Source organism: Mesoplodon mirus, assembly GCF_964341445.2.
Source record: "Mesoplodon mirus genome assembly, chromosome: 13".
Lineage (NCBI taxonomy): Eukaryota > Metazoa > Chordata > Mammalia > Artiodactyla > Ziphiidae > Mesoplodon > Mesoplodon mirus.
The window spans coordinates 96,269,431-96,411,543 of NC_138989.1; positions in this window are offsets into that span (position 1 = coordinate 96,269,431).

Here is a 142,113-nt window from a genome sequence, read left to right on the forward strand (position 1 = left end):
TGATATCTTATGATAAGTTTCTTTTCCTGTGTGACTTCTTTCCCTTAGAATCATCGTACCTGAATCCACTCATTTTGCTGCTACTGGTCTTATGACATTGATTTCGTGGCTGAGGGATATTCCATCGTACGTAAGTTCCACAATGTTTGGAACCATTTTTATATTTCCTGGGATATTTCAGGTGTACCCAGGTTGAGGTTCTTGTAAGCAGTGCAGCCCTCAATTTGGGGGTGGCTCTGTCTTATGGATTTTCAGTTTCCCCAAGGTATATTCCCTAGACTGGAAGTGCCCTTGGCTCTGTAGCTCTGTTGTTTACTTGTTTTAGGGAACACAATGCACTCCTCCAGTGAGGCAGTTGGCAACTTACATCCCGCCCATCAGCATAACAAGGCTCCCTGTTCTCCAGGGCCTGTCTTGCCTTTCTGGTTTTTACACATTTTGTGGATGTCCCTTTTGACCGGTGGGAAGTGATACTTCTTTGTAGTGCAGATTTGCATTGCCCGCTTGCTTGCTTGGCCAAAAAGGGCGTATGCGTTTTCTCCTGAATATATTCAGGAGAAAACGCATACGCCCTTTTTGGCCAAGTGCATCATTGTCGAAGTTGTGCCCCTCTTCCTGTGCTTTACAGGCGATTCTAACGTACCTCTTGAAATCTGTTTCCTGCTATTCTGCCTCGCATTCAAGTCCGCCTCGTTGCCTTCCCTCAACAGATTTTTGGACGATAGTTGGCCTTGATTACTCTGCCAGTTTGTGAATTGCTGTGCCCCTGAGCTCCATTTTTCAACTCGTTTTTTGTGAGCTGAACGCAAGTCCAAACATTTGGTTCAGGACCTATACTGGTTCCCGGTGGGTGGCTGAGACTTTGGTGAATTCTTCTTCCTGCCGGGAAATTAGAGTGACATGTGCCCATCCAAATGCCTAACAGCTACTCTCTCATTGGTTCTCCCTCTTCCCTTTCCTCCTCTGCCAAATGGGCAACCTGTGTGAACCAGGAGCTTAAAGGGGCTGTCTCTCCAAGTTGGGAGATTGATAGTAAAGCTGTTGGAAAGTCAAACCGGAGCACCAGGAGAGGGACTCTTCGTTGAGTTTTAGAAACCTTTCGTATTCACAGTGTGTCCATTCTCTAGGTTTCCCGTACATGTTATAGCTGTAGTAATATTCCCTTCAACCTGGAGAGGTGGGACCCATGGAATGGTTGCCATGCATTATTGCTTTAAAGGGTCTGCCTTTGCTCACCCAATCTCACCAATCCTCTCAGTCCCAAGTGTCCAGCCTCATGCCACATCCAGCTGTCATCGTAGATAGGGTCATTCCAGGTTGCATCAGAGACCCTGAAGGAATTGTAAAGAATTTCCCTGTTTCTTTGTTCTGTTTTTGAAATTCCTTTTTAGAGTGGGTTTGAGCTGATTCTCGCTGCCATGTTTATGCCAGTCTAGACACACTTGATTCCCTTACGGAGACATATCAATACATAGGTTTTAAGATCCTTACTAGTCAGATCTATTCCTCTGCGGGAAATATGGGGTTTTGAGTCCCTTTCACTGAGGAAGGTGTAGGTCTTGTCTATTCCATAGTTGGTTTTTGGAACAGTACCTGTGCTTATATCAAACTCTGGTTTGATGCATCACCCCACCTCTCCTTCCCCCTTAAGCAGGCATAAGAGTGTTTTCTAAATGTGAGACTCTGTTCTCTTTCCTAACTCAGTTCATGTGTAGCCATGTTTACAGGATCTTCCTAAGTGATATCTTATGATAAGTTTCTTTTCCTGTGTGACTTCTTTCCCTTAGAATCATCGTACCTGAATCCAATCATTTTGCTGCTACTGGTCTTATGACATTGATTTCGTGGCTGAGGGATATTCCATCGTACGTAAGTTCCACAATGTTTGGAACCATTTTTATATTTCCTGGGATATTTCAGGTGTACCCAGGTTGAGGTTCTTGTAAGCAGTGCAGCCCTCAATTTGGGGGTGGCTCTGTCTTATTGATTTTCAGTTTCCCCAAGGTATATTCCCTAGACTGGAAGTGCCCTTGGCTCTGTAGCTCTGTTGTTTACTTGTTTTAGGGAACACAATGCACTCCTCCAGTGAGGCAGTTGGCAACTTACATCCCGCCCATCAGCATAACAAGGCTCCCTGTTCTCCAGGGCCTGTCTTGCCTTTCTGGTTTTTACACATTTTGTGGATGTCCCTTTTGACCGGTGGGAAGTGATACTTCTTTGTAGTGCAGATTTGCATTGCCCGCTTGCTTGCTTGGCCAAAAAGGGCGTATGCGTTTTCTCCTGAATATATTCAGGAGAAAACGCATACGCCCTTTTTGGCCAAGTGCATCATTGTCGAAGTTGTGCCCCTCTTCCTGTGCTTTACAGGCGATTCTAACGTACCTCTTGAAATCTGTTTCCTGCTATTCTGCCTCGCATTCAAGTCCGCCTCGTTGCCTTCCCTCAACAGATTTTTGGACGATAGTTGGCCTTGATTACTCTGCCAGTTTGTGAATTGCTGTGCCCCTGAGCTCCATTTTTCAACTCGTTTTTTGTGAGCTGAACGCAAGTCCAAACATTTGGTTCAGGACCTATACTGGTTCCCGGTGGGTGGCTGAGACTTTGGTGAATTCTTCTTCCTGCCGGGAAATTAGAGTGACATGTGCCCATCCAAATGCCTAACAGCTACTCTCTCATTGGTTCTCCCTCTTCCCTTTCCTCCTCTGCCAAATGGGCAACCTGTGTGAACCAGGAGCTTAAAGGGGCTGTCTCTCCAAGTTGGGAGATTGATAGTAAAGCTGTTGGAAAGTCAAACCGGAGCACCAGGAGAGGGACTCTTCGTTGAGTTTTAGAAACCTTTCGTATTCACAGTGTGTCCATTCTCTAGGTTTCCCGTACATGTTATAGCTGTAGTAATATTCCCTTCAACCTGGAGAGGTGGGACCCATGGAATGGTTGCCATGCATTATTGCTTTAAAGGGTCTGCCTTTGCTCACCCAATCTCACCAATCCTCTCAGTCCCAAGTGTCCAGCCTCATGCCACATCCAGCTGTCATCGTAGATAGGGTCATTCCAGGTTGCATCAGAGACCCTGAAGGAATTGTAAAGAATTTCCCTGTTTCTTTGTTCTGTTTTTGAAATTCCTTTTTAGAGTGGGTTTGAGCTGATTCTCGCTGCCATGTTTATGCCAGTCTAGACACACTTGATTCCCTTACGGAGACATATCAATACATAGGTTTTAAGATTCTTACTAGTCAGATCTATTCCTCTGCGGGAAATATGGGGTTTTGAGTCCCTTTCACTGAGGAAGGTGTAGGTCTTGTCTATTCCATAGTTGGTTTTTGGAACAGTACCTGTGCTTATATCAAACTCTGGTTTGATGCATCACCCCACCTCTCCTTCCCCCTTAAGCAGGCATAAGAGTGTTTTCTAAATGTGAGACTCTGTTCTCTTTCCTAACTCAGTTCATGTGTAGCCATGTTTACAGGATCTTCCTAAGTGATATCTTATGATAAGTTTCTTTTCCTGTGTGACTTCTTTCCCTTAGAATCATCGTACCTGAATCCACTCATTTTGCTGCTACTGGTCTTATGACATTGATTTCGTGGCTGAGGGATATTCCATCGTACGTAAGTTCCACAATGTTTGGAACCATTTTTATATTTCCTGGGATATTTCAGGTGTACCCAGGTTGAGGTTCTTGTAAGCAGTGCAGCCCTCAATTTGGGGGTGGCTCTGTCTTATGGATTTTCAGTTTCCCCAAGGTATATTCCCTAGACTGGAAGTGCCCTTGGCTCTGTAGCTCTGTTGTTTACTTGTTTTAGGGAACACAATGCACTCCTCCAGTGAGGCAGTTGGCAACTTACATCCCGCCCATCAGCATAACAAGGCTCCCTGTTCTCCAGGGCCTGTCTTGCCTTTCTGGTTTTTACACATTTTGTGGATGTCCCTTTTGACCGGTGGGAAGTGATACTTCTTTGTAGTGCAGATTTGCATTGCCCGCTTGCTTGCTTGGCCAAAAAGGGCGTATGCGTTTTCTCCTGAATATATTCAGGAGAAAACGCATACGCCCTTTTTGGCCAAGTGCATCATTGTCGAAGTTGTGCCCCTCTTCCTGTGCTTTACAGGCGATTCTAACGTACCTCTTGAAATCTGTTTCCTGCTATTCTGCCTCGCATTCAAGTCCGCCTCGTTGCCTTCCCTCAACAGATTTTTGGACGATAGTTGGCCTTGATTACTCTGCCAGTTTGTGAATTGCTGTGCCCCTGAGCTCCATTTTTCAACTCGTTTTTTGTGAGCTGAACGCAAGTCCAAACATTTGGTTCAGGACCTATACTGGTTCCCGGTGGGTGGCTGAGACTTTGGTGAATTCTTCTTTCTGCCGGGAAATTAGAGTGACATGTGCCCATCCAAATGCCTAACAGCTACTCTCTCATTGGTTCTCCCTCTTCCCTTTCCTCCTCTGCCAAATGGGCAACCTGTGTGAACCAGGAGCTTAAAGGGGCTGTCTCTCCAAGTTGGGAGATTGATAGTAAAGCTGTTGGAAAGTCAAACCGGAGCACCAGGAGAGGGACTCTTCGTTGAGTTTTAGAAACCTTTCGTATTCACAGTGTGTCCATTCTCTAGGTTTCCCGTACATGTTATAGCTGTAGTAATATTCCCTTCAACCTGGAGAGGTGGGACCCATGGAATGGTTGCCATGCATTATTGCTTTAAAGGGTCTGCCTTTGCTCACCCAATCTCACCAATCCTCTCAGTCCCAAGTGTCCAGCCTCATGCCACATCCAGCTGTCATCGTAGATAGGGTCATTCCAGGTTGCATCAGAGACCCTGAAGGAATTGTAAAGAATTTCCCTGTTTCTTTGTTCTGTTTTTGAAATTCCTTTTTAGAGTGGGTTTGAGCTGATTCTCGCTGCCATGTTTATGCCAGTCTAGACACACTTGATTCCCTTACGGAGACATATCAATACATAGGTTTTAAGATTCTTACTAGTCAGATCTATTCCTCTGTGGGAAATATGGGGTTTTGAGTCCCTTTCACTGAGGAAGGTGTAGGTCTTGTCTATTCCATAGTTGGTTTTTGGAACAGTACCTGTGCTTATATCAAACTCTGGTTTGATGCATCACCCCACCTCTCCTTCCCCCTTAAGCAGGCATTAGAGTGTTTTCTAAATGTGAGACTCTGTTCTCTTTCCTAACTCAGTTCATGTGTAGCCATGTTTACAGGATCTTCCTAAGTGATATCTTATGATAAGTTTCTTTTCCTGTGTGACTTCTTTCCCTTAGAATCATCGTACCTGAATCCACTCATTTTGCTGCTACTGGTCTTATGACATTGATTTCGTGGCTGAGGGATATTCCATCGTACGTAAGTTCCACAATGTTTGGAACCATTTTTATATTTCCTGGGATATTTCAGGTGTACCCAGGTTGAGGTTCTTGTAAGCAGTGCAGCCCTCAATTTGGGGGTGGCTCTGTCTTATTGATTTTCAGTTTCCCCAAGGTATATTCCCTAGACTGGAAGTGCCCTTGGCTCTGTAGCTCTGTTGTTTACTTGTTTTAGGGAACACAATGCACTCCTCCAGTGAGGCAGTTGGCAACTTACATCCCGCCCATCAGCATAACAAGGCTCCCTGTTCTCCAGGGCCTGTCTTGCCTTTCTGGTTTTTACACATTTTGTGGATGTCCCTTTTGACCGGTGGGAAGTGATACTTCTTTGTAGTGCAGATTTGCATTGCCCGCTTGCTTGCTTGGCCAAAAAGGGCGTATGCGTTTTCTCCTGAATATATTCAGGAGAAAATGCATACGCCCTTTTTGGCCAAGTGCATCATTGTCGAAGTTGTGCCCCTCTTCCTGTGCTTTACAGGCGATTCTAACGTACCTCTTGAAATCTGTTTCCTGCTATTCTGCCTCGCATTCAAGTCCGCCTCGTTGCCTTCCCTCAACAGATTTTTGGACGATAGTTGGCCTTGATTACTCTGCCAGTTTGTGAATTGCTGTGCCCCTGAGCTCCATTTTTCAACTCGTTTTTTGTGAGCTGAACGCAAGTCCAAACATTTGGTTCAGGACCTATACTGGTTCCCGGTGGGTGGCTGAGACTTTGGTGAATTCTTCTTCCTGCCGGGAAATTAGAGTGACATGTGCCCATCCAAATGCCTAACAGCTACTCTCTCATTGGTTCTCCCTCTTCCCTTTCCTCCTCTGCCAAATGGGCAACCTGTGTGAACCAGGAGCTTAAAGGGGCTGTCTCTCCAAGTTGGGAGATTGATAGTAAAGCTGTTGGAAAGTCAAACCGGAGCACCAGGAGAGGGACTCTTCGTTGAGTTTTAGAAACCTTTCGTATTCACAGTGTGTCCATTCTCTAGGTTTCCCGTACATGTTATAGCTGTAGTAATATTCCCTTCAACCTGGAGAGGTGGGACCCATGGAATGGTTGCCATGCATTATTGCTTTAAAGGGTCTGCCTTTGCTCACCCAATCTCACCAATCCTCTCAGTCCCAAGTGTCCAGCCTCATGCCACATCCAGCTGTCATCGTAGATAGGGTCATTCCAGGTTGCATCAGAGACCCTGAAGGAATTGTAAAGAATTTCCCTGTTTCTTTGTTCTGTTTTTGAAATTCCTTTTTAGAGTGGGTTTGAGCTGATTCTCGCTGCCATGTTTATGCCAGTCTAGACACACTTGATTCCCTTACGGAGACATATCAATACATAGGTTTTAAGATTCTTACTAGTCAGATCTATTCCTCTGCGGGAAATATGGGGTTTTGAGTCCCTTTCACTGAGGAAGGTGTAGGTCTTGTCTATTCCATAGTTGGTTTTTGGAACAGTACCTGTGCTTATATCAAACTCTGGTTTGATGCATCACCCCACCTCTCCTTCCCCCTTAAGCAGGCATTAGAGTGTTTTCTAAATGTGAGACTCTGTTCTCTTTCCTAACTCAGTTCATGTGTAGCCATGTTTACAGGATCTTCCTAAGTGATATCTTATGATAAGTTTCTTTTCCTGTGTGACTTCTTTCCCTTAGAATCATCGTACCTGAATCCACTCATTTTGCTGCTACTGGTCTTATGACATTGATTTCGTGGCTGAGGGATATTCCATCGTACGTAAGTTCCACAATGTTTGGAACCATTTTTATATTTCCTGGGATATTTCAGGTGTACCCAGGTTGAGGTTCCTGTAAGCAGTGCAGCCCTCAATTTGGGGGTGGCTCTGTCTTATTGATTTTCAGTTTCCCCAAGGTATATTCCCTAGACTGGAAGTGCCCTTGGCTCTGTAGCTCTGTTGTTTACTTGTTTTAGGGAACACAATGCACTCCTCCAGTGAGGCAGTTGGCAACTTACATCCCGCCCATCAGCATAACAAGGCTCCCTGTTCTCCAGGGCCTGTCTTGCCTTTCTGGTTTTTACACATTTTGTGGATGTCCCTTTTGACCGGTGGGAAGTGATACTTCTTTGTAGTGCAGATTTGCATTGCCCGCTTGCTTGCTTGGCCAAAAAGGGCGTATGCGTTTTCTCCTGAATATATTCAGGAGAAAATGCATACGCCCTTTTTGGCCAAGTGCATCATTGTCGAAGTTGTGCCCCTCTTCCTGTGCTTTACAGGCGATTCTAACGTACCTCTTGAAATCTGTTTCCTGCTATTCTGCCTCGCATTCAAGTCCGCCTCGTTGCCTTCCCTCAACAGATTTTTGGACGATAGTTGGCCTTGATTACTCTGCCAGTTTGTGAATTGCTGTGCCCCTGAGCTCCATTTTTCAACTCGTTTTTTGTGAGCTGAACGCAAGTCCAAACATTTGGTTCAGGACCTATACTGGTTCCCGGTGGGTGGCTGAGACTTTGGTGAATTCTTCTTCCTGCCGGGAAATTAGAGTGACATGTGCCCATCCAAATGCCTAACAGCTACTCTCTCATTGGTTCTCCCTCTTCCCTTTCCTCCTCTGCCAAATGGGCAACCTGTGTGAACCAGGAGCTTAAAGGGGCTGTCTCTCCAAGTTGGGAGATTGATAGTAAAGCTGTTGGAAAGTCAAACCGGAGCACCAGGAGAGGGACTCTTCGTTGAGTTTTAGAAACCTTTCGTATTCACAGTGTGTCCATTCTCTAGGTTTCCCGTACATGTTATAGCTGTAGTAATATTCCCTTCAACCTGGAGAGGTGGGACCCATGGAATGGTTGCCATGCATTATTGCTTTAAAGGGTCTGCCTTTGCTCACCCAATCTCACCAATCCTCTCAGTCCCAAGTGTCCAGCCTCATGCCACATCCAGCTGTCATCGTAGATAGGGTCATTCCAGGTTGCATCAGAGACCCTGAAGGAATTGTAAAGAATTTCCCTGTTTCTTTGTTCTGTTTTTGAAATTCCTTTTTAGAGTGGGTTTGAGCTGATTCTCGCTGCCATGTTTATGCCAGTCTAGACACACTTGATTCCCTTACGGAGACATATCAATACATAGGTTTTAAGATTCTTACTAGTCAGATCTATTCCTCTGTGGGAAATATGGGGTTTTGAGTCCCTTTCACTGAGGAAGGTGTAGGTCTTGTCTATTCCATAGTTGGTTTTTGGAACAGTACCTGTGCTTATATCAAACTCTGGTTTGATGCATCACCCCACCTCTCCTTCCCCCTTAAGCAGGCATTAGAGTGTTTTCTAAATGTGAGACTCTGTTCTCTTTCCTAACTCAGTTCATGTGTAGCCATGTTTACAGGATCTTCCTAAGTGATATCTTATGATAAGTTTCTTTTCCTGTGTGACTTCTTTCCCTTAGAATCATCGTACCTGAATCCACTCATTTTGCTGCTACTGGTCTTATGACATTGATTTCGTGGCTGAGGGATATTCCATCGTACGTAAGTTCCACAATGTTTGGAACCATTTTTATATTTCCTGGGATATTTCAGGTGTACCCAGGTTGAGGTTCTTGTAAGCAGTGCAGCCCTCAATTTGGGGGTGGCTCTGTCTTATTGATTTTCAGTTTCCCCAAGGTATATTCCCTAGACTGGAAGTGCCCTTGGCTCTGTAGCTCTGTTGTTTACTTGTTTTAGGGAACACAATGCACTCCTCCAGTGAGGCAGTTGGCAACTTACATCCCGCCCATCAGCATAACAAGGCTCCCTGTTCTCCAGGGCCTGTCTTGCCTTTCTGGTTTTTACACATTTTGTGGATGTCCCTTTTGACCGGTGGGAAGTGATACTTCTTTGTAGTGCAGATTTGCATTGCCCGCTTGCTTGCTTGGCCAAAAAGGGCGTATGCGTTTTCTCCTGAATATATTCAGGAGAAAATGCATACGCCCTTTTTGGCCAAGTGCATCATTGTCGAAGTTGTGCCCCTCTTCCTGTGCTTTACAGGTGATTCTAACGTACCTCTTGAAATCTGTTTCCTGCTATTCTGCCTCGCATTCAAGTCCGCCTCGTTGCCTTCCCTCAACAGATTTTTGGACGATAGTTGGCCTTGATTACTCTGCCAGTTTGTGAATTGCTGTGCCCCTGAGCTCCATTTTTCAACTCGTTTTTTGTGAGCTGAACGCAAGTCCAAACATTTGGTTCAGGACCTATACTGGTTCCCGGTGGGTGGCTGAGACTTTGGTGAATTCTTCTTCCTGCCGGGAAATTAGAGTGACATGTGCCCATCCAAATGCCTAACAGCTACTCTCTCATTGGTTCTCCCTCTTCCCTTTCCTCCTCTGCCAAATGGGCAACCTGTGTGAACCAGGAGCTTAAAGGGGCTGTCTCTCCAAGTTGGGAGATTGATAGTAAAGCTGTTGGAAAGTCAAACCGGAGCACCAGGAGAGGGACTCTTCGTTGAGTTTTAGAAACCTTTCGTATTCACAGTGTGTCCATTCTCTAGGTTTCCCGTACATGTTATAGCTGTAGTAATATTCCCTTCAACCTGGAGAGGTGGGACCCATGGAATGGTTGCCATGCATTATTGCTTTAAAGGGTCTGCCTTTGCTCACCCAATCTCACCAATCCTCTCAGTCCCAAGTGTCCAGCCTCATGCCACATCCAGCTGTCATCGTAGATAGGGTCATTCCAGGTTGCATCAGAGACCCTGAAGGAATTGTAAAGAATTTCCCTGTTTCTTTGTTCTGTTTTTGAAATTCCTTTTTAGAGTGGGTTTGAGCTGATTCTCGCTGCCATGTTTATGCCAGTCTAGACACACTTGATTCCCTTACGGAGACATATCAATACATAGGTTTTAAGATTCTTACTAGTCAGATCTATTCCTCTGCGGGAAATATGGGGTTTTGAGTCCCTTTCACTGAGGAAGGTGTAGGTCTTGTCTATTCCATAGTTGGTTTTTGGAACAGTACCTGTGCTTATATCAAACTCTGGTTTGATGCATCACCCCACCTCTCCTTCCCCCTTAAGCAGGCATTAGAGTGTTTTCTAAATGTGAGACTCTGTTCTCTTTCCTAACTCAGTTCATGTGTAGCCATGTTTACAGGATCTTCCTAAGTGATATCTTATGATAAGTTTCTTTTCCTGTGTGACTTCTTTCCCTTAGAATCATCGTACCTGAATCCACTCATTTTGCTGCTACTGGTCTTATGACATTGATTTCGTGGCTGAGGGATATTCCATCGTACGTAAGTTCCACAATGTTTGGAACCATTTTTATATTTCCTGGGATATTTCAGGTGTACCCAGGTTGAGGTTCCTGTAAGCAGTGCAGCCCTCAATTTGGGGGTGGCTCTGTCTTATTGATTTTCAGTTTCCCCAAGGTATATTCCCTAGACTGGAAGTGCCCTTGGCTCTGTAGCTCTGTTGTTTACTTGTTTTAGGGAACACAATGCACTCCTCCAGTGAGGCAGTTGGCAACTTACATCCCGCCCATCAGCATAACAAGGCTCCCTGTTCTCCAGGGCCTGTCTTGCCTTTCTGGTTTTTACACATTTTGTGGATGTCCCTTTTGACCGGTGGGAAGTGATACTTCTTTGTAGTGCAGATTTGCATTGCCCGCTTGCTTGCTTGGCCAAAAAGGGCGTATGCGTTTTCTCCTGAATATATTCAGGAGAAAATGCATACGCCCTTTTTGGCCAAGTGCATCATTGTCGAAGTTGTGCCCCTCTTCCTGTGCTTTACAGGCGATTCTAACGTACCTCTTGAAATCTGTTTCCTGCTATTCTGCCTCGCATTCAAGTCCGCCTCGTTGCCTTCCCTCAACAGATTTTTGGACGATAGTTGGCCTTGATTACTCTGCCAGTTTGTGAATTGCTGTGCCCCTGAGCTCCATTTTTCAACTCGTTTTTTGTGAGCTGAACGCAAGTCCAAACATTTGGTTCAGGACCTATACTGGTTCCCGGTGGGTGGCTGAGACTTTGGTGAATTCTTCTTCCTGCCGGGAAATTAGAGTGACATGTGCCCATCCAAATGCCTAACAGCTACTCTCTCATTGGTTCTCCCTCTTCCCTTTCCTCCTCTGCCAAATGGGCAACCTGTGTGAACCAGGAGCTTAAAGGGGCTGTCTCTCCAAGTTGGGAGATTGATAGTAAAGCTGTTGGAAAGTCAAACCGGAGCACCAGGAGAGGGACTCTTCGTTGAGTTTTAGAAACCTTTCGTATTCACAGTGTGTCCATTCTCTAGGTTTCCCGTACATGTTATAGCTGTAGTAATATTCCCTTCAACCTGGAGAGGTGGGACCCATGGAATGGTTGCCATGCATTATTGCTTTAAAGGGTCTGCCTTTGCTCACCCAATCTCACCAATCCTCTCAGTCCCAAGTGTCCAGCCTCATGCCACATCCAGCTGTCATCGTAGATAGGGTCATTCCAGGTTGCATCAGAGACCCTGAAGGAATTGTAAAGAATTTCCCTGTTTCTTTGTTCTGTTTTTGAAATTCCTTTTTAGAGTGGGTTTGAGCTGATTCTCGCTGCCATGTTTATGCCAGTCTAGACACACTTGATTCCCTTACGGAGACATATCAATACATAGGTTTTAAGATCCTTACTAGTCAGATCTATTCCTCTGTGGGAAATATGGGGTTTTGAGTCCCTTTCACTGAGGAAGGTGTAGGTCTTGTCTATTCCATAGTTGGTTTTTGGAACAGTACCTGTGCTTATATCAAACTCTGGTTTGATGCATCACCCCACCTCTCCTTCCCCCTTAAGCAGGCATAAGAGTGTTTTCTAAATGTGAGACTCTGTTCTCTTTCCTAACTCAGTTCATGTGTTGCCATGTTTACAGGATCTTCCTAAGTGATATCTTATGATAAGTTTCTTTTCCTGTGTGACTTCTTTCCCTTAGAATCATCGTACCTGAATCCACTCATTTTGCTGCTACTGGTCTTATGACATTGATTTCGTGGCTGAGGGATATTCCATCGTACGTAAGTTCCACAATGTTTGGAACCATTTTTATATTTCCTGGGATATTTCAGGTGTACCCAGGTTGAGGTTCTTGTAAGCAGTGCAGCCCTCAATTTGGGGGTGGCTCTGTCTTATGGATTTTCAGTTTTCCCAAGGTATATTCCCTAGACTGGAAGTGCCCTTGGCTCTGTAGCTCTGTTGTTTACTTGTTTTAGGGAACACAATGCACTCCTCCAGTGAGGCAGTTGGCAACTTACATCCCGCCCATCAGCATAACAAGGCTCCCTGTTCTCCAGGGCCTGTCTTGCCTTTCTGGTTTTTACACATTTTGTGGATGTCCCTTTTGACCGGTGGGAAGTGATACTTCTTTGTAGTGCAGATTTGCATTGCCCGCTTGCTTGCTTGGCCAAAAAGGGCGTATGCGTTTTCTCCTGAATATATTCAGGAGAAAATGCATACGCCCTTTTTGGCCAAGTGCATCATTGTCGAAGTTGTGCCCCTCTTCCTGTGCTTTACAGGCGATTCTAACGTACCTCTTGAAATCTGTTTCCTGCTATTCTGCCTCGCATTCAAGTCCGCCTCGTTGCCTTCCCTCAACAGATTTTTGGACGATAGTTGGCCTTGATTACTCTGCCAGTTTGTGAATTGCTGTGCCCCTGAGCTCCATTTTTCAACTCGTTTTTTGTGAGCTGAACGCAAGTCCAAACATTTGGTTCAGGACCTATACTGGTTCCCGGTGGGTGGCTGAGACTTTGGTGAATTCTTCTTCCTGCCGGGAAATTAGAGTGACATGTGCCCATCCAAATGCCTAACAGCTACTCTCTCATTGGTTCTCCCTCTTCCCTTTCCTCCTCTGCCAAATGGGCAACCTGTGTGAACCAGGAGCTTAAAGGGGCTGTCTCTCCAAGTTGGGAGATTGATAGTAAAGCTGTTGGAAAGTCAAACCGGAGCACCAGGAGAGGGACTCTTCGTTGAGTTTTAGAAACCTTTCGTATTCACAGTGTGTCCATTCTCTAGGTTTCCCGTACATGTTATAGCTGTAGTAATATTCCCTTCAACCTGGAGAGGTGGGACCCATGGAATGGTTGCCATGCATTATTGCTTTAAAGGGTCTGCCTTTGCTCACCCAATCTCACCAATCCTCTCAGTCCCAAGTGTCCAGCCTCATGCCACATCCAGCTGTCATCGTAGATAGGGTCATTCCAGGTTGCATCAGAGACCCTGAAGGAATTGTAAAGAATTTCCCTGTTTCTTTGTTCTGTTTTTGAAATTCCTTTTTAGAGTGGGTTTGAGCTGATTCTCGCTGCCATGTTTATGCCAGTCTAGACACACTTGATTCCCTTACGGAGACATATCAATACATAGGTTTTAAGATCCTTACTAGTCAGATCTATTCCTCTGTGGGAAATATGGGGTTTTGAGTCCCTTTCACTGAGGAAGGTGTAGGTCTTGTCTATTCCATAGTTGGTTTTTGGAACAGTACCTGTGCTTATATCAAACTCTGGTTTGATGCATCACCCCACCTCTCCTTCCCCCTTAAGCAGGCATAAGAGTGTTTTCTAAATGTGAGACTCTGTTCTCTTTCCTAACTCAGTTCATGTGTTGCCATGTTTACAGGATCTTCCTAAGTGATATCTTATGATAAGTTTCTTTTCCTGTGTGACTTCTTTCCCTTAGAATCATCGTACCTGAATCCACTCATTTTGCTGCTACTGGTCTTATGACATTGATTTCGTGGCTGAGGGATATTCCATCGTACGTAAGTTCCACAATGTTTGGAACCATTTTTATATTTCCTGGGATATTTCAGGTGTACCCAGGTTGAGGTTCTTGTAAGCAGTGCAGCCCTCAATTTGGGGGTGTCACTGTCTTATGGATTTTCAGTTTTCCCAAGGTATATTCCCTAGACTGGAAGTGCCCTTGGCTCTGTAGCTCTGTTGTTTACTTGTTTTAGGGAACACAATGCACTCCTCCAGTGAGGCAGTTGGCAACTTACATCCCGCCCATCAGCATAACAAGGCTCCCTGTTCTCCAGGGCCTGTCTTGCCTTTCTGGTTTTTACACATTTTGTGGATGTCCCTTTTGACCGGTGGGAAGTGATACTTCTTTGTAGTGCAGATTTGCATTGCCCGCTTGCTTGCTTGGCCAAAAAGGGCGTATGCGTTTTCTCCTGAATATATTCAGGAGAAAATGCATACGCCCTTTTTGGCCAAGTGCATCATTGTCGAAGTTGTGCCCCTCTTCCTGTGCTTTACAGGCGATTCTAACGTACCTCTTGAAATCTGTTTCCTGCTATTCTGCCTCGCATTCAAGTCCGCCTCGTTGCCTTCCCTCAACAGATTTTTGGACGATAGTTGGCCTTGATTACTCTGCCAGTTTGTGAATTGCTGTGCCCCTGAGCTCCATTTTTCAACTCGTTTTTTGTGAGCTGAACGCAAGTCCAAACATTTGGTTCAGGACCTATACTGGTTCCCGGTGGGTGGCTGAGACTTTGGTGAATTCTTCTTCCTGCCGGGAAATTAGAGTGACATGTGCCCATCCAAATGCCTAACAGCTACTCTCTCATTGGTTCTCCCTCTTCCCTTTCCTCCTCTGCCAAATGGGCAACCTGTGTGAACCAGGAGCTTAAAGGGGCTGTCTCTCCAAGTTGGGAGATTGATAGTAAAGCTGTTGGAAAGTCAAACCGGAGCACCAGGAGAGGGACTCTTCGTTGAGTTTTAGAAACCTTTCGTATTCACAGTGTGTCCATTCTCTAGGTTTCCCGTACATGTTATAGCTGTAGTAATATTCCCTTCAACCTGGAGAGGTGGGACCCATGGAATGGTTGCCATGCATTATTGCTTTAAAGGGTCTGCCTTTGCTCACCCAATCTCACCAATCCTCTCAGTCCCAAGTGTCCAGCCTCATGCCACATCCAGCTGTCATCGTAGATAGGGTCATTCCAGGTTGCATCAGAGACCCTGAAGGAATTGTAAAGAATTTCCCTGTTTCTTTGTTCTGTTTTTGAAATTCCTTTTTAGAGTGGGTTTGAGCTGATTCTCGCTGCCATGTTTATGCCAGTCTAGACACACTTGATTCCCTTACGGAGACATATCAATACATAGGTTTTAAGATCCTTACTAGTCAGATCTATTCCTCTGCGGGAAATATGGGGTTTTGAGTCCCTTTCACTGAGGAAGGTGTAGGTCTTGTCTATTCCATAGTTGGTTTTTGGAACAGTACCTGTGCTTATATCAAACTCTGGTTTGATGCATCACCCCACCTCTCCTTCCCCCTTAAGCAGGCATAAGAGTGTTTTCTAAATGTGAGACTCTGTTCTCTTTCCTAACTCAGTTCATGTGTTGCCATGTTTACAGGATCATCCTAAGTGATATCTTATGATAAGTTTCTTTTCCTGTGTGACTTCTTTCCCTTAGAATCATCGTACCTGAATCCACTCATTTTGCTGCTACTGGTCTTATGACATTGATTTCGTGGCTGAGGGATATTCCATCGTACATAAGTTCCACAATGTTTTGAACCATTTTTATATTTCCTGGGATATTTCCGGTGTACCCAGGTTGAGGTTCTTGTAAGCAGTGCAGCCCTCAATTTGGGGGTGGCACTGTCTTATGGATTTTCAGTTTTCCCAAGGTATATTCCCTAGACTGGAAGTGCCCTTGGCTCTGTAGCTCTGTTGTTTACTTGTTTTAGGGAACACAATGCACTCCTCCAGTGAGGCAGTTGGCAACTTACATCCCGCCCATCAGCATAACAAGGCTCCCTGTTCTCCAGGGCCTGTCTTGCCTTTCTGGTTTTTACACATTTTGTGGATGTCCCTTTTGACCGTTGGGAAGTGATACTTCTTTGTAGTGCAGATTTGCATTGCCCGCTTGCTTGCTTGGCCAAAAAGGGCGTATGCGTTTTCTCCTGAATATATTCAGGAGAAAACGCATACGCCCTTTTTGGCCAAGTGCATCATTGTCGAAGTTGTGCCCCTCTTCCTGTGCTTTACAGGCGATTCTAACGTACCTCTTGAAATCTGTTTCCTGCTATTCTGCCTCGCATTCAAGTCCGCCTCGTTGCCTTCCCTCAACAGATTTTTGGACGATAGTTGGCCTTGATTACTCTGCCAGTTTGTGAATTGCTGTGCCCCTGAGCTCCATTTTTCAACTCGTTTTTTGTGAGCTGAACGCAAGTCCAAACATTTGGTTCAGGACCTATACTGGTTCCCGGTGGGTGGCTGAGACTTTGGTGAATTCTTCTTCCTGCCGGGAAATTAGAGTGACATGTGCCCATCCAAATGCCTAACAGCTACTCTCTCATTGGTTCTCCCTCTTCCCTTTCCTCCTCTGCCAAATGGGCAACCTGTGTGAACCAGGAGCTTAAAGGGGCTGTCTCTCCAAGTTGGGAGATTGATAGTAAAGCTGTTGGAAAGTCAAACCGGAGCACCAGGAGAGGGACTCTTCGTTGAGTTTTAGAAACCTTTCGTATTCACAGTGTGTCCATTCTCTAGGTTTCCCGTACATGTTATAGCTGTAGTAATATTCCCTTCAACCTGGAGAGGTGGGACCCATGGAATGGTTGCCATGCATTATTGCTTTAAAGGGTCTGCATTTGCTCACCCAATCTCACCAATCCTCTCAGTCCCAAGTGTCCAGCCTCATGCCACATCCAGCTGTCATCGTAGATAGGGTCATTCCAGGTTGCATCAGAGACCCTGAAGGAATTGTAAAGAATTTCCCTGTTTCTTTGTTCTGTTTTTGAAATTCCTTTTTAGAGTGGGTTTGAGCTGATTCTCGCTGCCATGTTTATGCCAGTCTAGACACACTTGATTCCCTTACGGAGACATATCAATACATAGGTTTTAAGATTCTTACTAGTCAGATCTATTCCTCTGCGGGAAATATGGGGTTTTGAGTCCCTTTCACTGAGGAAGGTGTAGGTCTTGTCTATTCCATAGTTGGTTTTTGGAACGGTACCTGTGCTTATATCAAACTCTGGTTTGATGCATCACCCCACCTCTCCTTCCCCCTTAAGCAGGCATAAGAGTGTTTTCTAAATGTGAGACTCTGTTCTCTTTCCTAACTCAGTTCATGTGTAGCCATGTTTATAGGATCTTCCTAAGTGATATCTTATGATAAGTTTCTTTTTCTGTGTGACTTCTTTCACTTAGAATCATTGTACCTGAATCCACTCATTTTGCTGCTACTGGTCTTATGACATTGATTTCATGGCTGAGGCATATTCCATCGTATGTAATTTCCACAATTTTTTGAACCATTTTCATATTTCCTGGGATATTTCTGGTGTACCCAGGTTGAGGTTCTTGTAAGCAGTGCAGCCCTCAATTTGGGGGTGGCTCTGTCTTATTGATTTTCAGTTTTCCCAAGGTATATTCCCTAGACTGGAAGTGCCCTTGGCTCTGTAGCTCTGTTGTTTACTTGTTTTAGGGAGCACAATGCACTCCTCCAGTGAGGCAGTTGGCAACTTACATCCTGCCCATCAGCATAACAAGGCTCCCATTTCGCCACGGCCTGTCTTGCCTTTCTGGTTTTTACACATTTTGTGGATGTCCCTTTTGACCCGTGGGAAGTGATACTTCTTTGTAGTGCAGATTTGCATTGCCCGCTTTCTTGCTTGGCCAAAATGGCGTATGCGTGTTCTCCTGAATATATTCAGGAGAAAACGCATACGCCCTTTTTGGCCAAGTGCATCATTGTCGAAGTTGTGCCCCTCTTCCTGTGCTTTACAGGTGATTCCAACGTACCTCTTGAAATCTGTTTCCTGCTATTCTGCCTCGATTTCAAGTCCGCCTCGTTGCCTTCCCTCAACAGATTTTTGGACGATTGTTGGCCTTGATTACTCTGCCTGTTTGTGAATTGCTATGCCCCTGAGCTCCATTTTCAAACTCGTTTTTTGTGAGCTGAACGCAAGTCCAAACTTTTGGTTCAGGACCAATACTGGTTCCCGGTGGGTGGCTGAGACTTTGGTGAATTCTTCTTCCTGCCGGGAAATTAGAGTGACATGTGCCCATCCAAATGCGTAACAGCGACTCTCTCATTGGTTCTCCCTCTTCCCTTTCATCCTCTGCCAAATGGGCAACCTGTGTGAACCAGGAGCTTAAAGGGGCTGTCTCTCCAAGTTGGGAGATTGATAGTAAAGCTGTTGGAAAGTCAAACCAGAGCACCAGGAGAGGGACTCTTCATTGAGTTTTAGAAACCTTTCGTATTCACAGTGTGTCCATTCTCTAGGTTTCCCGTACATGTTAAAGCTGTAGTAACATTCCCTTCAACCTGGAGAGTTGGGAATCATGGAATGGGTGCCATGCATTATTGCTATAAAGGGTCTGCCTTTGCTCACCCAATCTCTCCAATCCTCTCAGTCCCAAGTGTCCAGCCTCATGCCGCATCCAGCTGTCATTGTAGATAGGGTCATTCCAGGTTGCATCAGAGACCCTGAAGGAATTGTAAAGAATTTCCCTGTTTCTTTGTTCTGTTTTTGAAATTCCTTTTTAGAGTGGGTTTGAGCTGATTCTCGCTGCCATATTTATGCCAGTCTAGACACACTTGATTCCCTTACGGAGACATATCAATACATAGGTTTTAAGATTCTTACTAGTCAGATCTATTCCTCTGCGGGAAATATGGTGTTTTGAGTCCCTTTCACTGAGGAAGGTGTAGGTCTTGTCTATTCCATAGTTGGTTTTTGGAACAGTACCTGTGCTTATATCAAACTCTGGTTTGATGCATCACCCCACCTCTCCTTCCCCCTTAAGCAGGCATAAGAGTGTTTTCTAAATGTGAGACTCTGTTCTCTTTCCTAACTCAGTTCATGTGTAGCCATGTTTACAGGATCTTCCTAAGTGATATCTTATGATAAGTTTCTTTTTCTGTGTGACTTCTTTCACTTAGAATCATCGTACCTGAATCCACTCATTTTGCTGCTACTGGTCTTATGACATTGATTTCATGGCTGAGGGATATTCCATCGTACGTAAGTTCCACAATGTTTTGAACCATTTTTATATTTCCTGGGATATTTCCGGTGTACCCAGGTTGAGGTTCTTGTAAGCAGTGCAGCCCTCAATTTGGGGGTGGCTGTGACTTATGGATTTTCAGTTTTCCCAAGGTATATTCCCTAGACTGGAAGTGCCCTTGGCTCTGTAGCTCTGTTGTTTACTTGTTTTAGGGAACACAATGCACTCCTCCAGTGAGGCAGTTGGCAACTTACATCCCGCCCATCAGCATAACAAGGCTCCCTGTTCTCCAGGGCCTGTCTTGCCTTTCTGGTTTTTACACATTTTGTGGATGTCCCTTTTGACCGGTGGGAAGTGATACTTCTTTGTAGTGCAGATTTGCATTGCCCGCTTGCTTGCTTGGCCAAAAAGGGCGTATGCGTTTTCTCCTGAATTCAGGAGAAAACGCATACGCACTTTTTGGCCAAGTGCATCATTGTCGAAGTTGTGCCCCTCTTCCTGTGCTTTACAGGCGATTCTAACGTACCTCTTGAAATCTGTTTCCTGCTATTCTGCCTCGCATTCAAGTCCGCCTCGTTGCCTTCCCTCAACAGATTTTTGGACGATAGTTGGCCTTGATTACTCTGCCAGTTTGTGAATTGCTGTGCCCCTGAGCTCCATTTTTCAACTCGTTTTTTGTGAGCTGAACGCAAGTCCAAACATTTGGTTCAGGACCTATACTGGTTCCCGGTGGGTGGCTGAGACTTTGGTGAATTCTTCTTCCTGCCGGGAAATTAGAGTGACATGTGCCCATCCAAATGCCTAACAGCTACTCTCTCATTGGTTCTCCCTCTTCCCTTTCCTCCTCTGCCAAATGGGCAACCTGTGTGAACCAGGAGCTTAAAGGGGCTGTCTCTCCAAGTTGGGAGATTGATAGTAAAGCTGTTGGAAAGTCAAACCGGAGCACCAGGAGAGGGACTCTTCGTTGAGTTTTAGAAACCTTTTGTATTCACAGTGTGTCCATTCTCTAGGTTTCCCGTACATGTTATAGCTGTAGTAATATTCCCTTCAACCTGGAGAGGTGGGACCCATGGAATGGTTGCCATGCATTATTGCTTTAAAGGGTCTGCATTTGCTCACCCAATCTCACCAATCCTCTCAGTCCCAAGTGTCCAGCCTCATGCCACATCCAGCTGTCATCGTAGATAGGGTCATTCCAGGTTGCATCAGAGACCCTGAAGGAATTGTAAAGAATTTCCCTGTTTCTTTGTTCTGTTTTTGAAATTCCTTTTTAGAGTGGGTTTGAGCTGATTCTCGCTGCCATGTTTATGCCAGTCTAGACACACTTGATTCCCTTACGGAGACATATCAATACATAGGTTTTAAGATTCTTACTAGTCAGATCTATTCCTCTGTGGGAAATATGGGGTTTTGAGTCCCTTTCACTGAGGAAGGTGTAGGTCTTGTCTATTCCATAGTTGGTTTTTGGAACAGTACCTGTGCTTATATCAAACTCTGGTTTGATGCATCACCCCACCTCTCCTTCCCCCTTAAGCAGGCATAAGAGTGTTTTCTAAATGTGAGACTCTGTTCTCTTTCCTAACTCAGTTCATGTGTAGCCATGTTTACAGGATCTTCCTAAGTGATATCTTATGATAAGTTTCTTTTTCTGTGTGACTTCTTTCACTTAGAATCATCGTACCTGAATCCACTCATTTTGCTGCTACTGGTCTTATGACATTGATTTCATGGCTGAGGGATATTCCATCGTATGTAATTTCCACAATTTTTTGAACCATTTTTATATTTCCTGGGATATTTCCGGTGTACCCAGGTTGAGGTTCTTGTAAGCAGTGCAGCCCTCAATTTGGGGGTGGCTCTGTCTTATTGATTTTCAGGTTTCCCAAGGTATATTCCCTAGACTGGAAGTGCCCTTGGCTCTGTAGCTCTGTTGTTTACTTGTTTTAGGGAGCACAATGCACTCCTCCAGTGAGGCAGTTGGCAACTTACATCCTGCCCATCAGCATAACAAGGCTCCCTGTTCTCCAGGGCCTGTCTTGCCTTTCTGGTTTTTACACATTTTGTGGATGTCCCTTTTAACCCGTTGGAAGTGATACTTCTTTGTAGTGCAGATTTGCATTGCCCGCTTCCTTGCTTGGCCAAAAAGGGCGTATGCGTGTTCTCCTGAATATATTCAGGAGAAAACGCATACGCCCTTTTTGGCCAAGTGCATCATTGTCGAAGTTGTGCCCCTCTTCCTGGGCTTTACAGGCGATTCTAACGTACCTCTTGAAATCTGTTTCCTGCTATTCTGCCTCGCATTCAAGTCCGCCTCGTTGCCTTCCCTCAACAGATTTTTGGACGATAGTTGGCCTTGATTACTCTGCCAGTTTGTGAATTGCTGTGCCCCTGAGCTCCATTTTTCAACTCGTTTTTTGTGAGCTGAACGCAAGTCCAAACTTTTGGTTCAGGATCTATACTGGTTCCCGGTGGGTGGCTGAGACTTTGGTTAATTCTTCTTCCTGCCGGGAAATTAGAGTGACATGTGCCCATCCAAATGCCTAAGAGCTACTCTCTCATTGGTTCTCCCTCTTCCCTTTCATCCTTGGCCAAATTGTCAACCTGTGTGAACCAGGAGCTTAAAGGGGCTGTCTCTCCAATTTGGGAGATTGATAGGAAAGCAGTTGGAAAATCAAACCGGAGCACCAGGAGAGGGACTCTTCATTGAGTTTTAGAAACCTTTTGTATTCACAGTGTGTCCATTCTCTAGGTTTCCCGTACATGTTATAGCTTTAGAAATATTCCCTACAACCTGGAGAGTTGGGACCCATGGAATGGGTGCCACGCATTATTGCTTTAAAGGGTCTGCATTTGCTCACCCAATCTCACCAATCCTCTCAGTCCCAAGTGTCCAGCCTCATGCCGCATCCAGCTGTCATCGTAGATAGGGTCATTCCAGGTTGCATCAGAGACCCTGAAGGAATTGTAAAGAATTTCCCTATTTCTTTGTTTTGTTTTTGAAATTCCTTTTTATCGTGGGTTTGAGCTGATTCTCGCTGCCCTGTTTATGCCATTCTAGACACAATTGATCCCCTTATGGAGACATATCAATACATAGGTTTTAAGATTCTTACTAGTCAGATCTATTCCTCTGTGGGAAATATGGGGTTTTGAGTCCCTTTCACTGAGGAAGGTGTAGGTCTTGTCTATTCCATAGTTGGTTTTTGGAATGGTACCTGTGCTTATATCAAACTCTGGTTTGATGCATCACCCCACCTCTCCTTCCCCCTTAAGCAGGCATAAGAGTGTTTTCTAAATGTGAGACTCTGTTCTCTTTCCTAACTCAGTTCATGTGTAGTCATGTTTACAGGATCTTCCTAAGTGATATCTTATGATAAGTTTCTTTTTCTGTGTGACTTCTTTCACTTAGAATCATCGTACCTGAATCCACTCATTTTGCTGCTACTGGACGTATGACATTGATTTCATGGCTGAGGGATATTCCATCGTTCGTAAGTTCCACAATGTTTTGAACCATTTTTATATTTCCTGGGATATTTCAGGTGTACCCAGGTTGAGGTTCTTGTAAGCAGTGCAGCCCTCAATTTGGGGGTGGCTCTGTCTTATTGATTTTCAGTTTTACCAAGGTATATTCCCTAGACTGGAAGTGCCCTTGGCTCTGTAGCTCTGTTGTTTAATTGTTTTAGGGAACACAATGCACTCCTCCAGTGAGGCAGTTGGCAACTTACATCCCGCTCATCCGCATAACAAGGCTCCCTCTTCTCCAGGGCCTGTCTTGTCTTTCTGGTTTTTACACATTTTGTGGATATCCCTTTTGACCCGTGGGAAGTGATACTTCTTTGTAGTGCAGATTTGCATTGCCCGCTTGCTTGCTTGGCCAAAAAGGGCGTATGCGTTTTCTCCTGAATATATTTAGGAGAAAACACATACGCCCTTTTTGGCCAAGTGCATCATTGTCGAAGTTGTGCCCCTCTTACTGTGCTTTACATGCGACGACCACCCTGGCTGGCCTGCAGGCACCAAGTTGGCCTGCGTGCTGTCGCTGGTGTGGCTCCATGGTCCTTCCTCTAGGCTTTCAAGCCCTTGTACATATTCAGGTGTTTTACCTGGAAAGGGTGGGAACAGTTCAGCAGCAGCTGTCCTGGGGCTCAGCTCACGTTTACTCACAGATGCCTCGGCACGGTCCCCCAGCTTTGCAATGAGGACGCTCCTTGCGTGGGGGGTGGGTTGATGGCTGTATGGGAGATGGTTCTCCACCTCTGACCAATTTCAGAATTGTTTACCACTGTAGCAAGTGCCCTGATAGGGTTTTCCTCTGTATAACTCGTGGGTTCAGGTTTTTTTTTTCTTTTATGGTTCAAGTTAGATTTTATTCCTCTTTTATGTATTTATAGATATAAGCATGGAAATAATTCATTCCTATAAATACATCTGTGTGACGGGAAGGATTTTTTCTGTTTTATTTATAAATTTTATTTTTTAAAATTTTGAAATTTAATTTTATTTATTTTTTTATACAGCACATTATTATTAGTTATGTATTTTATGCGTATACATGTATACAGGTCAATCCCAAACTCCCAACTCATCCCACCACCACCACCCCATGGCTTCCCACACTTGGTGTCCATACGTTTTTTCTCTACCTCTGTGTCTCTATTTCTTCCCTGCAAACCAGTTCATCGGTACCATTTTTAGGCTCCACATATATGCATTAATATACAATATTTGTTTTCCTCTTTCTGACTTACTTCATTCTGTATGACAGTCTCTCGATCCATCGATGTCTCTACAAATGACCCAGTTTCATTCCTTTTTATGGCCGAGTCATATTCCATTTTATATATGTACCACATCTTTATCCATTCATCTGTCTGTGGGCATTTAGGTTGCTTCCATTACCTGGCTATTGTAAATAGTGCTGCAGTGAACATTGTGGTGAATGTGTCATTTTGAAATACGGTTTTCTCTGGGTATATGTCCAGAATTGGGATTGCTGGATCAGATGGTAATTCTATTTCTATTTTTTTTAAGGAAACTCCATACTGTTCTCCATAGTGACTGTATCAATTTACATTCCCACCAATAGTGGAAGAGGGCTCCTTTTGTCCACACCCTCCCCAAAATTGGTTGTTTGTAGATTTTCTGATGATGCCGATTCTAACAGGTGTGAGGTGATACCTCATTGTAGTTTTGATTTGCATTTCTCTAATAATTAGTGCTGTTGAGCAGCTTTTCATGTGCGTCTTAGCCATCTCTGTGCCTTCTTTGAAGAAACGTCTCTTTAGATCCTCTGCCCATTTTTGTATTGGGATGTTTGTTTTTTTAATATTAAGCTGCATGTGTTGTTTATATATATTGGAGATTAAACCTCTGTCCATTGATTCGTCTGCAACGATTTTGGCCCATTCTGAGGGATGCCTTTTTCCATTCCCGTGTTTTTTAACAAAAAAGGAAAGAAAGGAAAAGAAGCAGAACACTAATGTGCGTAAAATATGCCTTTTGAAACGGTCGTTTTGAAATATGGACGTGCTTTGAATTTTTTGGTCGATATGTGACCCCAGGATTTGTTTTCAGGGCTGGTGTCTTTTACAGGCCTGCAATGATTTTGAATATCAACTGACCATTAGCGTTGGGATTAAACTGCTGTTGTGTGAAACGGCCACAAGGTGGCAGCAGTTCACCCTTACCAAATCTGGTTACTAGGGCAAGAGAGCCTCAGTGGAAGTGGTGTTCTAGTTTGGAGTTTAGAATGGAATGTGCCAGGAGAAAGCCCCTCACGTTTGTCTCACTACTTCTTGTTCGTGTTTTTAATTTAATTTTTTATTTTTTATTACAGCAAGTTTGATTACAATGTTTGGCTTGTTGTAGGTGTGGAAGATGTGGTTCTTTTACACATATACAGATGACTGTTCTTCTTGGGATCCTTTTCCCATGTACGTTATGACAGAATGTTGAGTAGTCCTCTCTTGGTATTCTGTAGGTCTTTGGTGATTATATATGTCACCTGTGTTTGTATATGTCTGTTAACCCCGATATCGTAATGAAACCAATCCTCACACCTTTCCATTGGTGAACCATAAGTTTGTTTAATGAATCTGTGATTGCCCTTCTCCGTGGAAATATCTGCCCTGGTATCCATTTTTAGGTCACACCTATAAGTGATATGATTTGATATGTGTCTTTCACTTTCTGACTTACTACAAGGCACGTGATTACTTCTAGACTCATCTACGGTGCTGCAAATGGCATTGTGTCCTTTTTTCCCTTGACTTCTCTTCTGCCTTAGCGGGGTCCATTTTCAACAATGTGATTCCCTGAGGGTTGAAGATTAGCTGACCTGGGCAGCCTTACCCTGCCGGCCCGCCCTCCCCAGGTGTGCCTCGTTGAGGTCAATATAAACAGAGCTCCAGGCAGCAATAGCACCTGAAGCTGTGCCTGACTCCATATTCTGTGCCCCGTCAGCAGTCTCGGGGCTGTGCTGGTGGGAGGGAGTGAGGGGACACAGCTTTGTTGGTGGCCCGGTGTGAGTGGGGTTCTGCTGGCCTTTCTGCAGGAGATGCCAGGCTGCCCCCTGTAAAGAAGAGGTTGTGTCACCCATACCTTCCGCTGGAATTTCTCTCCGGACAGAGGTGAGGAAGGAAAAAAGCAGTGGGGGCCGGGAAAGGAGGGGTATCTCAGGCAGGGCAATGGAAAGCTTCTGGAAGAGCGCCCGGGGCCATGACCACGCTGGCTGGCCTGCAGGCACCAAGTTGGCCTGCGTGCTGTCGCTGGTGTGGCTCCACGGTCCTTCCTCTAGGCTTTCAAGCCCTTGTACATATTCAGGTGTTTTACCTGGAAAGGGTGGGAACAGTTCAGCAGCAGCTGGCCTGGGGCTCAGCTCACGTTTACTCACAGATGCCTCGGCACGGTCCCCAAGCTTTGCAATGAGGTCGCTCCTTGCGTGGGGGGTGGGTTGATGGCTGTATTGGAGATGCTTCCCCACCTCTGACCAATTTCATAATTGTTTACGACTGGAGCAAGTGCCCTGATAGGGTTTTCCTCTGTATAACTCGTGGGTTCAGGTTTTTTTTTTCTTTTATGGTTCAAGTTAGATTTTATTCCTCTTTTATGTATTTATAGATATAAGCATGGAAATAATTCATTCCTATAAATACATCTGTGTGACGGGAAGAACTTTATTCTGTTTTATTTTTAAATTTTATTTTTTAAAATTTTGAAATTTAATTTTATTTATTTTTTTTATACAGCACGTTATTAATAGTTATGTATTTTATGCATATACATGTATACAGGTCAATCCCAATCTCCCAACTCATCGCACCACCACCACCCCATGGCTTCCCACACTTGGTGTCCATACGTTTGTTCTCTACCTCTGTGTCTCTATTTCTTCCGTGCAAACCAGTTCATCTGTACCATTTTTTAGGCTCCACATATATGCATTAATATACAATATTTGTTTTCCTCTTTCTGACTTACTTCATTCTGTATGACAGTCTCTCGATCCATCGATGTCTCTACAAATGACCCAGTTTCATTCCTTTTTATGGCCGAGTAATATTCCATTTTATATATGTACCACATCTTTATCCATTCATCTGTCTGTGGGCATTTAGGTTGCTTCCATTACCTGGCTATTGTAAATAGTGCTGCAATGAACATTGTGGTGAATATGCCTTTTAGATTTACGGTTTTCTCTGGGTATATACCCAGAAGTGGGATTGCTGGATCAGATGGTAATTCTATTTCTAGTTTTTTTAAGGAAACTCCATACTGTTCTCCATAGTGACTGTATCAATTTACATTCCCACCAATAGTGGAAGAGGGCTCCTTTTGTCCACACCCTCCCCAGAATTGGTTGTTTGTAGATTTTCTGATGATGCCGATTCTAACAGGTGTGAGGTGATACCTCATTGTAGTTTTGATTTGCATTTCTCTAATAATTAGTGCTGTTGAGCAGCTTTTCATGTGCGTCTTGGCCATCTCTGTGTCTCCTTTGAAGAAACGTCTCTTTAGATCTTCTGCCCATTTTTGTATTCGGTTGTTTGTTTTTTAATATTAAGCTGCATGAGCTGTTTATATATATTGGAGATTAAACCTCTGTCCATTGATTCGTTTGCAATGATTTTCGCCCATTCTGAGGGATGCCTTTTTCCATTCCCGTGTTTTTTAACAAAAAAGGAAAGAAAGGAAAAGAAGCAGAACACTAATGTGCGTAAAATATGCCTTTTGAAACGGTCGTTTTGAAATATGGACGTCCTTTGAATTTTTTGGTCGATATGTGACCCCAGGATTTGTTTTCAGGGCATGTGTCATTTACAGGCCTGCAATGATTTTGAATATCAACTGACCATTAGCGCTGGGATTAAATCTGCTGTTGTGTGAAACGGCCACAAGGTGGCAGCAGTTCTCCCTTACCAAATCTGGTTACTAGGGCAACAGAGCCTCAGTGGAAGTGATCTTCTAAATTGGAATTTAGAATGGAATATGCCAGGAGAAAGCCCCTCACGTTTGTCTCACTACTTCTTCTTCGTGTTTTTAATTTAATTTTTTATTTTTTATTATAGCAAGTTTGATTACAATGTTTGGCTTGTTGTAGGTGTGGAAGATGTGGTTCTTTTACACATATACAGATGTCTCTTCTTCCTGGGATCCTTTTCCCATGTACGTTATGACAGAATGTTGAGTAGTCCACTCTTGGTATTCTGTAGGTCTTTGGTGATTATATATGTCACCTGTGTTTGTATATGTCTGTTAACCCCGATATCGTAATGAAACCAATCCTCACACCTTTCCATTGGTGAACCATAAGTTTGTTTAATGAATCTGTGATTGCCCTTCTCCGTGGAAATATCTGCCCTGGTATCCATTTTTAGGTAACACCTATAAGTGATATGATATGATATGTGTCTTTCACTTTCTGACTTACTACAAGTCACGTGATTACTTCTAGACTCATCTACGGTGCTGCAAATGGCATTGTGTCCTTTTCTCCCTTGGCTTCTATTCTGCCTTAGCGAGGTCCATTTTCAACAATGTGATTCCCTGAGGGTTGTGGATTAGCTGACCTGGGCAGCCTTAAACTGCCGGCCCGCCCTCCCCAGGTGTGCCTCGTTGAGGTCAATATAAACAGAGCTCCAGGCAGCAATAGCCCCTGAAGCTGTGCCTGACTCCATATTCTCTGCCCCGTCAGCAGTCTTGGGCCTGTGCTGGTGGGAGGGAGTGAGGGGCCACAGCTTTGTGGGTGGCCCGGTGTGAGTGGGGCTCTGCTGGCCTTTCTGCAGGAGTTGCCAGGCTGCCGCCTGTAAAGAAGAGGATGTGTCACCCATACCTTCCGCTGGAATTTCTCTCCGGACAGAGGTGAGGAAGGAAAAAAGCAGTGGGTGCCGGGACAGGAGGGGTATCTCAGGCAGGGCAATGGAAAGCTTCCGGAAGAGCGTCCAGGACCAGGACCACCCTGGCTGGCCTGCAGGCAACAAGTTGGCCTGCGTGCTGTCGCTGGTGTGGCTCCACGGCCCTTCCTCTAGGCTTTCAAGCCCTTGTACATATTCAGGTGTTTTACCTGGGAAGGGTGGGAACAGTTCAGCAGCAGCTGGCCTGGGGCTCAGCTCACGTTTACTCACACATGCCTCGGCACGGTCCCCCAGCTTTGCAATGAGGACGCTCCTTGGGTGGGGGGTGGGTTGCTGGCTGTATGGGAGATGGTTCCCCACCTCTGACCAAATTCAGAATTGTTTACCGCTGGAGCAAGTGCCCTGATAGGTTTTTCCTCTGTATAACTCGTGGGTTCACTTTTTTTTCTTTTGTGGTTCAAGTTAGATTTTATTCCTCTTTTATGTATTTATAGATATAAGCATGGAAATAATTCATTCCTATAAATACATCTGTGTGACGGGAAGCACTTTTTTCTGTTTTATTTTTAAATTTTATTTTTTAAAATTTTGAAATTTAAATTTATTTATTTTTTTATACAGCACGTTATTATTAGTTATGTATTTTATGCATATACATGTATTCAGGTCAATCCCAATATCCCAACTCATCCCACCACCACCACCCCATGGCTTCCCACACTTGGTGTCCATACGTTTGTTCTCTACCTCTGTGTCTCTATTTCTTCCCTGCAAACCAGTTCATCTGTACCATTTTTAGGCTCCACATATATGCATTAATATACAATATTTGTTTTCCTCTTTCTGACTTACTTCATTCTGTATGACAGTCTCTCAATCCATCGATGTCTCTACAAATGACCCAGTTTCATTCCTTTATATGGTCGAGTAATATTCCATTTTATATATGTACCACATCTTTATCCATTTATCTGTCTGTGGGCATTTAGGTTGCTTCCATTACCTGGCTATTGTAAATAGTGCTGCAACGAACATTGTGGTGAATGTGCCTTTTGGAAATACGGTTTTCTCTGGGTATATGCCCAGAAGTGGGATTGCTGGATCAGATGGTAATTCTATTTCTAATTTTTTTAAGGAAACTCCATACTGTTCTCCATAGTGACTGTATCAATTTACATTCCCACCAATAGTGGAAGAGGGCTCCTTTTGTCCACACCCTCCCCAGAATTGGTTGTTTGTAGATTTCCTGATGATGCCGATTCTAACAGGTGTGAGGTGATACTCATTGTAGTTTTGATTTGCATTTCTCTAATAATTAGTGCTGTTGAGCAGCTTTTCATGTGCGTCTTGGCCATCTCTGTGTCTCCTTTGAAGAAACGTCTCTTTAGATCTTCTGCCCATTTTTGTATTGGGTTGTTTGTTTTTTTAATATTAAGCTGCATGAGCTGTTTATATATATTGGAGATTAAACCTCTGTCCATTGATTCGTTTGCAACGATTTTCGCCCATTCTGAGGGATGCCTTTTTCCATTCCCGATTTTTTTAACAAAAAAGGAAAGAAAGGAAAAGAAGCAGAACACTAATGTGCGTAAAATATGCCTTTTGAAACGGTCTTTTTGAAATATGGACGTGCTTTGAATTTTTTGGTCGATATGTGACCCCAGGATTTGTTTTCAGGGCAGGTGTCATTTTCAGGCCTGCAATGATTTTGAATATCAACTGACCATTAGCACTGGGATTAAAGCTGCTGTTGTGTGAAACGGGCACAAGGTGGCAGCAGTTCTCCCTTGCCAAATCTGGTTACTACTGCAGGAGAGCCTCAGTGGAAGTGGTGCTCTAGATTGGAATTTAGAATGGAATGTGCCAGGAGAAAGCCCCTCAAGTTTGTCTCACGAATTCTTGTTCGTGTTTTTAATTTAATTTTTTATATTTTTTATTACAGCAAGTTTGATTACAATGTTTGGCTTGTTGTAGGTGTGGAAGATGTGGTTCTTTTACACATATACAGATGACTGTTCTTCCTGGGATCCTTTTCCCATGTACGTTATGACAGAGTTGAGTAGTTCTCTCTTAGTATTCTGTAGGTCTTTGGTGATTATATATGTCACCTATGTTTGTATATGTGTGTTAACCCCGATATCGTAATGAAACCAATCCTCACACCTTTCCATTGGTGAACCATAAGTTTGTTTAATGAATCTGTGATTGCCCTTCTCCGTGGAAATATCTGCCCTGATATCCATTTTTAGGTAACACCTATAAGTGATATGATATGATATGTGTCTTTCAATTTCTCACTTACTACAAGTCACGTGATTACTTCTAGACTCATGTACGGTGCTGCAAATGGCATTGTGTCCTTTTTTCCCTTGGCTTCTCTTCTGCCTTAGCGAGGTCCATTTTCAACAATGTGATTCCCTGAGGGTTGTGGATTAGCTGACCTGGGCAGCCTTACCCTGCCGGCCCGCCCTCCCCAGGTGTGCCTCGTTGAGGTCAATATAAACAGAACTCCAGGCAGCAATAGCCCCTGAAGCTGTGCCTGACTCCATATTCTCTGCCCCGTCAGCAGTCTCGGGGCTGTGCTGGTGGGAGGGAGTGAGGGGCCACAGCGTTGTGGGTGGCCCGGTGTGAGTGGGGCTCTGCTGGCCTTTCTGCAGGAGTTGCCAGGCTGCCGCCTGTAAAGAAGAGGATGTGTCACCCATACCTTCCGCTGGAATTTCTCTCCGGACAGAGGTGAGGAAGGAAAAAAGCAGTGGGTGCCGGGACAGGAGGGGTATCTCAGGCAGGGCAATGGAAAGCTTCTGGAAGAGATCCCGGGGCCAGGACCACCCTGGCTGGCCTGCAGGCACCAAGTTGGCCTGCGTGCTGTCGCTGGTGTGGCTCCACGGCCCTTCCTCTAGGCTTTCAAGACCTTGTACTTATTCAGGTGTTTTACCTGGGAATGGTGGGAACAGTTCAGCAGCAGCTGGCCTGGGCCTCAGCTCATGTTTACTCACAGATGCCTCGGCACGATCACCCAGCTTTGCAATGAGGACACTCCTTGCGTGGGGGGTAGGTTGCTGGCTGTATGGGAGATGGTTCCCCACCTCTGACCAATTTCAGAATTGTTTACCGCTGGAGCAAGTGCCCAGATAGGGTTTTCCTGTGTAAAACTCGTGAGTTCATGTTTTTTTTTTCTTTTATGTTTGAAGTTATATTTTATTCCTCTTTTATGAATTTATAGATATAAGCATTGAAATAATTCATTCCTATAAATACATCTGTGTGACGGGAAGAACTTTTTTCTGTTTTATTGTTAAATTCTATTTTTTTAAAATTCGAAAAATAATTTTATTTATGTTTTTATACAGCAGGTTTTTATTAGTTATGTATTTTATGCATATACATGTATACAGGTCAATCCCAAACTCCCAACTCATCCCACCACCACCACCCCATGGCTTCCCACACTTGGTGTCCATACGTTTGTTCTCTACCTCTGTGTCTCTATTTCTTCCCTGCAAACCAGTTCATCTGTACCATTTTTAGGCTCCACATATATGCATTAATATACAATATTTGTTTTCCTCTTTCTGACTTACTTCATTCTGTATGACAGTCTCTCGATCCATCGATGTCTCTACAAATGACCCAGTTTCATTCCTTTTTATGGCCGAGTCATATTCCATTTTATATATGTACCACATCTTTATCCATTCATCTGTCTGTGGGCATTTAGGTTGCTTCCATTACCTGGCTATTGTAAATAGTGCTGCAACGAACATTGTGGTGAATGTGCCTTTTTGAAATACGGTTTTCTCTGGGTATATGCCCAGAAGTGGGATTGCTGGATCAGATGGTAATTCTATTTCTAATTTTTTTAAGGAAACTCCATACTGTTCTCCATAGTGACTGTATCAATTTACATTCCCACCAATAGTGGAAGAGGGCTCCTTTTGTCCACACCCTCCCCAGAATTGGTTGTTTGTAGATTTTCTGATGATGCCGATTCTAACAGGTGTGAGGTGATACCTCATTGTAGTTTTGATTTGCATTTCTCTAATAATTAGTGCTGTTGAGCAGCTTTTCATGTGCGTCTTGGCCATCTCTGTGTCTCCTTTGAAGAAACGTCTCTTTAGATCTTCTGCCCATTTTTTTGGGGTTGTTTGTTTTTTTTAATATTAAGCTGCATGAGCTGTTTATATATATAGGAGATTAAACCTCTGTCCATTGATTCGTCTGCAACGATTTTCGCCCATTCTGAGGGATGCCTTTTTCCATTCCCGTGTTTTTTAACAAAAAAGGAAAGAAAGGAAAAGAAGCAGAACACTAATGTGCGTAAAATATGCCTTTTGAAACGGTCGTTTTGAAATATGGACGTCCTTTGAATTTTTTGGTCGATATGTGACCCCAGGATTTGTTTTCAGGGCAGGTGTCATTTACAGGCCTGCAATGATTTTCAATATCAACTGACCATTAGCGTTGGGATTAAAGCTGCTGTTGTGAGAAACGGCCACAAGGTGGCAGCAGTTCACCCTTACCAAATCTGGTTACTAGGGCAAGAGAGCCTCAGTGGAAGTGGTGTTCTAGATTGGAGTTTAGAATGGAATGTGCCAGGAGAAAGCCCCTCACGTTTGTCTCACTACTTCTTGTTCGTGTTTTTAATTTAATTTTTTTATTTTTTATTACAGCAAGTTTGATTACAATGTTTGGCTTGTTGTAGGTGTGGAAGATGTGGTTCTTTTACACATATACAGATGACTGATCTTCCTGGGATCCTTTTCCCATGTCCGTTATGACAGAATGTTGAGTAGTCCTCTCTTGGTATTCTGTAGGTCTTTGGTGATTATATATGTCACCTGTGTTTGTATATGTCTGTTAACCCCGATATCGTAATGAAACCAATCCTCACACCTTTCCATTGGTGAACCATAAGTTTGTTTAATGAATCTGTGATTGCCCTTCTCCGTGGAAATATCTGCCCTGGTATCCATTTTTAGGTAACACCTATAAGTGATATGATATGATATGTGTCTTTCACTTTCTGACTTACTACAAGTCACGTGATTACTTTTAGACTCATCTACGGTGCGGCAAATGGCATTGTGTCCTTTTTTTCCTTGGCATCTCTTCTGCCTTAGCGGGGTCCATTTTCAACAATGTGATTCCCTGAGTGTTGTGGATTAGCTGACCTGGGCAGTCTTACCCTGCCGGCCCGCCGGCCCCAGCTGTGCCTCGTTGAGGTCAATATAAACAGAGCTCCAGGCAGCAATAGCCCCTGAAGCTGTGCCTGACTCCATATTCTCTGCCCCATCAGCAACCTCGGGGCTGTGCTGGTGGGAAGGAGTGAGGGGTCACAGCTTTGTGGGTGGCCCGGTGTGAGTGGGGTCCTGCTGGCCTTTCTGCAGGAGTTGCCAGGCTGCCACCTGTAAAGAAGAGGATGTGTCACCCATACCTTCCGCTGGAATTTCTCTCCGGACAGAGGTGAGGAAGGAAAAAAGCAGTGGGGGCCGGGACAGGAGGGGTATCTCAGGCAGGGCAATGGAAAGCTTCTGGAAGAGCGCCAGGGTCCAGGACCACACTGGCTGGCCTGCAGGCACCAAGTTGCCCTGCGTGCTGTCACTGGTGTGGCTCCACAGTCCTTCCTCTAGGCTTTCAAGCCCTTGTACATATTCAGGTGTTTTACCTGGAAAGATTGGGAACAGTTCAGCAGCAGCTGGCCTGGGGCTCAGCTCACGTTTACTCACAGATGCCTCGGCACGGTCCCCCAGCTTTGCAATGAGGACGCTCCTTGCGTGGGGGGTGGGTTGCTGGCTGTATGGGAGATGGTTCCCCACCTCTGACCAATTTCAGAATTGTTTACCGCTGGAGCAAGTGCCCAGATAGGGTTTTCCTCTGCAAAACTCGTGAGTTCAGGATTTTTTTTTCTTTTATGTTTCAAGTTATATTTTATTCCTCTTTTATGTATTTATAGATATAAGCATTGAAATAATTCATTCCTATAAATACATCTGTGTGACAGAAGAAATTTTTTCTGTTTTATTGTTAAATTCTATTTTTTTTAAATTTTGAAATATAATTTTATTTATGTTTTTATACAGCAGGTTTTTATTAGTTATGTATTTTATGCATATATATGCATACAGGTCAATCCAAATCTCCCAACTCATCCCACCACCACCACCCCATGGTTTCCCACACTTGGTGTCCATACGTTTGTTCTCTACCTCTGTGTCTCTATTTCTTCCCTGCAAACCAGTTCATCTGTACCATTTTTTTAGGTTCCACATATATGCATTAATATACAATATTTGTTTTCTGCTTTCTGACTTACTTCATTCTGTATGACAGTCTCTCGATCCATCAATGTCTCTATAAATGACCCAGTTTCATTCCTTTTTATGGCCGAGTTATATTCCATTTTATATATGTACCACATCTTTATCCATTCATCTGTCTGTGGGCATTTAGGTTGCTTCCATTACCTGGCTATTGTAAATAGTGCTGCAACGAACATTGTGGTGAATGTGCGTTTTTGATTTACGGTTTTCTCTGGGTATATGCCCAGAAGTGGGATTGCTGGATCAGATGGTAATTCTATTTCTAGTTTTTTTAAGGAAACTCCATACTGTTCTCCATAGTGACTGTATCAAGTTACATTCCCACCAATAGTGGAAGAGGGCTCCTTTTGTCCACACCCTCCCCAGAATTTGTTGTTTGTAGATTTTCTGATGAGGCCGATTCTAACAGGTGTGAGGTGATACCTCATTGTAGTTTTGATTTGCATTTCTCTAATAATTAGTGCTGTTGAGCAGCTTTTCATGTGCGTCTTGGCCATCTCTGTGTCTCCTTTGAAGAAACGTCTCTTTAGATCTTCTGCCCATTTTTGTATTGGGTTGTTTGTTTTTTTAATATTAAGCTGCATGAGCTGTTTATATATATTGGAGATTAAACCTCTGTCCATTGATTCGTTTGCAACGATTTTCGCCCATTCTGAGGGATGCCTTTTTCCATTCCCGTGTTTTTTAACAAAAAAAGGAAAGAAAGGAAAAGAAGCAGAACACTAATGTGCGTAAAATATGCCTTTTGAAACGGTCGTTTTGAAATATGGACGTCCTTTGAATTTTTTGGTCGATATGTGACCCCAGGATTTGTTTTCAGGGCAGGTGTCATTTACAGGCCTGCAATGATTTTGAATATCAACTGACCATTAGCACTGGGATTAAAGCTGCTGTTGTGTGAAACGGCCACAAGGTGGCAGCAGTTCTCCCTTACCAAATCTGGTTACTAGGGCAAGAGAGCCTCAGTGGAAGTGGTGTTCTAGATTGGAATTTAGAATGGAATGTGCCAGGAGAAAGCACCTCAAGTTTGTCTCACTACATCTTGTTCGTGTTTTTAATTTAATTTTTTATATTTTTTATTACAGCAAGTTTGATTACAATGTTTGGCTTGTTGTAGGTGTGGAAGATGTGGTTCTTTTACACATATACAGATGTCTGTTCTTCCTGGGATCCTTTTCCCATGTACGTTATGACAGAGTTAAGTAGTCCTCTCTTGGTATTCTGTAGGTCTTTGGTGATTATATATGTCACCTGTGTTTGTATATGTGTGTTAACGCCGATATCGTAATGAAACCAATCCTCACACCTTTCCATTGGTGAACCATAAGTTTGTTTAATGAATCTGTGATTGCCCTTCTCCGTGGAAATATCTGCCCTGCTATCCATTTTTAGGTAACACCTATAAGTGATATGATATGATATGTGTCTTTCACTTTCTGACTTACTACAAGTCACGTGATTACTTCTAGACTCATCTACGGGGCTGCAAATGGCATTGTGTCCTTTTTTTCCTTGGCTCCTCTTCTGCCTTAGCGAGGTCCATTTTCACCAATGTGATTCCCTGAGGGTTGTGGATTAGCTGACCTGGGCAGCCTTACCCTGCCGGCCCGCCCTCCCCAGGTGTGCCTCGTTGAGGTCAATATAAACAGAGCTCCGGCAGCAATAGCCCCTGAAGCTGTGCCTGACTCCATATTCTCTGCCCCATCAGCAGTCTCGGGGCTGTGCTGGTGGGAGGGAGAGAGGTGCCACAGCTTTGTGGGTGGCCCGGTGTGAGTGGGGTTCTGCTGGCCTTTCTGCAGGAGTTGCCAGGCTGCCGCCTGTAAAGAAGAGGATGTGTCACCCATACCTTCCGCTGGAATTTCTCTCCGGACAGAGATGAGGAAGGAAAAAAGCAGTGGGGGCCGGGACAGGAGGGGTATCACAGGCAGGGCAATGGAAAGCTTCTGGAGGAGCGCCCGAGTCCAGGACCACCCTGGCTGGCCTGCAGGCACCAAGTTGGCCTGCGTGCTGTCACTGGTGTGGCTCCACGGTCCTTCCTCTAGGCTTTCAAGCCCTTGTACATATTCAGGTGTTTTACCTGGAAAGGGTGGGAACAGTTCAGCAGCAGCTGGCCTGGGGCTCAGCTCACGTTTACTCACAGATGCCTCGGCACGGTCCCCCAGCTTTGCAATGAGGATGCTCCTTGCGTGGGGGTTGGGTTGCTGGCTGTATGGGAGATGGTTCCCCACCTCTGACCAATTTCAGAATTGCTTACCACTGGAGCAATTGACGTGATAGGGTTTTCCTCTGTATAACTCGTGGGTTCACTTTTTGTTTCTTTTATGTTTCAAGTTAGATGTTATTCCTCTTTTATGTATTTATAGATATAAGCATGGAAATAATTCATTCCTATAAATACATCTGTGTGACGGGAAGAACTTTTTTCTGTTTTATTGTTAAATTCTATTTTTTTTAAATTTTGAAATATAATTTTATTTATTTTTTTTATACAGCACGTTATTATTAGTTATGTATTTTATGCATATATATGTATTCAGGTCAATCCCAATCTCCCAACTCATCCCACCACCACCACCCCATGGCTTCCCACACTTGTTGTCCATACGTTTGTTCTCTACCTCTGTGTCTCTATTTCTTCCCTGCAAACCAGTTCATCTGTACCATTTTTTAGGCTCCACATATATGCATTTATATACAATATTTGTTTTCCTCTTTCTGACTTACTTCATTCTGTATGACAGTCTCTCGATCCATCGATGTCTCTACAAATGACCCAGTTTCATTCCTTTTTATGGTCGAGTAATATTCCAATTTATATATGTACCACATCTTTATCCATTCATCTGTCTGTGGGCATTTAGGTTGCTTCCATTATCTGGCTATTGTAAATAGTGCTGCAATGAACATTGTGGTGAATGTGCCTTTTTGAAATACGGTTTTCTCTGGGTATATGCCCAGAAGTGGGATTGCTGGATCAGATGGTAATTCTATTTCTAGTTTTTTTAAGGAAACTCCATACTGTTCTCCATAGTGACTGTATCAAGTTACATTCCCACCAATAGTGGAAGAGGGCTCCTTTTGTCCACACCCTCCCCAGAATTGGTTGTTTGTAGAGTTTCTGATGATGCCGATTCTAACAGGTGTGAGGTGATACCTCATTGTAGTTTTGATTTGCATTTCTCTAATAATTAGTGCTGTTGAGCAGCTTTTCATGTGCGTCTTGGCCATCTCTGTGTCTCCTTTGAAGAAACGTCTCTTTAGATCTTCTGCCCATTTTTGTATTGGGTTGTTTGTTTTTTTAATATTAAGCTGCATGTGCTGTTTATATATATTGGAGATTATACCTCTGTCCATTGATTCGTTTGCAACGATTTTCGCCCATTCTGAGGGATGCCTTTTTCCATTCCCGTGTTTTTTAACAAAAAAGGAAAGAAAGGAAAAGAAGCAGAACACTAATGTGCGTAAAATATGCCTTTTGAAACGGTCGTTTTGAAATATGGACGTCCTTTGAATTTTTTGGTCGATATGTGACCCCAGGATTTGTTTTCAGGGCAGGTGTCATTTACAGGCCTGCAATGATTCTGAATATCAACTGACCATTAGTGCTGGGATTAAAGCTGCTGTTGTGTGAAACGGCCACACGGTGGCAGCAGTTCTCCCTTACCAAATCTGGTTACTAGGGCAAGAGAGCCTCAGTGGAAGTGGTGTTCTAGATTGGAATTTAGAATGGAATGTGCCAGGAGAAAGCCCCTCAAGTTTGTCTCACTACTTCTTGTTTGTGTTTTTAATTAAATATTTTATTTTTTATTACAGGAAGTTTGATTACAATGTTTGGCTTGTTGTAGGTGTGGAAGATGTGGTTCTTTTACACATATACAGATATCTGTTTTTCCTGGGATCCTTTTCCCATGTACGTTATGACAGAATGTTGAGTAGTCCTCTCTTGGTATTCTGTAGGTCTTTGGTGATTATATATGTCACATGTGTTTGTATATGTGTGTTAACGCCGATATCGTAATGAAACCAATCCTCACACCTTTCCATTGGTGAACCATAAGTTTGTTTAATGAATCTGTGATTGCCCTTCTCCGTGGAAATATCTGCCCTGGTATCCATTTTTAGGTAACACCTATAAGTGATATGATATGATATGTGTCTTTCACTTTCTGACTTACTACAAGTCACGTGATTATTTCTAGACTCATCTACGGTGCTGCAAATGGCATTGTGTCCTTTTTTCCCTTGGCTTCTCTTCTGCCTTAGCGTGGTCCATTTTCACCAATGTGATTTCCTGAGGGTTGTGGATTAGCTGACCTAGGTAGCCTTACCCTGCCGGCCCGCCCTCCCCTGGTGTGCCTCATCAGGCTATATGCTGACACACCGGTCAGTGCCTGCGTATGGGTCACGAGTAGGCTATGGCTTGGGGGTAAGCTGTAGGGCTGTTGGTGGGTTTCCGTTCCGGACTAGGGTTAGGGTTAGGGAACGGCAAGGCTTAGGGCACAGGTGAGGGTACGGAAACGAGTGAGGGTCTGGCTACGTGCTGACGCACGGGTCAGTGCCAGCGTATGGGCCAGGATTAGGCTACGGCGTAGTGTAAGGTGTAGGGCTGGTGGTGGGTTTCCGTGATGGGCTAGGGTTAGGGTTAAGGAACGGAAAGGCTTAGGGCACAGGGCATGGTACGGAAACGTGCGAGGGTCAGGCTAAGTGCTGACGCACGGCTCAGTGCCAGCGTACGGGCCAGGAGTTGGCTACAGCATAGGGTAGAGTGTAGGGCTGGTGGTGGGTTTCCGTTCGGGGCTAGGGTTAGGATAAGGGAACGGCAAGGCTTAGGGCACAAGTGAGGGTAGAGTAACATGGGAGTGTCAGGCTATGTGCTGAAGCACAGGTCAGTGCCCGCGTACGGGCCAGGAGTAGGCTACGGCTTGGGGGTTAGGTATAGGGCTGGTGGTGTGTTTCCATTCAGGGCTAGGGTTAGGGTTAGGGAACGGCAAGGCTTAGGGCACAGGTGATGGTACGGAAACGTGGGAGGGTCAGGCTACGTGCTGATGCATGGGTCAGTGCCAGCGTACGGGCAAGGAGTAGGCTAAGGCTTGGGGGTAAGTTGTAGGGCTGGTGGTTGGTTTTCGTTCCGGGCTAGGGTTAGGGTTAGGGAACGGCAAGGCTTAGGGCCCACGTGAGGATACGGAAACGTGGGAAGGTCAGGCTCCGTGCTGACGCACGGGTCAGTGCCAGCGTACGGGCCAGGAGTAGGCTATAGGTTGTTGGTAAGTTTTAGGCTGGTGATGGGTTTCTGTTCTGGGCTAGGGTTAGGGTTAGGGAACGGCAAGGCTTAGGGCACAGGTGAGGGTACGGAAACGTGGGAGGGTCAGGCTACCTGCTGAATGCACGGGTCAGTGCCCGCGTATGGGCCAGGAGTAGGCTACGGCGTAAGGTAAGGTGTAGGGTTGGTGGTGGTTTTCCCTTCTGGGCTAGGGTTAGGGTTAGGGAACCGCAAGGCTTAGGGCACACTTGAGGGTACGGAAACGTGGGAGTTTCATTGCTAAGTGGTGACGCACGCATCAGTGCCAGCATACGGGCCAGGAGTAGGCTATGGCTTGGGGGTAAGGTGTAGGGCTGGTGGTGTGTTTCCGTTCCGGGCTATGGTTAGAGTTGGGGAACGTCAAGTCTTAGGGCACAGGTGAGGCTCCGGAAACGTGGGAGGGTCAGGCTACGTGCTGACGCACGGGTCAGTGCCAGCGTACGGGCCCGGAGTAGGCTACGGTGTAGGGTAAGGTGTAGGGCTGGTGGTGGGTTTCCGTTCCGGGCTAGGGTTAGAGTTAGGGAACCGCAAGGCTTAGGGCACAGGTGAGGGTACGGAAACGTGGGAGGGTCAGGCTATGTGCTGACGCACGGGTCAGTGCCAGCGTACGGGACAGGAATAGGCTACGGCTTGGGGGTAAGTTGTAGGGCTGTTGGTGGGTTTCCGTTCCGGGTTAGGGTTAGTGTTAGGGAACGTCAAGGCTTAGGGCACAGATGAGGGTGCGGAAATGTGGGAAGGTCAGGCTTCGTGCTGACGCACAGGTCAGTGCCAGCGTACGGGACAGGAGTAGGCTACGGCATAGGTTTAGATATAGGGTTGGTGGTGGGTTTCCGTTCCGGGTTAGGGTTAGGGTGAGGGAACTGCAAGGCTTAGGACACTGGTGAGGGTACGGAAACGTGGGAGGGTCAGGCTACGTGCTGATTCACGGGTCAGTGCCAGCGTATGGGCCAGGAGTAGGGTATGGCGTAGGATATGGTTTAGGGCTGGTCGTGGTTTTCCGTTCCGGGCTAGGGTTAGGGTTAGGGAACTGCAAGGCTTAGGGCCCATGTGATGGTACGGAAACGTGGGAGGTTCAGGCTACATGCTGACGCACGTGTCAGTGCCAGCGTACGGGCCAGCAGTAGGCTTCAGCTTGGGGGTAATGTTTAGGGCTTGTGGTGTGTTTCTGTCCCGTACTAGGGTTACGGTTAGGGAACGGCAAGGCTTAGGGCACAGGTGACGTTACGGTAACGTGGGAAGATCAGGCTACGTGCTGACGCAGAGGTCAGTGCCAGCGTATGGACCACGAGTAGGCTACGGCTTGGGGGTAAGGTGTAGGGCTTGTGGTGGCTTTCCGTTCCGGGCTAGTGTTACGGTTAGGGAACGGCAAGGTTTAGGGCACATGTGAGGGTACGGCAACGTGGCAGGGTCAGGATACATTCTGAAGCACGGGTCAGTGCCAGCGTATGGACCAGGAGTAGGCTATGGCTTGGGGGTAAGCTGTAGTGCTGGTGGTGTGTTTCCGTTCCGGAATAGGGTTAGGGTTAGGGAACGGCAAGGCTTATGGCACAGGTGAGGGTACGGAAACGTGTGAGGGTCAGGCTACGTGCTGACGCACGAGTCAGTGCCAGCGTACGTGCCAGGAGTAGGCTACGGCGTAGGGTAAGGTTTAGGGCTGCTGGTGGGTTTCTGTTCCTGGCTAGGGTGAGGGTTTGGGAACGACAAGGCTTAGGGCACAGGTGATGGTACGGAAACGTGGGAGGGTCAGGCTATGTGCTGATGCACGTGTCGGTGCCAGCGTACGGGCCAGGAGTAGGCTAAGGCTTGTGGGTAAGGTTTAGGGCTGGTGGTGGGTTTCCGTTCAGGGCTAGGGTTAGGGTTAGGGAACAGCAAGGCTTAGGGCACAGGTGAGGGTACGGTAACATGGGAGGGTCAGGCTACGTGCTGAAGCACAGGTCAGTGCCCGCGAACGGGCCAGGTGTAGGCTACGGCATAGGGTACGGTGTAGGGCTGGTGGTGGGTTTCCGTTCCGGGCTAGGGTTAAGGTTAGGGAACGGCAAAGCTTAGGGCACAGGTGAGGTTACGGAAACGTGGGAGGGTCAGTCTACGTGGTGACGCACGGGTCAGTGCCAGCATATGGGCCAGGAGTAGGCTACGGCGTGGTGGTAAGGTGTAGGGCTGGTGGTGGGTTTCTGTTCCGGGCTAGGGTTAGGGTTAGGGAACGTCAAGGCTTAGGGCACAGGTGATGGTACGGAAACGTGGGAGGGTCAGGGTACGTGCTGCCGCACGGGTCAGTGCCAGCGTACGGGCCAAGAGTAGGCTATGGCTTGGGCGTTAGTTTTAGGGCTGGTGGTGGGTTTCCTTTCCGTACTAGGGTTAGTTTTAGGGAACAGCAAAGCTTACGGAACAGGTGAGGGTACGGAAATGTGGGAAGGTCAGGCTACGTGCTGACGCACGGGTCAGTGCCAGCGTACGGGCCAGGAGTAGGCTACGGCGTAGTGTAAGGTGTAGGGCTGGTGGTGGGTTTCCGTTCCGGGCTAGGGTTAGGGTTATGGAAAGGCAAGGCTTAGGGCACAGGTGAGGGTACGGAAACGTGGGAGTGTCAGGCTATGTGCTGACGCATGTGTCAGAGCCAGCATACGGGCCAGGAGTAGGCTACGGATTGGGGGTAAGTTGTAGGGCTGGTGGTGGGTTTCCGTTCCGGGCTAGGGTTAGGGTTAGGGAACGGCAAGTCTTAGGGCACAGGTGTGGGTACGGAAACGTGGGAGGGTCAGGCTATTTGCTGACATACGGGTCAGTGCCATCGTCCGGGCCAGGAGTAGGCTACGGCGTAGGGTAATGTGTAGGGCTGGTGGTGGTTTTCCGTTCAGGGCTAGGGTTAGGGTTAGGGAACGGCAAGGCTTAGGGCAAAGGTGATGGTACGGAAACGTGGGAGGGTCAGGCTACATGCTGACGCACGTGTCAGTGCCAGCGTACGGGCCATAAGTAGGCTGTGGCTTGGAGGTTAGGTGTAGGGCTGGTGGTGGGTTTCCGTTCCGTACTAGGGTTAGGGTTAGGGAATGGCAAGGCTTAGGGCACAGGTGAAGGTACGGAAATGTGGGAAGGTCAGGCTACGTGCTGACGGACGGGTCAGTGCCAGCGTTCGGGCCAGGATTAGGCTACGGCATAGGGTAAGGTGTAGGGCTTGTGGTGGGTTTCCGTTCCGGGCTAGGGTTAGGGCTAGGGAACGGCAAGGCTTAGGGCCCAGGTGAGGGTATGGAAACATGTGGGGGTTAGACTACATGCGGACGCATGGGTCAGTGCCAGCGTACGGGCCAGGAGTAGGCTACGGCTTAGGGAAAGGTTTAGGGCTGGTTGTGGGTTTCCGTTCCGGGCCAGGGTTACAGTTAGGGAACGGCAAGGCTTAGGGCACAGGTGAGTGTACGGAAACGTGGGCGGGTCAGGCTACGTGCTGACGCACGGGTCAGTGTCCGCGTACGGTCCAGGAGTAGGCTACGGCGTACGGTAAGGTGTAGGGCTGGTGGTGGGTTTCCGTTCCGGGCTTGGGTTAGGGTTAGGGAACGGCAAGGCTTAGGGCACAGGTGAGGGTACGGAAACGTGGGAGTGTCAGGCTACGTGCTGACACACGGGTCAGTGCCATCGTACCGGCCAGGTGTAGGCTACGGCTTGGGGGTTAGGTGTAGGGCTGGTGGTGGTTTTCCGTTCCGGGCTAGGGTTAGTGTTAGGGAACAGCAAGGCTTAGGGCATAGGTGAGGGTACGGAAACGTGGGAGGGTCAGGCTACGTGCTGACGCACGGGTCACTGTCAGCGTATGGGCCAGGATTAGGCTATGGCTTGGGGGTTAGGTGTAGGGATTGTGGTGTGTTTCCGTTCCGTACTAGGTTTAGGGTTAGGGAACGGCAAGGCTTAGGGCACAGGTGAGGGTCCGCAAACGTGGGAGGGTCAGGCTACGTGCTGACGCACGGGTCAGTGCCAGCGTAAGGTCCAGGAGTAGCCTAAGGCTTGGGGGTAAGTTGTAGGGCTGGTGGTGGGTTTCCGTTCATGGCTAGGGTTAGGGTTAGGGTTAGGGAATGGCAAGGCTTAGGGCACAGGTGAGGGTACGGAAACGGGGGAGGGTCAGGCTATGTGTCGATGCACGGGTCAGTGATAGCGTACAGGCCAGGAGTAGGCTACGGCTTGGGGGTTAGGTGTAGGGCTGGTGGTGGGTTTCCGTTCCGTACTAGGGTTAGGGTTAGGGAACGGCAAGGCTTAGGGCACAGGTGAGGGTATGGAAACGTGGGAGTTTCAGGCTACATGCTGACACACGGGTCAGTGCCAGCGTACGGGCCAGGAGTAGGCTACGGCGTAGGGAAAGGTTTAGGGCTGGTGGTGGGTTTCCGTTCCGGGCTAGGGTTAGGGTTAGGGAACGGCAAAGCTTAGGGCACAGGTGAGGGTACGGAAACGTGGGAGGGTCAGGCTACGTGCTGACGCACGTGTCAGTGTCAGCGTACAGGCCAGGAGTAGGCTACGCCGTAGGGTAAGGTCTAGGGCTGGTGGTGGGTTTCCGTTCCGGGCTAGGGTTAGGGTTAGGGAACGTCAAGGCTTAGTGCACAGGTGAGGGAACGGAAACATGGGAGCATCAGGCTACGTGCTTACGCATGAGTCAGTGCCAGCGTATGGGCCAGCAGTAGGCTACAGCGTAGGGTAAGGTATAGGGCTGGTGGTGGGTTTCCGTTCCGGGCTAGGGTTAGGGTTAGGGAACGGCAAGGCTTAGGGCACAGGTGAGTGTACATAAACGTGGGAGGGTCAGGCTATGTGCTGACACATGGGTCAGTGCCAGCATACGGGCCAGGAGTAGGCTACGGCTTTGGGGTAAGATGTAGGTCTGGTGGTGGGTTTCCGTTCCAGGCTAGGGTTAGGGTTAGGGAACGGCAAGGCCTAGGGCACAGGTGAGGGTACGGAAACGTGGGAGCGTCAGGCTACGTGCTGATGAAAGTGTCAGTGCCTGCGTAGGGGCCAGGAATAGGCTACGTCGTAGGGAAAGTTGTAGGGCTGGTGGTGGGTTTCCGTTCCGGGCTAGGGTTAGGGTTAGGGAATGGCAAGGCTTAGGGCACAGGTGATGGTCCGCACGTGGGAGGGTAAGGCTACGTGCTGACGCACTGGTCAGTGCCAGCGTAATGTCCAGGAGTAGCCTACGGCTTGGGGGTAAGTTGTAGGGCTGGTGGTGGGTTTCCGTTCCTGGCTAGGATTAGGGTTAGGGAACGGCAAGGCTTAGGGCACAGGTGAGGGTACAGAAACGTGGGAGGGTCAGGCTATGTGCTGATGCACGGGTCAGTGCCAGCGTACCGGCTAGTAGTAGGCTACGGCTTGGGGGTTAGGTGTAGGGCTGGTGGTGGGTTTCTGTTCCGGACTACGTTTAGGTTTAGGGAACGGTAAGGCTTAGGGCACATGTGAGGGTACTGAAATGTGTGAGGGTCAGGCTACGTGCTGACGCACGTGTAAGAGCCAGCGTACGGGCCAGGAGTAGGCTACGGCTTGTGGCTAAGTTTTAGGGCTGGTGGTGGCTTTCCGTTCCGGGCTAGGGTTAGGGTTAGGGAACGGCAAGGCTTAGGGCACAGGTGAGGGTACAGAAACGTGGGAGGGTCAGGCTACGTGCTGACGCACGGGTCAGTGCCCGCGTACGGGCCATGTGTAGGCTACAGCATATGGTAAGGTGTAGGGCTAGTGGTGGGTTTCCGTTCCGGGCTAGGGTTAGGGTTAGGGAACGGCAAGGCTTAGGGCACAGGTGAGGGTACGGAAACGTTGGAGAGTCACGCTACGTGCTGACGCACGGGTCAGTGCCAGCATATGGGCCAGGATTACGCTACGGCTTGGGGGTAAAGTGTAGGGCTGGTGGTGGGTTTCCGTTCCGGGCTAGGGTTAGGGTTACGGAACGGCAAGGCTTAGGGCACGGGTGAGGGTACAGAAACGTGGGAGGGTCAGGATACATGATGACGCAAGGGGCAGTGCCACCGTACAGTCCAGGAGTAGGCTACGGCGTAGGTTAAGGTGTAGGGCTGGTGGTTGGTTTCCGTTCCGGGGTAGGGTTAGGGTTAGGGAATGCCAAGGCTTAGGGCACAGATGAGGGTACGGAAACGTGGGAGGGTCAGGCTACATGCTGACACACGGGTCTGTGCCAGCGTAAGGGCCAGGAGTAGGCTACGGCTTGGGGGTAAGGTGTAGGGCTGGTGGTGGGTTTCCGTTCCGGGCTAGGGTTAGGGTTACGGAACGGCAAGGCTTAGGGCAGAGGTGAGGGTACGGAAACGTGGGAGGGTCAGGCTACATGATGACGCAAGGGGCAGTGCCACCGTACGGGCCAGGACTAGGCTACGGCATACGATATGGTGTAGAGCTGATGGTGAGATTCCGTGCCGGGCTAGGGTTAGGGTTAGGGAACGACAAGGCTTAGGGCACAGGTGGGCGTACGGTAAAATGGGAGGGTCAGGCTACGTGCTGAAGCACAGGTCAGTGCCCGCGTACGGGCCAGGTGTAGGCTACAGAATAGAGTAAGGTGTAGGGCTGGTGGTGGGTTTCCGTTCCGGGCTAGGGTTAGGGTTAGTGAACGGCAAGGCTTAGGGCACAGGTGAGGGTACGTAAACGTGGGCGGGTCAGGCTAGTTGCTGATGAAAATGTCAGTGCCTGCGTATGAGCCAGGAATAGGCTATGGCATAGAGAAAGGTGTAGGGCTGGTGGTGGGTTTCCGTTCCAGTCTAGGGTTAGTGTTAGGGAACGGCAAGGCTTAGGGCACAGGTGAGGGTCCGCAAACGTGGGAGGGTCAGGCTTCGTGCTGACGCACGGGTATGTGCCAGCGTAAGGGCCAGGAGTAGGCTACGGCTTGGGTGTAAGGTGTAGGGCTGGTGGTGGGTTTCCGTTCCGGGCTAGGGTTAGGGTTAGGGAACGGCAACGCTTAGGGCACAGGTGAGGGTACAGAAACGTGGGAGGGTCAGGCTACGTGATGATGCACGGGTCAGTGCCAGCGTACTGGCCAGGAGTAAGCTACGGCTTGGGGGTTAGTTGTTGGGCTGGTGGTGGGTTTCCGTTCAGGGCTAGGGTTAGGGTTAGGGAACGGCAAGGCTTAGGGCACAGGTGAGGGTACGGAAACGTGGGAGGGTCGGGCTACATGCTGACGCACGGGTCAGTGCCAGCGTACGGGCCAGGAATAGGCTATGGCTTGGGGGTAAGCTGTAGGGCTGGTGGTGTGTTTCCATTCCGGACTAGTGTTAGGGTTAGGGAACGGCAAGGCTTAGGGCACAGGTGAGGGTACAGAAACGTGTGAGGTTCAGGCTATGTGCTGACGCATGTGTCAGTGCCAACGTACGTGCCAGGAGTAGGCTATGGCGTAGGGCAAGGTGTAGGGCTGGTAGTGCGTTTCCGTTCCGGGCTTGGGTTAGGTTAGGGAAAGGCAAGGCTTAGGGCCCAGGTGAGGGTACGGAAACGTGGGAGGGTCAGGCTACGTGCTGACGCACAGGTCAGTGCCAGCGAACCGGCCAGGAGTAGGCTACGGCTTGGGGGTTAGGTGTAGGGCTTGTGGTGTGTTTCCGTCCCGTACTAGGGTTAGGGTTAGGGAAGGGCAAGGCTTAGGGCACAGGTGACGTTACGGTAACGTGGGAAGTTCAGGCTACGTGCTGACGCACAGGTCAGTGCCAGCGTACGGGTCAGGAGTATGCTATGGTTTGTGGGTTAGGTGTAGGGCTTGTGGTGTGTTTCCGTCCCATACTAGGGTTAGGGTTAGGGAAGGGCAAGGCTTAGGGCACAGGTGACGTTACGGTAACGTGGGAAGTTCAGGATACGTGCTGACGCACAGGTCAGTGCCAGCGTATGGACCACGTGTAGGCTACGGCTTGGGGGTAAGGTGTAGGGCTTGTGGTGGGTTTCCGTTCCGCACTAGGGTTAGGGAACGGCAATGTTTAGGGCACATGTGAGGGTACGGCAACGAGGCAGGGTCAGGATACGTTCTGAGGCACGGGTCAGTGCCAGCATATGGACCAGGAGTAGGCTACGGCTTGGGGGTAAGTTGTAGGGCTGGTGGTGGGTTTCCGTTCCGGGCTAGGGTTAGGGTGAGGGAACGGCAAGGCTTAGGGCACAGGTGAGGGTACGGAAACGTGGGAGGGTCAGGCTATGTGCTGATGAAAGGGTCAGTGCGAGCGTACGGGCCAGGAGTAGGCTACCCACTAGGGAAAGGTATAGGGCTGGTGGTGGGTTTCCGTTCCAGTCTAGCGTTAGTGTTAGGGAACGGCAAGGCTTAGGGCACAGGTGAGGGTCCGCAAACGTGGGAGAGTCAGGCTTCGTGCTGACGCACGGGTCTGTGCCAGCGTACGGGCCAGGAGTAGGCTACGGCATAGGGAAAAGTGTAGGGCTGGTGGTGGGTTTGCGTTCCGGGCTAGGGTTAGGGTTAGGGAACGGCAAGGCTTAGGGCACAGGTTAGGGTACGGAAACGTGGGAGGGTCAGGCTACGTGCTGACGCATGTGTCAGTGCCCGCATATGGGCCAGGTGTAGGCTACAGCATAGGGTAAGGTGTAGGGCTGGTGGTGGGTTTACGTTCCGGGCTAGGGTTAGGGTTAGGGAACGGCAAGGCTTAGGGCACAGGTGAGGGTACGGAAACGTGGGAGGGTCAGGCTACATGCTGACGCATGTGTCAGTGCCATCGTACGGGCCAGGAATAGGCTATGGCTTGGGGGTAAGCTGTATGGCTGGTGGTGGGTTTCAGTTCCGGGCTAGGGTTAGGGTTAGGGAACGGTAAGGCTTAGGGCACAGGTGAGGGTACGGAAACCTGTGAGGATCAGGCTACGTGCTGACGCACGAGTCAGTGCCAGCGTACGTGCCAGAAGTAGGCTACAGCGTAGGGTAATGTGTAGGGCTGCTGATGGGTTTCTGTTCTTGGCTAGGGTGTGGGTGAGGGAACGGCAAGGCTTAGGACACAGGTGATGGTACGGAAACGTGGGAGGGTCAGGCTACGTGCTGACGCACGGGTCAGTGCCAGCGTACGGGCCAGGATTAGGCTACGGTTTGGGGGTAAGTTGTAGGGCTGGTGGTGGGTTTCCGTTCCGGGCTACGGTTAGGGTTACGGAAAGGCAAGGATTAGTGCTAAGGAGAGGGTACGGAAACGTGGGAGGGTCACGCTACGTGCTGACACACGGGTCAGTGCCAGCGTACGGGCCAGGAGTAGGCTACGGCGTAGGGTAAAGTGTAGGGCTGATGGTGGGTGTACGTTCCACTCTAGGGTTAGGGTTAGGAAACGGCAAGGCTTAGGGCACAGGTGAGGGTACGGAAACGTGTGAGGGTCAGGCTACGTGCTGACGCACGTGTCAGTGCCAGCGTACCGGCCAGGAGAAGGCTACGGCTTGGGGGTAAGTTGTAGGGCTGGTGGTGGTTTTCCGTTCCGGTCTAGGGTTAGGGTTAGTGAACGGCAAGGCTTAGGGCACAGGTGATGGTACGGAAACGTGGGAGGGTCAGGCTACGTGCTGACGCACGGGTCAGTGCCAGCGTACGGGCCAGGATTAGGCTACGGTTTGGGGGTAAGTTGTAGGGCTGGTGGTGGGTTTCCGTTCCGGGCTACGGTTAGGGTTACGGAAAGGCAAGGATTAGTGCTAAGGAGAGGGTACGGAAACGTGGGAGGGTCACGCTACGTGCTGACACACGGGTCAGTGCCAGCGTACGGGCCAGGAGTAGGCTACGGCGTAGGGAAATGTGTAGGGCTGTTGGTGGGTTTCCGTTCCGGGCTAGGGTTAGGGTTAGGGAACGGCAAGTCTTAGGGCACAGGTGAGGGTCCGCAAACGTGGGATGGCCAGGCTACGTGCTGAAGCACAGGTCAGTGCCCGCGTATGGGCCAGGTGTAGGCTACGGCATAGGGTAAGGTGTAGGGCTGGTGGTGGGTTTCCCTTCCGGGCTAAGGTTAGTGTTAGGGAATGGCAAGGCTGAGGGCCCACGTGAGGGTACGGAAACGTGGGAGGGTCAAACTACATGTTGGCGCACGGGTCAGTGCTAGCGTACGGGCGAGGAGTAGGCTACCCACTAGGGAAAGGTTTAGGGATGGTGGTGGTTTTCCGTTCCGAGTTAGGGTAAGGGTTAGGGAACGGCAAGGCTTAGGGCACAGGTGAGGGTACGGAAACCTGGGAGGGTCAGGCTACGTGCTGACGCACGGGTCAGTGCCAGCGTACGGGCCAGGAGGAGGCTACGGCGCAGTGTAAGGTTTTGGGCTGGTGGTGGGTTTTCGTTCCGGGCTACGGTTACGGTTAGAGAATGGCAAGGCTTAGGGCACATGTGAGGGTACGGAAACGTGGGAGTGTATGGCTACGTGCTGAAGCACGGGTCAGTGCCAGGGTACGGGAAGGAGTAGGCTACGGCATAGGCTAAGGTGTAGGGCGGGTGGTGGGTTTCCGTTCCGTGCTAGGGTTAGGGTAAGGGAACGGCAAGGCTTAGGGTACAGGTGAGGGTACGGAAAAGTGGGAGGGTCAGGCTACGTGATGACGCACGGGTCAGTGCCAGCATACGGGCCAGGAGTATGCTACGGCGTAGGGAAAGGTGTAGGGCTGGTGGTGGGTTTGCGTTCCGGGCTAGGGTTAGGGATAGGGAACGTCAAGGCTTAGGGCACATGTGAGGGTATGGAAACGTGAGAGGGTCAGGCTACATGCTGACGCACGGGTCAGTGCCAGCGTACGAGCCAGGAGTAGGCTACGGTGTAGCGTATGGTGTAGGGCTGGTGGTGGGTTTCCGTTCCGGGCTAGGGTTAGGCTTAGGGAACGGCAAGGCTTAGGGCACAGGTGAGGGTACGGAAAAGTGGGAGGGTCAGGCTACGTGCTGATGCACGGGTCAGTGCCAGCGTACGGGACAGGAGTAGGCTACGGCTTGTGGCTAAGTTTTAGGGCTGGTGGTGGCTTTCCGTTCCGGGCTAGGGTTAGGCTTAGGGAACGGCAAGGCTTAGGGCACAGGTGAGGGTACGGAAACGTGGGAGGGTCAGACTATGTGCTGACGCATGGTTCAGTGCCAGCGTACGGGCCAGGTGTAGGCTACGGCGTAGGGAACGGTTTAGGGCTAGTGGTGGGTTTCCGTTCCGGGGTAGGGTTAGGGTGAGGGAACGGCAAGGCTTAGGGCACAGGTGAGGGTACGAACACGTGGGAGGGTCAGGCTACGTGCTGACACATGGGTCAGTGCCAGCGTACCAGCCAGGAGCAGGCTACGGCTTGGTGGTTAGGTGTAGGTCTGATGGTGTGTTTCCGTTCCAGGCTCGGGTTAGTGTTAGGGAACAGCAAGTCTTAGGGCACATGTGAGGGTACGGAAACGTCGGAGTGTCAGGCTACGTGCTGACGCACGGGTCAGTGCCAGCATACGGGCCAGGAGTAGGCTACGGCTTGGGGGTTGGGTGTAGGGCTTATGGTGTGTTTCCGTTCAGTACTAGGGTTAGGGTTAGGGAACGGCAAGGCTTACGGCACAGGTGAGGGTACGGTAATGTGGGAAGTTCAGGCTACGTGCTGACGCAAAGGTCAGTGCCAGCGTATGGACCAGGAGTAGGCTACGGCTTGGGGGTAAGGTTTAGGGCTGGTGGTGGGTTTCCGTTCCGGGCTAGGGTTAGGGTTAGGGAACGGCAAGGCTTAGGGCACAGGTGAGGGTACGGAAACGTGGGAGGGTCAGGCTACGTGCTGATGAAAGGGTCAGTGCCTGCGTACGGGCCATGAATAGGCTACGGCGTAGGGAAAGGTATAGGGCTGGTGGTGGGTTTCTGTTCCGGGCTAGGGTTAGGGTTAGGGAACGGCAAGGCTTAGGGCACAGGTGAGGTTACGGAAACGTGGGAGGGTCAGGCTACATGCTGACACACGGGTCAGTGCCAGCGTACGGGCCAGGACTACGCTACGGCATACGATAAGGTGTAGGGCTGGTGGTGGGATTCCGTGCCAGGCTAGGGTTAGGATTAGGGAAAGGCAAGGCTTAGGGCACAGGTGAGCGTACGGTAACATTGGAGGGTCAGGCTACGTGCTGACGCACAGGTCAGTGCCCGCGTACGGGGCCAGGTGTAGGCTACGGCATAGAGTAAGGTGTAGGTCTGGTGGTGGGTTTCCGTTCCGGGCTAGGGTTAGGGTTAGTGAACGGCAAGGCTTAGGGCACAGGTGAGGGTACGGAAACGTGGGAGGGTCAGGCTACTTGCTGATGAAAGGGTCAGTGCCTGCGTATGAGCCAGGAATAGGCTACGGCGTAGGGAAAGGTGTAGGGCTGGTGGTGGGTTTCCGTTCCAGTCTAGGGTTAGTGTTAGGGAACGGCAAGGCTTAGGGCACAGGTGAGGGTCCGCAAACGTGGGAGGGTCAGGCTTCGTGCTGACGCACGGGTCTGTGCCAGCGTACGGGCCAGGAGTAGGCTACGGCTTGGGGGTAAGGTGTAGGGCTGGTGGTGGTTTTCCGCTCTGGGCTAGGGTTAGGGTTAGGGAACGGCAAGGCTTAGGGCACAGGTGAGGGTACGGAAACGTGGGAGGGTCAGACAACGTGATGATGCACGGGTCAGTGCCAGCGTACTGGCCAGGAGTAAGCTACGGCTTGGGGGTTAGTTGTAGGGCTGGTGGTGGGTTTCCGTTCCGGACTAGGGTTAGGGTTAGGGAACGGCAAGCCTTAGGGCACAGGTGAGGGTACGGAAACGTGGGAGGGTCAAGCTACGTGCTGACGCACGGGTCAGTGCCAGGGTACAGGCAAGGAGTAGGCTACGGCATATGCTAAGGAGTAAGGCTGGTGGTGGGTTTCCGTTCCATGCTAGGGCTAGGGTAAGGGAACGGCAAGGCTTAGGGCACAGGTGAGGGTACAGAAAAGTGGGAGGGTCAGGCTACGTGATGACGCACGGTTCAGTGCCAGCGTACGGGCCAGGAGTAGGCTACGGCATAGGGAAAGGTGTAGGGCTGGTGGTGGGTTTGCGTTCTGGGCTAGGGTTAGGGTTAGGGAACGGCAAGGCTTAGGGCACAGGTGAGGGTACGGAAACGTGGGAGGGTCAGGCTACGTGCTGACGCACGTGTCAGTGCCCGCATACGGGCCAGGTGTAGGCTACAGCATAGGGTAAGGTGTAGGGCTGGTGGTGGGTTTACGTTCCGGGCTAGGGTTAGGGTCAGGGGACGGCAAGGCTTAGGGCACAGGTGAGGGTACGGAAACGTGGGAGGGTCACGCTACGTGCTGACGCACGGGTCAGTGCCAGCATATGGGCTAGGAGTAGGCTACGGCTTGGGGGTAAGTTGTAGGGCTGGTGGTGGGTATCCGTTCCAGGCTAGGGTTAGGGTTACGGAATGGCAAGGCTTAGGGCACGGGTGAGGGTACAGAAACGTGGGCGGTCATGCTACTTGCTGATGCTCGGGTTAGTGCCACCGAACGGGCCAGGTGTAGGCTACGGCTTGGGGGTAAGGTGTAGGGCTGGTGGTGGGTTTCCGTTCCGGGCTCGGGTTAGGGTTACGGAACGGCAAGGCTTAGGGCACAGGTGAGGGTACGGAAACGTGGGAGGGTCAGGCTACATGCTGACGCAAGGGTCAGTGCCACCGTACAGGCCAGGAGTAGGCTACGGCTTAGGGGTAAGTTGTAGGGCTGGTGGTGTGTTTCCGTTCCGGGCTAGGGATAGGGTTAGGGAACGGCAAGGCGTAGGGCACAGCTGAGGGTACGGAAACGTGGGAGGGTCAGGCTACGTGCTGATGCACAGCTCAGTGGCACCGTACCGGGCAGGAGTAGGCTACGGCATATGGTAAGGTGTAGGGCTGGTGGTGGGATTCCATTCCGGGCTAGGTTTAGGGTTAGGGAACGGCAAGGCTTAGGGCTCAGGTAAGGGTACAAAAAAGTGGTAGGGTCCGGCTACGTGCTGACGCATGTGTCTGTGTCAGCGTACAGGCCAGGAGTAGGCTACGCCATAGGGTAAGGTCTAGGGCTGGTGGTGGTTTTCCGTTCTGAGCTAGGGTTAGGGTTAGGGAACGTCAAGGCTTAGGGCACAGGTGAGGGTACGGAAACGTGGGAGGGTCAGGCTACGTGATGACGCACGGCTCAGAGCCAGCATACGGGCCAGGAATAGGCTAAGGCGTAGGGTAGAGTGTAGGGCTGGTGGTTGGTTTCTGTTCCGGGCTAGGGTTAGGGTTAGGAAACGGCAAGGCTTAGGGCACAGGTGAAGGTACGGAAACGTGTGAGGGTCAGGCTACGTGCTGACGCACGTGTCACTGCCAGCGTACCGGCCAGGAGTAGGCTACGGCTTGGGGGTAAGTTGTAGGGCTGGTGGTGGGTTTCCGTTCCGGGCTAGGGTTTGGGTTAGTGAACGGCAAGGCTTAGGGCACAGGTGAGGGTACAGAAACGTGGGAGCGTCAGGCTACGTGCTGATGAAAGTTTCAGTGCCTGCGTACGAGCCAGGAATAGGCTACGGCGTAGGGAAAGGTGTAGGGCTGGTGGTGGGTTTCCGTTCCGGGCTAGGGTTAGTGTTAGGGAACGACAAGACTTAGGGCACAGGTGAGGGTCCGCAAACGTGGGAGGGTCTGGCTACGTGCTGAAGCACACGTCAGTGCCTGCGTATGGGCCAGGTGTAGGCTACGGCATAGGGTAAGGTGTAGGGCTGGTGGTGGGTTTCCTTTCCGGACTAAGGTTAGTGTTAGGGAATGGCAAGGCTTAGGGCCCAGGTGAGGGTACGGAAACGTGGGTGGGTCAAACTACATGCTGATGCACGGGTCAGTGCGAGCGTACGGGCGAGGAGTAGGCTACCCAGTAGGGAAAGGTTTAGGGATGGTGGCGGGTTTCCGTTCCGGGTTAGGGTTTTGGTTAGGGAACGGCAAGGCTTAGGGCACAGGTGTGGGTACGGAAACGTGGGAGGGTTAGGCTACGTGCTGACGCACGGGTCAGTGCCAGCGTATGGGCCAGGAGTAGGCTACGGCGTAGGGAAAGGTGTAGGGCTGGTGGTGGGTTTGCGTTCCGGGCTAGGGTTAGGGTTAGGGAACGTCAAGGCTGAGGGCAAAGGTGAGGGTACGGAAACGTGAGAGGGTCAGGCTACATGCTGACGCACGGGTCAGTGCCAGCGTACGGGCCAGGAGTAGGCTACGGTGTAGGGTATGGTGTAGGGCTGGTGGTGGGTTTCCGTTCCGGGCTAGGTTTAGGGATATGGAACAGCAAGGCTTAGGGCACAGGTGAGGGTACGGAAACGTGGGAGGGTCAGGCTACGTGCTGACGCATGTCTCAGAGCCAGCATATGGGCCAGGAGTAGGCTACGGCGTAGGGTAAAGTGTAGGGCTGGTGGTGGTTTTCCCTTCAGGGCTAGGGTTAGGGTAAGGGAACGGCAAGACTTAGGGCACAGGTGAGGATACAGAAACGTGGGAGGGTCAGGCTACTTGCTGACGCACGGGTCAGTGCCAGCGTACGGGCCAGGATTAGGCTACGGCGTAGGGTAAAGTGTAGGGCTGGTGGTGGTTTTCCGTTCAGGGCTAGGGTTAGGGTTAGGGAACGGCAAGGCTTAGGGCACAGGTGAGGATACAGAAACGTGGGAGGGTCAGGCTACGTGCTGACGCACGGGTCAGTGCAATCGTACCGGCCAGGAGTAGGCTACGGCTTGGGGTTTAGGTGTAGGGCTGGTGGTGGGTTTCTGTACCGGGCTAGGGTTAGGGTTAGGGAACGGCAAGGCTTAGGGCACATGTGATGGTACGGAAACGTGGGAGGGTCAGGCTACGTGCTGACGCACGGGTCAGAGCCAGCGTACGGGCCATAATTAGGCTATGGCTTGGAGGTTAGGTGTAGGGCTGGTGATGGTTTTCCGTTCCGTACTAGGGTTAGGGTGAGGGAACAGCAAGGCTTACGGCACAGGTGAAGGTACGGAAATGTGGGAAGGTCAGGCTACGTGCTGACGCACGGGTCAGTGCCTGCGTTCGGGCCAGGAGTAGGCTACGGCATAGGGTAAGGTGTAGGGCTTGTGGTGGGTTTCCGTTCCAGGCTAGGGTTAGGGTTAGGGAACGGCAAGGCTTAGGGCCCAGGTGAGGGTACGGAAACGTGTGGGGGTCAGACTACATGCTGACGCACGGGTCAGTGCCAGCGTACGGGCCAGGATTGGGCTACGGCGTAGGGAAAGGTTTAGGGCTGGTGGTGGGTTTCCGTTCCGGGCTAGGGTTAGGGTTAGGGAACGGCAAGTCTTAGGGCACAGGTGAGGGTACGGAAACGTGGGAGGGTCAGGCTACGTGCTGACGCACGGGTCAGTGCCAGCGTACGGGCCAGGAATAGGCTACGGCATACATTAAGGTGTAGGGGTGGTGGTGGGATTCCGTTCCGGGCTTGGGTTAGAGGTAGGGAAGGCCAAGGCTTAGGGCTTAGCAGAGGGTACGGAAAAGTGGGAGGGTCAGGCTACGTGCTGACGCACGGGTCAGTGCCTGTGTACGGGCCAGGAGTAGGCTATGGCATGGGGTAAGTTTTAGGGCTGGTGGTTGGTTTCCATTCCGGGCTAGGGTTAGTGTTAGGGAACGGCAAGGTTTAGGGCCCAGGTGAGGGTATGGAAACGTGGGGTGTCAGTCTACATGCTGACGCACGGGTCAGTGCCAGCATACGGGCCAGGAGTAGGCTACGGCGTAGGGAAAGGTTTAGGGCTGGTGGTGGGTTTCGGTTCCGGGCTAGGGTTAGGGTTAGGGAACGACAAAGCTTAGGGCACAGGTGAGGGTACGGAAACGTGGGAGGGTCAGGCTACGTGCTGACGCACGTGTCAGTGTCAGCGTACAGGCCAGGAGTAGGCTACGGCGTAGGGTAAAGTGTAGGGCTGATGGTGGGTGTACGTTCCGCTCTAGGGTTAGGGTTAGGAAACGGCAAGGCTTAGGGCACAGGTGAGGGTACGGAAACGTGTGAGGGTCAGGCTAAGTGCTGATGAAAGTGTCAGTGCCTGCGTACGAGCCAGGAATAGGCTACGGCGTAGGGAAAGGTGTAGGGCTGGTGGTGGGTTTCCGTTCCGGGCTAGGGTTAGGGTTAGGGAACGGCAAGTCTTAGGGCACAGGTGAGGGTCCGCAAACGTGGGATGGCCAGGCTACGTGCTGAAGCACAGGTCAGTGCCCGCGTATGGGCCAGGTGTAGGCTACGGCATAGGGTAAGGTGTAGGGCTGGTGGTGGGTTTCCCTTCCGGGCTAAGGTTAGTGTTAGGGAATGGCAAGGCTGAGGGCCCACGTGAGGGTACGGAAACGTGGGAGGGTCAAACTACATGTTGACGCACGGGTCAGTGCGAGCGTACGGGCGAGGAGTAGGCTACCCACTAGGGAAAGGTTTAGGGATGGTGGTGGGTTTCCGTTCACTACTAGGGTTAGGGTTAGGGAACGGCAAGGCTTACAGCACAGGTGAGGGTACGGTAATGTGGGAAGTTCAGGCTACGTGCTGACGCAAAGGTCAGTGCCAGCGTATGGACCAGGAGTAGGCTACGGCTTGGGGGTAAGGTTTAGGGCTGGTGGTGGGTTTCCGTTCCGGGCTAGGGTTAGGGTTAGGGAACGGCAAGGCTTAGGGCACAGGTGAGGGTACGGAAACGTGGGAGGGTCAGGCTACGTGCTGATGAAAGGGTCAGTGCCTGCGTACGGGCCAGGAATAGGCTACGGCGTAGGGAAAGGTATAGGGCTGGTGGTGTGTTTCTGTTCCGGGCTAGGGTTAGGGTTAGGGAACGGCAAGGCTTAGGGCACAGGTGAGGTTACGGAAACGTGGGAGGGTCAGGCTACATGCTGACACACGGGTCAGTGCCAGCGTACGGGCCAGGACTAGGCTACGGCATACGATAAGGTGTAGGGCTGGTGGTGGGATTCCGTGCCAGGCTAGGGTTAGGATTAGGGAAAGGCAAGGCTTAGGGCACAGGTGAGCGTACGGTAACATTGGAGGGTCAGGCTACGTGCTGACGCACAGGTCAGTGCCCGCGTACGGGGCCAGGTGTAGGCTACGGCATAGAGTAAGGTGTAGGTCTGGTGGTGGGTTTCCGTTCCGGGCTAGGGTTAGGGTTAGTGAACGGCAAGGCTTAGGGCACAGGTGAGGGTACGGAAACGTGGGAGGGTCAGGCTACTTGCTGATGAAAGGGTCAGTGCCTGCGTATGAGCCAGGAATAGGCTACGGCGTAGGGAAAGGTGTAGGGCTGGTGGTGGGTTTCTGTTCCAGTCTAGGGTTAGTGTTAGGGAACGGCAAGGCTTAGGGCACAGGTGAGGGTCCGCAAACGTGGGAGGGTCAGGCTTCGTGCTGACGCACGGGTCTGTGCCAGCGTACGGGCCAGGAGTAGGCTACGGCTTGGGGGTAAGGTGTAGGGCTGGTGGTGGTTTTCCGCTCTGGGCTAGGGTTAGGGTTAGGGAACGGCAAGGCTTAGGGCACAGGTGAGGGTACGGAAACGTGGGAGGGTCAGACAACGTGATGATGCACGGGTCAGTGCCAGCGTACTGGCCAGGAGTAAGCTGCGGCTTGGGGGTTAGTTGTAGGGCTGGTGGTGCGTTTCCGTTCCGGACTAGGGTTAGGGTTAGGGAACGGCAAGCCTTAGGGCACAGGTGAGGGTACGGAAACGTGGGAGGTTCAGGCTACGTGCTGACGCACGGGTCAGTGCCAGGGTACAGGCAAGGAGTAGGCTACGGCATATGCTAAGGAGTAAGGCTGGTGGTGGGTTTCCGTTCCATGCTAGGGCTAGGGTAAGGGAACGGCAAGGCTTAGGGCACAGGTGAGGGTACAGAAAAGTGGGAGTGTCAGGCTACGTGATGACGCACGGTTCAGTGCCAGCGTACGGGCCAGGAGTAGGCTACGGCATAGGGAAAGGTGTAGGGCTGGTGGTGGGTTTGCGTTCCGGGCTAGGGTTAGGGTTAGGGAACGGCAAGGCTTAGGGCACAGGTGAGGGTACGGAAACGTGGGAGGGTCAGGCTACGTGCTGACGCACGTGTCAGTGCCCGCATACGGGCCAGGTGTAGGCTACAGCATAGGGTAAGGTGTAGGGCTGGTGGTGGGTTTACGTTCCGGGCTAGGGTTAGGGTTAGGGAACGGCAAGGCTTAGGGCACAGGTGAGGGTACGGAAACGTGGGAGGGTCACGCTACGTGCTGACGCACGGGTCAGTGCCAGCATATGGGCCAGGAGTAGGCTACGGCTTGGGGGTAAGTTGTAGGGCTGGTGGTGGGTATCCGTTCCAGGCTAGGGTTAGGGTTACGGAATGGCAAGGCTTAGGGCACGGGTGAGGGTACAGAAACGTGGGCGGTCATGCTACTTGCTGATGCTCGGGTTAGTGCCACCGAACGGGCCAGGTGTAGGCTACGGCTTGGGGGTAAGGTGTAGGGCTGGTGGTGGGTTTCCGTTCCGGGCTCGGGTTAGGGTTACGGAACGGCAAGGCTTAGGGCACAGGTGAGGGTACGGAAACGTGGGAGGGTCAGGCTACATGCTGACGCAAGGGTCAGTGCCACCGTACAGGCCAGGAGTAGGCTACGGCTTAGGGGTAAGTTGTAGGGCTGGTGGTGTGTTTCCGTTCCGGGCTAGGGATAGGGTTAGGGAACGGCAAGGCGTAGGGCACAGCTGAGGGTACGGAAACGTGGGAGGGTCAGGCTACGTGCTGATGCACAGCTCAGTGGCACCGTACCGGGCAGGAGTAGGCTACGGCATATGGTAAGGTGTAGGGCTGGTGGTGGGATTCCATTCCGGGCTAGGTTTAGGGTTAGGGAACGGCAAGGCTTAGGGCTCAGGTAAGGGTACAAAAAAGTGGTAGGGTCCGGCTACGTGCTGACGCATGTGTCTGTGTCAGCGTACAGGCCAGGAGTAGGCTACGCCATAGGGTAAGGTCTAGGGCTGGTGGTGGGTTTCCGTTCTGGGCTAGGGTTAGGGTTAGGGAACGTCAAGGCTTAGGGCACAGGTGAGGGTACGGAAACGTGGGAGGGTCAGGCTACGTGATGATGCACGGCTCAGAGCCAGCATACGGGCCAGGAATAGGCTAAGGCGTAGGGTAGAGTGTAGGGCTGGTGGTTGGTTTCTGTTCCGGGCTAGGGTTAGGGTTAGGAAACGGCAAGGCTTAGGGCACAGGTGAAGGTACGGAAACGTGTGAGGGTCAGGCTACGTGCTGACACACGTGTCACTGCCAGCGTACCGGCCAGGAGTAGGCTACGGCTTGGGGGTAAGGTGTAGGGCTGGTGGTGGGTTTCCGTTCCGGGCTAGGGTTTGGGTTAGTGAACGGCAAGGCTTAGGGCACAGGTGAGGGTACAGAAACGTGGGAGCGTCAGGCTACGTGCTGATGAAAGTTTCAGTGCCTGCGTACGAGCCAGGAATAGGCTACGGCGTAGGGAAAGGTGTAGGGCTGGTGGTGGGTTTCCGTTCCGGGCTAGGGTTAGTGTTAGGGAACGACAAGTCTTAGGGCACAGGTGAGGGTCCGCAAACGTGGGAGGGTCTGGCTACGTGCTGAAGCACAGGTCAGTGCCTGCGTATGGGCCAGGTGTAGGCTACGGCATAGGGTAAGGTGTAGGGCTGGTGGTGGGTTTCCTTTCCGGACTAAGGTTAGTGTTAGGGAATGGCAAGGCTTAGGGCCCAGGTGAGGGTACGGAAACGTGGGAGGGTCAAACTACATGCTGACGCACGGGTCAGTGCGAGCGTACGGGCGAGGAGTAGGCTACCCAGTAGGGAAAGGTTTAGGGATGGTGGCGGGTTTCCGTTCCGGGTTAGGGTTTTGGTTAGGGAACGGCAAGGCTTAGGGCACAGGTGTGGGTACGGAAACGTGGGAGGGTTAGGCTACGTGCTGACGCACGGGTCAGTGCCAGCGTATGGGCCAGGAGTAGGCTACGGCGTAGGGAAAGGTGTAGGGCTGGTGGTGGGTTTGCGTTCCGGGCTAGGGTTAGGGTTAGGTAACGTCAAGGCTGAGGGCAAAGGTGAGGGTACGGAAACGTGAGAGGGTCAGGCTACATGCTGACGCACGGGTCAGTGCCAGCGTACGGGCCAGGAGTAGGCTACGGTGTAGGGTATGGTGTAGGGCTGGTGGTGGGTTTCCGTTCCGGGCTAGGGTTAGGGATATGGAACGGCAAGGCTTAGGGCACAGGTGAGGGTACGGAAACGTGGGAGGGTCAGGCTACGTGCTGACGCATGTCTCAGAGCCAGCATATGGGCCAGGAGTAGGCTACGGCGTAGGGTAAAGTGTAGGGCTGGTGGTGGTTTTCCCTTCAGGGCTAGGGTTAGGGTAAGGGAACGGCAAGGCTTAGGGCACAGGTGAGGATACAGAAACGTGGGAGGGTCAGGCTACTTGCTGACGCACGGGTCAGTGCCAGCGTACGGGCCAGGATTAGGCTACGGCGTAGGGTAAAGTGTAGGGCTGGTGGTGGTTTTCCGTTCAGGGCTAGGGTTAGGGTTAGGGAACGGCAAGGCTTAGGGCACAGGTGAGGATACAGAAACGTGGGAGGGTCAGGCTACGTGCTGACGCACGGGTCAGTGCAATCGTACCGGCCAGGAGTAGGCTACGGCTTGGGGTTTAGGTGTAGGGCTGGTGGTGGGTTTCTGTACCGGGCTAGGGTTAGGGTTAGGGAACGGCAAGGCTTAGGGCACATGTGATGGTATGGAAACGTGGGAGGGTCAGGCTACGTGCTGACGCACGGGTCAGTGCCAGCGTACGGGCCATAATTAGGCTATGGCTTGGAGGTTAGGTGTAGGGCTGGTGATGGTTTTCCGTTCCGTACTAGGGTTAGGGTGAGGGAACAGCAAGGCTTACGGCACAGGTGAAGGTACGGAAATGTGGGAAGGTCAGGCTACGTGCTGACGCACGGGTCAGTGCCTGCGTTCGGGCCAGGAGTAGGCTACGGCATAGGGTAAGGTGTAGGGCTTGTGGTGGGTTTCCGTTCCAGGCTAGGGTTAGGGTTAGGGAACGGCAAGGCTTAGGGCCCAGGTGAGGGTACGGAAACGTGTGGGGGTCAGACTACATGCTGACGCACGGGTCAGTGCCAGCGTACGGGCCAGGATTGGGCTACGGCGTAGGGAAAGGTTTAGGGCTGGTGGTGGGTTTCCGTTCCGAGCTAGGGTTAGGGTTAGGGAACGGCAAGTCTTAGGGCACAGGTGAGGGTACGGAAACGTGGGAGGGTCAGGCTACGTGCTGACGCACGGGTCAGTGCCAGCGTACGGGCCAGGAATAGGCTACGGCATACATTAAGGTGTAGGGGTGGTGGTGGGATTCCGTTCCGGGCTTGGGTTAGAGGTAGGGAAGGCCAAGGCTTAGGGCTTAGCAGAGGGTACGGAAAAGTGGGAGGGTCAGTCTACGTGCTGACGCACGGGTCAGTGCCTGTGTACGGGCCAGGAGTAGGCTATGGCATGGGGTAAGTTTTAGGGCTGGTGGTTGGTTTCCATTCCGGGCTAGGGTTAGTGTTAGGGAACGGCAAGGTTTAGGGCCCAGGTGAGGGTATGGAAACGTGGGGTGTCAGTCTACATGCTGACGCACGGGTCAGTGCCAGCATACGGGCCAGGAGTAGGCTACGGCGTAGGGAAAGGTTTAGGGCTGGTGGTGGGTTTCGGTTCCGGGCTAGGGTTAGGGTTAGGGAACGACAAAGCTTAGGGCACAGGTGAGGGTACGGAAACGTGGGAGGGTCAGGCTACGTGCTGACGCACGTGTCAGTGTCAGCGTACAGGCCAGGAGTAGGCTACGGCGTAGGGTAAAGTGTAGGGCTGATGGTGGGTGTACGTTCCGCTCTAGGGTTAGGGTTAGGAAACGGCAAGGCTTAGGGCACAGGTGAGGGTACGGAAACGTGTGAGGGTCAGGCTAACTGCTGATGAAAGTGTCAGTGCCTGCGTACGAGCCAGGAATAGGCTACGGCGTAGGGAAATGTGTAGGGCTGGTGGTGGGTTTCCGTTCCGGGCTAGGGTTAGGGTTAGGGAACGGCAAGTCTTAGGGCACAGGTGAGGGTCCGCAAACGTGGGATGGCCAGGCTACGTGCTGAAGCACAGGTCAGTGCCCGCGTATGGGCCAGGTGTAGGCTACGGCATAGGGTAAGGTGTAGGGCTGGTGGTGGGTTTCCCTTCCGGGCTAAGGTTAGTGTTAGGGAATGGCAAGGCTGAGGGCCCACGTGAGGGTACGGAAACGTGGGAGGGTCAAACTACATGTTGACGCACGGGTCAGTGCGAGCGTACGGGCGAGGAGTAGGCTACCCACTAGGGAAATGTTTAGGGATGGTGGTGGGTTTCCGTTCCGAGTTAGGGTAAGGGTTAGGGAACGGCAAGGCTTAGGGCACAGGTGAGGGTACGGAAACGTGGGAGGGTCAGGCTACGTGCTGACGCACGGGTCAGTGCCAGCGTACGGGCCAGGAGGAGGCTACGGCGTAGTGTAAGGTTTTGGGCTAGTGGTGGGTTTTCGTTCCGGGCTACGGTTACGGTTAGAGAATGGCAAGGCTTAGGGCACATGTGAGGGTACGGAAACGTGGGAGTGTATGGCTACGTGCTGAAGCACGGGTCAGTGCCAGGGTACGGGCAAGGAGTAGGCTACGGCATAGGCTAAGGTGTAGGGCGGGTGGTGGGTTTCCGTTCCGGGCTAGGGTTAGGGTAAGGGAACGGCAAGGCTTAGGGCACAGGTGAGAGTACAGAAAAGTGGGAGGGTCAGGCTACGTGATGACGCACGGGTCAGTGCCAGCATACGGGCCAGGAGTATGCTACGGCGTAGGGAAAGGTGTAGGGCTGGTGGTGGGTTTGCGTTCCGGGCTAGGGTTAGGGATAGGGAACGTCAAGGCTTAGGGCACATGTGAGGGTATGGAAACGTGAGAGGGTCAGGCTACATGCTGACGCACGGGTCAGTGCCAGCGTACGAGCCAGGAGTAGGCTACGGTGTAGCGTATGGTGTAGGGCTGGTGGTGGGTTTCCGTTCCGGGCAAGGGTTAGGCTTAGGGAACGGCAAGGCTTAGGGCACAGGTGAGGGTACGGAAAAGTGGGAGGGTCAGGCTACGTGCTGACGCACGGGTCAGTGCCAGCGTACGGGACAGGAGTAGGCTACGGCTTGTGGCTAAGTTTTAGGGCTGGTGGTGGCTTTCCGTTCCGGGCTAGGGTTAGGGTTAGGGAACGGCAAGGCTTAGGGCACAGGTGAGGGTACGGAAACGTGGGAGGGTCAGGCTACGTGCTGACGCACGGGTCAGTGCCCGCGTACGGGCCATGTGTAGGCTACAGCATAGGGTAAGGTGTAGGGCTAGTGGTGGTTTTCCGTTCCAGGCTAGGGTTAGGTTTAGGGAACGGCAAGGCTTAGGGCACAGGTGAGGGTACGGAAACGTGGGAGAGTCACGTTACGTGCTGACGCACGGGTCAGTGCCAGCATATGGGCCAGGAGTACGCTACGGCTTGGGGGTAAGGTGTAGGGCTGGTGGTGGGTTTCCGTTCCGGGCTAGGCTTAGGGTTACGGAACGGCAAGGCTTAGGGCACGGGTGAGGGTACAGAAACGTGGGAGGGTCAGGCTACTTGCTGATGCTAGGGTTACTGCCACCGAACGTGCCAGGAGTAGGCTACGGCTTGGGGGTAAGGTGTAGGGCTGGTGGTGGGTTTCCGTTCCTGGCTAGGGTTAGGGTTACAGAACGGCAAGGCTTAGGGCAGAGGTGAGGGTACGGAAACGTGGGAGGGTCAGGCTACATGATGACGCAAGGGGCAGTGCCACCGTACAGTCCAGGAGTAGGCTACGGCGTAGGTTAAGGTGTAGGGCTGGTGGTGGGTTTCCGTTCCGGGCTAGGGTTAGGGTTAGGGAACGGCAAGGCTTAGGGCACAGATGAGGGTACGGAAACGTGGGAGGGTCAGGCTACGTGCTGATGAAAGGGTCAGTGCCTGCGTACGGGCCTGGAATAGGCTACGGCTTGGGGTAAGGTGTAGGGCTGGTGGTGGGTTTCTGTTCCGGGCTAGGGTTAGGGTTAGGGAACGGCAAGTCTTAGTGCTAAGGAGAGGGTACGGAAACGTGGGAGTGTCAGGCTACATGCTGACACACGGGTCAGTGCCAGCGTACGGGCCAGGACTAGGCTACGGCATACGATATGGTGTAGAGCTGGTGGTGAGATTCCGTGCCAGGCTAGGGTTAGGGTTAGGGAATGACAAGGCTTAGGGCACAGGTGACCGTATGGTAAAATGGGAGGGTCAGGCTACGTGCTGAAGCACAGGTCAGTGCCCACGTACGGGCCAGGTGTAGGCTACGGAATAGAGCAAGGTGTATGGCTGGTGGTGGGTTTCCGTTCCGGGCTAGGGTTAGGGTTAGTGAATGGCAAGGCTTAGGGCACAGGTGAGGGTACGGAAACGTGGGCGGGTCAGGCTACTTGCTGATGAAAGTGTCAGTGCCTGCGTATGAGCCAGGAATAGGCTACGGCGTAGAGAAAGGTGTAGGGTTGGTGGTGGGTTTCCGTTCCGGTCTAGGGTTAGTGTTAGGGAACGCCAAGGCTTAGGGCACAGGTGAGGGTCCGCAAACGTGGGAGGGTCAGGCTTCGTGCTGACGCACGGGTCTGTGCCAGCGTACGGGCCAGGAGTAGGCTACGGCTTGGGGGTAAGGTGTAGGGCTGGTGGTGGGTTTCCGTTTCGGCCTAGGGTTAGGGTTAGGGAACGGCAAGGCTTAGGGCACAGGTGAGGGTACAGAAACGTGGGAGGGTCAGGCTACGTGATGATGCACGGGTCAGTGCCAGCGTACTGGCCAGGAGTAAGCTACGGCTTGGGGGTTAGTTGTTGGGCTGGTGGTGGGTTTCCGTTCAGGGCTAGGGTTAGGGTTAGGGAACGGCAAGGCTTAGGGCACAGGTGAGGGTACGGAAAAGTGGGAGGGTCAGGCTACATGCTGACGCACGGGTCAGTGCCAGCGTACGGGCCAGGAATAGGCTATGGCTTGGGGGTAAGCTGTAGGGCTGGTGGTGTGTTTCCATTCCGGACTAGGGTTAGGGTTAGGGAACGGCAAGGCTTAGGGCACAGGTGAGGGTACGGAAACGTGTGAGGGTCAGGCTATGTGCTGACGCACGTGTCAGTGCCAACGTACGTGCCAGGAGTAGGCTATGGCTTAGGGCAAGGTGTAGGGCTGGTAGTGCGTTTCCGTTCCAGGCTTGGGTTAGCGTTAGGGAAAGGCAAGGCTTAGGGCCGAGGTGAGGGTACGGAAACGTGGGAGGGTCAGGCAACGTGCTGACGCACGGGTCAGTGCCAGCGAACCGGCCAGGAGTAGGCTACGGCTTGGGGGTTAGGTGTAGGGCTGGTGGTGGGTTTCCGTTCCGGGCTAGGGTTAGTGTTATGGAACAGGAAGGCTTAGGGCATAGGTGAGGGTACGGAAAACTGGGAGGGTCAGGCTACGTGCTGACGCACGGTTCAGTGCCAGCGTACTGGCCAGGAGTATGCTATGGTTTGTGGGTTAGGTGTAGGGCTTGTGGTGTGTTTCCGTCCCGTACTAGGGTTAGGGTTAGGGAAGGGCAAGGCTTAGGGCACAGGTGACGTAACGGTAACGTGGGAAGGTCAGGCTACGTGCTGACGCACAGGTCAGTGCCAGCGTATGGACCACGTGTAGGCTACGGCTTGGGGGTAAGGTGTAGGGCTTGTGGTGGGTTTCCGTTCGGCACTAGGGTTAGGGTTAGGGAACGGCAAGGTTTAGGGCACATGTGAGGGTACGGCAACGTGGCAGGGTCAGGATACGTTCTGACGCACGGGTCAGTGCCAGCGTATGGATCAGGAGTAGGCTACGGCTTGGGGGTAAGTTGTAGGGCTGGTGGAGTGTTTCCGTTCCGGGCTACAGTTAGGGTTAGGGAACGGCAAAGCTTAGGGCACAGGAGAGGGTACGGAAATGTGGGAGGGTCAGGCTACGTGATGACGCACGTGTCAGTGCCAGCGTACCGGCCAGGAGTAGGCTACGGCTTGGGGGTAAGGTGTAGGGCTGGTGGTGGGTTTCCGTTCCGGGCTAGGGTTAGGGTTAGGGAACGGCAAGGCTTAGGGCACAGGTGAGGGTACGGAAACGTGGGAGGGTCTGGCTACGTGCTGACGCAAGGGTCAGTGCCAGCATTCGGGTCAGGAGTAGGCTACGGCGTAGGGTAAGGTGTAGGGCTGGTGGTGGGTTTCCGTTCCGGGCTCGGGTAAGGGTTAGGGAACGGCAAGGCTTACAGCACAGGTGAGGGTACGGAAACGTGAGAGGGTTAGGCAACGTGCTGACGCACGGGTCAGTGCCAGCGTACGGGCCAGGAGTATGCTACGGCGTAGGGTAAGGTGTTTGGCTGGTGGTGTGTTTCCGTTCATGGGCTAGGGTTAGGGTTAGGAAACGGCAAGGCTTAGGGCCCAGGTGAGGGTACGGAAACGTGGGAGGGTCAGACTATGTGCTGACGCATGGTTCAGTGCCAGCGTACGGGCCAGGTGTAGGCTACGGCGTAGGGAACGGTTTAGGGCTAGTGGTGGGTTTCCGTTCCGGGGTAGGGTTAGGGTGAGGGAACGGCAAGGCTTAGGGCACAGGTGAGGTTACGAACACGTGGGAGGGTCAGGCTACGTGCTGACACATGGGTCAGTGCCAGCGTACCAGCCAGGAGCAGGCTACGGCTTGGTGGTTAGGTGTACGTCTGATGGTGTGTTTCCGTTCCAGGCTCGGGTTAGTGTTAGGGAACAGCAAGTCTTAGGGCACATGTGAGGGTACGGAAACGTCGGAGTGTCAGGCTACGTGCTGACGCACGGGTCAGTGCCAGCATACGGGCCAGGAGTAGGCTACGGTTTGGGGGTTAGGTGTAGGGCTTATGGTGTGTTTCCGTTCAGTACTAGGGTTAGGGTTAGGGAACGGCAAGGCTTACGGCACAGGTGAGGGTACGGTAATGTGGGAAGTTCAGGCTACATGCTGACGCAAAGGTCAGTGCCAGCGTATGGACCAGGAGTAGGCTATGGCTTGGGGGTAAGGTTTAGGGCTGGTGGTGGGTTTCCGTTCCGGGCTAGGGTTAGGGTTAGGGAACGGCAAGGCTTAGGGCACAGGTGAGGGTACGGAAACGTGGGAGGGTCAGGCTACGGGCTGATGAAAGGGTCAGTGCCTGCGTACGGGCCAGGAATAGGCTACGGCGTAGGGAAAGGTATAGGGCTGGTGGTGGGTTTCTGTTCCGGGCTAGGGTTAGGGTTAGGGAACGGCAAGGCTTAGGGCACAGGTGAGGTTACGGAAACGTGGGAGGGTCAGGCTACATGCTGACACACGGGTCAGTGCCAGCGTACGGGCCAGGACTAGGCTACGGCATAGGATAAGGTGTAGGGCTGGTGGTGGGATTCCGTGCCAGGCTAGGGTTAGGATTAGGGAAAGGCAAGGCTTAGGGCACAGGTGAGCGTACGGTAACATTGGAGGGTCAGGCTACGTGCTGAAGCACAGGTCAGTGCCCGCGTACGGGGCCAGGTGTAGGCTACGGCATAGAGTAAGGTGTAGGTCTGGTGGTGGGTTTCCGTTCCGGGCTAGGGTTAGGGTTAGTGAACGGCAAGGCTTAGGGCACAGGTGAGGGTATGGAAACGTGGGAGGGTCAGGCTACTTGCTGATGAAAGGGTCAGTGCCTGCGTATGAGCCAGGAATAGGCTACGGCGTATGGAAAGGTGTAGGGCTGGTGGTGGGATTCCGTTCCAGTCTAGGGTTAGTGTTAGGGAACGGCAAGGCTTAGGGCACAGGTGAGGGTCCGCAAACATGGGAGGCTCAGGCTTCGTGCTGACGCACGGGTCTGTGCCAGCGTACGGGCCAGGAGTAGGCTACGGCTTGGGGTTAAGTTGTAGGGCTGGTGGTGGTTTTCCGTTCTGGGCTAGGGTTAGGGTTAGGGAACGGCAAGGCTTAGGGCACAGGTGAGGGTACGGAAACGTGGGAGGGTCAGACAACGTGATGATGCACGGGTCAGTGCCAGCGTACTGGCCAGGAGTAAGCTACGGCTTGGGGGTTAGTTGTAGGGCTGGTGGTGGGTTTCCGTTCCGGACTAGGGTTAGGGTTAGGGAACGGCAAGCCTTAGGGCACAGGTGAGGGTACGGAAACGTGGGAGGGTCAGGCTACGTGCTGACGCACGGGTCAGTGCCAGGGTACAGGCAAGGAGTAGGGTACGGCATATGCTAAGGAGTAAGGCTGGTGGTGGGTTTCCGTTCCATGCTAGGGCTAGGGTAAGGGAACGGCAAGGCTTAGGGCACAGGTGAGGGTACAGAAAAGTGGGAGGGTCAGGCTACGTGATGACGCACGGTTCAGTGCCAGCGTACGGGCCAGGTGTAGGCTACGGCATAGGGAAAGGTGTAGGGCTGGTGGTGGGTTTGCGTTCCGGGCTAGGGTTAGGGTTAGGGAACGGCAAGGCTTAGGGCACAGGTGAGGGTACGGAAACGTGGGAGGGTCAGGCTACGTGCTGACGCACGTGTCAGTGCCCGCATACGGGCCAGGTGTAGGCTACAGCATAGGGTAAGGTGTAGGGCTGGTGGTGGGTTTCCGTTCCGGGCTAGGGTTAGGGTTAGGAAACGGCAAGGCTTAGGGTACAGGTGAGGGTACGGAAACGTGGGAGGGTCACGCTACGTGCTGACGCACGGGTCAGTGCCAGCATATGGGCCAGGAGTAGGCTACGGCTTGTGGGTAAGTTGTAGGGCTGGTGGTGGGTATCCGTTCCAGGCTAGGGTTAGGGTTACGGAATGGCAAGGCTTAGGGCACGGGTGAGGGTACAGAAACGTGGGCGGTCATGCTACTTGCTGATGCTCGTGTTAGTGCCACCGAACGGGCCAGGTGTTGGCTACGGCTTGGCGGTAAGGTGTAGGGCTGGTGGTGGGTTTCCGTTCCGGGCTCGGGTTAGGGTTACGGAACGGCAAGGCTTAGGGCACAGGTGAGGGTACGGAAACGTGGGAGGGTCAGGCTACATGCTGACGCAAGGGTCAGTGCCACCGTACAGGCCAGGAGTAGGCTACGGCTTAGGGGTAAGTTGTAGGGCTGGTGGTGTGTTTCCGTTCCGGGCTAGGGATAGGGTTAGGGAACGGCAAGGCGTAGGGCACAGCTGAGGGTACGGAAACGTGGGAGGGTCAGGCTACGTGCTGATGCACAGCTCAGTGGCACCGTACCGGGCAGGAGTAGGCTACGGCATATGGTAAGGTGTAGGGCTGGTGGTGGGATTCCATTCCGGGCTAGGTTTAGGGTTAGGGAACGGCAAGGCTTAGGGCACAGGTGATGGTACGGAAACGTGGGTGGGTCAGGCTACGTGCTGACGCACGGGTCAGTGCCAGCGTACGGGCCAGGAGTAGGCTATGGCTTGTGGGTAAGTTTTAGGGCTGGTGGTGGGTTTCCGTTCCGGGCTAGCGTTAGGGTAAGGGAACGGCAAGGCTTAGAGCACAGCTGAGTGTACGGTAACATGGTAGTGTCAGGCTACGTGGTGAATCACAGGCTATTACCCGCGTACGGGCCAGGTATAGGCTACGTCATAGGGTAAGGTTTAGGGCTGGTGGTGGGTTTCCGTTCCGGGCTAGGGTTAGGGTTAGGGAACGGCAAGGCTTAGGGCACAGGTGAGGTTACGGAAAGGTGTGAGGGTCAGGCTATGTGCTGACGCACGGGTCAGTGCCAGCATATGGGCCAGGAGTAGGCTACGGCATGGTGGTAAGGTGTAGGGCTGGTGGTGGGTTTCTGTTCCGGGCTAGGGTTAGGGTTAGCGAACATCAAGGCTTAGGGCACAGGTGAGGGTACGGAAACTTGGGAGGGTCAGGCTACGTGCTGACGCAAGGATCAGTGCCAGCGTATGGGCCAGGAATATGCTACAGCGTAGGGTAAAGTGTAGGGCTGGTGGTTGGATTCTGTTCCGGGCTAGGGTTAGGGTTAGGGAACGGCAAGGCTTAGGGCACAGGTGAGGGTACGGAAACGTGGGAGGGTCAGGGTACGTGCTGACGCACGTGTCAGTGCCAGCGTACCGGCCAGGAGTAGGCTACGACTTGGGGGTTAGATGTAGGGCTGGTGGCGGGTTTCCATTCAAGGCTAGGGTTATGGTTAGGGAACGGCAAGGCTTAGGGCACAGGTGAGGGTACGGAAACGTGCGAGGGTCAGGCTACATGGTGACGCACGCGTCAGTGCCAGCGTACGGTGCAGGAGTAGGCTATGGTTTGGGCGTTAGATTTATGGCTGGTGGTGGGTTTCCGTTCCGTACCAGGGTTAGGGTTAGGGAACGGCAAGCCTTAGGTCACAGGTGAGGGTACGGAAATGTGGTAAGGTCAGGCTAAGTGCTGACGCACATGTCAGTGCCAGTGTACGGGCCAGGAGTAGGCGAGGGCGTAGGGTAAGGTGTAGGGCTGGTGGTGGGTTTCCATTGCGGTCTAGGTTTAGGGTTAGGGAACGGCAAGGCTTAGGGCACAGGTGAGGGTACGGAAACGTGGGAGGTTCAGGCTACGTGCTGACGCACGGGTCACTGCCAGAGTTCGGGCCAGGAGTAGGCTACGGCGTACGGTAAGGTGTAGGGCTGGTGGTGGGTTTCCTTTCCGGGCTAGGGTTAGTGTTAGGGAACGGCAATGCTTAGGGCCCAAGTGAGGGTACGGAAACGTGGGAGGGTCAGGCTACGTGCTGACGCACGGGTCAGTGCCAGCGTACGGGCCAGGAGTAGGCTACAGCGTAGGGTAAGGTTTAGGGCTGGTGGTGGGTTTCCGTTCCGGGCTAGGGTTAGTGTTAGGGAAAGGCAAGGCGTAGGGCCAGGTGACGGTACGGAAACGTGGGAGGGTCAGGCTACGTGCTGACGCACGTGTCAGTGCCAGCGTACGGGCCAGGAATAGGCTACGGCATACATTAAGGTGTAGGGCTGGTGGTGGGATTCCGTACCGGGCTTGGGTTAGAGTTAGGGAAGGCCAAGGCTTAGGGCTTAGCAGAGGGTACGGAAAAGTGGGAGGGTCAGGCTACGTGCTGACGCACGTGTCAGCACCAGCGTACGGGCCAGGAGTAGGCTACGGCGTAGGGTAAGGTGTAGGGCTGCTGGAGGGTTTCTATTCCTGGCTAGGGTGAGGGTGAGGGAACGGCAAGGCTTAGGGCACAGGTGATGGTACAGAAACGTGGGAGGGTCAGGCTACGTGCTGACACACGGGTCAGTGCCCGCGTATGGGCCAGGTGTAGGCTACGGCATAGGGTAAGGTGTAGGGCTGGTGGTGGGTTTCCTTTCCGGACTAAGGTTAGTGTTAAGGAATGGCAAGGCTTAGGGCCCAGGTGAGGGTACGGAAACGTGGGAGGGTCAAACTACATGCTGACACACGGGTCAGTGTGAGCGTACGGGCGAGGAGTAGGCTACCCAGGAGGGAAAGGTTTAGGGATGGTGGTGGGTTTGCGTTCCGGGCTAGGGTTAGGGTTAGGGAACGTCAAGGCTTAGGGCACAGGTGAGGGTACGGAAACGTGAGAGGGTCAGGCTACATGCTGACGCACGGGTCAGTGCCATCGTACGGGCCAGGATTAGGCTACGGTGTAGGGTATGGTTTAGGGCTGGTGGTGGGTTTCCGTTCCGGGCTAGGGTTAGGGTTAGGGAACGGCAAGGCTTAGGGCACAGGTGAGGGTACGCAAATGTGGGAATGTGAGGCTAGGTGCTGACGCACGGGTCAGTGCCAGCGTACGGGCCAGGAGTAGGCTACGGCGTAGGGTAAGGTGTAGGGCTGGTGGTGGGTTTCCGTTCCGGGCTAGGGTTAGGGTTATGGAACGGCAAGGCTTAGGGCACAGGTGAGGGTACGGAAACGTGGGAGGGTCAGGCTACGTGCTGACGCTTGTGTCAGAGCCAGCATACGGGCCAGGAGTAGGCTACTGCTTGGGGGTAAGATGTATGGCTGGTGGTGGGTTTCCGTTCTGGGCTAGGGTTAGGGTTAGGGAACGGCAAGGCTTAGGGCACAGGTGAGGGTACGGAAAAGTGGGAGGGTCAGGCTACTTGCTGACGCACGGGTCAGTGCCAGCGTACGGGCCAGGAGTAGGCTACGGCGTAGGGTAAAGTGTAGGGCTGGTGGTGGTTTTCCGTTCAGGGCTAGGGTTAGGGTTAGGGAACGACAAGGCTTAGGGCACAGTTGAGGATACAGTAACGTGGGAGGGTCAGGCTACGTGCTGACGCACGGGTCAGTGCAATCGTACCGGCGAGGAGTAGGCTACGGCTTGGGGTTTACGTGTAGGACTGGTGGTGGGTTTCTGTACCGGGCTAGGGTTAGGGTTAGGGAACGGCAAGGCTTAGGGCAAAGGTGATGGTACGGAAACGTGGGAGGGTCAGGCTACGTGCTGACGCACGTGTCAGTGCCAGCGTACGGGCCGTAAGTAGGCTATGGCTTAGAGGTTAGATGTAGGGCTGGTGATGGTTTTCCGTTCCGTACTAGGGTTAGGGTTAGGGAACAGCAAGGCTTACGGCACAGGTGAAGGTACGGAAATGTGTGAAGGTCAGGCTACGTGCTGACGCACGGGTCAGTGCCAGCGTTCGGGCCAGGAGTAGGCTACGTCATAGGGTAAGGTGTAGGGCTTGTGGTGGGTTTCCGTTTCGGGCTAGGGTTAGGGTTAGGGAACGGCAAGGCTTAGGGCCCAGATGAGGGTACGGAAACGTGTGGGGGTCAGACTACATGCTGACGCACGGGTCAGTGCCAGCGTACGGGCCAGGAGTAGGCTACGGCGTAGGGAAAGGTTTAGGGCTGGTGGTGGGTTTCCGTTCCGGGCTAGGGTTAGGGTTAGGGAACGGCAAGGCTTAGGGCACAGGTGAGGGTACGGAAACGTGGGAGGGTCAGGCTACGTGCTGACGCACGGGTCAGTGCCAGCGTACGGGCCAGGAATAGGCTACGGCATACATTAAGGTGTAGGGGTGGTGGTGGGATTCCGTTCCGGGCTTGGGTTAGAGGTAGGGAAGGCCAAGGCTTAGGGCTTAGCAGAGGGTACGGAAAAGTGGGAGGGTCAGGCTACGTGCTGACGCACGTGTCAGTGCCTGTGTACGGGCCAGGAGTAGGCTATGGCATGGGGGTAAGTTTTAGGGCTGGTGGTGGGTTTCCATTCCGGGCTAGGTTTAGTGTTAGGGGATGGCAAGGTTTAGGGCCCAGGTGAGGGTATGGAAACGTGGGGTGTCAGTCTACATGCTGACGCACGGGTCAGTGCCAGCATACGGGCCAGGAGTAGGCTACGGCGTAGGGAAAGGTTTAGGGCTGGTGGTGGGTTTCCGTTCCCGGCTAGGGTTAGGGTTAGGGAACGACAAAGCTTAGGGCACAGGTGAGGGTACGGAAACGTGGGAGGGTCAGGCTACGTGCTGACGCACGTGTCAGTGTCAGCGTACAGGCCAGGAGTAGGCTACACCGTAGGGTAAGGTATAGGGCTGGAGGTGGGTTTCCGTTCTGTGCTAGGGTTAGGGTTAGGGAACGGCAAGGCATAGGGCACAGGTGAGGGTACGGAAACTTGGAAGGGTCAGGCTACGTGCTGACGCATGGGTCAGTGCCAGCATACGGGCCAGGAGTAGGCTACAGCTTGGGGGTAAGTTGTAGGGCTGGTGGTGGCATTCCGTTCCGGGCTAGGCTTAGGGTAAGGGAACGTCAAGGCTTAGGGCACAGGTGAGGGTACGGAAACGTGGGCGGGTCAGGCTACGTGCTGACGCATGGGTCATTGCCAACGTACGGGCCAGGTGTAGGCTACGGCATAGGGTAAGGTGTAGGGCTGGAGGTGGGTTTCCGTTCTGTGCTAGGGTTAGGGTTAGGGAACGGAAAGGCACAGGGCACAGGTGAGGGTACGGAAACGTGGGAGGGTCCGGCTACGTGCTGACGCACGTGTCAGTGCCAGCGTACGGGCCAGGAGTAGGCTACGGCGTAGGGAATGGTCTAGGGCTGGTGGTGGGTTTCCGTTCTGGGCTAGGGTTAGGGTTAGGGAAAGGCAAGGTTTAGGGCACAGGTGAGGGTACGGAAAGGTGGGAGGGTCAGGCTACGTGCTGACGCACGGGTCAGTGCCAGTGTACGGACCAGGAGTAGGCTACGGCTTGGGGGTAAGTTGTAGGGCTGGTGGTGGGTTTCCATTTCGGGCTAGGGTTAGGGTTAGGCAACGGCAAGGCTTAGGACACAGGTGAGGGTACGGAAACGTGGGAGGGTCAGGCTACTTGCTGACCCACGGGTCAGTGCCAGCGTATGGGCCAGGAGTAGTCTACGGCTTGGGGGTAAGATGTAGGGCTGGTGGTCCGTTTCCGTGCCGGGCTAGGGTTAGGGTTACGGAACGGCAAGGCTTAGGGCACAGGTGAGTGTACGGAAACGTGGGAGCGTCAGGCTACATGCTGACGCATGGGTCAGTGCCAGCGTACAGGCCAGGAGTAGGCTACGGCATAGGTTAAGGTCTAGGGCTGGTGGTGGGTTTCCGTTCCGGGCTAGGGTTAGGGTTAGGGAAAGGCAAGGCTTAGGGCCAGGTGAGGGTACGGAAACGTGGGAGGGTCAGGCTACGTGCTGACGCACGGGTCAGTGCCATCGTACCGGCTAGGAATAGGCTACGGCTTGGGGGTTAGTGTAGGGCTGGTGGTGGGTTTCCGTTCCGGTCTAGGGTTAGTGTTAGGGAAGAGCAAGGCTTAGGGCATAGGTGAGGGTACGGAAACGTGGGAGGGTTAGGCTACGTGCTGACGCATGGGTCAGTGCCAGCGTACGGGCCAGGAGTAGGCTATGGATTGTGGTTTAGGTGTAGGGGTTGTGGTGTGTTTCTGTCCAGTACTAGGGTTAGGGTTAGGGAACGGCAAGGCTTAGGGCACAGGTGACGTTACGGTAACGTGGGAAGGTCAGGCTACATGCTGACGCACAGGTCAGTGCCAGCGTATGGACCACGAGTAGGCTATGGCTTGGGGGTAAGGTGTAGGGCTTGTGGTGTTTTTCCGTTCCGGGCTAGGGTTAGGGTTAGGGAATGGCAAGGATTAGGGCACAGGTGAGGGTACAGCAACGTGGCAGTTTCAGGATACGTTCTGACGCACGGGTGAGTGCCAGCGTATGGACCAGGAGTAGGCTACAGTTGGGGGTAAGGTGTAGGGCTGTTGGTGGGTTTCCGTTCCGGGCTACAGCTAGGGTTAGGGAACGGCAAAGCTTAGGGCACACGTGAGGGTACGGAAACGAGGGAGGTTCAGGCTACGTGATGACTCACGTGTCAGTGCCAGCGTACCGGCCAGGAGTAGGCTACGGTTTGGTGGTTAGGTGTAGGGCTGGTGGTGGGTTTCCATTCCAGGCTAGGGTTAGTGTTAGGGAACAGCAAGGCTTAGGGCACAGGTGAGGGTACGGAAACGTGGGAGGGTCAGGCTACGTGCTGACGCACGGGTCAGTGCCAGCGTACGGTCCAGGAGTAGGCTACGGCTTGGGGGTAAGGTGTAGGGCTGGTGGTGTGTTTCCGTTCTGGGCTAGGGTTAGGGAACGGCAAGGCTTAGGGCATAGCTGAGGGTACAGAAACGTGGGAGGGTCAGGCTACGTGCTGATGCATGGCTCAGTGGCAGCGTACCGGCCAGGAGTAGGCTATGGCATATGGTAAGGTGTAGGGCTGGTGGTGGGATTCCGTTCCGGTCTAGGGTTAGGGTTAGGGAACGGCAAGTCTTAGGGCTCAGGTAAGGGTACAGGAAAGTGGGAGGGTCAGGCTACGTGCTGACGCACGGGTCAGTGCCAGTGTACGGGCCAGGTGTAGGCTACGGCTTGTGGGTAAGTTTTAGGGCTGGTGGTGGGTTTCCGTTCCGGGCTAGGGTTATGGTTAGGGAACGGCAAGGCTTAGGTCACAGGTGATGGTACGGAAACGTGGGAGTGTCAGGCTACGTGCTGACGCACGGTCAGTGCCAGCGTACGGGCCAGGAGTAAGCCACGGCTTGTGGGTTAGGATTAGGGCTGGTGGTGGGTTTCCGTTCCGGGCTAGGGTTAAAGTTAGGGAACGACAAGCCTTAGGGCACAGGAGAGGGTACGGTAACATGGGAGGGTCAGGCTACATGCTGAAGCACAGGTCAGTGCCCGCGTACGGTCCAGGTGTAGGCTACGGCATAGAGTAAGGTGTAGGCCTGGGGGTGGGTTTCCGTTCCGGGTTAGGATTAGGATTAGGGAACGGCAAGGCTTAGGGCACAGGTGATGTTACGGAATCGTGGGAGGGTCAGGCTACGTGCTGACACACGGCTCAGTGCCAGCATATGGGCCAGGAGCAGGCTACGGCGTGGTGGTAAGGTGTAGGGCTGGTGGTGGGTCTCTGTTCAGGGCTAGGGTTAGGGTTAGGGAACGTCAAGGCTTAGGGCACAGGTGAGGGTACGGAAACGTGGGAGGGTCAGGCTACGTGCTGACGCATGGGTCATTGCCAGCGTACGGGCCAGGAATAGGCTACGGCGTAGGGTAGAGTTTAGGGCTGGTGGTGGGTTTCTGTTCTGGGCTAGGGTTAGTGTTAGGGAACGGCAAGGCTTAGGGCACAGGTGAGGGTAAGGAAAAGTGTAAGGGTCAGGCTACGTGCTGACGCACGTGTCAGTGCCAGCATACCAGCCAGGAGTAGGGTAAGGCTTCGGGGTTAGGTGTAGGGCTGATGGTGTGTTTCCATTCTGGGCTAAGGTTAGGGTTAGGGAACGGTAAGGCTTAGGGCACAGGTGAGCGTATGGAAACGTGGGAGGGTCAGGCTACGTGCTGCCGCACGGGTGAATGCCAGCGTAAGGGCCAGGAGTAGGCTAAGGCTTGGGCGTTAGGTGTAGGGTTGGTGGAGGGTTTCCGTTCCGTACTAGGGATAGCGTTAGGGAACAGCAAGGCTTAGGGAACAGGTGAGGGTACGGAAATGTGGGAAGGTCAGGCTACGTGCTGACGCACGGGTCAGTGCCAGCGTACGGGCCAGGAGTAGGCTATGGCTTGGGGGTTAGTTGTAGGGCTGGTGGTGTGTTTGCGTTCCGTACTAGGGTTAGAGTTAGGGAACGGCAAGGCTTAGGGCACAGGTGAGGTTACGGTAATGTGGGAAGTTCAGGCTACGTGATGACGCACAGGACAGTGCCAGCGTATGGACCAGGATTAGGCTACGGCTTGGGGGTAAGGTGTAGGGCTAGTGGTGGGTTTCCGTTCCGGGCTAGGGTTAGGGTTAGGGAACGGCAAGGCTTAGGGCACAGGTGAGGGTACGGAAACGTGGGAGGGTAAGGCTACGTGCTGATGAAAGGGTCAGTGCCTGCGTACGGGCCAGGAATAGGCTACGGCGTATGGAAAGGTGTAGGGCTGGTGGTGGGTTTCCATTCCGGGCTAGTGTTAGGGTTAGGGAATGGCAAGGCTTAGGGCACAGGTGAGGGTCCACAAACGTGGGAGGGTCAGGCTACGTGCTGACGCACAGGTCAGTGCCAGCGTAAGGTCCAGGAGTAGCCTACGGCTTGGGGGTTAGTTGTAGGGCTGGTGGTGGGTTTCCATTCCTGGCTAGGATTAGGGTAAGGGAACGGCAAGGCTTAGGGCACAGGTGAGGGTACAGAAACGTGGGAGGGTCAGGCTATGTGCTGATGCATGGGTCAGTGCCAGCGTACCGGCTAGGAGTAGGCTACGGCTTGGGGGTTAGGTGTAGGGCTGGTGGTGGGTTTCCGTTCCGCGCTAGGGTTAGGGTTAGGGAACTGCAAGGCTTAGGGCACAGGTGAGGGTACGGAAACGTGGGAGGGTCAGGCTACATGCTTACGCACGGGTCAGTGCCAGCGTACGGGCCAGGAATAGTCTATGGCTTGGGGGTAAGCTGTAGGGCTGGTGGTGCGTTTCTGTTCCGGACTAGGGTTAGGGTTAGGGAACAGCAAGGCTTAGGGCACAGGTGAGGGTACGGAAATGTGTGAGGGTCAGGCTACGTGCTGACGCACGGGTCAGTGCCAGCGTACGGGCCAGGAGTAGACTACGGCGTAGGGTAAGGTGTAGGGCTGCTGGTGGATTTCCGTTCCTGGCTAGGGTTATGGTGAGGGAACGGCAAGGCTTAGGGCACAGGTGAGTGTACGGAAAAGTGGGAGGGTCAGGCTACGTGCTGACTCACGGGTCAGTGCCAGCGTACGGGCCAGGATTGGGCTACGGCGTATGGTAAGGTTTAGGGCTTCTGGTGGGTTTCCGATCCTGGCTAGGGTTAGGGTTAGGGAACGGCAAGGCTTAGGGCACAGGTGAGGGTACTTAAACGTGGGAGGGTCAGGCTACGTGCTGACGCACGTTTCAGTGCCAGCGTACGGTCTAGGAATAGGCTACGGCATACGTTAAGGTGTAGGGCTTTTGGTGGTATTCCGTTCTGGGCTTGGGTTAGATTTAGGAGAGGCCAAGGCTTAGGGCTTAGCTGAGGGTACGGAAAAGTGGGAGGGTCAGGCTACGTGATGACGCACGGGTCAGTGCCAGCGTAAGGTCCAGGAGTAGCCTACGACTTGGGGGTACGTTGTAGGGCTGGTGGTGGGTTTCCGTTCATGTCTAGGCTTAGGGTTAGGGAACGGCAAGGCTTAGAGCACAGGTGAGGGTACGGAAACGGAGGAGGGTCAGGCTATGTGTCGATTCACGGGTCAGTGCCAGCGTACCAGCCAGGATTAGGCTACGGCTTGGGGGTTAGGTGTAGGGCTTGTATTGGGTTTCCGTTCGGGGCTAGGGTTAGGGTTAGGGAACGGCAAGGCTTAGGGCATAGGTGAGGGTATGGAAACGTGGGAGGTTCAGGCTACATGCTGACACACGGGTCAGTGCCAGCGTACGGGCCAGGAATAGTCTATGGCTTGGTGGTAAGCTGTAGGGCTGGTGGTGGGTTTCCGTTCCGGACTAGGGTTAGGGTTAGGGAACGGCAATGCTTAGGGCACAGGTGAGGGTACGGAAACGTGTGATGGTCAGGCTACGTGCTGACGCACGGGTCAGTGCCATCGTACGGGCCAGGAGTAGGCTACGGCGTAGGGTAAGGTTTAGGGCTGCTGGTGGGTTTCCGTTCCTGGCTAGGGTTAGGGTGAGGGAACGGCAAGGCTTAGGGCACAGGTGAGGGTACGGAAACGTGGGAGGGTCAGGCTATGTGCTGACTTACGGGTCAGTGCCGGCGTACGGGCCAGGAGTAGGCTATGGCGTATGGTAAGGTGTAGGGCTTGTGGTGGGTTTTTCTTCCGGGCTAGTGTTAGGGTTAGGGAACGGCAAGGCTTAGGGCACAGTTGAGGGTACGGAAACGTGTGAGGGTCAGGCTACATGCTGACGCACGTGTCAGTGCCAGCGTACGGGTCAGGAATAGGCTACGGCATACGGTAATGTGTAGGGCTGGTGGTGGGATTCCGTTCCGGCTTGGGTTATGGTTAGTGAACGGCAAGGCTTAGGGCACAGGTGAGGGTACGGAAACGTGGGAGGGTCAGGCTTCATGCTGATGCACGTGTCAGTGCCAGCGTACCGGCCAGGAGTAGGCTACGGCGTAGGGTAATGTGTAGGGCTGTTTCCCTTTCGGGCTACAGTTAGGGTTAGGGAATGGCAAAGCGTAGGGCACAGGTGAGGTTACGGAAACGTGGGAGGTTCAGGCTACATGCTGATGCACGTGTCAGTGCCAGCGTACCGGCCAGGAGTAGGATACGGCTTGGTGGTTAGGTGTAGGGTTGGTGGTTTGTTTCCGTTCCAGGCTAGGGTTAGTGTTAGGGAAGAGCAAGGCTTAGGGCACAGGTGAGGGTACGGAAATGTGGGAGGGTCAGGCTACGTGCTGACGCACGGGTCAGTGCCAGCGTACGGGCCAGGAGTAGGCTATGGCTTGGGGGTTAGTTGTAGGTCTGGTGGTGTGTTTCCGTTCCGTACTAGGGTTAGAGTTAGGGAACGGCAAGGCTTAGGGCACAGGTGAGGTTACGGTAATGTGGGAAGTTCAGTCTACGTGCTGACGCACAGGTCAGTGCCAGCGTATGGACCAGGAGTGGGCTACGGCTTGGGGGTAAGGTGTAGGGCTGGTGGTGGGTTTCCGTTCCGGGCTAGGGTTAGGGTTAGGGAACGGCAAGGCTTAGGGCACAGGTGAGGGTACGGAAACGTGGGAGGGTCAGGCTACGTGCTGATGAAAGGGTCAGTGCCTGCGTACGGGCCAGGAATAGGCTACGGCGTAGGGAAAGGTGTAGGGCTGGTGGTGGGTTTCCGTTCCGGGCTAGGGTTAGGGTTAGGGAATGGCAAGGCTTAGGGCACAGGTGAGCGTCCACAAACGTGGGAGGGTCAGGCTACGTGCTGACGCACAGGTCAGTGCCAGCGTAAGGTCCAGGATTAGCCTACGGCTTGGGGGTAAGTTGTAGGGCTGGTGGTGGGTTTCCTTTCCTGGCTAGGATTAGGGTAAGGGAACGGCAAGGCTTAGGGCACAGGTAAGGGTACAGAAACGTTGGAGGGTCAGGCTATGTGATGATGCATGGGTCAGTGCCAGCGTACCGGCTAGGAGTAGGCTACGGCTTGGGGGTTAGGTGTAGGGCTGGTGGTGGGTTTCCGTTCCGCGCTAGGTTTAGGGTTAGGGAACTGCAAGGCTTAGGGCACAGGTGAGGGTACGGAAACGTGGTAGGGTCAGGCTACATGCTTACGCACGGGTCAGTGCCAGCGTACGGGCCAGGAATAGTCTATGGATTGGGGGTAAGCTGTAGGGCTGGTGGTGGGTTTCTGTTCCGGACTAGGGTTAGGGTTAGGGAACGGCAAGGCTTAGGGCACAGGTGAGGGTACGGAAATGTGTGAGGGTCAGGCTACGTGCTGACGCACGGGTCAGTGCCAGCGTACGGGCCAGGAGTAGGCTACGGCGTAGGGTATGGTATAGGGCTGCTGGTGGATTTCCGTTCCTGGCTAGGGTTATGGTGAGGGAACGGCAAGGCTTAGGGCACAGGTGAGGGTACGGAAAAGTGGGAGGGTCAGGCTACGTGTTGACTCACGGGTCAGTGCCAGCATACGGGCCAGGATTGGGCTACGGCGTATGGTAAGGTTTAGGGCTTCTGGTGGGTTTCCGATCCTGGCTAGGGTTAGGGTTAGGGAACGGCAAGGCTTAGGGCACAGTTGAGGGTACGGAAACGTGGGAGGGTCAGGCTATGTGCTGACGCACGTGTCAGTGCCAGCGTACGGGCTAGGAATTGGCTACGGCATACGTTAAGGTGTAGGGCTGGTGGTGGGATTCCGTTCCGGGCTTGGGTTAGATTTAGGGAAGGCCAAGGCTTAGGGCTTAGCTGAGGGTACGGAAAAGTGGGAGTGTCAGGCTACGTGATGACGCACGGGTCAGTGCCTGTGTATGGGCCAGGAGTAGGCTGTGGCATGGGGGTAAGTTTTAGGGCTGGTGGTGGGTTTCCATTCCGGGCTAGGGTTAGTGTTAGGGAACGGCAAGGTTTAGGGCCCAGGTGAGGGTATGGAAACGTGGGGTGTCAGTCTACATGCTGACGCACGGGTCAGTGCCAGCGTACGGGCCAGGAGTAGGCTACGGCGTAGGGAAAGGTTTAGGGCTGGCGGTGGGTTTCCGTTCCAGGCTAGGGTTAGGGTTAGGGAACGGCAAAGCTTAGGGCACAGGTGAGGGTACGGAAACGTGGGAGGGTCAGTCTACGTGCTGACACACGTGTCAGTGTCAGCGTACAGGCCAGGAGTAGGCTACGCCGTAGGGTAAGGTCTAGGGCTGGTGGTGGTTTTCTGTTCTGGGGTAGGGATATGGTTAGGGAACGTCAAGGCTTAGGGCACAGGTGAGGGTATGGAAACGTGGGAGGGTCAGGCTACGTGCTAACGCATGGGTCAGTGCCAGCATACGGGCCAGCAGTAGGCTACAGCGTAGGGTAAGGTACAGGGCTGGAGGTGGGTTTCCGTTCTCTGCTAGGGTTAGGGTTAGGGAACGGCAAGGCATAGGGCCCAGGTGAGGGTACGGAAACGTGGGAGGGTCAGGCTACGTGCTGACGCATGGGTCAGTGCCACCATACGGGCCAGGAGTAGGCTACAGCTTGTGGGTAAGATGTAGGGCTGCTGGTGGGTTTCTATTCCTGGCTAGGGTGAGGGTGAGGGAACGGCAAGGCTTAGGGCACAGGTGATGGTACAGAAACGTGGGAGGGTCAGGCTACGTGTTGACGCATGAGTCAGTGCCAGCGTACGGGCCAGGAGTAGGCTACGGCATAGGGAATGGTCTAGGGCTGGTGGTGGGTTTCCGTTCTGGGCTAGGGTTAGGGTTAGGGAAAGGCAAGATTTAGGGCACAGGTGTGGGTACGGAAAGGTGGGAGGGTCAGGCTACGTGCTGACACACGTGTCAGTGCCAGTGTACGGACCAGGAGTAGGCTACGGCTTGGGGGTAAGTTGTAGGGCTGGTGGTGGGTTTCCGTTTTGGGCTAGGGTTAGGGTTAGGCAACGGCAAGGCTTAGGGCACAGGTGAGGGTACGGAAACGTGGGAGGGTCAGGCTACTTGCTGACCCACGGGTCAGTGCCAGCGTATGGGCCAGGAATAGTCTACGGCTTGGGGGTAAGTTGTAGGGCTGGTGGTCCGTTTCCGTGCCGGGCTAGGATTAGGGTTACGGAACGGCAATGCTTAGGGCACTGGTGAGGGTTACGGAAACGTGGGAGGGTCAGGCTACGTGCTGACGCATGGGTCAGTGTCCGCGTATGGTCCAGGAGTAAGCTACAGCGTACGGTAAAGTGTAGGGCTGGTGGTGGTTTTCCGTTCAGGGCTAGGGTTAGGGTTACAGAACGGCAAGGCTTAGGGCACAGGTGAGGGTACGGAAACGTGGGAGCGTCAGGCTACGTGCTGACGCATGGGTCAGTGCCAGCGTACAGGCCAGGAGTAGGCTACGGAATAGGTTAAGGTCTAGGGCTGGTGGTGGGTTTCCGTTCCGGGCTAGGGTTAGGGTTAGGGAAAGGCAAGGCTTAGGGCTCAGGTGAGGGTACGGAAACGTGGGAGGGTCAGGCTACGTGCTGACGCACGGGTCAGTGCCATCGTACCAGCCAGGAATAGGCTACGGCTTGGGGGTTAGTGTAGGGCTGGTGGTGGGTTTCCGTTCCGGGCTAGGGTTAGGGTTAGCGAACGTCAATGCTTAGGGCACAGGTGAGGGTACAGAAACGTTGGAGGGTCAGGCTACGTGCAGACGCACGGATCAGGGACAGCGTACGGGCCAGGTATAGGCTACGGCATAGGATAGAGTGTAGGGCTGGTGGTGGGTTTCCGTTCCGGGCTAGGGTTAGGGTTAGGGAATGTCAAGGCTTAGGGCACAGGTGAGGGTACGGAAACGTGGGAGGGTCAGGCTACATGCTTACGCATGGGTCAGTGCCAGCATACGGGCCAGCAGTAGGCTACAGCGCAGGGTATGGTATAGGGCTGGAGGTGGGTTTCCGTTCTGTGCTAGGGTTAGGGTTAGGGAACGGCAAGGCATAGGGCACAGGTGAGGGTACGGAAACTTGGGAGGGTCAGGCTACGTGCTGACGCATGGGTCAGTGCCAGCATACTGGCCAGGAGTAGGCTACAGCTTGGGGGTAAGTTGTAGGGCTGGTGGTGGCTTTCCGTTCCGGGCTAGTGTTAGGGTAAGGGAACGTCAAGGATTAGGGCACAGGTGAGGGTACGGAAACGTGGGCGGGTCAGGCTACGTGCTGACGCACGGGTCAGTGCCAACGTACGGGCCAGGTGTAGGCTACGGCATAGGGTAAGGTGTAGGGCTGGAGGTGGGTTTCCGTTCTGTGCTAGGGTTAGGGTTAGGGAACGGCAAGGCATAGGGCACAGGTGAGGGTACGGAAACGTGGGAGGGTCAGGCTACGTGCTGACGCATGTGTCAGAGCCAGCATATGGGCCAGGATTAGGCTACGGCGTGGTGGTAATTTGTAGGGCTGGTGGTGGGTTTCTGTTCCGGGCTAGGGTTAGGGTTAGGGAACGTCAAGGCTTAGGGCACAGGTGAGGGTACGGAAACGTGGGAGGGTCAGGCTACGTGATGACGCACGGCTCAGAGCCAGCGTTCGGGCCAGGAATAGGCTATGGCATAGGGTAGAGTGTAGGGCTGGTGGTGGGTTTCTGTTCCGGGCTAGGGTTAGGGTTAGGATACGGCAAGGCTTAGGGCACAGGTGAGGGTACGGAAACGTGTGAGGGTCAGGCTACGTGCTGACGCACGTGTCAGTGACAGCGTACCGGCCAGGAGTAGGCTACGGCTTGGGGGTAAGGTGTAGGGCTGGTGGTGGGTTTCCGTTCAGGGCTAGGGTTAGGGTTAGTGAACGGCAAGGCTTAGGGCACAGGTGAGGGTACAGAAACGTGGGAGGGTCAGGCTACGTGCTGATGAAAGTGTCAGTGCCTCCGTACGAGCCAGGAATAGGCTACGGCGTAGGGAAAGGTGTAGGGCTGGTGGTGGGATTCCGTTCCGGGCTTCGGTTAGAGTTAGGGAAGGCCAAGGCTTAGGGCTTAGCTGAGGGTACGGATAAGTGGGAGGGTCAGGCTACGTGCTGACGCACGGGTCAGTGCCTTTGTACGGGCCAGGAGTAGGCTATGGCATGGGGGTAAGTTTTAGAGCTGGTGGAGTGTTTCCATTCCGGGCTAGGGTTAGGGTTAGGGAACGGCAAGGCTTAGGGCACAGGTGAGGGTACAGAAACGTGGTAGGGTCAGGCTACGTGCTGACGCACGGGTCAGTGCCAGCGTACGGGCCAGGAGTAGGTTACGGCGTAGGGAAAGGTTTAGGGCAGGTGGTGGGTTTCCGTTCCGGGCTAGGGTTAGGGTTAGGTAATGGCAAAGCTTAGGGCACAGGTGAGGGTACTGAAACGTGGGAGGGTCAGGCTACGTGCTAACGCATGGGTCAGTGTCACCATATGGGCCAGGAGTAATCTACGGCGTAGGGTAAGGTGTAGGATGGGTGTTGGATTTCCGTTCCGGGCTACGGTTAGGGTTACGGAACGGCAAGGCTTAGGGCACAGGTGAGGGTACGGAAACGTGTGAGCATCAGGCTACGTGCTGACGCCTGGGTCAGTGCCAGCGTATGGGACAGGAGTAGGCTACGGCGTTGGGTAAGGTGTAGGGAAGGTTGTGGGTTTCCGTTCTGGGCTAGGTTTAGGGTGAGGGAACGGCAAGGCTTAGGGCACAGGTGAGGGTACGGAAACGTGGGAGGGTCAGGCTACTTGCTGACCCACGGGTCAGTGCCAGCGTATGGGCCAGGAGTAGTCTACGGCTTGGGGGTAAGATGTACGGCTGGTGGTCCATTTCCGTTCCGGGCTAGGGTTAGGGTTACGGAACGGCAAGGCTTAGGGCACTGGTGAGAGTTACGGAAACGTGGGAGGGTGAGGCTACGTGCTGACGCACGGGTCAGTGCCAGCGTAGAGGCCAGGAGTACGCTACGCCGTAGGGTAAGGTGTAGGGCTGGTGGTGGGTTTCCGTTCCGGGCTAGGGTTAGGGTTAGGAAACGTCAAGGCTTAGGGCACAGGTGAGGTTACGGAAACGTGGGAGGGTCAGGCTATGTACTGATGCACGGGTCAGTGCCAGCATACGGGCCAGGAGTATGCTACGGTGTAAGGTATGGTGTAGGGCTGGTGGTGGGTTTTCGTTCCGGGCTACGCTTAGGGTTAGGGAACGGCAAGGCTTAGGGCACAGGTGAGGTTACGGAAACGTGGGAGGGTCAGGCTACGTACTGATGCACGGGTCAGTGCCAGCGTATGGACCAGGAGTAGGCTACGGCTTGGGGGTAAGGTTTAGGGCTGGTGGTGGGTTTCCGTTCTGGGCTAGGGTTAGGGTTAGTGAACGGCAAGGCTTAGGGCACAGGTGAGGTTACGGAAACGTGGGAAGGTCAGGCTACGTGCTGATGAAAGGGTCAGTGCCTGCGTATGAGCCAGGAATAGGCTACGGCTTAGGGAAAGGTGTAGGGCTGGTGGTGGGTTTCCGTTCAGGGCTAGGGTTAGGGTTAGGGTACGGCAAAGATTAGGGCACAGGTGAGGTTCCGCAAACGTTGGAGGGTCAGGCTACGTGCTGACGCACAGGTCAGTTCCAGCGTACGGGCCAGGAGTAGGCTACGGCTTGGGGGTAAGGTTTAGGGCTGGTGGTGGGTTTCTGTTCCGGGCTAGGGTTAGGGTTAGGGAACGGCAAGGCTTAGGGCACAGGTGAGGGTACGGAAAGTTGGGAGGGTCAGGCTACGTGCTGATGCACGGGTCAGTGCCAGCGTATGGGCCAGGAATAGGCTACGGCTTGGGGGTAAGTTGTAGGGCTGGTGGTGTGTTTCCGTTCCGGGCTAGGGTTAGGGTTAGGGAACGGCAAGGCTTAGGGCACAGTTGAGGTTACGGAAACGTGGGAGGGTCAGGCTACGTGCTGACGCAAGGGTCAGTGCCAGCGTACGGGCCAGGAGTAGGCTACGGCGTAGGGTAAAGTGTAGGGCTGGTGGTGGGTTTCCGTTCCGGGCTAGGGTTAGGGTTAGGGAACAGCAAGGCTTAGGGCACAGGTGAGGGTACTGAAACGTGGGAGGGTCAGGCTAATTGGTGACGCACTGGTCAGTGCCAGCGTACCAGCCAGGAGTAGGCTACTGCTTGGGGGTTAGTTGTAGGGCTGGTGGTGGTTTTCCTTTCTGGGCTAGGGTTAGGGTTAGGGAATGGCAAGGCTTAGGGTACAGGTGAGGGTACGGAAACGTGGTAGGGTCAGGCTACGTGCTGACGCATGGGTCAGTGCCAGCGTTCGGGCCAGGAGTAGGCTACGGCGTAGGGTAAGGTGTAGGACTGGTGGTGGGTTTCCTTTCCGGGCTAGGGTTAGGGTTAGGGAACGGCAAGGCTTAGGGCCCCAGTGTGGGTACGGAAACGTGGGGGGGTCCGATTACATGCTGACGCACAGGTCAGTGCCAGCGTACGGGCCAGGAGTAGGCTACGGAGTAGGTAAAGGTTTAGGGCTGGTGGTGGGTTTCTGTTCCGGGCTAGGGTTAGGGTTAGGGAACGGCAAGGCTTAGGGCACAGGTGAGGGTACAGAAACGTGGGAGGGTCAGGCTACGTGCTGACGCACGGATCAGTGTCAGCGTACGTGCCAGGAGTAGGCTACGGCGTAGGGTAAGGTGTAGGACTGGTGGTGGTTTTCTGTTCCAGGCTACGGTTAGTGTTAGGGAACAGCAAGGCTTAGGGCACAGGTGAGGGTACGGAAACGTGGGAGGGTTAGGCTACGTGCTGACGCACGGGCCAGTGCCAGCGTACCAGCCAGGAGTAGGCTACGGCTTGGGTGTTAGGTGTAGGTCTGGTGGTGGGTTTCCCTTCCAGGCTAGGGTTAGTGTTAAGGAACAGCAAGGCTTAGGGCACAGGGGAGGGTACGGAAACGTGGGAGGGTCAGGCTACATGCTGACGCATGGGTCAGTGCCATCGTACTGGCCAGGAGTAAGCTATGGCTTGGGGGTTAGTTGTAGGGCTTGTGGTGTGTTTCCCTTCCGTACTAGTGTTAGGGTTAAGGAACGGCAAGGCTTAGGGCACAGGTGACGTTACGGTAATGTGGGAAGGTCAGGCTACGTGCTGACGCACATGTCATTGCCAGCGTATGGACCAGGAATAGGCTACGGCTTGGGGGTAAGGTGCAGAGCTGGTGGTCGGTTTCCGTTCTGGGCTAGGGTTAGTGTTAGGAACGGTCAGGCTTAGGGCACAGTTGAGGGTCCTGAAACGTGGGAGGGTCAGGCTACTTGCTGACGCACGTGTCAGTGCCAGAGTACAGGCCAGGAGTAGGCTACGGCTTGGGGTTAAGGTGTAGGGCTGGTGGTGGGTTTCAATTCTGGGCTAGGGTTAGTGTTAGGAACGGCCAGGCTTAGGGCACAGTTGAGGGTCCTGAAACGTGGGAGGGTCAGGCTACTTGCTGACGCACGTGTCAGTGCCAGAGTACGGGCCAGGAGTAGGCTACGGCTTGGGGTTAAGGTGTAGGGCTGGTGGTGGGTTTCCATTCAGGGCTAGGGTTAGGGTTACGGAACAGCAAGGCTTAGTGCTCAGGTGAGGGTACGGAAACGTGGGAGGGTCAGGCTACGTGCTGACGCACGGGTCAGTGCCAGCATACAGGCCAGGTGTAGGCTACGCCGGAGGGTAATGTCTAGGGCTGGTGGTGGGTTTCCGTTCCGGGCTAGGGTTGGGTTAGGTAACGTCAAGGCTTAGGGCACAGGTGAAGGTACGGAAACGTGGGAGGGTCAGGCTACGTACTGATGCATGGGTCAGTGCCAGCGTACGGGCCAGGAGTAGGCTACGGCGTAGGGTAAGGTGTAGGGCTGGTGGTGGGTTTTCATTGTGGACCACGGTTAGGGTTAGGGAACGGCAAGGCTTAGGGCACAGGTGAGGGTACGGAAACGTGGGAGGGTCAGGCTACGTGCTGATGCTCAGGTTAGTGCCACCGAACGGGCCAGGAGTAGGCTACGGCTTGGGGGTAAGTTGCAGGGCTGGTGGTGGGTTTCCATTCTGGGCTAGGGTTAGGGTTAGTGAACGGCAAGGCTTAGGGCACAGGTGAGGTTACGGAAACGTGGGAAGGTCAGGCTACGTGCTGATGAAAGGGTCACTGCCTGCGTACGAGCCAGGAATAGGCTACGGCTTAGGGAAAGGTTTAGGGCTGGTGGTGGGTTTCCGTTCAGGGCTAGGGTTAGTGTTAGGGAACGGCAAGGATTAGGGCACAGGTGAGCTTCCGCAAACGTTGGAGGGTCAGGCTACGTGCTGACGCACAGGTCAGTTCCAGCGTACGGGCCAGGAGTAGGCTACGGCTTGGGGGTAAGGTTTAGGGCTGGTGGTGTGTTTCCGTTCCGGGCTAGGGTTAGGGTTAGGGAATGGCAAGGCTTAGGGCACAGTTGAGGGTACGAAAAAGTGGGAGGGTCTGGCTACGTGCTGACGCACAGGTCAGTGCCAGCGTACGGGCCAGGAGTAGGCTACGGCGTAAGGTAAGGTGTAGGGCTGGTGGTGGGTTTCTGTTCTGGACTAGGGTTAGGGTTAGGGAACGACAAGGCTTATGGCACAGGTGAGGGTACGGAAACGTGGGAGGGTCAGGCTACGTGCTGACGCACGGGTCATTGCCAGCGTATGGGCCAGGAGTAGGCTACGGCTTTTGGGTAAGTTTTGGGGCTGGTGGTGGATTTCTGTTCTGGGCTAGGGTTAGGGTTAGGAAACGGCAAGGCTTAGGGCACAGGTGAGGGTACGGAAACGTGGGAGGGTCAGGCTACGTGCTGACACACGGGTCAGTGCCAGTGTACAGGCCAGGAGTAGGCTACGGCGTAGGGTAAGCTGTAGGGTTCGTGGTTGGTTTCCGTTCCGGACTAGGGTTAGGGTTAGGGAAAGGCAAGGCTTAGGGCACAGGTGATGTTACAGAAATGTGGGAGTGTCAGGCTATGTGGTGACGCACGTTTCAGTGCCAGCATACGGGCCAGGAGTAGGCTACGGGTTGGGGGTAAACTGTAGGGTTGGTGGTGGGTTTCCGTTCCGGGCTAGGTTTAGGGTTAGGGAACGGCAAGGCTTAGGGCACAGGTGAGGGTACGGAAACGTGGTAGGGTCAGGCTACGTGATGACGCAAGTGTCAGTGCTAGCGTTTGGGCCAGGAGTAGGCTACGGCATAGAGTAAGGTGTAGGGCTGGTGGTGGGTTTCCATTCCGGGCTAGGGTTAGGGTTAGGGTTAGGGAACGGCAAGGCATAGGGCACAGGTGAGGGTAGGGAAACGTGGGAGGGTCACGCTACGTCCTGACGTACGGGTCAGTGCCAGCATATGGTCCAGGAGTAGTCTACGGCTTGGTGGTAAGGTGTAGGGCAGGTGGTGTGTTTCCGTTCCGGGCTAGGTTTAGGGCTACGGAACGGCAAGGCTTAGGGCACGGGTGAGGGTACGGAAACGTGGGAGGGTCAGTCTACTTGCTGATGCTCAGGTTAGTGCCACCGAACGGGCCAGGAGTAGGCTACGGCTTGGGGGTAAGGTGCAGGGCTGGTGGTGGGTTTCCGTTCCGGGCTAGGGTTAGGGTTACGGAACGGCAAGGCTTAGGGCACAGGTGAGGGTACGGAAACTTGGGAGGGTCAGGCTACATGCTGACGCAAGGGTCAGTGCCACCGTACAGGCCAAGAGTAGGCTACGGCGTAGGGTAACGTGTAGGGCTGGTGGTGGGTTTCCGTTCCGGGCTAGGGTTACGGTTAGGGAACGGCAAGGCTTAGGGCACAGGTTAGGGTACAGAAACGTGGGAAAGTCAGGCTACGTGCTGACGCACGTGTCAGTGCCAGCGTACCGGACAGGAGTAGGCTACGTCTTCGGGGTTAGGTGTAGGGCTGGTGGTGTGTTTCCGTTCCGGGCTAGGGTTAGGGTTAGGGCACGGCAAGGCTTAGTGCACAGGTGAGGGTACGGAAACGTGGGAGGGTCATGATACGTGCTGACGCACGGATCAGTGCTAGCGTACGGGCCATGAGTAGGCTATGGCATGGAGGTTAGGTGTAGGGCTGGTGGTGGGATTCCGATCCGGGCTAGGGATAGGGTTAGGGAACGTCAAGGCTTAGGGCACAGGTGAGGGTATGGAAACGTGGGAGGGTCAGGCTACGTACTGATGCATGGGTCAGTGCCAGCGTACGGGCCAGGAGTAGGCTACGGTGGAGGGTAACGTGTAGGGCTGTTGGTGGGTTTTCTTTGCGGGGTACGGTTAGGGTTAGGGAACGGCAAGGCTTAGGGCACAGGTGAGGGAACGGAAACGTGGGAGGGTCAGGCTACTTGCTGACGCACGGGTCAGTGCCAGCATACGGACAAGGAGTAGGCTACGTGGTAGGCTAAGGTCTAGGGCTGGTGTTGGGTGTCCGTTCCGGGCTAGGGTTAGGGTTAGGAAACGTCAAGGCTTAGGGCACAGGTGAGCTTACGGAAACGTGGGAGGGTCAGGCTACGTACTGATGCATGGGTCAGTGCCAGCATATGGGCCAGGAGTAGGCTACGGCGTAAGGTAAGGTGTAGGGCTGGTGGTGGGTTTTCGTTCCGGGCTACGGTTAGGGTTAGGGAACGGCAAGGCTTAGGGCACAGGTGAGGGTATGGAAACGTGGGAGGGTCAGGCTACGTGCAGACGCACGGGTCATTGCCAGCGTACAGGCCAGGTGTAGGCTACGGCGTTGGGTAAGGTGTAGGACAGGTGGTGGGTTTCCGTTCAGGGCTAGGTTTAGGGTTACGGAACGGCATGGCTTAGGGCCCAGGTGAGGGTACGGCAACTTGGCAGTGTCAGGATACGTTCTGACGCACGGGTCAGTGCCAGCATATGGACCAGGAGTAGGCTACGGCTTGGGGGTAAGGTTTAGTGCTGGTGGTGGGTTTCCGTTCCGGGCTAGGGTTAGGGTTAGGGAACGGCAAGGCTTAGGGCACAGGTGAGGGTACGGAAACGTGGGAGGGTCAGGCTACGTGCTGATGCTCAGGTTAGTGCCACCGAACGGGCCAGGAGTAGGCTACGGCTTGGGGGTAAGTTGCAGGGCTGGTGGTGGGTTTCCATTCTGGGCTAGGGTTAGGGTTAGTGAACGGCAAGGCTTAGGGCACAGGTGAGGTTACGGAAACGTGGGAAGGTCAGGCTACGTGCTGATGAAAGGGTCACTGCCTGCGTACGAGCCAGGAATAGGCTACGGCTTAGGGAAAGGTTTAGGGCTGGTGGTGGGTTTCCGTTCAGGGCTAGGGTTAGTGTTAGGGAACGGCAAGGATTAGGGCACAGGTGAGCTTCCGCAAACGTTGGAGGGTCAGGCTACGTGCTGACGCACAGGTCAGTTCCAGCGTACGGGCCAGGAGTAGGCTACGGCTTGGGGGTAAGGTTTAGGGATGGTGGTGTGTTTCCGTTCCGGGCTAGGGTTAGGGTTAGGGAATGGCAAGGCTTAGGGCACAGTTGAGGGTACGAAAAAGTGGGAGGGTCTGGCTACGTGCTGACGCACAGGTCAGTGCCAGCGTACGGGCCAGGAGTAGGCTACGGCGTAAGGTAAGGTGTAGGGCTGGTGGTGGGTTTCTGTTCTGGACTAGGGTTAGGGTTAGGGAACGACAAGGCTTATGGCACAGGTGAGGGTACGGAAACGTGGGAGGGTCAGGCTACGTGCTGACGCACGGGTCATTGCCAGCGTATGGGCCAGGAGTAGGCTACGGCTTTTGGGTAAGTTTTGGGGCTGGTGGTGGATTTCTGTTCTGGGCTAGGGTTAGGGTTAGGAAACGGCAAGGCTTAGGGCACAGGTGAGGGTACGGAAACGTGGGAGGGTCAGGCTACGTGATGACGCAAGTGTCAGTGCTAGCGTTTGGGCCAGGAGTAGGCTACGGCATAGAGTAAGGTGTAGGGCTGGTGGTGGGTTTCCATTCCGGGCTAGGGTTAGGGTTAGGGAACGGCAAGTCATAGGGCACAGGTGAGGGTAGGGAAACGTGGGAGGGTCAGGCTACATGCTGACGCACGGTTCAGTGCCAGCGTACGGGCCAGGAGTAGGCTATGGCTTGGGGGTAAGCTGTAGGGCTGGTGGTGTGTTTCCTTTTCGGAATAGGGTTAGGGTTAGGGAACGGTAAGGCTTAGGGCACAGGTGAGTGTACGGAAACTTGTGAGGGTCAGGCTACGTGCTGACGCGCGGGTTAGTGCCAGCGTACGGGCCAGGAGTAGGCTACGGCGTAGGGTAATGTGTAGGGCTGGTGGTGGGTTTCCGTTCCGGGCTAGTGTTAGTGTTAGGGAACGGCAAGGCTTAGGGCACAGTTGAGGGTATGGAAACGTGGGAGGTTCAGGCTACGTGCTAATGCACGTGTCAATGCCAGCGTATGGGCCAGGAGTAGGCTACGTCGTAGAGAAAGGTGTATGGCTGCTGGTTCGTTTCCGTTCGGGGCTAGGGTTAGGGATAGGGAACGGCAAGGCTTAGGGCAGAGGTGAGGGTAAGGAAACGTGGGAGGGTCAGGCTACGTGCTGACGCATGGGTCAGTGCCAGCATACAGGCCAGGAGTAGGCTATGGCTTGGGTGTTAGGTGTAGGGCTGGTGATGTGTTTCCGATCCGTACTAGGGTTAGGGTTAGGGAACGGCAAGGCTTAGGGCACAGGTGAGGGTACGGAAATGTGGGAAGGTCAGGCCACGTGCTGACACACGGGTCAGTGCCAGCGTACGGGCCAGGAGTAGGCTACGGCGTAGGGTAAGGTGTAGGGTTGGTGGTGGGTTTCCATTCCGGGCTATAGTTAGGGTTAGTGAAAGGCAAGGCTTAGGGCACAGGTGAGGATACGGAAACGTGGGAGTGTCAGGCTACGTGCTGACGAACGTGTCAGTGCCAGAATACGGGCCAGGAGTAGGCTTCGGCTTGTGGGTATGTTTTAGAGCTGGTGGTGGGTTTCCGTTGGGGACTAGGGTTTGGGTTAGGGAACGGCAAGGCTTAGGGCACAGGTGAGGGTACGGAAACGTGGGAGGGTCAGACAACGTGGTGACGCACGCGTCAGTGCCAGAATACGGGCCAGGAGTAGGCTACGGCTTGTGGGTAAGTTTTAGGGCTGGTGGTGGGTTTCCGTTCCGGGCTAGGGTTAGGGTAAGGGAACGGCAAGGCTTAGAGCACAGCTGAGGGTACGGTAACATGGTAGTGTCAGGCTACGTGCTGAAGCACAGGCTATTACCCGCGTACGGGCCAGGTATAAGCTACGTCATAGGGTAAGGTGTAGGGCTGGTGGTGGGTTTCCGTTCCGGGCTAGGGTTAGGGTTAGGGAACGGCAAGGCTTAGGGCACAGGTGAGGTTACGGAAACGTGGGAGGGTCAGGCTATGTGCTGACGCACGGGTCAGTGCCAGCATATGGGCCAGGAGTAGGCTACGGCGTGGTGGTAAGGTTTAGGGCTGGTGGTGGGTTTCTGTTCCAGACTAGGGTTAGGGTTATCGAACGTCAAGGCTTAGGGCACAGGTGAGGTTACGGAAACTTTGGAGGGTCAGGCTACGTGCTGACGCAAGGATCAGTGCCATCGTATGGGCCAGGAATATGCTATGGCGTAGGGTAAAGTGTAGGGCTGGTGGTTGGATTCTGTTCCGGGCTAGGGTTAGGGTTAGGGAACGGCAAAGCTTAGGGCACAGGTGAGGGTACGGAAACGTGGGAGGGTCAGGGTACGTGCTGACGCACGTGTCAGTGCCAGCGTACCGGCCAGGAGTAGGCTACGGCTTGGGGGTTAGATGTAGGGCTGGTGGAGGGTTTCCATTCAAGTCTAGTGTTATGGTTAGGGAACGGCAAGGCTTAGGGCACAGGTGAGGGTACGGAAACATGCGAGGGTCAGGCTACATTGTGACTCACGGGTCAGTGCCAGCATACGGTGCAGGAGTAGGCTATGGTTTGGGCGTTAGATTTAGGGCTGGTGGTGGGTTTCTGTTCAGGGCTAGGGTTAGGGTTAGGGAATGGCAAGGCTTAGGGCACAGGTGATGGTCCGCAAACGTGGGAGGGTCAGGCTACGTGCTGATGCACGGGTCAGTGCCAGCATAAGGTCCAGGAATAGGCTACGGCTTTGGGGTAAGTTGTAGGGCTGGTGGTGGGTTTCCGTTCCAGGCTAGGGATAGGGTTAGGGCACGGCAAGGCTTAGGGCACAGGTGAGGGTCCACAAACGTAGGAGGGTCAGGCTTCGTGCTGATGCACGGGTCTGTGCCAGCGTACGGGCCAGAAGTAGGATACGGCTTGGGGCTAAGGTGTAGGGCTGGTGGTGGGTTTCCGTTCCGGGCTACGGTTAGGTTTAGGGAACGGCAAGGCTTAGGGCACAGGTGAGGGTACTGCAACGTGGGAGCGTCAGGCTACGTGAAGATGCACGTGTCAGTGCCAGCGTACTGGCCAGTAGTAAGCTACGGCTTGGGGGTTAGGTGTAGGGCTGATGGTGGGTTTCCGTTCCGCGCTAGGGTTAGGGTTACAGAACGGCAAGGCTTAGGGCACAGGTGAGGGTACGGAAACGTGGGAGGTTCAGGCTACATGCTGACGCAAGGATCAGTGCCACCGTACAGGCCAGGAGTAGGCTACGGCGTAGGTTAAGGTGTAGGGCTGGTGGTGGGTTTCCGTTCCGGGCTAGGGTTAGGGTTAGGGAACGGTAAGGCTTAGGGCACAGATGAGGGTACGGAAACGTGGGAGGGTCAGGCTACGTGCTGATGAAAGGGTCAGTGCCTGCGTACGGGCCAGGAATAGGCTACGGCTTGGGGTAAGGTGTAGGGCTGGTGGTGGTTTTCTGTTCCGGGCTAGGGTTAGGGTTAGGGAACGGCAAGGCTTAGGGCACAGGTGAGGTTACGGAAACGTGGGAGGGTCAGGCTACATGCTGACACACGGGTCAGTGCTAGCGTACGGGCCAGGACTAGGCTACGGCATACGATAAGGTGTAGAGCTGGTGGTGAGATTCCGTGCCGGGCTAGGGTTAGGGTTAGGGAACGACAAGGCTTAGGGCACAGGTGAGCGTACGGTAACATGGGAGGGTCAGGCTACGTGCTGAAGCACAGGTCAGTGCCCGCGTACGGGCCAAGTGTAGGCTACGGCATAGAGTAATGTGTAGGGCTGGTGGTGGGTTTCCGTTCCGGGCTAGGGTTAGGGTTAGTGAACGGCAAGGCTTAGGGCACAGGTGAGGGTACGGAAACGTGGGAGGGTAGGTCTAATTGCTGATGAAAGGGTCAGTGCCTGCGTATGAGCCAGGAATAGGCTACGGTGTAGGGAAAGGTGTAGGGCTGGTGGTGGCTTTCGGTTCCGGGCTAGGGTTAGGGTTAGGGAACGGCAAGGCTTAGGGCACAGGACAGTGTCCGCAAACGTGGGAGGGTCAGGCTTCGTGCTGACGCACGGGTCTGTGCCAGCGTACGGGCCAGGAGTAGGCTACGGCTTGGGGGTAAGGTGTAGGGCTGGTGGTGGGTTTCCGTTCCGGGCTACGGTTAGGGTTAGGGAACGGCAAGGCTTAGGGCACAGGTGAGGGTACGGAAACGTGGGAGGGTCAGGCTACGTGATGATGCACGGGTCAGTGCCAGCGTACTGGCCAGGAGTAAGCTACGGGTTGGGGGTTAGGTGTAGGGCTGGTGGTGGGTTTCCGTTCCGGGCTAGGGTTAAGGTTAGGGAACGGCAAGGCTTAGGGCACAGGTGAGGGTACGGAAACGTGGGAGGGTCAGGCTACATGCTGACGCACGGGTCAGTGCCAGCGTACGTGCCAGGAATAGGCTATGGCTTGGGGGTAAGCTGTAGGGCTGGTGGTGGGTTTCCGTTCTGGGCTAGGGTTAGGGTTACGGACCGGCAAGGCTTAGGGCACAGATGAGGGTACGGAAACGTGGGGTGGTCTGGCTACGTGCTGATGAAAGGGTCAGTGCCTGCGTACGGGCCAGGAATATGTTACGGCATAGGGAAAGGTTTAGGGCTGGTGGTGGGTTTCCGTTCCGGGCTAGGGTTAGGGTTAGGGAACGGCAAGGCTTACAGCACAGGTGAGGGTACGGAAACGTGAGAGGGTTAGGCTACGTGCTGACGCACTGGTCAGTGCCAGCGTACGGGCCAGGAGTAGGCTACGGCGTAGGGTAAGGTGTAGGGCTGGTGGTGGGTTTCCATTCATGGGCTAGGGTTAGGGTTAGGAAACGGCAAGGCTTAGGGCCCAGGTGAGGGTACGGAAACATGGGAGGGTCAGACTACGTGCTGACGCATGGGTCAGTGCCAGCGTACAGGCCAGGTGTAGGCTACGGCGTAGGGAAAGGTTTAGGGCTAGTGGTGGGTTTCCGTTCCGGGCTAGGGTTAGGGTTAGGGAACGGCAAGGCTTAGGGCACAGGTGAGGGTATGGAAACGTGGGAGGGTCAGGCTACGTGCTGACGCACTGGTCAGTGCCAGCGTACCGGCCAGGAGTAGGCTACGGCTTTGTGGTAAGGTGTAGGTCTGATGGTGTGTTTCCGTTCCAGTCTAGGGTTAGTGTTAGGGAACAGCAAGTCTTAGGGCACAGGTGAGGGTACGGAAACGTGGGAGGGTCAGGCTACGTGCTGACGCACGGGTCAGTGCCAGCGTACGGGCCAGGAGTAGGCTACGGCTTGGGGGTTAGGTGTAGGGCTTTTGGTGTGTTTCCTTTCCGTACTAGGGTTAGGGTTAGGGAACGGCAAGGCTTAGGGCACAGGTGAGGGTACGGTAATGTGGGAAGTTCAGGCTACGTGCTGACGCACAGGTCATTGCCAGCGTATGGACCAGGAGTAGGCTACGGCTTGGGGGTTAGGTTTAGGGCTGGTGGTGGGTTTCCGTTCCGGGCTAGGGTTAGGGTTAGGGAACGGCAAGGCTTAGGGCACAGGTGATGGTACGGAAACGTGGGAGGGTCAGGCTACGTGCTGATGAAAGGGTCAGTGCCTGCGTACGGGCCAGGAATAGGCTACGTCGTAGGGAAAGGTGTAGGGCTGGTGGTGGGTTTCCGTTCCGGGCTAGGGTTAGGGTTAGGGAATGGCAAGGCTTAGGGCACAGGTGATGGTCCGCAAATGTGGGAGGGTCAGGCTACGTGCTGCCACACGGGTCAGTGCCAGCATAAGGTCCAGGAATAGGCTACGGCTTTGGGGTAAGTTGTAGGGCTGGTGGTGGGTTTCCGTTCCGGGCTAGGCTTAGGGTTAGGGAACGGCAAGGCTTAGGGCAAAGGTGAGGGTCCACAAACGTGGGAGGGTCAGGCTTCGTGCTGACGCACGGGTCTGTGCCAGCGTACGGGCCAGGAGTAGGCTACGGCTTGGGGGTAAGGTGTAGGGCTGGTGGTGGGTTTCCGTTCCGGGCTACGGTTAGGTTTAGGGAATGGCAAGGCCTAGGGCACAGGTGAGGGAAAGGAAACGTGGGAGCGTAAGGCTACGTGATGATGCACGTGTCAGTGCCAGCGTACTGGCCAGGAGTAAGCTACGGCTTGGGGGTTAGGTGTAGGGCTGGTGGTGGGTTTCCGTTCCGCGCTAGGGTTAGGGTTAGGGAACGGCAAGGCTTAGGGCACAGGTGAGGGTACGGAAACGTGGGAGTGTCAGGCTACATGCTGACGCACGGGTCAGTGACAGCGTATGGGCCAGGAATAGGCTATGGCTTGGGGGTAAGCTGTAGGGCTGGTGGTGGGTTTCCGTTCTGGACTAGGGTTAGGGTTAGGGAACGGCAAGTCTTAGGGCACAGGTGAGGGTACGGAAACGTGTTAGGGTCAGGCTACGTGCTGAGGCACGTGTCAGTGCCAGCGTACGTGCCAAGAGTAGGCTACGGCATAGGGTAAGGTGTAGGGCTACTGATGGGTTTCTGTTCATGGCTAGGGTGAGGGTGAGGGAAGGGCAAGGCTTAGGGCACAGATGATGTTACGGAAACGTGGGAAGGTCAGGCTACGTGCTGACGCATGGGTCAGTGCCAGCGTACGGGCCAGGAGTAGGGTACGGCTTGTGGGTAAGGTTTAGGGCTGGTGATGTGTTTCTGTTCCTGGCTAGGGTTAGGGTTAGGGAACGGCAAGGCATAGGGCACAGGTGAGGGTACGGTAACATGGGAGGGTCAGGCTACTTGCTGAAGCACAGGTCAGTGCCCGCGAACGGGCCAGGTGTAGGCTACGGCATAGAGTAAGGTGTAGGGCTGGTGGTGGGTTTCCGTTCCGGGCTAGGGTTAAGGTTAGGGAACGGCAAGGCTTAGGGCACAGGTGAGGTTACGGAAACGTGGGAGGGTCAGGCTACGTGGTGACGCACGGGTCAGTGCCAGAGTACCGGCCAGGAGTAGGCTATGGCTTGGGGGTAAGGTGTAGGGCTGGTGGTGGGTTTCCGTTCCGGGCTAGGGTTAGGGTTAGGGAACGGCAAGGCTTAGGGCACAGGTGAGGGTACGGAAACGTGGGAGGGTCTGGCTACGTGCTGACGCACGGGTCAGTGCCAGCATTCGGGCCAGGAGTAGGCTACGGCGTAGGGTAATGTGTAGGGCTGGTGGTGGTTTTCCGTTCCGGGCTAGGGTAAGGGTTAGGGAACGGCAAGGCTTACAGCACAGGTGAGGGTACGGAAACGTGAGAGGGTTTGGCTACGTGCTGACGCACGTGTCAGTGCCAGCGTACGGGCCAAGAGTATGCTACGGCGTACGGTAAGGTGTAGGGCTGGTGGTGGGTTTCCTTTCATGGGCTAGGGTTAGGGTTAGGAAACGGCAAGTCTTAGGGCCCAGGTGAGGGTACGGAAGCGTGGGAGGGTCAGACTACGTGCTGACCCATGGTTCAGTGCCAGCGTACGGGCCAGGTGTAGGCTACGGTGTAGGGAAAGGTTTAGGGCTAGTGGTGGGTTTCCGTTCTGGGCTAGGGTTAGGGTTAGGTAACGGCAAGTCTTAGGGCACAGGTGAGGGTACGACAACGTGGGAGTGTCAGGCAACGTGCTGACGCATGGGTCATTGCCAGCGTACCGGCCAGGAGTAGGCTACGGCTTGGTGGTTAGGTGTAGGTCTGATGGTGTGTTTCCGTTCCAGGCTAGGGTTAGTGTTAGGGAACAGCAAGTCTTAGGGCACAGGTGAGGGTACGGAAACGTGGGAGGGTCAGGCTACGTGCTGACGCACGGGTCAGTGCCAGCGTACGGGCCAGGAGTAGGCTACGGCTTGGGGGTTAGGTGTAGGGCTTGTGGTGTGTTTCCGTTCCGTACTAGGGTTAGGGTTAGGGAGCGACAAGGCTTAGGGCACAGGTGAGGGTACGGTAATGTGGGAAGTTCAGGCTACGTGCTGACGCACAGGTCATTGCCAGCGTATGGACCAGGAGTAGGCTACGGCTTGGGGGTAAGTTTTAGGGCTGGTGGTGGGTTTCCGTTCCGGGCTAGGGTTAGGGTTAGGGAACGGCAAGTCTTAGGGCTCAGGTAAGGGTACAGGAAAGTGGGAGGGTCAGGCTACATGCTGACGCACGGGTCAGTGCCAGTGTACGGGCCAGGTGTAGGCTACGGCTTGTGGGTAAGGTTTAGGGCTGGTGGTGGGTTTCCGTTCCGGGCTAGGGTTAGGGTTAGGGAACGGCAAGGCTTAGGGCACAGGTGAGGGTACGGAAACGTGGGAGTGTCTGGCTATGTGCTTACACACGGGTCAGTGCCAGCGTTCGGGCCAGGAGTAGGCTACGGCGTAGGTAAAGTGTAGGGCTGGTGGTGGGTTTCTGTGCAAGGCTAGGGTTAGGGTTAGGGAACGGCAAGGCTTAGGGCACAGGTGATGGTACGGAAACGTGGGAGGGTCAGGCTACGTGCTGACGCACGGTCAGTGCCAGCGTAAGGGCCAGGAGTAAGCCACGGCTTGTGGGTTAGGATTAGGGATGGTGGTGGGTTTCCGTTTCGGGCTAGGGTTAGAGTTAGGGAACGACAAGCCTTAGGGCACAGGTGAGGGTACGGTAACATGGGAGGGTCAGGCTACATGCTGAAGCACAGGTCAGTGCCCGCGTACGGTCCATGTGTAGGCTACGGCATAGGGTAAGGTGTAGGGCTGGGGGTGGGTTTCCGTTCCGGGCTAGGATTAGGATTAGGGAACGGCAAGGCTTAGGGCACAGGTGAGGGTACGGTAACACGGGAGGGTCAGGCTACTTGCTGAAGCACAGGTTAGTGCCCGCGAACGGGCCAGGTGTAGGCTACGGCCTAGTGTAAGGTGTAGGGCTGGTGGTGGGTTTCCGTTCCGCGCTAGGGTTAGGGTTAGGGAACTGCAAGCCTTAGGGCACAGGTGAGGGTACGGAAACGTGGGAGGGTCAGGCTACATGCTTACGCACGGGTCAGTGTGAGCGTACGTGCGAGGAGTAGGCTACCCAGTAGGGAAAGGTTTAGGGCTGGTGGTGGGTTTCTGTTCCGGGCTAGGTTTAGGGTTAGGGAACGTCAAGGCTTAGGGCACAGGTGAGGGTACGGAAACGTGGGAGGGTCAGGCTACGTGCTGACGCACGGGTCAGTGCCAGCAGATGGGCCAGGAGTAGGCTACGGCGTAGGTTAAGGTGTAGGGCTGGTGGTGGGTTTCTGTTCCGGGCTACGGTTAGGATTAGGGAAAGGCAAAGCTTAGGGCACTGGTGAGGGTACGGAATCGTGGGAGGGTCAGGCTACGTGATGACCCACGGGTCAGTGCCAGCGTTCCGACCAGGAGTAGGCTACGGCTTGTTGGTTAGGTGTAGGGCTGGTGGTGGGTTTCCGTTCCAGGCTAGGGTTAGTGTTAGGGAACGGCAAGGCTTAGGGCACAGGTGTGGGTACGGTAATGTTGGAAGGTCAAGCTACGTGATGACGTACATGTCAGTGCCAGCGTATGGACCAGGAGTAGGCTACGGCTTGGGGGTAAGGTATAGGATTTGTGGTGCTTTTCCGTTCAGGGCTAGGGTTAGGGTTAGGGAACGGCAAGGCTTAGGGCACAGGTGAGGGTACGGCAACGTGGCAGGGTCAGGATACGTTCTGACGCACGGGTCAGTGCCAGCGTATGGACCAGGAGTAGGCTACGGCTTGTGGGTAAGGTGTAGGGCTGGTGGTGGTTTTCTGTTCTGGGCTAGGGTTAGGGTTAGTGAACGGCAAGGCTTAGGGCACAGGTGAGGTTACAGAAACGTGGGAGTGTCAGGCTACGTGCTGATGAAAGGGTCAGTGCCTGCGTACGATCCAGGAATAGGCTACGGTGTACGGAAAGGTGTAGGGCTGGTGTTGGGTTTCCGTTCAGGGCTAGGGTTAGGGTTAGGGAACGGCAAGGCTTAGGGCTCAGGTGAGGTTCCGCAAAGGTGGGAGGGTCAGGCTACGTGCTGACGCACGGGTCAGTTCCAGCGTACGGGCCAGGAGTAGGCTACGGCTTGGGGGTAAGGTGTACGGCTGGTTGTGGGTTTCCGTTCCAGGCTAGGTTTAGGGTTAGGGAACGGAAAGTCTTAGGGCACAGGTGAGGGTACAGAAACGTGGGAGGGTCAGGCTACGTGCTGACGCACGGGTCAGTGCCAGCGTATGGGCCAGGAGTAGGCTATGACGTAGGGTTAGGTTTAGGGCTGCTGGTGGGTTTCCGTTCCTGGCTAGGGTTAGGGTGAGGGAACGGCAAGGCCTAGGGCACAGGTGAGGGTACGGTAACATTGGAGGGTTAGGCTACGTGGTGAAGCACAGGTGATTACCCACGTATGGGCCAGGTGTAGGCTACGGCATAGGGTAAGGTGTAGGGCTGGTGGTGGGTTTTCATTCCGGGCTAGGGTTAGGGTTAGGGAACGGCAAGGCTTAGGGCACAGGTGACGTTACGGAAACGTGGGATGGTCAGGCTACGTGCTGACGCATGGGTCAGTGCCAGCATATGGGCCAGGAGTAGGCTACGGCGTGGTGGTAAGTTGTAGGGCTGGTGGTGTGTTTCCGTTCCGGGCTAGGGTTAGGGTTAGGGAACGGCAAGGCTTAGGGCACTGGTGATGGTACGAAAACGTGGGAGGGTCAGGCTACGTGCTGACGCACGGGTCAGTGCCAGCGTACGGGCCAGGAGTAGGCTACGTCTTGGGGGTAAGGTGTAGGGCTGGTGGTGGGTTTCCTTTCTGGGCTAGGGTTAGGGTAAGGGAACGGCAAGGCTTAGGGCACAGGTGAGGGTACGGAAAAGTGGGAGGCTCAGGCTACGTGCTGACGCACGGGTCAGTGCCAGCGTACGGGCCAGGAATAGGCTACGGCATACGTTAAGGTGTAGGGCTGGTGGTGGGATTCCGTTCCGGGCTTGGGTTAGAGTTAGGGAAGGCCAAGGCTTAGGGCTTAGCAGAGGGTATGGAAAAGTGGGAGGGTCAGGCTACGTGCTGACGCACGGGTCAGTGCCAGCGTACCGGCCAGGAGTAGGCTACGGCTTTGTGGTTAGGTGTAGGGCTGGTGGTGGGTTTCCGTTCCAGGCTAGGGTTAGTGTTAGGGAACAGCAAGGCTTAGGGCATAGGTGAGTGTATGGAAACGTGGGAGGGGCAGGCTACGTGCTGACGCACGGGTCAGTGCCAGCGTACGGGCCAGCATTAGGCTATGGCTTGGGGGTTAGGTGTAGGACTTGTGGTGTGTTTCCGTTCCGTACTAGGGTTAGGGTTAGGGAACGGCAAGGCTTAGGGCACAGGTGAGGGTACGGTAATGTGGGAAGTTCAGGCTACGTGCTGACGCACAGGTCAGTACCAGCGTATGGACCAGGAGTAGGCTACGGCTTGGGGGTAAGGTTTAGGGCTGGTGTTGGGTTTCCGTTCCGGGCTAGGGTTATGGTTAGGGAACGGCAAGGCTTAGGGCACAGGTGAGGGTAAGGGAACGTCGGAGGGTCAGGCTGCGTGCTGACGCACGGGTCAGTGCCAGAGTTCGGGCCAGGAGTAGGCTACGGCGTAGGGTAAGGTGTAGGGCTGGTGGTGGGTTTCCGTTCCGGGATAGGGTTAGTGTTAGGGAACGGCAATGCTTAGGGCCCAGGTGATGGTACGGAAACGTGGGAGTGTTAAACTACATGCTGACGCACGGGTCAGTGCGAGCGTACGGGCGAGGCGTAGGCTACCCAGTAGGGAAAGGTTTAGAGCTGGTGGTGGGTTTCCGTTCCGGGCTAGGGTTAGGGTTAGGGAACGGCAAGTCTTAGGGCACAGGTGAGGGTACGGAAACGTGGGAGGGTCAGGCTACGTGCTGACGCATGGGTCAGTGCTAGCGTATGGGCCAGGAGTAGGCTACGGCGTAGGTTAAGGTGTAGGGCTGGTAGTGGGTTTCCGTTCCAGGCTACGGTTAGTGTTAGGGAACGGCAAATCTTAGGACACAGGTGAGGGTACGGAAACGTGGGAGGGTCAGGCTACATGCTGATGCACGGGTCAGTGCCAGCGTACCGGCCAGGAGTAGGCTATGGCTTGGGGGTAAGCTGTAGGGCTGGTGGTGTGTTTCCGTTCCGGGCTAGGGTTAGCGTTAGGGTACGGCAAGGCTTAGGGCACAGGTGAGGTTACGGAAACGTGGGAGGGTCAGGCTACATGCTGACGCACGGGTCAGTGCCAGCGTACCGGCCAGGAGTAGGCTACGGCTTGGGGGATAGTTGTAGGGCTGGTGGTGGGATTCCGTTCCGGCCTAGGGTTAGGGTTAGGGAACGGCAAGGCTTAGGGCACAGGTGAGGGTACGGAAACGTGGGAGGGTCAGGCTACGTGCTGACGCACGGGTCAGTGCCAGCGTACCGGCCAGGAGTAGGCTACGGCTTTGGGGATAGTTGTAGAGCTGGTGGTGGGTTTCCGTTCCGGGCTAGGGTTAGGGTTAGGGAACGGCAAGGCTTAGGGCACAGGTGAGGGTACGGAAATGTGAGAAGATAAGGCTACGTGCTGACGCACGTATCAGTGCCAGCGTACGGGCCAGGAGTAGGCTACGGCGTAGGGTAAGGTGTAGGGCTGGTGGTGGTTTTCCGTTCCGGGCTAGGTTTAGGGTTAGGGAACGGCAAGAGTTAGGGCACAGGTGAGGGTACGCAAACGTGGTAGGGTCAGGCTATGTGCTGACGCACGGATCAGTGTCAGCGTACGTGCCAGGAGTAGGCTACCGCGTAGGGTAAGGTGTAGGGCTGGTGGTGGTTTTCTGTTCCGGGCTACGGTTAGTGTTAGGGAACATCAAGGCTTAGGGCACAGGTGAGGGTACGGAAACATGGGAGGGTCAGGCTACGTGCTGACGCACGGGTCAGTGTCAGCGTACCGGACAGGAGTAGGCTACGGCTTGGGGGTTAGGTATAGGGCTGGTGGTGGGTTTCCGTTCCAGGCTAGGGTTAGTGTTAGGGAACAGCAAGACTTAGGGCACAGGGGAGGGTAAGGAAACGTGGGAGGGTCAGGCTACGTGCTGACGCACGGGTCAGTGCCAGCGTACGGGCCAGGAGTAGGCTATGGCTTGGGGCTTAAGTGTAGGGCTTGTGGTGTGTTTCTCTTCCGTACTAGTGCTTGGGTTAAGGAACGGCAAGGCTTAGGGCACAGGTGAAGGTACGGAAACGTGGGAGGGTCAGGCTACGTACTGATGCATGGGTCAGTGCCAGCGTACGGGCCAGGAGTAGGCTACGGCGTAGGGTAAGGTGGAGGGCTGGTGGTGGGTTGGCATTGTGGTCCACGGTTAGGGTTAGGGAACGGCAAGGCTTAGGGCACAGGTGAGGGTACGGAAACGTGGGAGGGTCAGGCTACGTGCTGATGCACTGGTCAGTGCCATCGTATGGGCAAGGCGTAGGCTACGGTGTAGGGTAAGGTGTAGGGCTGGTGGTAGGTTTCCGTTCCGGGCTAGGTTTAGGGTTACGGAACGGCAAGGCTTAGGGCACGGGTTAGGGTACGGAAACGTGGGAGGGTCAGGCTACTTGCTGATGCTCAGGTTAGTGCCACCGAACAGGCCAGGAGTAGGCTACGGCTTGGGGGTAAGGTGCAGGACAGGTGGTGGGTTTCCGTTCCGGGCTAGGGTTAGGGTTAGGGAACGGCAAGGCTTAGGGCACAGGTTAGAGTACAGAAACGTGGGAGAGTCAGGCTACGTGCTGACGCACGTGTCAGTGCCAGCGTACCGGCCAGGAGTAGGCTACGGCTTGGGGGTTAGGTGTAGGGCTGGTGGTGGGTTTCCGTTCAGGGCTAGGGTTAGGGTTAGGGAATGGCAAGGCTTAGTGCACATGTGAGGGTACGGAAACGTGGGAGGGTCAGGATACGTGCTGACGCACGGGTCAGTGCCAGCGTACGGGCCATGAGTAGGCTATGGCATGGAGTTTAGGTGTAGGGCTGGTGGTGTGTTTCCGTTCGGTACTAGGGTTAGGGTTAGGGAACGGCAAGGCTTAGGGCACAGGTGAGGGTACAGAAATGTGTGAAGTTCAGGCTACGTGCTGACGCACGGGTCAGTGCCAACGTACGGGCCAGGAGTAGGCTACGGCGTAGGGTAAGGTGTAGGGCTGGTGCAGGTTTTCCGTTCCGGGCTAGGGTTAGGTTTAGGGAACGGCAAGACTTAGGGCACAGGTGAGGGTACGGAAACGTGGTAGGGTAAGGCTACGTGCTGACGCAAGGGTCAGTGGCAGCGTGCGGGCCAGGAGTAGGCTACGGCGTAGGGTAAGGTTTAGCGCTGGTGGTGGGTTTCCGTTCCGGGCTAGGGTTAGGGTTAGGGAACGGCAAGGCATAGGGCACAGGTGAGGGTACAGAAACGTGGGAGGGTCAGGCTACATGCTGACGCACGGCTCAGTGCCAGCGTACGGGCCAGGAGTAGGCTATGGCTTGTGGGTAAGCTGTAGGGCTGGTGGTGTTTTTCCTTTTGGGAATAGGGTTAGGGTTAGGGAACGGCAAGGCTTAGGGCACAGGTGAGGGTACGGAAACGTGTGAGGGCCAGGCTACGTGCTGACGCGCGGGTTAGTGCCAGCGTACGGGCCAGGAGTAGGCTACGGCGTAGGGTAAGGTGTAGGGCTGGTGGTGGGTTTCCGTTCCTGGCTAGGGTTAGGGTGAGGGAACGGTAAGGCTTAGGGCACAGGTGAGGGTACGGAAACGTGGGAGTGTCAGGCTACGTGATGACGCACAGGTCAGTGCCAACGTACAGGCCAGGAGTAGGCTACGGTGTAGGGTAACTTGTAGGGCTGTTGGTGTGTTTTCATTGTGGGGTACGGTTAGGGTTAGGGAACGGCAAGGCTTAGGGCATAGGTGAGGGAACGGAAACGTGGGAGGGTCAGGCTACGTGCTGACGCATGGGTCAGTGCCAGCGTACGGGCAAGGAGTAGGCTACGGGGTAGGGTAAGGTCTAGGGCTGGTGGTGGGTTTCCGTTCCAGGCTAGGGTTAGTGTTAGGGAACGGCAAGGCTTAGGGCTCAGGTGAGGGTACAGAAAAGTTGGAGGTTCAGGCTACGTGCTAATGCACGTTTCAGTGCCAGCGTACGGGCCAGGAGTAGGCTGCGGCGTAGGGTAAAGTGTAGGTCTGGTGGTGGGTTTCCGTTCCGGGCTAGCGTTAGGGTTACGGAACGGCAAGGCTTAGTCCTCAGGTGAGGGTACGGAAAAGTGGGAGTATCTCGCTACGTGCTGACGCACGGGTCAGTGCCAGCGTACAGGCCAGGAGTAGGCTACGGCATAGGGTAAGGTGTAGGGCTGGTGGTGGGTTTCCGTTACGGGCTAGGGTTAGTGTTAGGGAACGGCAAGGCTTAGGGCACAGGTGAGGGTACAGAAATGTGCGAGGGTCAGGTTACGTGCTGACACACGGGTCAGTGCCAGCGTACCGGCCAGGAGTAGGCTAAGTCTTCGGGGTTTGGTGTAGGGCTGGTGGTGGTTTTCCGTTCCGGGCTGGGGTTAGGGTTAGGGAACGGCAAGTCTTAGGGCACAGGTGATGGTACGGAAACGTGGGAGCGTCAGGCTACGTGCTGACGGATGCGCCAGTGCCAGCGTACAGGCCAGGAGTAGGCTATGTCGTAGGGTAAGGTCTAGGGCTGGTGGTGGTTTTCCGTTCCAGGCTAGGGTTAGGGTTAGGGAACGGCAAGGCTTTGGGCACAGGTGAGGGTACGGAAACGTGGCAGGGTCAGGCTACGTGCTGACGCACGGGTCAGTGGCAGCGTACTGGCCAGGAGTAGTCCACAGGTTGGGGGTTAGGTGTAGTGCTGGTGGTGGGTCTCCGTTCCAGGCTAGGGTTAGTGTTAGGGAACAGCAAGGCTTAGGGCACAGGTGAGGGTACGGAAACTTGGGAGGGTCAGGCTACGTGCTGACGCACGGGTCAGTTCCAGCGTACAGGCCAGGAGTAGGCTATGGCTTGGGGGTTAGGTGTAGGGCTTGTGGTGTGTTTCCATTCTGTACTAGGGTTAGGGTTAGGGAACGGCAAGGCTTAGGGCACAGGTGACGTTACGGTAATGTGGGAAGGTCAGGCTACGTGCTGACGCACAAATCAGAGCCCGCGTATGGACCAGAAGTAGGCTACGGCTTGGGGGTAAGGTGTAGGGCTTGTGGTGGGTTTCCGTTCCAGGCTAGGGTTAGGGTTAGGGAACGGCAAGGCTTAGGGCACAGGTGAGGGTACGGCAAAATGGCAGGGTCAGGATACGTGCTGATGAAAGGTTCAGTGCCTGCGTACGGGCCAGGAATAGGCTACGGCGTAGGGAAAGGTATAGGGCTGGTGGTGGGTTTCTGTTCCGGGCTAGGGTTAGGGTTAGGGAACGGCAAGGCTTAGGAGTTACCAGGCTGCCCCCTGTAAGGAAGAGGATGCGTCATCCATAACGTCTGCTGAAATTTCTCTCCGGGCTGAGGTGAGGAAGGAAAAAAAGGAGTGTGGGCCGGGACAGGAGGGGTATCTCAGGCAGGAAAATGGAAAGCTTCCAGAAGAGCGCCTGTGGCCAGGACCATCCTGGCTGGCCTGCAGGCACCAAGTGGGCCTGTGTGCTGTCGCTGCTGTGGCTCCACTGCCCTTCCTCTAGGCTTTCAAGCCCTTGTACATATTCAGGTGTTTTACCTGGGAAGGGTGGGAACAGTTCAGCAGCATCTGGCCTGGGGCTCAGCTCACGTTTACTCACAGACGCCTCGGCACGGTCCCGCAGCTTTGCAATGAGGACCCTCCTTGCGTGGGGTGGGGCTGCTGGCTGTATGGGAGATGATTCTCCACATCTGACCAATTTCAGAATTGTTTACCTCTGGAGTAAGTGCCTTGATAGGGTTTTCCTCTGTATAACTCCTGGGTTCAGGTTTTTTTTTTTCTTTTATGGTTCAAGTTAGATTTTATTCCCCTTTTATGTATTTTTAGATATAAGCATGGAAATAATTCTTTCCTATAAATACATCTGTGTGATGGGAAGAATTTTTTCTGTTTTATTTTTAAATTTTATTTTTTAAAATTTTCAAATTTAATTTTATTTTTTTTTATACAGCACGTTATTATTAGTTATGTATTTTATGCATATACATGTATACAGGTCAATCCCAAACTCCCAAATCATCCCACCACCACCCCCCCATGGATTCCCACACTTGGTGTCCATACGTTTGTTCTCTACCTCTGTGTCTCTATTTCTTCCCTGCAAACCAGTTCATCTGTACCATTTTTAGGCTCCACATATATGCATTAATATACAATATTTGTTTTCCTCTTTCTGACTTACTTCATTCTGTATGACAGTCTCTCGATCCATCGATGTCTCTACAAATGACCCAGTTTCATTCCTTTTTATGGCCGAGTCATATTCCATTTTATATATGTACCACATCTTTATCCATTCATCTGTCTGTGGGCATTTAGGTTGCTTCCATTACCTGGCTATTGTAAATAGTGCTGCAACGAACATTGTGGTGAATGTGCCTTTTTGAAATACGGTTTTCTCTGGGTATATGCCCAGAAGTGGGATTGCTGGATCAGATGGTAATTCTATTTCTAGTTTTTTTAAGGAAACTCCATACTGTTCTCCATAGTGACTGTATCAATTTACATTCCCACCAATAGTGGAAGAGGGTTCCTTTTGTCCACACCCTCCCCAGAATTGGTTGTTTGTAGATTTTCTGATGATGCCGATTCTAACAGGTGTGAGGTGATACCTCATTGTAGTTTTGATTTGCATTTCTCTAATAATTAGTGCTGTTGAGCAGCTTTTCATGTGCGTCTTGGCCATCTCTGTGTCTCCTTTGAAGAAACGTCTCTTTAGATCTTCTGCCCATTTTTTTTGGGTTGTTTGTTTTTTTAATATTAAGCTGCATGAGCTGTTTATATATATTGGAGATTAAACCTGTGTCCATTGATTCGTTTGCAACGATTTTCACCCATCCTGAGGGATGCCTTTTTCCATTCCCGTTTTTTTTAACAAAAAAGGAAAGAAAGGAAAAGAAGCAGAACACTAATGTGCGTAAAATATGCCTTTTGAAACGGTCGTTTTGAAATATGGACATCCTTTGAATTTTTTGGTCGATATGTGACCCCAGGATTTGTTTTCAGGGCAGGTGTCATTTACAGGCCTGCAATGATTTTGAATATCAACTGACCATTAGCGTTGGGATTAAAGCTGCTGTTGTGTGAAACGGCCACAAGGTGGCAGCATTTCACCCTTACCAAATCTGGTTACTAGGGCAAGAGAGCCTCAGTGGAAGTGGTGTTCTAGATTGGAGTTTAGAATGGAATGTACCAGGAGAAAGCCCCTCACGTTTGTCTCACTACTTCTTGTTCGTGTTTTTAATTTAAGTTTTTATTTTTTATTACAGCAAGTTTGATTACAATGTTTGGCTTGTTGTAGGTGTGGAAGATGTGGTTCTTTTACACATATACAGATGACTGTTCTTCTTGGGATCCTTTTCCCATGTACGTTATGACAGAATGTTGAGTAGTCCTCTCTTGGTATTCTGTAGGTCTTTGGTGATTATATATGTCACCTGTGTTTGTATATGTCTGTTAACCCCGATATCGTAATGAAACCAATCCTCACACCTTTCCATTGGTGAACCATAAGTTTGTTTAATGAATCTGTGATTGCCCTTCTCCGTGGAAATATCTGCCCTGGTATCCATTTTTAGGTAACACCTATAAGTGATATGATATGATATGTGTCTTTCACTTTCTGACTTACTACAAGTCACGTGATTACTTCTAGACTCATCTACGGTGCTGCAAATGGCATTGTGTCCGTTTTTCCCTTGGCTTCTCTTCTGCCTTAGCGGGGTCCATTTTCAACAATGTGATTCCCTGAGGGTTGTGGATTAGCTGACCTGGGCAGCCTTACCCTGCCGGCCCGCCCTCCCCAGGTGTGCCTCGTTGAGATCAATATAAACAGCGCTCCAGGCAGCAATAGCCCCTGAAGCTGTGCCTGACTCCATATTCTCTGCCCCGTCAGCAGTCTCGGGGCTGTGCTGGTGGGAGGGAGTGAGGGGCCACAGCTTTGTGGGTGGCCCGGTGTGAGTGGGGTTCTGCTGGCCTTTCTGCAGGAGTTGCCAGGCTGCCGCCTGTAAAGAAGAGGATGTGTCACCCATACCTTCCGCTGGAATTTCTCTCCGGACAGAGGTGAGGAAGGAAAAAAGCAGTGGGGGCCGGGACAGGAGGGGTATCTCAGGAAGGGCAATGGAAAGCTTCTGGAAGAGCGCCAGGGTCCAGGACCACGCTGGCTGGCCTGCAGGCACCAAGTTGGCCTGCGTGCTGTCGCTGGTGTGGCTCCACGGTCCTTCCTCTAGGCTTTCAAGCCCTTGTACATATTCAGGTGTTTTACCTGGAAAGGGTGGGAACAGTTCAGCAGCAGCTGGCCTGGGGCTCAGCTCACGTTTACTCACAGATGCCACGGCACGGTCCCCCAGCTTTGCAATGAGGACGCTCCTTGCGTGGGGGTTGGGTTGCTGGCTGTATGGGAGATGGTTCCCCACCTCTGACCAATTTCAGAATTGATTAACACTGGAGCAAGTGCCGTGATAGGGTTTTCCTCTGTATAACTCGTGGGTTCACTTTTTTTTCTTTTATGTTTCAAGTTAGATGTTATTCCTCTTTTATGTATTTATAGATATAAGTATGGAAATAATTCATTCCTATAAATACATCTGTGTGACGGGAAGAACTTTTTTCTGTTTTATTTTTAAATTTTATTTTTTAAAATTTTGAAATTTTATTTATTTTTTTATACAGCACGTTATTATTAGTTATGTATTTTATGCATATACATGTATACAGGTGAATCCCAAACTCCCAGCTCATCCCACCACCACCACCCCATGGCTTCCCACACTTGGTGTCCATACGTTTGTTCTCTACCTCTGTGTCTCTATTTCTTCCCTGCAAACCAGTTCATCTGTACCATTTTTAGGCTCCACATATATGCATTAATAGACAATATTTGTTTTCCTCTTTCTGACTTACTTCATTCTGTATGACAGTCTCTCGATCCATCGATGTCTCTACAAATGACCCAGTTTCATTCCTTTTTATGGCCGAGTCATATTCCATTTTATATATGTACCACATCTTTATCCATTCATCTGTCTGTGGGCATTTAGGTTGCTTCCATTACCTGGCTATTGTAAATAGTGCTGCAACGAACATTGTGGTGAAGGTGCCTTTTTGAAATACGGTTTTCTCTCGGTATATGCCCAGAAGTGGGATTGCTGGATCAGATGGTAATTCTATTTCTAGTTTTTTTAAGGAAACTCCATACTGTTCTCCATAGTGACTGTATCAATTTACATTCCCACCAATAGTGGAAGAGGGCTCCTTTTGTCCACACCCTCCCCAGAATTGGTTGTTTGTAGATTTTCTGATGATGCCGATTCTAACAGGTGTGAGGTGATACCTCATTGTAGTTTTGATTTGCATTTCTCTAATAATTAGTGTTGTTGAGCAGCTTTTCATGTGCGTCTTGGCCATCTCTGTGTCTCCTTTGAAGAAACGTCTCTTTAGATCTTCTGCCCATTTTTTTGGGGTTGTTTGTTTTTTTAATATTAAGCTGCATGAGCTGTTTATATATATTGGAGATTAAACCTGTGTCCAGTGATTCGTTTGCAACGATTTTCACCCATCCTGAGGGATGCCTTTTTCCATTCCCGTTTTTTTTAACAAAAAAGGAAAGAAAGGAAAAGAAGCAGAACACTAATGTGCGTAAAATATGCCTTTTGAAACGGTCGTTTTGAAATATGGACGTCCTTTGAATTTTTTGGTCGATATGTGACCCCAGGATTTGTTTTCAGGGCAGGTGTCATTTACAGGCCTGCAATGATTTTGAATATCAACTGACCATTAGCGTTGGGATTAAAGCTGCTGTTGTGTGAAACGGCCACAAGGTGGCAGCAGTTCACCCTTACCAAATCTGGTTACTAGGGCAAGAGAGCCTCAGTGGAAGTGGTGTTCTAGATTGGAGTTTAGAATGGAATGTACCAGGAGAAAGCCCCTCACGTTTGTCTCACTACTTCTTGTTCGTGTTTTTAATTTAAGTTTTTATTTTTTATTACAGCAAGTTTGATTACAATGTTTGGCTTGTTGTAGGTGTGGAAGATGTGGTTCTTTTACACATATACAGATGACTGTTCTTCTTGGGATCCTTTTCCCATGTACGTTATGACAGAATGTTGAGTAGTCCTCTCTTGGTATTCTGTAGGTCTTTGGTGATTATATATGTCACCTGTGTTTGTATATGTCTGTTAACCCCGATATCGTAATGAAACCAATCCTCACACCTTTCCATTGGTGAACCATAAGTTTGTTTAATGAATCTGTGATTGCCCTTCTCCGTGGAAATATCTGCTCTGGTATCCATTTTTAGGTAACACCTACAAGTGATATGATATGATATGTGTCTTTCACTTTCTGACTTACTACAAGTCACGTGATTACTTCTAGACTCATCTACGGTGCTGCAAATGGCATTGTGTCCTTTTTTCCCTTGGCTTCTCTTCTGCCTTAGCGGGGTCCATTTTCAACAATGTGATTCCCTGAGGGTTGTGGATTAGCTGACCTGGGCAGCCTTACGCTGGCGGCCCGCCCTCCCCAGGTATGCCTCGTTGAGATCAATATAAACAGAGCTCCAGGCAGCAATAGCCCCTGAAGCTGTGCCTGACTCCATATTCTCTGCCCCGTCAGCAGTCTCGCGGCTGTGCTGGTGGGAGGGAGTGAGGGGCCACAGCTTTGTGGGTGGCCCTGTGTGAGTGGGGTTCTGCGGGCCTTTCTGCAGGAGTTGCCAGGCTGCGGCTTGTAAAGAAGAGGATGTGTCACCCATACGTTCCGCCGGAATTTCTCTCCGGACAGAGGTGAGGAAGGAAAAAAGCAGTGAGGTCCGGGACAGGAGGGGTATCTCTGGCAGGGCAATGGAAAGCTTCTGGAAGAGCGCCCGGGGCCAGGACCACGCTGGCTGGCCTGCAGGCACCAAGTTGGCCTGCGTGCTGTCGCTGGTGTGGCTCCACGGTCCTTCCTCTAGGCTTTCAAGCCCTTGTACATATTCAGGTGTTTTACCTGGAAAGGGTGGGAACAGATCAGAAGCAGCTGGCCTGGGGCTCAGCTCACGTTTACTCACAGATGCCTCGGCACGGTCCCCCAGCTTTTCAATGAGGACGCTCCTTGTGTGGGGGGTGGGTGGCTGGCTGTATGGGAGATGGTTCCCCACCTCTGACCAATTTCAGAATTGTTTACCGCTGGAGCAAGTGCCGTGATAGGTTTTACCTCTGTATAACTCGTGGGTTCAATTTTTTTTTCTTTTTTGGTTCAAGTTAGATTTTATTCCTCTTTTATGTATTTATAAATATAAGCATGGAAATAATCCATTCCTATAAATACATCTGTGTGACGGGAAGAATTTTTTCTGTTTTATTTTTAAATTTTATTTTTTAAAATTTTGAAATTTAATTTTATTTATGTTTTTATACAGTACGTTATTATTAGTTATGTATTTTATGCATATACATGTATACAGGTCAATCCCAATCTTCCAAATCATCCCACCACCACCACCCCATGGATTCCCACACTTGGTGTCCATACGTTTGTTCTCTACCTCTGTGTCTCTATTTCTTCCCTGCAAACCAGTTCATCTGTACCATTTTTAGGCTCCATATATATGCATTAATATACAATATTTGTTTTCCTCTTTCTGACTTACTTCATTCTGTATGACAGTCTCTCGATCCATCGATGTCTCTACAAATGACCCAGTTTCATTCCTTTATATGGTTGAGTAATACTCCATTTTATATATGTACCACATCTTTATCCATTCATCTGTCTGTGGGCATTTAGGTTGCTTCCATTACCTGGCTATTGTAAATAGTGCTGCAACGAACATTGTGGTGAATGTGCCTTTTTGAAATACGGTTTTCTCTGGGTATATGTCCAGAAGTGGGATTGCTGGATCAGATGGTAATTCTATTTCTAGTTTTTTTTGGAAACTCCATACTGTTCTCCATAGTGACTGTATCAATTTACATTCCCACCAATAGTGGAAGAGGGCTCCTTTTGTCCACACCCTCCCCAGAATTGGTTGTTTGTAGATTTTCTGATGATGCCGATTCTAACAGGTGTGAGGTGATACCTCATTGTAGTTTTGATTTGCATTTCTCTAATAATTAGTGCTGTTGAGCAGCTTTTCATGTGCGTCTTGGCCATCTCTGTGTCTCCTTTGAAGAAACGTCTCTTTAGATCTTCTGCCCATTTTTTTTGGGGTTGTTTGTTTTTTTAATATTAAGCTGCATGAGCTGTTTATATATATTGGAGATTAAACCTGTGTCCATTGATTCGTTTGCAACGATTTTCACCCATCCTGAGGGATGCCTTTTTCCATTCCCGTTTTTTTTTAACAAAAAAGGAAAGAAAGGAAAAGAAGCAGAACACTAATGTGCGTAAAATATGCCTTTTGAAACGGTCGTTTTGAAATATGGACGTCCTTTGAATTTTTTGGTCGATATGTGACCCCAGGATTTGTTTTCAGGGCAGGTGTCATTTACAGGCCTGCAATGATTTTGAATATCAACTGACCATTACCGTTGGGATTAAAGCTGCTGTTGTGTGAAATGGCCACAAGGTGGCAGCAGTTCACCCTTACCAAATCTGGTTACTAGGGCAAGAGATCCTCAGTGGAAGTGGTGTTCTAGATTGGAGTTTAGAATGGAATGTACCAGGAGAAAGCCCCTCACGTTTGTCTCACTACTTCTTGTTCGTGTTTTTAATTTAAGTTTTTATTTTTTATTACAGCAAGTTTGATTACAATGTTTGGCTTGTTGTAGGTGTGGAATATGTGGTTCTTTTACACATATATAGATGACAGTTCTTCTTGGGATCCTTTTCCCATGTACGTTATGACAGAATGTTGAGTAGTCCTCTCTTGGTATTCTGTAGGTCTTTGGTGATTATATATGTCATCTGTGTTTGTATATGTCTGTTAACCCCGATATCGTAATGAAACCAATCCTCACACCTTTCCATTGGTGAACCATAAGTTTGTTTAATGAATCTGTGATTGCCCTTCTCCGTGGAAATATCTGCCCTTGTATCCATTTTTAGGTAACACCTATAAGTGATATGATATGATATGTGTCTTTCACTTTCTGACTTACTACAAGTCACGTGGTTACTTCTAGACTCATCTACGGTGCTGCAAATGGCATTGTGTCCTTTTTTCCCTTGGCTTCTCTTCTGCCTTAGCGGGGTCCATTTTCAACAATGTGATTCCCTGAGGGTTGTGGATTAGCTGACCTGGGCAGCCTTACCCTGCCGGCCCGCCCTCCCCAGGTGTGCCTCGTTGAGGTCAATATAAACAGCGCTCCAGGCAGCAATAGCCCCTGGAGCTGTGCCTGACTCCATATTCTCCGCCCCGTCAGCAGTCTCGGGGCTGTGCTGGTGGGAGGGATTGAGGGGCCACAGCTTTGTGGGTGGCCCGGTGTGAGTGGGGTTCTGCTGGCCTTTCTGCAGGAGTTGCCAGGCTGCCGCCTGTAAAGAAGAGGATGTGTCACCCATACCTTCCGCTGGAATTTCTCTCCGGACAGAGGTGAGGAAGGAAAAAAGCAGTGGGGGCCGGGACAGGAGGGGTATCTCAGGCAGGGCAATGGAAAGCTTCTGGAAGAGCACCAGGGTCCAGGACAATGCTGGCTGGCCTGCAGGCACCAAGTTGGCCTGCGTGCTGTCACTGGTGTGGCTCCACGGTCCTTCCTCTAGGCTTTCAAGCCCTTGTACATATTCAGGTGTTTTACCTGGAAAGGGTGGGAACAGTTCAGCAGCAGCTGGCCTGGGGCTCAGCTCACGTTTACTCACAGATGCCTCGGCACGGTCCCCCAGCTTTGCAATGAGGACGCTCCTTGCGTGGGGGGTGGGTTGCTGGCTGTATGGGAGATGGTTCCCCACCTCTGACCAATTTCAGAATTGTTTACCACTGGAGCAAGTGCCCTGATAGGGTTTTCCTCTGTATAACTCCTGGGTTCAGGTTTTTTTTTTCTTTTATGGTTCAAGTTAGATTTTATTCCCCTTTTATGTATTTATAGATATAAGCATGGAAATAATTCTTTCCTATAAATACATCTGTGTGATGGGAAGAATTTTTTCTGTTTTATTTTTAAATTTTATTTTTTAAAATTTTGAAATTTAATTTTATTTATTTTTTTTATACAGCACGTTATTATTAGTTATGTATTTTATGTATATACATGTATACAGGTCAATCCCAAACTCCCAACTCATCCCACCACCACAACCCCATGGATTCCCACACTTGGTGTCCATACGTTTGTTCTCTACCTCTATGTCTCTATTTGTTCCCTGCAAACCAGTTCATCTGTACCATTTTTAGGCTCCACATATATGCATTAATATACAATATTTGTTTTCCTCTTTCTGACTTACTTCATTCTGTATGACAGTCTCTCGATTCATCGATGTCTCTACAAATGACCCAGTTTCATTCCTTTTTATGGCCGAGTCATATTCCATTTTATATATGTACCACATCTTTATCCATTCATCTGTCTGTGGGCATTTAGGTTGCTTCCATTACCTGGCTATTGTATATAGTGCTGCAACGAACATTGTGGTGAATGTGCCTTTTTGAAATACGGTTTTCTCTGGGTATATGCCCAGAAGTGGGATTGCTGGATCAGATGGTAATTCTATTTCTAGTTTTTTTAAGGAAACTCCATACTGTTCTCCATAGTGACTGTATCAATTTACATTCCCACCAATAGTGGAAGAGGGCTCCTTTTGTCCACACCCTCCCCAGAATTGGTTGTTTGTAGATTTTCTGATAATGCCGATTCTAACAGGTGTAAGGTGATACCTCATTGTAGTTTTGATTTGCATTTCTCTAATAATTAGTGCTGTTGAGCAGCTTTTCATGTGCGTCTTGGCCATCTCTGTGTGTCCTTTGAAGAAACGTCTCTTTAGATCTTCTGCCCATTTTTTTTGGGTTGTTTGTTTTTTTAATATTAAGCTGCATGAGCTGTTTATATATATTGGAGATTAAACCTGTGTCCATTGATTCGTTTGCAACGATTTTCACCCATCCTGAGGGATGCCTTTTTCCATTCCCGTTTTTTTTAACAAAAAAGGAAAGAAAGGAAAAGAAGCAGAACACTAATGTGCGTAAAATATGCCTTTTGAAACGGTCGTTTTGAAATATGGACGTCCTTTGAATTTTTTGGTCGATATGTGACCCCAGGATTTGTTTTCAGGGCAGGTGTCATTTACAGGCCTGCAATGATTTTGAATATCAACTGACCATTAGCGTTGGGATTAAAGCTGCTGTTGTGTGAAACGGCCACAAGGTGGCAGCAGTTCACCCTTACCAAATCTGGTTACTAGGACAAGAGAGCCTCAGTGGAAGTGGTGTTCTACATTGGAGTTTAGAATGGAATGTACCAGGAGAAAGCCCCTCACGTTTGTCTCACTACTTCTTGTTCGTGTTTTTAATTTAAGGTTTTATTTTTTATTACAGCAAGTTTGATTACAATGTTTGGCTTGTTGTAGGTGTGGAAGATGTGGTTCTTTTACACATATACAGATGACTGTTCTTCTTGGGATCCTTTTCCCATGTACGTTATGACAGAATGTTGAGTAGTCCTCTCTTGGTATTCTGTAGGTCTTTGGCGATTATATATGTCACCTGTGTTTGTATATGTCTGTTAACCCCGATATCGTAATGAAACCAATCCTCACACCTTTCCATTGGTGAACCATAAGTTTGTTTAATGAATCTGTGATTGCCCTTCTCCGTGGAAATATCTGCCCTGGTATCCATTTTTAGGTAACACCTATAAGTGATATGATATGATATGTGTCTTTCACTTTCTGACTTACTACAAGTCACGTGATTACTTCTAGACTCATCTACGGTGCTGCAAATGGCATTGTGTCCTTTTTTCCCTTGGCTTCTCTTCTGCCTTAGCGGGGTCCATTTTCAACAATGTGATTCCCTGAGGGTTGTGGATTAGCTGACCTGGGCAGCCTTACCCTGCCGGCCCGCCCTCCCCAGGTGTGCCTCGTTGAGATCAATATAAACAGCGCTCCAGGCAGCAATAGCCCCTGAAGCTGTGCCTGACTCCATATTCTCTGCCCCGTCAGCAGTCTCGGGGCTGTGCTGGTGGGAGGGAGTGAGGGGCCACAGCTTTGTGGGTGGCCCGGTGTGAGTGGGGTTCTGCTGGCCTTTCTGCAGGAGTTGCCAGGCTGCCGCCTGTAAAGAAGAGGATGTGTCACCCATACCTTCCGCTGGAATTTCTCTCCGGACAGAGGTGAGGAAGGAAAAAAGCAGTGGGGGCCGGGACAGGAGGGGTATCTCAGGCAGGGCAATGGAAAGCTTCTGGAAGAGCGCCAGGGTCCAGGACCACGCTGGCTGGCCTGCAGGCACCAAGTTGGCCTGCGTGCTGTCACTGGTGTGGCTCCACGGTCCTTCCTCTAGGCTTTCAAGCCCTTGTACATATTCAGGTGTTTTACCTGGAAAGGGTGGGAACAGTTCAGCAGCAGCTGGCCTGGGGCTCAGCTCACGTTTACTCACAGATGCCTCGGCACGGTCCCCCAGCTTTGCAATGAGGATGCTCCTTGCGTGGGGGGTGGGTTGCTGGCTGTATGGGAGATGGTTCCCCACCTCTGACCAATTTCAGAATTGTTTACCGCTGGAGCAAGTGCCGTGATAGGGTTTTCCTCTGTATAACTCGTGGGTTCAATTTTTTTTTCTTTTTTGGTTCAAGTTAGATTTTATTCCTCTTTTATGTATTTATAAATATAAGCATGGAAATAATTCATTCCTATAAATACATCTGTGTGACGGGAAGAATTTTTTCTGTTTTATTTTTAAATTTTATTTTTTAAAATTTTGAAATTTAATTTTATTTATGATTTTATACAGCACGTTATTATTAGTTATGTATTTTATGCATATACATGTATACAGGTCAATCCCAATCTCCCAACTCATCCCACCACCACCACCCCATGGATTCCCACACTTGGTGTCCATACGTTTGTTCTCTACCTCTGTGTCTCTATTTCTTCCCTGCAAACCAGTTCATCTGTACCATTTTTAGGCTCCACATATATGCATTAATATACAATATTTGTTTTCCTCTTTCTGACTGACTTCATTCTGTATGACAGTCTCTCGATCCATCGATGTCTCTACAAATGACCCAGTTTCATTCCTTTTTATGGCCGAGTCATATTCCATTTTATATATGTACCACATCTTTATCCATTCATCTGTCTGTGGGCATTTAGGTTGCTTCCATTACCTGGCTATTGTAAATAGTGCTGCAACGAACATTGTGGTGAATGTGCCTTTTTGAAATACGGTTTTCTCTGGGTATATGCCCAGAAGTGGGATTGCTGGATCAGATGGTAATTCTATTTCTAGTTTTTTTAAGGAAACTCCATACTGTTCTCCATAGTGACTGTATCAATTTACATTCCCACCAATAGTGGAAGAGGGCTGCTTTTGTCCACACCCTCCCCAGAATTGGTTGTTTGTCGATTTTCTGATGATGCCGATTCTAACAGGTGTGAGGTGATACCTCATTGTAGTTTTGATTTGCATTTCTCTAATAATTAGTGCTGTTGAGCAGCTTTTCATGTGCGTCTTGGCCATCTCTGTGTCTCCTTTGAAGAAACGTCTCTTTAGATCTTCTGCCCATTTTTTTTGGAATGTTTGTTTTTTTAATATTATGCTGCATGAGCTGTTTATATATATTGGAGATTAAACCTGTGTCCATTGATTCGTTTGCAACGATTTTCACCCATTCTGAGGGATGCCTTTTTCCATTCCCGTTTTTTTTAACAAAAAAGGAAAGAAAGGAAAAGAAGCAGAACACGAATGTGCGTAAAATATGCCTTTTGAAACGGTCGTTTTGAAATATGGACGTCCTTTGAATTTTTTGGTCGATATGTGACCCCAGGATTTGTTTTCAGGGCAGGTGTCATTTACAGGCCTGCAATGATTTTGAATATCAACTGACCATTAGCGTTGGGATTAAAGCTGCTGTTGTGTGAAACGGCCACAAGGTGGCAGCAGTTCACCCTTACCAAATCTGGTTACTAGGGCAAGAGAGCCTCAGTGGAAGTGGTGTTCTACATTGGAGTTTAGAATGGAATGTACCAGGAGAAAGCCCCTCACGTTTGTCTCACTACTTCTTGTTCGTGTTTTTAATTTAAGTTTTTATTTTTTATTACAGCAAGTTTGATTACAATGTTTGGCTTGTTGTAGGTGTGGAAGATGTGGTTCTTTTACACATATACAGATGACTGTTCTTCTTGGGATCCTTTTCCCATGTACGTTATGACAGAATGTTGAGTAGTCCTCTCTTGGTATTCTGTAGGTCTTTGGTGATTATATATGTCACCTGTGTTTGTATATGTCTGTTAACCCCGATATCGTAATGAAACCAATCCTCACACCTTTCCATTGGTGAACCATAAGTTTGTTTAATGAATCAGTGATTGCCCTTCTCCGTGGAAATATCTGCCCTGGTATCCATTTTTAGGTAACACCTATAAGTGATATGATATGATATGTGTCTTTCACTTTCTGACTTACTACAAGTCACGTGATTACTTCTAGACTCATCTACGGTGCTGCAAATGGCATTGTGTCCTTTTTTCCCTTGGCTTCTCTTCTGCCTTAGCGGGGTCCATTTTCAACAATGTGATTCCCTGAGGGTTGTGGATTAGCTGACCAGGGTAGCCTTACCCTGCCGGCCGCCCTCCTCAGGTGTGCCTCGTTGAGGTCAATATAAACAGAGCTCCAGGCAGCAATAGCCCCTGAAGCTGTGCCTGACTCCATATTCTCTGCCCCGTCAGCAGTCTCGGGGCTGTGCTGGTGGGAGGGAGTGAGGGGCCACAGCTTTGTGGGTGGCCCGGTGTGAGTGGGGTTCTGCTGGCCTTTCTGCAGGAGTTGCCAGGCTGCCGCCTGTAAAGAAGAGGATGTGTCACCCATACCTTCCGCTGGAATTTCTCTTCGGACAGAGGTGAGGAAGGAAAAAAGCAGTGAGGTCCGGGACAGGAGGGGTATCTCAGGCAGGGCAATGGAAAGCTTCTGGAAGAGCGCCAGGGTCCAGGACCACGCTGGCTGGCCTGCAGGCACCAAGTTGGCCTGCGTGCTGTCACTGGTGTGGCTCCACGGTCCTTCCTCTAGGCTTTCAAGCCCTTGTACATATTCAGGTGTTTTACCTGGAAAGGGTGGGAACAGTTCAGCAGCAGCTGGCCTGGGGCTCAGCTCACGTTTACTCACAGATGCCTCGGCACGGTCCACCAGCTTTGCAATGAGGAAGCTCCTTGTGTGGGGTGTGGGTTGCTGGCTGTATGGGAGATGGTTCCCCACCTCTGACCAATTTCAGAATTGTTTACCACTGGAGCAAGTGCCCTGATAGGGTTTTCCTCTGTATAACTCCTGGGTTCAGGTTTTTTTTTCTTTTATGGTTCAAGTTAGATTTTATTCCCCTTTTATGTATTTATAGATATAAGCATGGAAATAATTCTTTCCTATAAATACATCTGTGTGATGGGAAGAATTTTTTCTGTTTTATTTTTAAATTTTATTTTTTAAAATTTTGAAATTTAATTTTCTTTATTTTTTTTATACAGCACGTTATTATTAGTTATGTATTTTATGTATATACATGTATACAGGTCAATCCCAAACTCCCAACTCATCCCACCACCACCAGCCCATGGCTTCCCACACTTGGTGTCCATACGTTTGTTCTCTACCTCTGTGTCTCTATTTCTTCCCTGCAAACCAGTTCATCTGTAACATTTTTAGGCTCCACATATATGCATTAATATACAATATTTGTTTTCCTCTTTCTGACTGACTTCATTCTGTATGACCGTCTCTCGATCCATCGATGTCTCTACAAATGACCCAGTTTCATTCATTTTTATGGCCGAGTCATATTCCATTTTATATATGTACCACATCTTTATCCATTCATCTGTCTGTGGGCATTTAGGTTGCTTCCATTACCTGGCTATTGTATATAGTGCTGCAAGGAACATTGTGGTGAAGGTGCCTTTTTGAAATAAGTTTTCTCTCGGTATATGCCCAGAAGTGGGATTGCTGGATCAGATGGTAATTCTATTTCTAGTTTTTTTAAGGAAACTCCATACTGTTGTCCATAGTGACTGTATCAATTTACATTCCCACCAATAGTGGAAGAGGGCTCCTGTTGTCCACAACCTCCCCTGAATTGGTTGTTTGTAGATTTTCTGATGATGCCGATTCTAACAGGTGTGAGGTGATACCTCATTGTAGTTTTGATTTGCATTTCTCTAATAATTAGTGCTGTTGAGCAGCTTTTCATGTGCGTCTTGGCCATCTCTGTGTCTCCTTTGAAGAAACGTCTCTTTAGATCTTCTGCCCATTTTTTTTTGGGATGTTTGTTTTTTTAATATTAAGCTGCATGAGCTGTTTATATATATATTGGAGATTAAAACTGTGTCCATTGATTCGTTTGCAACGATTTTCACCCATCCTGAGGGATGCCTTTTTCCATTCCCGTTTTTTTTAACAAAAAAGGAAAGAAAGGAAAAGAAGCAGAACACTAATGTGCGTAAAATATGCCTTTTGAAACGGTCGTTTTGAAATATGGACGTCCTTTGAATTTTTTGGTCGATATGTGACCCCAGGATTTGTTTTCAGGGCAGGTGTCATTTACAGGCCTGCAATGATTTTGAATATCAACTGACCATTAGCGTTGGGATTAAAGCTGCTGTTGTGTGAAACGGCCACAAGGTGGCAGCAGTTCACCCTTACCAAATCTGGTTACTAGGGCAAGAGAGCCTCAGTGGAAGTGGTGTTCTACATTGGAGTTTAGAATGGAATGTACCAGGAGAAAGCCCCTCACGTTTGTCTCACTACTTCTTGTTCGTGTTTTTAATTTAAGGTTTTATTTTTTATTACAGCAAGTTTGATTACAATGTTTGGCTTGTTGTAGGTGTGGAAGATGTGGTTCTTTTACACATATACAGATGACTGTTCTTCTTGGGATCCTTTTCCCATGTACGTTATGACAGAATGTTGAGTAGTCCTCTCTTGGTATTCTGTAGGTCTTTGGTGATTATATATGTCACCTGTGTTTGTATATGTCTGTTAACCCCGATATCGTAATGAAACCAATCCTCACACCTTTCCATTGGTGAACCATAAGTTTGTTTAATGAATCAGTGATTGCCCTTCTCCGTGGAAATATCTGCCCTGGTATCCATTTTTAGGTAACACCTATAAGTGATATGATATGATATGTGTCTTTCACTTTCTGACTTACTACAAGTCACGTGATTACTTCTAGACTCATCTACGGTGCTGCAAATGGCATTGTGTCCTTTTTTCCCTTGGCTTCTCTTCTGCCTTAGCGGGGTCCATTTTCAACAATGTGATTCCCTGAGGGTTGTGGATTAGCTGACCTGGGCAGCCTTACCCTGCCGGCCCGCCCTCCCCAGGTGTGCCTCCTTGAGGTCAATATAAACAGAGCTCCAGGCAGCAATAGCCCCTGAAGCTGTGCCTGACTCCATATTCTCTGCCCCGTCAGCAGTCTCGGGGCTGTGCTGGTGGGAGGGAGTGAGGGGCCACAGCTTTGTGGGTGGCCCGGTGTGAGTGGGGTTCTGCTGGCCTTTCTGCAGGAGTTGCCAGGCTGCCGCCTGTAAAGAAGAGGATGTGTCACCCATACCTTCCGCTGGAATTTCTCTTCGGACAGAGGTGAGGAAGGAAAAAAGCAGTGAGGTCCGGGACAGGAGGGGTATCTCAGGCAGGGCAATGGAAAGCTTCTGGAAGAGCACCAGGGTCCAGGACAATGCTGGCTGGCCTGCAGGCACCAAGTTGGCCTGCGTGCTGTCACTGGTGTGGCTCCACGGTCCTTCCTCTAGGCTTTCAAGCCCTTGTACATATTCAGGTGTTTTACCTGGAAAGGGTGGGAACAGTTCAGCAGCAGCTGGCCTGGGGCTCAGCTCACGTTTACTCACAGATGCCTCGGCACGGTCCCCCAGCTTTGCAATGAGGACGCTCCTTGCGTGGGGGTTGGGTTGCTGGCTGTATGGGAGATGGTTCCCCACCTCTGACCAATTTCAGAATTGTTTACCACTGGAGCAAGTGCCCTGATAGGGTTTTCCTCTGTATAACTCCTGGGTTCAGGTTTTTTTTTTCTTTTATGGTTCAAGTTAGATTTTATTCCCCTTTTATGTATTTATAGATATAAGCATGGAAATAATTCTTTCCTATAAATACATCTGTGTGATGGGAAGAATTTTTTCTGTTTTATTTTTAAATTTTATTTTTTAAAATTTTGAAATTTAATTTTATTTATTTTTTTTATACAGCACGTTATTATTAGTTATGTATTTTATGTATATACATGTATACAGGTCAATCCCAAACTCCCAACTCATCCCACCACCACCACCCCATGGATACCCACACTTGGTGTCCATACGTTTGTTCTCTACCTCTATGTCTCTATTTGTTCCCTGCAAACCAGTTCATCTGTACCATTTTTAGGCTCCACATATATGCATTAATATACAATATTTGTTTTCCTCTTTCTGACTTACTTCATTCTGTATGACAGTCTCTCGATTCATCGATGTCTCTACAAATGACCCAGTTTCATTCCTTTTTATGGCCGAGTAATAGTCCATTTTATATATGTACCACATCTTTATCCATTCATCTGTCTGTGGGCATTTAGGTTGCTTCCATTACCTGGCTATTGTAAATAGTGCTGCAACGAACATTGTGGTGAATGTGCCTTTTTGAAATACGGTTTTCTCTGGGTATATGCCCAGAAGTGGGATTGCTGGATCAGATGGTAATTCTATTTCTAGTTTTTTTAAGGAAACTCCATACTGTTCTCCATAGTGACTGTATCAATTTACATTCCCACCAATAGTGGAAGAGGGCTCCTTTTGTCCACACCCTCCCCAGAATTGGTTGTTTGTCGATTTTCTGATGATGCCGATTCTAACAGGTGTGAGGTGATACCTCATTGTAGTTTTGATTTGCATTTCTCTAATAATTAGTGCTGTTGAGCAGCTTTTCATGTGCGTCTTGGCCATCTCTGTGTCTCCTTTGAAGAAACGTCTCTTTAGATCTTCTGCCCATTTTTTTTTGGGTTGTTTGTTTTTTTAATATTAAGCTGCATGAGCTGTTTATATATATTGGAGATTAAACCTGTGTCCATTGATTCGTTTGCAACGATTTTCACCCATCCTGAGGGATGCCTTTTTCCATTCCCGTTTTTTTTAACAAAAAAGGAAAGAAAGGAAAAGAAGCAGAACACTAATGTGCGTAAAATATGCCTTTTGAAACGGTCGTTTTGAAATATGGACGTCCTTTGAATTTTTTGGTCGATATGTGACCCCAGGATTTGTTTTCAGGGCAGGTGTCATTTACAGGCCTGCAATGATTTTGAATATCAACTGACCATTAGCGTTGGGATTAAAGCTGCTGTTGTGTGAAACGGCCACAAGGTGGCAGCAGTTCACCCTTACCAAATCTGGTTACTAGGGCAAGAGAGCCTCAGTGGAAGTGGTGTTCTACATTGGAGTTTAGAATGGAATGTACCAGGAGAAAGCCCCTCACGTTTGTCTCACTACTTCTTGTTCGTGTTTTTAATTTAAGTTTTTATTTTTTATTACAGCAAGTTTGATTACAATGTTTGGCTTGTTGTAGGTGTGGAAGATGTGATTCTTTTACACATATACAGATGACTGTTCTTCTTGGGATCCTTTTCCCATGTACGTTATGACAGAATGTTGAGTAGTCCTCTCTTGGTATTCTGTAGGTCTTTGGCGATTATATATGTCACCTGTGTTTGTATATGTCTGTTAACCCCGATATCGTAATGAAACCAATCCTCACACCTTTCCATTGGTGAACCATAAGTTTGTTTAATGAATCTGTGATTGCCCTTCTCCGTGGAAATATCTGCCCTGGTATCCATTTTTAGGTAACACCTATAAGTGATATGATATGATATGTGTCTTTCACTTTCTGACTTACTACAAGTCACGTGATTACTTCTAGACTCATCTACGGTGCTGCAAATGGCATTGTGTCCTTTTTTCCCTTGGCTTCTCTTCTGCCTTAGCGGGGTCCATTTTCAACAATGTGATTCCCTGAGGGTTGTGGATTAGCTGACCTGGGCAGCCTTACCCTGCCGGCCCGCCCTCCCCAGGTGTGCCTCCTTGAGGTCAATATAAACAGCGCTCCAGGCAGCAATAGCCCCTGGAGCTGTGCCTGACTCCATATTCTCCGCCCCGTCAGCAGTCTCGGGGCTGTGCTGGTGGGAGGGATTGAGGGGCCACAGCTTTGTGGGTGGCCCGGTGTGAGTGGGGTTCTGCTGGCCTTTCTGCAGGAGTTGCCAGGCTGCCGCCTGTAAAGAAGAGGATGTGTCACCCATACCTTCCGCTGGAATTTCTCTCCGGACAGAGGTGAGGAAGGAAAAAAGCAGTGGGGGCCGGGACAGGAGGGGTATCTCAGGCAGGGCAATGGAAAGCTTCTGGAAGAGCACCAGGGTCCAGGACAATGCTGGCTGGCCTGCAGGCACCAAGTTGGCCTGCGTGCTGTCACTGGTGTGGCTCCACGGTCCTTCCTCTAGGCTTTCAAGCCCTTGTACATATTCAGGTGTTTTACCTGGAAAGGGTGGGAACAGTTCAGCAGCAGCTGGCCTGGGGCTCAGCTCACGTTTACTCACAGATGCCTCGGCACGGTCCCCCAGCTTTGCAATGAGGACGCTCCTTGCGTGGGGGGTGGGTTGCTGGCTGTATGGGAGATGGTTCCCCACCTCTGACCAATTTCAGAATTGTTTACCACTGGAGCAAGTGCCCTGATAGGGTTTTCCTCTGTATAACTCCTGGGTTCAGGTTTTTTTTTTCTTTTATGGTTCAAGTTAGATTTTATTCCCCTTTTATGTATTTATAGATATAAGCATGGAAATAATTCTTTCCTATAAATACATCTGTGTGATGGGAAGAATTTTTTCTGTTTTATTTTTAAATTTTATTTTTTAAAATTTTGAAATTTAATTTTATTTATTTATTTTATACAGCACGTTATTATTAGTTATGTATTTTATGTATATACATGTATACAGGTCAATCCCAAACTCCCAACTCATCCCACCACCACCACCCCATGGATTCCCACACTTGGTGTCCATACGTTTGTTCTCTACCTCTATGTCTCTATTTGTTCCCTGCAAATCAGTTCATCTGTACCATTTTTAGGCTCCACATATATGCATTAATATACAATATTTGTTTTCCTCTTTCTGACTTACTTCATTCTGTATGACAGTCTCTCGATTCATCGATGTCTCTACAAATGACCCAGTTTCATTCCTTTTTATGGCCGAGTCATATTCCATTTTATATATGTACCACATCTTTATCCATTCATCTGTCTGTGGGCATTTAGGTTGCTTCCATTACCTGGCTATTGTAAATAGTGCTGCAACGAACATTGTGGTGAATGTGCCTTTTTGAAATACGGTTTTCTCTGGGTATATGCCCAGAAGTGGGATTGCTGGATCAGATGGTAATTCTATTTCTAGTTTTTTTAAGGAAACTCCATACTGTTCTCCATAGTGACTGTATCAATTTACATTCCCACCAATAGTGGAAGAGGGCTCCTTTTGTCCACACCCTCCCCAGAATTGGTTGTTTGTAGATTTTCTGATGATGCCGATTCTAACAGGTGTAAGGTGATACCTCATTGTAGTTTTGATTTGCATTTCTCTAATAATTAGTGCTGTTGAGCAGCTTTTCATGTGCGTCTTGGCCATCTCTGTGTCTCCTTTGAAGAAACGTCTCTTTAGATCTTCTGCCCATTTTTTTTGGGTTGTTTGTTTTTTTAATATTAAGCTGCATGAGCTGTTTATATATATTGGAGATTAAACCTGTGTCCATTGATTCGTTTGCAACGATTTTCACCCATCCTGAGGGATGCCTTTTTCCATTCCCGTTTTTTTTAACAAAAAAGGAAAGAAAGGAAAAGAAGCAGAACACTAATGTGCGTAAAATATGCCTTTTGAAACGGTCGTTTTGAAATATGGACGTCCTTTGAATTTTTTGGTCGATATGTGACCCCAGGATTTGTTTTCAGGGCAGGTGTCATTTACAGGCCTGCAATGATTTTGAATATCAACTGACCATTAGCGTTGGGATTAAAGCTGCTGTTGTGTGAAACGGCCACAAGGTGGCAGCAGTTCACCCTTACCAAATCTGGTTACTAGGGCAAGAGAGCCTCAGTGGAAGTGGTGTTCTACATTGGAGTTTAGAATGGAATGTACCAGGAGAAAGCCCCTCACGTTTGTCTCACTACTTCTTGTTCGTGTTTTTAATTTAAGGTTTTATTTTTTATTACAGCAAGTTTGATTACAATGTTTGGCTTGTTGTAGGTGTGGAAGATGTGGTTCTTTTACACATATACAGATGACTGTTCTTCTTGGGATCCTTTTCCCATGTACGTTATGACAGAATGTTGAGTAGTCCTCTCTTGGTATTCTGTAGGTCTTTGGCGATTATATATGTCACCTGTGTTTGTATATGTCTGTTAACCCCGATATCGTAATGAAACCAATCCTCACACCTTTCCATTGGTGAACCATAAGTTTGTTTAATGAATCTGTGATTGCCCTTCTCCGTGGAAATATCTGCCCTGGTATCCATTTTTAGGTAACACCTATAAGTGATATGATATGATATGTGTCTTTCACTTTCTGACTTACTACAAGTCACGTGATTACTTCTAGACTCATCTACGGTGCTGCAAATGGCATTGTGTCCTTTTTTCCCTTGGCTTCTCTTCTGCCTTAGCGGGGTCCATTTTCAACAATGTGATTCCCTGAGGGTTGTGGATTAGCTGACCTGGGCAGCCTTACCCTGCCGGCCCGCCCTCCCCAGGTGTGCCTCCTTGAGGTCAATATAAACAGCGCTCCAGGCAGCAATAGCCCCTGAAGCTGTGCCTGACTCCATATTCTCTGCCCCGTCAGCAGTCTCGGGGCTGTGCTGTTGGGAGGGAGTGAGGGGCCACAGCTTTGTGGGTGGCCCGGTGTGAGTGGGGTTCTGCTGGCCTTTCTGCAGGAGTTGCCAGGCTGCCGCCTGTAAAGAAGAGGATGTGTCACCCATACCTTCCGCTGGAATTTCTCTCCGGACAGAGGTGAGGAAGGAAAAAAGCAGTGGGGGCCGGGACAGGAGGGGTATCTCAGGCAGGGCAATGGAAAGCTTCTGGAAGAGCGCCAGGGTCCAGGACCACGCTGGCTGGCCTGCAGGCACCAAGTTGGCCTGCGTGCTGTCACTGGTGTGGCTCCACGGTCCTTCCTCTAGGCTTTCAAGCCCTTGTACATATTCAGGTGTTTTACCTGGAAAGGGTGGGAACAGTTCAGCAGCAGCTGGCCTGGGGCTCAGCTCACGTTTACTCACAGATGCCTCGGCACGGTCCCCCAGCTTTGCAATGAGGATGCTCCTTGCGTGGGGGGTGGGTTGCTGGCTGTATGGGAGATGGTTCCCCACCTCTGACCAATTTCAGAATTGTTTACCGCTGGAGCAAGTGCCGTGATAGGGTTTTCCTCTGTATAACTCGTGGGTTCAATTTTTTTTTCTTTTTTGGTTCAAGTTAGATTTTATTCCTCTTTTATGTATTTATAAATATAAGCATGGAAATAATTCATTCCTATAAATACATCTGTGTGACGGGAAGAATTTTTTCTGTTTTATTTTTAAATTTTATTTTTTAAAATTTTGAAATTTAATTTTATTTATGATTTTATACAGCACGTTATTATTAGTTATGTATTTTATGCATATACATGTATACAGGTCAATCCCAATCTCCCAACTCATCCCACCACCACCACCCCATGGATTCCCACACTTGGTGTCCATACGTTTGTTCTCTACCTCTGTGTCTCTATTTCTTCCCTGCAAACCAGTTCATCTGTACCATTTTTAGGCTCCACATATATGCATTAATATACAATATTTGTTTTCCTCTTTCTGACTGACTTCATTCTGTATGACAGTCTCTCGATCCATCGATGTCTCTACAAATGACCCAGTTTCATTCCTTTTTATGGCCGAGTCATATTCCATTTTATATATGTACCACATCTTTATCCATTCATCTGTCTGTGGGCATTTAGGTTGCTTCCATTACCTGGCTATTGTAAATAGTGCTGCAACGAACATTGTGGTGAATGTGCCTTTTTGAAATACGGTTTTCTCTGGGTATATGCCCAGAAGTGGGATTGCTGGATCAGATGGTAATTCTATTTCTAGTTTTTTTAAGGAAACTCCATACTGTTCTCCATAGTGACTGTATCAATTTACATTCCCACCAATAGTGGAAGAGGGCTGCTTTTGTCCACACCCTCCCCAGAATTGGTTGTTTGTAGATTTTCTGATGATGCCGATTCTAACAGGTGTGAGGTGATACCTCATTGTAGTTTTGATTTGCATTTCTCTAATAATTAGTGCTGTTGAGCAGCTTTTCATGTGCGTCTTGGCCATCTCTGTGTCTCCTTTGAAGAAACGTCTCTTTAGATCTTCTGCCCATTTTTTTTGGAATGTTTGTTTTTTTAATATTATGCTGCATGAGCTGTTTATATATATTGGAGATTAAACCTGTGTCCATTGATTCGTTTGCAACGATTTTCACCCATTCTGAGGGATGCCTTTTTCCATTCCCGTTTTTTTTAACAAAAAAGGAAAGAAAGGAAAAGAAGCAGAACACTAATGTGCGTAAAATATGCCTTTTGAAACGGTCGTTTTGAAATATGGACGTCCTTTGAATTTTTTGGTCGATATGTGACCCCAGGATTTGTTTTCAGGGCAGGTGTCATTTACAGGCCTGCAATGATTTTGAATATCAACTGACCATTAGCGTTGGGATTAAAGCTGCTGTTGTGTGAAACGGCCACAAGGTGGCAGCAGTTCACCCTTACCAAATCTGGTTACTAGGGCAAGAGAGCCTCAGTGGAAGTGGTGTTCTACATTGGAGTTTAGAATGGAATGTACCAGGAGAAAGCCCCTCACGTTTGTCTCACTACTTCTTGTTCGTGTTTTTAATTTAAGTTTTTATTTTTTATTACAGCAAGTTTGATTACAATGTTTGGCTTGTTGTAGGTGTGGAAGATGTGGTTCTTTTACACATATACAGATGACTGTTCTTCTTGGGATCCTTTTCCCATGTACGTTATGACAGAATGTTGAGTAGTCCTCTCTTGGTATTCTGTAGGTCTTTGGCGATTATATATGTCACCTGTGTTTGTATATGTCTGTTAACCCCGATATCGTAATGAAACCAATCCTCACACCTTTCCATTGGTGAACCATAAGTTTGTTTAATGAATCAGTGATTGCCCTTCTCCGTGGAAATATCTGCCCTGGTATCCATTTTTAGGTAACACCTATAAGTGATATGATATGATATGTGTCTTTCACTTTCTGACTTACTACAAGTCACGTGATTACTTCTAGACTCATCTACGGTGCTGCAAATGGCATTGTGTCCTTTTTTCCCTTGGCTTCTCTTCTGCCTTAGCGGGGTCCATTTTCAACAATGTGATTCCCTGAGGGTTGTGGATTAGCTGACCTGGGCAGCCTTAACCTGCCGGCCCGCCCTCCCCAGGTGTGCCTCCTTGAGGTCAATATAAACAGCGCTCCAGGCAGCAATAGCCCCTGAAGCTGTGCCTGACTCCATATTCTCTGCCCCGTCAGCAGTCTCGGGGCTGTGCTGGTGGGAGGGAGTGAGGGGCCACAGCTTTGTGGGTGACCCGGTGTGAGTGGGGTTCTGCTGGCCTTTCTGCAGGAGTTGCCAGGCTGCCGCCTGTAAAGAAGAGGATGTGTCACCCATACCTTCCGCTGGAATTTCTCTTCGGACAGAGGTGAGGAAGGAAAAATCAGTGAGGTCCGGGACAGGAGCGGTATCTCAGGCAGGGCAATGGAAAGCTTCTGGAAGAGCGCCAGGGTCCAGGACCACGCTGGCTGGCCTGCAGGCACCAAGTTGGCCTGCGTGCTGTCGCTGGTGTGGCTCCACGGTCCTTCCTCTAGGCTTTCAAGCCCTTGTACATATTCAGGTGTTTTACCTGGAAAGGGTGGGAACAGTTCAGCAGCAGCTGGCCTGGGGCTCAGCTCACGTTTACTCACAGATGCCTCGGCACGGTCCCCCAGCTTTGCAATGAGGACGCTCCTTGTGTGGGGGGTGGGTTGCTGGCTGTATGGGAGATGGTTCCCCACCTCTGACCAATTTCAGAATTGTTTACCACTGGAGCAAGTGCCCTGATAGGGTTTTCCTCTGTATAACTCCTGGGTTCAGGTTTTTTTTTTCTTTTATGGTTCAAGTTAGATTTTATTCCCCTTTTATGTATTTATAGATATAAGCATGGAAATAATTCTTTCCTATAAATACATCTGTGTGATGGGAAGAATTTTTTCTGTTTTATTTTTAAATTTTATTTTTTAAAATTTTGAAATTTAATTTTATTTATTTTTTTATACAGCACGTTATTATTAGTTATGTATTTTATGTATATACATGTATACAGGTCAATCCCAAACTCCCAACTCATCCCAACACCACCACCCCATGGCTTCCCACACTTGGTGTCCATACGTTTGTTCTCTACCTCTGTGTCTCTATTTGTTCCCTGCAAACCAGTTCATCTGTACCATTTTTAGGCTCCACATATATGCATTAATATACAATATTTGTTTTCCTCTTTCTGACTTACTTCATTCTGTATGACAGTCTCTCGATCCATCGATGTCTCTACAAATGACCCAGTTTCATTCCTTTTTATGGCCGAGTCATATTCCATTTTATATATGTACCACATCTTTATCCATTCATCTGTCTGTGGGCATTTAGGTTGCTTCCATTACCTGGCTATTGTAAATAGTGCTGCAACGAACATTGTGGTGAAGGTGCCTTTTTGAAATACGGTTTTCTCTCGGTATATGCCCAGAAGTGGGATTGCTGGATCAGATGGTAATTCTATTTCTAGTTTTTTTAAGGAAACTCCATACTGTTCTCCATAGTGACTGTATCAATTTACATTCCCACCAATAGTGGAAGAGGGCTCCTTTTGTCCACACCCTCCCCAGAATTGGTTGTTTGTAGATTTTCTGATGATGCCGATTCTAACAGGTGTGAGGTGATACCTCATTGTAGTTTTGATTTGCATTTCTCTAATAATTAGTGCTGTTGAGCAGCTTTTCATGTGCGTCTTGGCCATCTCTGTGTCTCCTTTGAAGAAACGTCTCTTTAGATCTTCTGCCCATTTTTTTTGGGATGTTTGTTTTTTTAATATTAAGCTGCATGAGCTGTTTATATATATTGGAGATTAAACCTGTGTCCATTGATTCGTTTGCAACGATTTTCACCCATCCTGAGGGATGCCTTTTTCCATTCCCGTGTTTTTTAACAAAAAAGGAAAGAAAGGAAAAGAAGCAGAACACTAATGTGCGTAAAATATGCCTTTTGAAACGGTCGTTTTGAAATATGGACGTCCTTTGAATTTTTTGGTCGATATGTGACCCCAGGATTTGTTTTCAGGGCAGGTGTCATTTACAGGCCTGCAATGATTTTGAATATCAACTGACCATTAGCGTTGGGATTAAAGCTGCTGTTGTGTGAAACGGCCACAAGGTGGCAGCAGTTCACCCTTACCAAATCTGGTTACTAGGGCAAGAGAGCCTCAGTGGAAGAGGTGTTCTACATTGGAGTTTAGAATGGAATGTACCAGGAGAAAGCCCCTCACGTTTGTCTCACTACCTCTTGTTCGTGTTTTTAATTTAAGTTTTTATTTTTTTTTACAGCAAGTTTGATTACAATGTTTGGCTTGTTGTAGGTGTGGAAGATGTGGTTCTTTTACACATATACAGATGACTGTACTTCTTGGGATCCTTTTCCCATGTACGTTATGACAGAATGTTGAGTAGTCCTCTCTTGGTATTCTGTAGGTCTTTGGTGATTATATATGTCACCTGTGTTTGTATATGTCTGTTAACCCCGATATCATAATGAAACCAATCCTCACACCTTTCCATTGGTGAACCATAAATTTGTTTAATGAATCTGTGATTGCCCTTCTCCGTGGAAATATCTGCCCTGGTATCCATTTTTAGGTAACACCTATAAGTGATATGATATGTGTCTTTCACTTTCTGACTTACTACAAGTCACGTGATTACTTCTAGACTCATCTACGGGGCTGCAAATGGCATTTTGTCCTTTTTTTCCTTGGCTCTTCTTCTGCCTTGGCGGGGTCCATTTTCAACAATGTGATTCCCTGAGGGTTGTGGATTAGCTGACCTGGGCAGCCTTACCCTGCCGGCCCGCCCTCCCCAGGTGTGCCTCGTTGAGGTCAATATAAACAGAGCTGCAGGCAGCAATAGCCCCTGAAGCTGTGCCTGACTCCATATTCTCTGCCCCGTCAGCAGTCTCGGGGCTGTGCTGGTGGGAGGGAGTGAGGGGCCACAGCTTTGTGGGTGTCCCGCTGTGAGTGGGGTTCTGCTGGCCTTTCTGCAGGAGTTGCCAGACTGCCGCCTGTAAAGAAGAGGATGTGTCACCCATACCTTCCGCTGGAATTTCTCTCCGGACAGAGGTGAGGAAGGAAAAAAGCAGTGGTGTCCGGGACAGGAGGGGTATCTCAGGCAGGGCAATGGAAAGCTTCTGGAAGAGCGCCCGGGCTAGGACCACGCTGGCTGGCCTGCAGGCACCAAGTTGGCCTGCGTGCTGTCGCTGGTGTGGCTCCACGGTCCTTCCTCTAGGCTTTCAAGCCCTTGTACATATTCAGGTGTTTTACCTGGAAAGGGTGGGAACAGTTCAGCTGCAGCTGGCCTGGGGCTCAGCTCACGTTTACTCACAGATGCCTCGGCACGGTCCCCCAGCTTTGCAATGAGGACGCTCCTTGTGTGGGGGGTGGGTTCCTGGCTGTATGGGAGATGGTTACCCACCTCTGACCAATTTCAGAATTGTTTACCACTGGAGCAAGTGCCGTGATAGGGTTTTCCTCTGTATAACTCCTGGGTTCAGGTTTTTTTTTTCTTTTATGGTTCAAGTTAGATTTTATTCCCCTTTTATGTATTTATAGATATAAGCATGGAAATAATTCTTTCCTATAAATACATCTGTGTGATGGGAAGAATTTTTTCTGTTTTATTTTTAAATTTTATTTTTTAAAATTTTGAAATTTAATTTTATTTATTTTTTTTATACAGCACGTTATTATTAGTTATGTATTTTATGTATATACATGTATACAGGTCAATCCCAAACTCCCAACTCATCCCACCACCACCACCCCATGGATTCCCACACTTGGTGTCCATACGTTTGTGCTCTACCTCTGTGTCTCTATTTCTTCCCTGCAAACCAGTTCATCTGTACCATTTTTAGGCTCCACATATATGCATTAATATACAATATTTGTTTTCCTCTTTCTGACTTACTTCATTCTGTATGACAGTCTCTCGATCCATCGATGTCTCTACAAATGACCCAGTTTCATTCCTTTTTATGGCCGAGTCATATTCCATTTTATATATGTACCACATCTTTATCCATTCATCTGTCTGTGGGCATTTAGGTTGCTTCCATTACCTGGCTATTGTAAATAGTGCTGCAACGAACATTGTGGTGAAGGTGCCTTTTTGAAATACGGTTTTCTCTGGGTATATGCCCAGAAGTGGGATTGCTGGATCAGATGGTAATTCTATTTCTAGTTTTTTTAAGGAAACTCCATACTGTTCTCCATAGTGACTGTATCAATTTACATTCCCACCAATAGTGGAAGAGGGCTCCTTTTGTCCACACCCTCCCCAGAATTGGTTGTTTGTAGATTTTCTGATGATGCCGATTCTAACAGGTGTGAGGTGATACCTCATTGTAGTTTTGATTTGCATTTCTCTAATAATTAGTGCTGTTGAGCAGCTTTTCATGTGCGTCTTGGCCATCTCTGTGTCTCCTTTGAAGAAACGTCTCTTTAGATATTCTGCCCATTTTTTTTTGGGTTGTTTGTTTTTTTAATATTAAGCTGCATGAGCTGTTTATATATATTGGAGATTAAACCTCTGTCCATTGATTCGTCTGCAACGATTTTCGCCCATTCTGAGGGATGCCTTTTTCCATTCCCGTGTTTTTTAACAAAAAAGGAAAGAAAGGAAAAGAAGCAGAACACTAATGTGCGTAAAATATGCCTTTTGAAACGGTGGTTTTGAAATATGGACGTCCTTTGAATTTTTTGGTCAATATGTGACCCCAGGATTTGTTTTCAGGGCAGGTGTCATTTACAGGCCTGCAATGATTTTGAATATCAACTGACCATTAGCGTTGGGATTAAAGCTGCTGTTGTGTGAAACGGCCACAAGGTGGCAGCAGTTCACCCTTACCAAATCTGGTTACTAGGGCAAGAGAGCCTCAGTGGAAGTGGTGTTCTAGATTGGAGTTTAGAATGGAATGTGCCAGGAGACAGCCCCTCACGTTTGTCTCACTATTTCTTGTTCGTGTTTTTAATTTAATTTTTTATTTTTTATTACAGCAAGTTTGATTACAATGTTTGGCTTGTTGTAGGTGTGGAAGATGTGGTTCTTTTACACATATACAGATGACTGTTCTTCTTGGGATCCTTTTCCCATGTACGTTATGACAGAATGTTGAGTAGTCCTCTCTTGGTATTCTGTAGGTCTTTGGTGATTATATATGTCACCTGTGTTTGTATATGTCTGTTAACCCCAATATCATAATGAAACCAATCCTCACACCTTTCCATTGGTGAACCATAAGTTTGTTTAATGAATCTGTGATTGCCCTTCTCCGTGGAAATATCTGCCCTGGTATCCATTTTTAGGTAACACCTATAAGTGATATGATATGATATGTGTCTTTCACTTTCTGACTTACTACAAGTCACGTGATTACTTCTAGACTCATCTACGGTGCTGCAAATGGCATTGTGTCCTTTTTTCCCTTGGCTTCTCTTCTGCCTTAGCGGGGTCCATTTTCAACAATGTGATTCCCTGAGGGTTGTGGATTAGCTGACCTGGGCAGCCTTACCCTGCCGGCCCGCCCTCCCCAGGTGTGCCTCGTCGAGATCAATATAAACAGAGCTGCAGGCAGCAACAGCCCCTGAAGCTGTGCCTGACTCCATATTCTCTGCCCCGTCAGCAGTCTCGGGGCTGTGCTGGTGGGAGGGAGTGAGGGGCCACAGCTTTGTGGGTGACCCGGTGTGAGTGGGGTTCTGCTGGCCTTTCTGCAGGAGTTGCCAGGCTGCCGCCTGTAAAGAAGAGGATGTGTCACCCATACCTTCCGCTGGAATTTCTCTCCGGACAGAGGTGAGGAAGGAAAAATGCAGTGGGGGCCGGGACAGGAGGGGTATCTCAGGCAGGGCAATGGAAAGCTTCTGGAAGAGCGCCCGGGGCCAGGACCACGCTGGCTGGCCTGCAGGCACCAAGTTGGCCTGCGTGCTGTCGCTGGTGTGGCTCCACGGTCCTTCCTCTAGGCTTTCAAGCCCTTGTACATATTCAGGTGTTTTACCTGGAAAGGGTGGGAACAGATCAGAAGCAGCTGGCCTGGGGCTCAGCTCACGTTTACTCACAGATGCCTCGGCACGGTCCCCCAGCTTTTCAATGAGGACGCTCCTTGTGTGGGGGGTGGGTGGCTGGCTGTATGGGAGATGGTTCCCCACCTCTGACCAATTTCAGAATTGTTTACCGCTGGAGCAAGTGCCGTGATAGGGTTTTCCTCTGTATAACTCGTGGGTTCAATTTTTTTTTTCTTTTTTGGTTCAAGTTAGATTTTATTCCTCTTTTATGTATTTATAAATATAAGCATGGAAATAATTCATTCCTATAAATACATCTGTGTGACGGGAAGAATTTTTTCTGTTTTATTTTTAAATTTTATTTTTTAAAATTTTGAAATTTAATTTTATTTATGTTTTTATACAGCACGTTATTATTAGTTATGTATTTTATGCATATACATGTATACAGGTCAATCCCAATCTCCCAACTCATCCCACCACCACCACCCCATGGCTTCCCACACTTGGTGTCCATACGTTTGTTCTCTACCTCTGTGTCTCTATTTCTTCCCTGCAAACCAGTTCATCTGTACCATTTTTAGGCTCCACATATATGCATTAATATACAATATTTGTTTTCCTCTTTCTGACTTACTTCATTCTGTATGACAGTCTCTCGATCCATCGATGTCTCTACAAATGACCCAGTTTCATTCCTTTTTATGGCCGAGTCATATTCCATTTTATATATGTACCACATCTTTATCCATTCATCTGTCTGTGGGCATTTAGGTTGCTTCCATTACCTGGCTATTGTAAATAGTGCTGCAACGAACATTGTGGTGAATGTGCCGTTTTGAAATACGGTTTTCTCTGGGTATATGCCCAGAAGTGGGATTGCTGGATCAGATGGTAATTCTATTTCTAGTTTTTTTAAGGAAACTCCATACTGTTCTCCATAGTGACTGTATCAATTTACATTCCCACCAATAGTGGAAGAGGGCTCCTTTTGTCCACACCCTCCCCAGAATTGGTTGTTTGTCGATTTTCTGATGATGCCGATTCTAACAGGTGTGAGGTGATACCTCATTGTAGTTTTGATTTGCATTTCTCTAATAATTAGTGCTGTTGAGCAGCTTTTCATGTGCGTCTTGGCCATCTCTGTGTCTCCTTTGAAGAAACGTCTCTTTAGATCTTCTGCCCATTTTTTTGGGTTGTTTGTTTTTTTAATATTAAGCTGCATGAGCTGTTTATATATATTGGAGATTAAACCTCTGTCCATTGATTCGTCTGCAACGATTTTCACCCAGCCTGAGGGATGCCTTTTTCCATTCCCGTGTTTTTTAACAAAAAAGGAAAGAAAGGAAAAGAAGCAGAACACTAATGTGCGTAAAATATGCCTTTTGAAACGGTCGTTTTGAAATATGGACGTCCTTTGAATTTTTTGGTCGATATGTGACCCCAGGATTTGTTTTCAGGGCAGGTGTCATTTACAGGCCTGCAATGATTTTGAATATCAACTGACCATTAGCGTTGGGATTAAAGCTGCTGTTGTGTGAAACGGCCACAAGGTGGCAGCAGTTCACCCTTACCAAATCTGGTTACTAGGGCAAGAGAGCCTCAGTGGAAGTGGTGTTCTACATTGGAGTTTAGAATGGAATGTACCAGGAGAAAGCCCCTCACGTTTGTCTCACTACTTCTTGTTCGTGTTTTTAATTTAAGGTTTTATTTTTTATTACAGCAAGTTTGATTACAATGTTTGGCTTGTTGTAGGTGTGGAAGATGTGGTTCTTTTACACATATACAGATGACTGTTCTTCTTGGGATCCTTTTCCCATGTACGTTATGACAGAATGTTGAGTAGTCCTCTCTTGGTATTCTGTAGGTCTTTGGTGATTATATATGTCACCTGTGTTTGTATATGTCTGTTAACCCCGATATCGTAATGAAACCAATCCTCACACCTTTCCATTGGTGAACCATAAGTTTGTTTAATGAATCTGTGATAGCCCTTCTCCGTGGAAATATCTGCCCTGGTATCCATTTTTAGGTAACACCTATAAGTGATATGATATGATATGTGTCTTTCACTTTCTGACTTACTACAAGTCACATGATTACTTCTAGAGTCATCTACGGTGCTGCAAATGGCATTGTGTCCTTTTTTCCCTTGGCTTCTCTTCTGCCTTAGCGGGGTCCATTTTCAACAATGTGATTCCCTGAGGGTTGTGGATTAGCTGACCTGGGCAGCCTTACCCTGCCGGCCCGCCCTCCCCAGGTGTGCCTCGTTGAGGTCAATATAAACAGCACTCCAGGCAGCAATAGCCCCTGAAGCTGTGCCTGACTCCATATTCTCTGCCCCGTCAGCAGTCTCGGGGCTGTGCTGGTGGGAGGGAGTGAGGGGCCACAGCTTTGTGGGTGGCCCGGTGTGAGTGGGGTTCTGCTGGCCTTTCTGCAGGAGTTGCCAGGCTGCCACCTGTAAAGAAGAGGATGTGTCACCCATACCTTCCGTTGGAATTTCTCTCCGGACAGAGGTGAGGAAGGAAAAAAGCAGTGGGGGCCGGGACAGGAGGGGTATCTCAGGCAGGGCAATGGAAAGCTTCTGGAAGAGCGCCAGGGTCCAGGATCACGCTGGCTGGCCTGCAGGCACCAAGTTGGCCTGCGTGCTGTCGCTGGTGTGGCTCCACGGTCCTTCCTCTAGGCTTTCAAGCCCTTGTACATATTCAGGTGTTTTACCTGGAAAGGGTGGGAACAGTTCAGCAGCAGCTGGCCTGGGGCTCAGCTCACGTTTACTCACAGATGCCTCGGCACGGTCCCCCAGCTTTGCAATGAGGACGCTCCTTGCGTGGGGGGTGGGTAGCTGGCTGTATGGGAGATGGTTCCCCACCTCTGACCAATTTCAGAATTGTTTACCACTGGAGCAAGTGCCCTGATAGGGTTTTCCTCTGTATAACTCCTGGGTTCAGGTTTTTTTTTTCTTTTATGGTTCAAGTTAGATTTTATTCCCCTTTTATGTATTTATAGATATAAGCATGGAAATAATTCTTTCCTATAAATACATCTGTGTGACGGGAAGAATTTTTTCTGTTTTATTTTTAAATTTTATTTTTTAAAATTTTGAAATTTAATTTAATTTATTTTTT